Source organism: Battus philenor, unplaced genomic scaffold, assembly GCF_028537555.1.
Source record: "Battus philenor isolate CCGP_79_NKW_IND1 unplaced genomic scaffold, ilBatPhil1.0.hap1 SCAF_14, whole genome shotgun sequence".
In the NCBI taxonomy this organism is placed as follows: domain Eukaryota; kingdom Metazoa; phylum Arthropoda; class Insecta; order Lepidoptera; family Papilionidae; genus Battus; species Battus philenor.
The window spans coordinates 7,239,058-7,383,236 of NW_027181676.1; the positions used below are offsets into that span (position 1 = coordinate 7,239,058).

At 33.1% G+C, this 144,179-nt stretch overlaps 12 protein-coding genes across 13 annotated transcripts; 7 read left to right on the forward strand and 5 right to left on the reverse strand.

Annotated features, from left to right (window-relative positions):
* The first annotated feature begins 2,615 nt into the window (after nt 1–2,615).
* On the forward strand, nt 2,616–15,286 carry LOC137933667 (kelch-like protein 5). Its single transcript, XM_068777669.1, has 10 exons — nt 2,616–2,947; nt 3,102–3,262; nt 3,367–3,569; nt 5,678–5,875; nt 6,562–6,744; nt 7,329–7,481; nt 8,436–8,596; nt 9,402–9,609; nt 11,127–11,316; nt 11,660–15,286. The coding sequence occupies exons 1-10, from the start codon at nt 2,718–2,720 to the stop codon at nt 11,800–11,802; spliced, it is 1,830 nt and encodes a 609-aa protein (XP_068633770.1). The 5' UTR covers nt 2,616–2,717; the 3' UTR covers nt 11,803–15,286.
* A 2,261-nt stretch (nt 15,287–17,547) lies between these two features.
* CCT8 (chaperonin containing TCP1 subunit 8) lies at nt 17,548–21,058 on the forward strand. The gene is made up of 6 exons (XM_068777751.1): nt 17,548–17,708; nt 17,950–18,507; nt 18,578–18,952; nt 19,267–19,493; nt 19,996–20,191; nt 20,625–21,058. Exons 1-6 carry the CDS (start codon nt 17,649–17,651, stop codon nt 20,844–20,846), a joined length of 1,638 nt encoding a protein of 545 aa, XP_068633852.1. The 5' UTR covers nt 17,548–17,648; the 3' UTR covers nt 20,847–21,058.
* A 1,730-nt stretch (nt 21,059–22,788) lies between these two features.
* On the forward strand, nt 22,789–23,819 carry LOC137918362 (c-Myc-binding protein). The gene is made up of 2 exons (XM_068761140.1): nt 22,789–22,897; nt 23,000–23,819. The coding sequence occupies exons 1-2, from the start codon at nt 22,883–22,885 to the stop codon at nt 23,246–23,248; spliced, it is 264 nt and encodes an 87-aa protein (XP_068617241.1). The 5' UTR covers nt 22,789–22,882; the 3' UTR covers nt 23,249–23,819.
* Nucleotides 23,820–25,678: 1,859 nt separating this feature from the next.
* Nucleotides 25,679–28,803, reverse strand: ATPsynO (ATP synthase subunit O, mitochondrial). The gene is made up of 4 exons (XM_068777747.1): nt 28,687–28,803; nt 28,346–28,600; nt 28,066–28,257; nt 25,679–25,908 (listed from the first exon to the last, which is right to left on the reverse strand). Exons 1-4 carry the CDS (start codon nt 28,711–28,713, stop codon nt 25,753–25,755), a joined length of 630 nt encoding a protein of 209 aa, XP_068633848.1. The 5' UTR covers nt 28,714–28,803; the 3' UTR covers nt 25,679–25,752.
* A 364-nt stretch (nt 28,804–29,167) lies between these two features.
* On the forward strand, nt 29,168–45,005 carry LOC137918424 (eukaryotic translation initiation factor 2 subunit 3-like). 2 transcript variants are annotated; one of them, XM_068761226.1, is made up of 9 exons: nt 29,176–29,423; nt 29,630–29,804; nt 34,763–34,999; nt 35,712–35,929; nt 36,742–36,927; nt 37,535–37,717; nt 42,925–43,062; nt 43,640–43,788; nt 44,890–45,005. In XM_068761226.1, the coding sequence occupies exons 1-9, from the start codon at nt 29,361–29,363 to the stop codon at nt 44,945–44,947; spliced, it is 1,407 nt and encodes a 468-aa protein (XP_068617327.1). In that variant the 5' UTR covers nt 29,176–29,360; the 3' UTR covers nt 44,948–45,005. The 2 variants fall into 2 exon arrangements, with proteins under 2 accessions (XP_068617326.1, XP_068617327.1); XM_068761225.1 differs by lacking the exons at nt 34,763–34,999; nt 35,712–35,929; nt 36,742–36,927; ... (2 more) ...; nt 43,640–43,788; nt 44,890–45,005 and adding an exon at nt 30,310–32,084 and having other exon boundaries at nt 29,168–29,423.
* An 82-nt stretch (nt 45,006–45,087) lies between these two features.
* Cul5 (cullin 5) lies at nt 45,088–48,210 on the reverse strand. The gene is made up of 4 exons (XM_068761223.1): nt 48,110–48,210; nt 47,471–48,032; nt 45,530–47,160; nt 45,088–45,273 (listed from the first exon to the last, which is right to left on the reverse strand). Exons 1-4 carry the CDS (start codon nt 48,116–48,118, stop codon nt 45,136–45,138), a joined length of 2,340 nt encoding a protein of 779 aa, XP_068617324.1. The 5' UTR covers nt 48,119–48,210; the 3' UTR covers nt 45,088–45,135.
* Nucleotides 48,211–49,028: 818 nt separating this feature from the next.
* On the forward strand, nt 49,029–52,497 carry PSMG1 (Proteasome assembly chaperone 1). Its single transcript, XM_068761227.1, has 3 exons — nt 49,029–49,174; nt 50,479–50,900; nt 52,300–52,497. The coding sequence occupies exons 1-3, from the start codon at nt 49,086–49,088 to the stop codon at nt 52,470–52,472; spliced, it is 684 nt and encodes a 227-aa protein (XP_068617328.1). The 5' UTR covers nt 49,029–49,085; the 3' UTR covers nt 52,473–52,497.
* A 3,422-nt stretch (nt 52,498–55,919) lies between these two features.
* REPTOR (repressed by TOR) lies at nt 55,920–61,515 on the reverse strand. Its single transcript, XM_068777827.1, has 6 exons — nt 60,219–61,515; nt 59,406–59,592; nt 58,767–58,971; nt 57,620–57,870; nt 56,998–57,114; nt 55,920–56,582 (listed from the first exon to the last, which is right to left on the reverse strand). The coding sequence occupies exons 1-6, from the start codon at nt 60,948–60,950 to the stop codon at nt 56,488–56,490; spliced, it is 1,587 nt and encodes a 528-aa protein (XP_068633928.1). The 5' UTR covers nt 60,951–61,515; the 3' UTR covers nt 55,920–56,487.
* Nucleotides 61,516–62,001: 486 nt separating this feature from the next.
* On the forward strand, nt 62,002–65,296 carry LOC137933792 (peroxisomal N(1)-acetyl-spermine/spermidine oxidase). Its single transcript, XM_068777849.1, has 3 exons — nt 62,002–63,399; nt 63,830–63,950; nt 64,406–65,296. Exons 1-3 carry the CDS (start codon nt 62,042–62,044, stop codon nt 64,589–64,591), a joined length of 1,665 nt encoding a protein of 554 aa, XP_068633950.1. The 5' UTR covers nt 62,002–62,041; the 3' UTR covers nt 64,592–65,296.
* A 6,668-nt stretch (nt 65,297–71,964) lies between these two features.
* On the reverse strand, nt 71,965–74,126 carry LOC137933810 (8-oxo-dGDP phosphatase NUDT18). The gene has a single exon (XM_068777869.1). The coding sequence runs from the start codon at nt 73,905–73,907 to the stop codon at nt 72,906–72,908; it is 1,002 nt and encodes a 333-aa protein (XP_068633970.1). The 5' UTR covers nt 73,908–74,126; the 3' UTR covers nt 71,965–72,905.
* Nucleotides 74,127–74,554: 428 nt separating this feature from the next.
* Nucleotides 74,555–82,852, forward strand: LOC137933856 (protein TAPT1 homolog). Its single transcript, XM_068777929.1, has 10 exons — nt 74,555–74,806; nt 74,898–75,165; nt 75,235–75,548; nt 76,020–76,117; nt 76,929–77,167; nt 77,665–77,853; nt 78,237–78,386; nt 79,113–79,230; nt 80,017–80,160; nt 81,748–82,852. Exons 1-10 carry the CDS (start codon nt 74,686–74,688, stop codon nt 81,901–81,903), a joined length of 1,797 nt encoding a protein of 598 aa, XP_068634030.1. The 5' UTR covers nt 74,555–74,685; the 3' UTR covers nt 81,904–82,852.
* Nucleotides 82,853–89,176: 6,324 nt separating this feature from the next.
* sr (stripe) lies at nt 89,177–126,008 on the reverse strand. Its single transcript, XM_068761345.1, has 4 exons — nt 125,765–126,008; nt 119,590–119,735; nt 95,510–95,831; nt 89,177–92,637 (listed from the first exon to the last, which is right to left on the reverse strand). The coding sequence occupies exons 1-4, from the start codon at nt 126,006–126,008 to the stop codon at nt 91,742–91,744; spliced, it is 1,608 nt and encodes a 535-aa protein (XP_068617446.1). The 3' UTR covers nt 89,177–91,741.
* Between the last annotated feature and the right edge of the window lie 18,171 nt (nt 126,009–144,179).

Below are 144,179 nucleotides of genomic sequence, written 5' to 3' on the forward strand. Positions count from 1 at the left end.
CTGCTTCCTCTGGACCTGTGGGTCCATGAAGCAGCCCGTTTATTTGAAATAAAGCGATGTTTCTCTCGGCACGTGGTGGGGGACCGGGAACTGGAGTTGCCGGCTAGCTTCTTGAAGCTACCACACCCGTCTGAACAAATTGGTGTTGAGTTCTTCTGCCTGGAGGAAGGTGAGGATGCTGCTCAACTTGCCACCGCGGCTGCCAATCAAGTAATTTATACTGACGGCAGCCGCATAGAGGATAAAGTGGGTGCGGCATTCTGTGCAGGGCGCTGTACAGAAGCACAGTAAGAAACTCAAATTTGGCGGCTTCTGTACCCTGTACCAGGCAAAGCTGCTAGCTTTAACGGAAGGAACGGGGTAAGCGGCCAGCGGGTCAGCGCAGAATTACGTGATACTGAGTGACTCGCGATCCGCCCTCCAAACTGTCGCAGACCTGACACCCTCCATCCTCTAGCGTTAAGAGTGAGAGAAAATATTAACAAAGCACGAGAGAAAGGGAAGAATGTAAGTATTTTTGGAAGAACACGCGCGCAGGGATGGAGGGGAATGAGAGGGCGGACCAGCTCTGAAGAACAAAAGTAAACCGGTATATGAGAGATGTCCCATCTCATTCGTCCAGCGACAGCTCAAACTGGAAACGCTTGACGAATGGAATAGGAAGTATGTGGAAGGAACAATGGCCTCGACAGCGCGAAGTTTTCTCCCGAACGCCATAGAGGCTTATCGCGTGCTCCGCCAAATAGACGTGGACAAGGTGCTGGTCCAAATGCTCACGAGGCATGGAGATTCTCCGACTACCTGCATAAGTTTAAGCTTAAGGAGAGTCCCTCATGCTTCTGTGACACGGGAGCGGACCAGACCGTCATGCACGAATTGACCGACTGTCCCGCACATGCAAGGATACCCAGTGCCCTAGAAATAGAAGTAAAAACAAGGATATAAATAGAGAACGACGACAACCTTCGCCCATCATTCCTCTCATTTCACAAGGGTAGTGAGCGACACAATAAAAGAAATTAAACGCAATAGATGAAAAGGATTATATAAAAATAAAACTAGTCACGTAATAATAATAAATAGTCAAGTAATAATAAAAATAATAAATACGTGAGTTTATTACTGTATAAAATAACAAAAAAGGAAAAATCCAAAAATAAATCCTGGGATGTATAAAGATAGAAATAAGTAATATAATAAAGAATAAAATAACGTACCACCTTAACCACCTAAGAGCAGGAAGATGATGAAAGGAAGGCGAAGAAAGAAAGAATGTTAGAGATTGTGATGGGCAAATGAAAAGAATGAAATATTTTGTGAAGGATGAAAGAGAGAAAATTTAAATACTTAAAAAACTTATTTACCTAAATAAAATCCCTGTCAACATGCAATAAGGGTACTAGAGGCCCCCAAAACGGGGACTATTTAAGAAAAAAGAAAAGGTTTTAATATTACCTTTATATTGCGAAGGTTTGGAACATCCTACCGGCGAAGTTGTTTCCAGCTAACTATAACTTGGGAGTTTTCAAGCCAAAGGTGAATGGTTTTCTTCTAGGCAAGCATTAAGCGTTGTAGACTTCATCATTACTTATCATCAGAAGAGACAGAATTCAAATATTTTGCCTACAGTCGATAAAAAGTAAATTAAAACAACGCAAGCCAACCGATGGTAATATCATTTTCACATATATCACTTTTTAATAGACAACCAAGTTGTAGTTGCTTTAGTGCAGGTACGACAAAATAAATAATATATGAAATGATATTACACAATATTTTTTTGTTATTATTTGTTATAATAAAAATGTATTTTTACTTAACTAATTACACGTTGAATTGACGTTGATACTATTTGGGAAACTTCATACTCAATACAATGAAATATTTCAATACCTTTATTATACAATCTCAAAAAAAATGTGTAAATATGCAAATATCAAAAGCTTTAAACCTCATCCACAAATTACTATTTTAAATAATGAAAAATTGTTACTAAGGGACATTCTTAGAAGGAATAGAAAGAAGACTAGGTAATTTAAATTAATAAAAGTTATTTGAAATCGGCACGGTGAAAAATATTTGAAGAAGAATTTTATCTATTCCATTGATTATGGATTCAAAAGAAAACTTGAACTTGAGAGCTATTATAAATCGATTGCAAAAGTTCAAAAATAATATGTGGCGGCCTTTAGAAATTTTTTTTCACCAGAGATTCTCTGTTAAATATTAATAACATTTGCTTTTCATTTGACTGATTCTAATAAAATTATTAATTGTTTATAAATAAAATTATTGAAATCTAATTTTTTATTTAATGCAAAAATAACCCGTCAGTTAATATTGACTAGATTTTAATTCCGTACCTTCAATTCAAAAACATGTAAAACTTTTCAAATTTATGTTTTGAATTATTCTGACCGCTGTTTATAATCCCAGAAATTATATTACTGATGTAGCTTACTATTTTTTTACATAATAATTATTAACACTAGGTAGACTAACTCTTGATTAAAACAGCTACTATTATCGGAACTGCTAATGTTGTTAAACTAATGCCGGCAAAATGTCACATCACATTAAAAATTTGATTAGTGTCGTTGACATTTGATCTGTCTGCAAGTTATTTGACATGTCTTTGTTTTCATTCATTGTTGCTTTGACTTTAGTCAGTTAGTTTGAAATAAAGAAATAATTAAATTTGTGCTGTGTCTTTTAAAATGTCGGCTTGTGATTCTCAAAAAGCAGAATCGTCTAGAGATAATATTTCCACAAACTCTGTTGACGAAGGATTACCACGAGAACTAAGTCAGTTAAGTCTTTCAAGTGCATCAAGTCAAGATGAATTTTATTGTGATAAAGGACATTCCGAAACTACTCTAAAAAATATTTATGCATACTATCAATCACAGAAACTTTGTGATGTAGTTCTTATCGCTGGTGGCTGCAGGTAGACAAATATTTACTTTCCTTTGTCTTGTTTAATATAGAATTCCTTTGTGCATGTACAAGTTACCATAATAGTGGTTTCTCTTTTATTCGTATTTAAATTGTTTATGCTATAACTACTTATAGTGAAATAACTTTATTTTTTATCATAACAGGATTCCAGCACATAAAGTAGTATTATCGTCATGCAGCGAGTATTTTGCGGCAATGTTTACAGGCTCCTTGAGAGAAGCTCAATTAAATGAAATAACTCTAGAGAGAGTTGATTCACAAGCACTTCAAGCACTGGTGCATTATTGCTACACAGGCACTATAGGTTGATACTATTTCTTTTTATTTCAAGAGATAACACACATTAGCACAATTTATTTTGTCTTGATCTGTAGCAGCTTGCTTTGATATATTTCATATTGTTTGCAGAGTTGCGAGAAGAATCTGTAGAGGTGCTATTGTCTACAGCAAGCTTACTACAACTGAATTCAGTCACAAAAGCTTGCTGTGCTTTTCTGAAGAAACAACTTGACCCATGCAACTGTTTAGGAATTGCTTTATTTGCTGAACAACAGTCTTGTCTCACTTTACACAAAAGTGCTTTGGAGTATACCTACCAACATTTCATGCAGGTGAATTAAATTTATAAAGAAATCTTAGTTAATTTTTATATAAATTTTAGGAATAAAATTTGAACTTTCTTTAGCACTAGGTTTATGGGTGTTTCTTATATACCTGTGTCTATGAGCACCTTTCAAATTAGGTAAAAATACATATTTAACTTAAAAAATCAACTTATTCAAACTAAGTCCAAGTTGAAAAATATATGGCTTCATTTAAAAATACAATGTCAATAAGTCAACTTTTTTCTCACAAATAATAGTATTAACTATGAGTTTTGGATCCCATACACTCTTTATACAATTTTCATGCGTTTATTGCGGCTAAATCTAAAATATTATAAAAACACTTGAAAAGGCTATTGGAAATAACCTCCTTTCACACTTTATTTGCATGACTTTTGCTCCAGAACATCAATACCAAACCTTATTTTATTACAAAAAGTAAAAGATTCTGGAACAAATTTTGTATTGCCTTAAATTTGTTTATTTCAACATTTGGTGCATAGAAAGAGAACTTTTACTTTAGGTTTACTTTAAAATACAGTGACATCCAGTATTCTAACTTATATAAATTTGAGGAGAATAAACGCCATCTTGTCCTTTCTGGTTTTGAATATTGCTTTTGTGTGTTGTTAGATTGCACCAACACATAAACCAAATATCTTTTCAAAACACCATTATCAGAGAGACAACATCATTTAAAACTTCAAACATTCTGCAGATTAAGTTACTTTGTCCAGTGCAAAATAACATGACAACTGAGCCACACAATTTGTTTTGTTTCATTTATAATGAGTGGGAGGCATCAGAGACTTATTGTTCACTCTTATATTTACTATAGAAGGAATAATTTTACAAAACGAAGCAAATACATAAGGATTACTTACATAATCAGCTAACCCTCAATTTGATAGGCTTCATTAATGTAGGTATAACTCATATAACTTTCAAAATTTAGTTTATTTAATGAAATAATAATTGAGTGTTTAGACTCTCATAATGAAAATATAAACTTACAACGTAAAGTAGTTAAGATTAATGTTTTTGAATATTAAAATGTTTTATGTATTTCAAATCGATTTCGAAATCCATCAAATTTATGGGTCCTGTAAACCTAGTATTAAACAAAGCTGAATATGGATGAGAGGCAGCGCTTTTTGCTGGCTTATTCTTGAAATTTGTATAAGATATGAGGTTAGGATAATAAATAAAATAGATGCTAACCACAATGCATAACAAAAAGTATGAGAATATTAATTAACAACTGAAATTGATGTAATAGAGATATAAATAGAGACAGTCGCAGGCTCAAAGGCACATGGCAAATATAAATAAGGGCAAATAAAAATATTAAAAAGGCAAATATGGAAAAAAAGTTTTATTTTGCCGTTTAAAATATATATAATGTCTATAACCCTATGGCTATATTATTATTATGGCTTAAGTAAACATTTAAACTATTTGATTATCAAAAAGGTTTGAAATCAGATTGTTAAAAGGTGCAAGTTGTATATAACATAAGTTTAATGTATTTTATGTCTTTTAACATTCTATGAGACAATTAATATTTGTTAATTATATTCAATTAAAAGACACTGGAAGTAGGCTGCTTCTGGCTGGTTCTTTTAAAAATCAATAGAAAAGCCTGTGTCTAGCAAACATCCTCTGGTAAACATGATGGATAACAAGAAGTGGGTCATGTTCAATATGTGGCTTTACATGGAAAGCAGTTTAGTATTGGAATTATTTTGGGATAGGAATTAACAAGTGAAACCAATTAATTTGTCTATAAGGAACTTGTACAAGATGCTTCCATAGCTTTTTCTTCTTCTTCGTTTCAGCTGATGCACGTCCATTGCAAGGAATAGGCTTCCCCCAAAGATCGCCATGATGACCGGTTGTGGGCGGCCCGCATTCAGCGACTTCCCTTGATCTTAACTATGTCGTCAGTCGACCCAGTGCCACCCACTTTGCTACTACCAGCTTGTGGTCGCCACTCGAGAGACTCGAGACCTCCTAACAGCCGTCGAATACATGAGCAATGTGCCCCGAATCTACACTTAATTATTTAATTTTGTTTTTTTTTTACATAATTTGGTTAATTTATTATATTTTAGGTTGTAAAACATCAAGAATTTTTAACATTACAAACAGACCAGTTGTCAAAATTGCTAAAATCAGATGATCTTAATGTGGTCTCTGAGGAAAATGTTTTTGAAAGTCTCATGACTTGGGTGCAACACGACAATGCCAACAGGGAGCAACATTTACCTTCTTTATTGAAACTAATTAAATTGCCTCTACTTTCATCTGAGGTATTCATAATGATTAAGTAATTTTTATTTTACGTTTTTATTGTATATTTATTTGTATAATTTTACACATGGCTTATGCTGAAAATAAAGATTGACCGTGGAAATTAATATTCTTATGATATTCTGATATAATCTTTTTCGTTATTTAAAATTGTTGACATAGTATAATTCTAAAATTTCTCTGACTTTACCTTTTATAAAGAAATTGTTTAGCTAATATAAACTTTATTTATAGATATAATAAACTAGATATTAAAATGCGATTCTGCTATTTTAATCAGCAATGCTATGTGTATATATCTAATAGATTCAGGCATTACTTTGCGGAAGTCCATCCTAAATAAGAAAAGTACTAATATATAGATACTTCCTCAGCACTCGGTGTTTGGCACTAATTGGTGTAACATTACTTCTGAGGATGCCCCATGGAGGGGTGAAACACGTGTTGAGTAATTTAACGGTGGTAGTGGTGTAATTCGTATTGTTTGCCGCATGCGCATTTATCAGCGGACTGGCGGGCGGTGCACTTTATTGCACGACTACTGCTACATAGTGGAACTAGCTATATATTAGTCCTTTTCTTACTATGTATATATGTTATACTTTTTTTGAAGTTAATTTTTGTTAATATTTTGATACAATATTTTATTTCCCCAGAGTTATTTTTAATTTACCTATTTTTTCAGTATTTAATTGACAAAGTGGAACAAGCTTGTGGTAATGTTCAAGAATGCCAACCATTGATAATGGAAGCAGTAAAGTGGCACCTTCTACCTGAAAGGCGTTCTCTCCTTTTTTCGCATAGAACACAACCCAGAACTTCAACTATTGGACGCCTTTTGGCTATAGGTGGAATGGACGGCTACAAAGTAATACATCTTTTTTCTATTATTTATTTATTTCAAATAGGCATGCCAATTGCAATATTTACATAAATTACACATAACAAGTCAGAAAATTAAATATGTTTGCCTATTGTAGACATACACAGCCCTGGCCATAACTGTTCTAGCTTATATTAAAACAAAAACAGTATTAAAGAACTCTCTGAATAATTGTAAAATTATTAACTTTTACATTATATATCAAATTCTTCTATTTAGTATGGCTATATTTTAAAATGAAAGTAACTAGTTTTAACAGATTTTTGTATAAGGTTTGATACCTTATACAAAATATATAGATTGAAACAAAAAAAATATTATAGATAATTATAGATACCTTGTATTAAATATAATTCGAATGGTTAACACCACAGTCCCGCGATTGATCATGTGTTACGGGAAGCCCCCGTCAGGAATTTAGAAAAAGAAAAACATCACAATAATTACCTGTTAAGGGACAATTTTATTTCATAAGTAATAATTATTTACACAAATTATGAACTCAACACCACTTTAAACGTTGTGTATTTTTGTAATTAACTTAATTAATAACTAAATTTAATGAAAAGGGTGCAAGTAACATGGAAATGTATGATCCGCGAACAAATACTTGGACACCATTTATGCGTATGGGAGCAAGAAGGCTGCAGTTTGGAGTGGCTGTAATGCAAAACAAGCTTATAGTAGTTGGAGGAAGAGATGGATTGAAGACTTTAAATACCGTAAGCTTACTATTATTTTGTTATAATGTTTTATAGAAGGGTGTAGCTTCAATTCTGCCCGTGTATGAGTCAACCAGGGTTTTGAAGTTAAAATTTTGGTTAGCATTTTTATTATTTTTTAAATGAACAGCGCTGTTTAACCAATGCCATATACAGCTATATCATGTTTGAAGAAGCTAAGGTCTGAAGACGTTTAGCCCTAACTTCTATAGAGTACTTAATCTTGATTTTTGGATATTCTGTACAATACATTAATTGATAGCAAATTAGTTATATATTTACCCATTTGAAGCTTTTACACGTAAAACTAATCTTCCTGTATATTACTACTGTTGTTTGAATTTCATTTGCGAATATCCTCTGTTACCATTTGCACAATAATTTATCTAGACTTGTCCATTTCACAGTAACTTGTCTAGAAAGTGCATGGAGATAGCCAATGCCACTTTTCTATAAGTATTAGTTAAAGGTAACATTGACAATCCTCATTTGCTGATGAAAATCAACTTTTCTATACCATTTTCTAACAGCTGTCTGCAAAACTGAGTGACTTTAAATTTATAAGCTCAATGTAAATACTTCTGTCCATAATGTTTAGTGTTGAATTAAATACTGTGTAACTTACTTCTTCTTTTACTTTATAAATTACAAGCCATGAATGATTATTTACAGCTTGTAATTTGTGTTATATACTAGTTTCAAAAGCATCACCATGTGAGCCGATAGAAGCATACTGCAAAGCAGAGGCTAATCCAAAAATCGCCACGATGACCGGTTTTGCGCTAGCCGCATCCATTGACTTCCCCCGACCTTGACTGTCGTTGGTCCATCTAATTAGGGGACTACCTAAGCCGCGTCTATAGGTTTATGGTTACCAAATAAAAAAAAATAATGAACCAACAAATACACGATCTTTGCTCACACAGATTAAACTTTCTGATCATGTTGTTACAGGTGGAGTGTTTCGATTTAAACACGTTAAGCTGGAGTACTTTAGCTCCAATGAACACCCACCGACATGGTCTGGGAGTGGCTTTGCTTGGAGATGGACCAAATTCTCCTATCTATGCTGTTGGTGGCCATGATGGATGGATATATTTGAATTCAGTAGAAAGGTGAAGTATTAATATTTTTAATTTTGAATTTGCTTTCTGGTGACTATAATTTTAAGTAATGTTTAAAAAAAAAGGTTGTGTTATCAATCATTGAAATTACTCGGATAAGTGAAGGTACTCTTACAAGTAATTGTTAGAAATGAAGGATAGGCGTAAAGAAGTAGTAAGGCCGACATATATAGAACCTGTCCCAGAGACGCCGTTTAATATTAGTTATTGTTTAGAGAGCCCTATTATATATAAACTAGAGTCAGATTAAAAAATGATATAATCCTACAACTTAAATCTATGTTGATTCCAAGTGCGTCCTGATGTGAGAAAAGACCACATCAAGTTCGAAAAGTTTTTATCGACATTTTCACAATATATACTGTCCACCTGTACCACTACTGCCTATGTTCCATAATCAAGAGGTCTCTAGAACCATTAAGCTTAAACTAGAAATTTTCTAGAAATATTCCCTTCGCCGAGAAAATGTCAGCTAAGTATTTTACTAATTCCAACGGTAATTTTATAAACTGCCGTTTTGCCGTTAGTTAATAGTCTTTTAATTTATGTAATACATTTATAATAAATAAATAGTCAGCTATATAAAAAAATAAATTTATCTCTACATTTCGTTAGTTCTTAATATAATAATAGAGCAATTCGTTCCCAGATTTTATTATAACATAAAAAAGTACTTACACTGTAAGAGGATTTTTAACAATTTTACGTTCAATTTATGTTGATTATTCTAAGGACTAAAATAAAAAGAAATTGATATGTTAGTATTCACATATTGTCAAGTTGTTCTACTTTTTAGATGGGACGCGTGCTCGCGTATATGGACGACCGTAGCACCAATGGCAGGAGCACGTAGCACTTGTGGTGTAGCGGCACTACGCGGACGGTTGTACGCTGCAGGGGGGCGCGATGGCGGCGCCTGCCTACGCTCACTCGAGTGCTACGACCCCGCAACCAACCACTGGACCAACTGTGCACCTATGACGCGCCGTCGTTGCGGCCTCAGCGTGCGTATCTCTCTATTTATTACTTTGGAGACAAACGTATTTTAAATATAACACTATTGCGAAAAAGGACTACGAGCTCCCAAAATCACACAAAATACATAGGAGCCAGAATCAAATAAATTTGAGAGTACTCATTGTCCTATTTTAATATCAATACTCTGCAAAGGACACAAAATAAAACAACACATTTATAAAAAAAAATAATATGTTATATTAAACTTAAAGCAACTTAACACATAATACACATGTATTAACTTACTAAATTAACTTTTAGATCTATTAATTTTAGTATAGCATGACTTAGTTACAGCTTAAGAAGTAGATATAAATACAATTAATTAATGCCAGAACAAATTACGAAAACAAAACTATATTGTTTTAAGGAGTACAGTTGTCTACCCAATGATTTCTAGAATCGTATAAATAATTTTGCATTTTTTTTGATTTTTTCTTACATTGTAAATGGGCAAGACGAAATTGCTGTCTCCATGTCGTGCTTATTCAAGAAGTTGCTTCGCTTAAAGTTGTAGATGATTATATTTACCTGAGACAAACTGGTCTAGCTTGGAAAGTCCAACTTCAACAAAAAGGTCACTCGCTGAATGCAAATCGGATAAGCAGCGTTCGCGAAGCTCAGTGACATCTTCAAAATATCCTAATGTTTGAAGACAAAAGTCTCACCAGTGGGGGTAGCCGGTGATAACTTACGAATCCGAGAGGTAGTCGCTTACGGTAGGCCTTATAAGAAGGCTCAAGGTCACCTAGAGATCAATGTAGAGACATATGTTTAGGGTTTCGCTTCAAGATCGAAATGAGAATCAGAAATGAGGAGATTTGCAAAAGAACCATGGTCTTCAACGAAGCTCAAAGAATTGCTCATCTGAAGAGGCAGTGGGCGGGGCACATCGCACGTGGAACCGATGGCCGTTGGGACCGAAAGAGTCTCAAATGGAGACCTCGAGGCGGTGGATAGGTCCTTCACTAGATAGATCGACGACATAGTTAACGTCGCAGAAAGTCGCTGGATGCTAGCAGCGCAATACCGGTCACAGTGGCGATCTTTGGGGGGTGTCAATGCTTTGCAGTGGACGTCTATCGGCTAAAAAGAAGACCAACAATATTGTAATATTTAAAATCCAAATTTCAAAACAAAAAGTATACATACTTTAGTTTATATATTGAATATCCAACGACCTAACTTAAGTAATACTTAAAATATAGTATTATAATGAATCTCATTGAGCAATTTAGTATATGGTTTATAACAATAAATTCTTTAAATCGATATAGTTGACATCTGTCAGTCATTAGTCAAGTATCATATCTACCCTTAGGGTACAAGGTGAAAAATTGTAGTTTGTGTCCTAACCAGTTTATTATTAGAATCGCGAGATTTTTTTTACATCAAAAAATTGGCTTACATTTAATTTCCTCGACAATGCAATCAATCATCAAAAGTTTTTACAAAGATTTCGCTGTTGTACCGCTTATTTTGAAAATCAATGAATTTTTTATAGGTGTGCGCAGCTGGCGGGTATCTTTACGCGTTGGGAGGACACGAAGCCCCGGCTAACACGGTAGGGGGCCGGCTAGCGTGCGTGGAGCGCTACGATCCTGTAGCCGACACATGGGTCTTGCTGGCCAGGCTCTCATACGCCAGAGACGCCATTGGCTCCTGCTTGCTAGGCGATAGAATTGTCGCCGTTGGTATGTAATCGTTATAATCATTTCAATGTAAATAAACGTATACGTTGTAATTGTTCACATGTTTATTTATTATACACAATTACATTGCAACTGTTTATGGGTTTTTTTTTTAAATTAAAACCAGATACTACTTTATTTGGTTTTGATATCAAATGTTGGACATGTGTTGTATTATACTCAATAGTTTTTATAGAAAAAAGAAAAATAATTGTACACTATTTGCCTCTCAATTTTTCTTTCTCCGCAAGAACGTGTTAAGATAAAATAAATAATCAGCAAATTTGTACTTTGCATTCGGGGATTCTTATTCCTTTATATATATTATATATTATTGTTTAAACAGGCGGTTATGATGGCGTGCAATATCTCAATGTAGTTGAAGTATACGACTCGGAATCAAATAGCTGGCGCAAACTGGCCCCGCTGACGACTGGACGGGCGGGCGCTGCTGTCGTAGCGGTCCCACCACCAAAGAACGTATTCTGATACAAGCAACATCAATTGCTTACTTATATTATTGCTTAAATGAAAAACATGCTAGTTATGTATAACTTTTCAGACTAAAATTTACTTAACAAAGATCTCAAAATTCATTCGAATATTACATTCTTAAATCTCGTTAAGGTACTTTAAATTTTCAAATTATTTTTCTAATTAAGTAATCTTTATACATCCATTATTAAATCATTCATGAATTTAATATAATTATTACATATCGGGTACTTCTCAACAACAATTTACTTCCAAGTTTCTCTAAAACAGAATTTATCATCATTTCTGTTGTTCGGTTCTACCTCACTCACCAAAGTCATCTGTCCACCTTGTGGGCATCCTAGGCTGCACTTGCCGGTCCGTGGCCGCCAATCTGCTTTTTTTTTATTTTTTAATTTTAATTTTATTTAAAAGAAAAGCTACAAGTGTAGACCTCCATGCCTTGAAACTAGTTTAATTCTGCTCTTATGAAGCATTCAATTAATATGTGGAAGGAACCATTAGCCCAGTACACTTACTCCCTTTATCGCCTTTTAAACCACAAAATGACTCAGGCGAAACTAAATATTTAAATTAAAAATTCTTTATTATACTTACAATGGATATCTCTTATTGATGTCAAGTTGAGCAGAATATTAGTCCCGATAATAAATGCAAAACAAAAAAAAGAAACTTGATGGGACTATAATTGAATAGTTTAGAAGCGAAATTATTATTCCCAAGATATGCTATCATGTATGAAATAATTTATAGTGTAGCACACAAACGTTCTTTATCATTTCAATCGTTGAATATAGACTGGTAAACAGATTTCCAACAGGACCGGTAGGAGGCGACCGTTACATCGCGCTTTGGTTGTCAATTAGATTCAACCAACATACATATACATCCATAACCATTTTTGTGTACATTACGTTGGTATACAGTCGGGAATTTATTGTGAAGAATGTCTGTCAAATCTTGTAACCAGAACTATTTCTAAGAATATTACAATGACAGTATTTTCATATTTTTTATATTTTTCATTGACATATTCAATCGTTTTAAAATCACACTTTTCTGTTGTGTTTTTATCAAAAATGGCTTTGTTCACCCATTTTAAATTTTATTACACAAATTTCTATGATTACATACCTTTTTTTCTAAAAGTTATTTATACTAGATTCAATTCTTTACCCAGCAAAGTGTGATACTAGATTGTCATTAAAAATCTTAAATGATGCAATTTGGGCAGCAATGAAAGGCCATTTCTAAAAAATACATTTTTATAGTGCTACTAAAACCGCTGTACCGCGCCTTAATTCCGTTGCCGCGAGCATTGACGGTAGACTGACTGACTGCATGGAACGGCCGATACTGGTGGCGCTACAGCGGTCTCGGTTGCATTGTAATATTTTTTATGACATTCCAATATATACAATTCCATTAACAGGTTGATTAATCAATAGTATTGATATAACCAATTGATTGATTAATTGAATCTACTTAAGAAGTTGATAAAATCTAAAAGATATTGAATTTTCCAATATTTTTTTTCGGAATAAAAAGAAACTTGGATGTAATATAAAATAGTGAACAATTCAAAATAATTTTAAGATTATATCATCACCTCACCGCTCCCAGTATACCTGGTATTATCGATTTGAACTACGTGCATGAGATATACTTGAGTAAATACCCGATATTAATTTGTCTAGAAAATCCCCGCTATACAGGGTTTTAGTGACTAGTTTAGAATTAGAAAATGTAACTTTTTTGCGTTTACTTAATATGTCTATGAGATAAGTAGAAACATTTTTTTAACCAGTTGTTTCTTTAAAAACACCTACTTCAATCAAAGTATGGTGCTATCCATTAATTGTGTACTGTGATCTATTTTCAAAGTCATTAAGAAAATATTTTTATAAAACCTAAGAAAGCCTGCATTTAAAAAGAAAACACTAAATTTAATTATTGTATATGTACGTTAAGAAATGAAATGTACTTTTTATAGAATTGTAAATTACTATTATTTATTTTTCTAAAAATACTCAGGTGCTTTTAATGGGATCGTCAAAAATTACTTCCTAATATAAGATGTCAATCCCTATAATCGTATGTAAGCTCCGAGCTTTTTTGTAGTAACTTGCAAATCCAAAGCAATTCTCCCGAGAAGTTGAAACCGTTAATACATATCCAACTGCCTTTTGACACATCTGTTTTCATTACATATTTGATATTTATTATATATATATATTGGTCCACCAATTTCACTTAATATTTCTATATTACATATATTTATGTATTTATATTTTATGTTCTACACCTGAATTGATCAAGCCAATCCAATAACTTTTATGTAAAACAGATTTATAAAGAAGCCTAGAATGTTAAACGTTATTAACATTCTGTTTTAAAAAGTACCTAATTTTTTAATCATATATTTTTTAATATAAGAAAAAAATACGATCTATTTTACATTTGCGGTTCCTTTAAAAATTTGTTTATGTTAAGCATACATTAAAAATTGCATGTATCCGTAAAATGGGTATATATCCACAAATTCATTTACAATCGTGAGTGTTCGTCAAGTAAAAGAAATTAATATTTAAAATTATTAGTCTTGCTGCTTCAATTAAAGTTGATTCCTTTCTATTGCTGTAGGCTACTTAAACAAAAAAACGTATTTTAGACGTACCATTTAAAGGAAATATTTGGTTCTTAATTCTTCCGAACTTACATGCATGCAGGTTTTTTATCTATAAGATTTATAATCTTTCTATTAAAATTTAGTGTCACTTTTATGTTTCACATTTGTTTAGGTGTAAAATTTACAATTTTAGTGATATGTTCAATATTGATGTATTAGACAGTGTATGTTTAATTGAATACTAATACTGATCTCAAGCCTAGATTTTTAGATATTTAAAAGTCTAAATTACTAAAAATTATATTACTAAAGATGTCAAATTTAATTCCAATCATAATTATTAAGGCGTAAATATCACATGTTCCTAAAAAATCCCTCACTCCTTGACTTATTGTCCGCCATTGCACAATGCGTGTAAAAAATAAAAAAAATATTTACAAAGCGGCATACCAAGAAGGTGAAAATGTGTATTGTATAACATTTTTTTAGATTTTACTATAGTTTGTAATCAAAATGTAGTTCCCTAAAAATATATGAATTAAATCATGCATTCATTGATAATTTTAATTCCAACTAGAAATACGACTTGTTCAGTTTCACTTTAAATCAAGAATAATCACATACATCTTTTTTTTTGTTTTGGTACTTTTGTTATAACCGTGCCAATTACAATACACAAAAGTGTATTAAGCCTTTTATTTTAGCTCAAAAATTAATATAAATTGTTGTTAAACCCAAAAATATTTAAATTTATAAAAAAGTATTTTTAGCAGTATTATTTATCTTTTTAATTTCGAATCAAGTAATTATTAAATATTCGATACCCGTTTTTGTTTTTATATTTTCACATTTACTGATATGATAGTTTTAACTAAAATGGTTTGATCTTATATTCATTTTGGATATTCCATTTAATTTTACTGTATTTCAAATAAGATTGAAATAAAAATTATAAAAGTATGTTGTTCACTTATTTCTTATTTATCCAATATATACTCATACACGTATAAAGGTGTTTGTATATATATGGTAAGAATGTAAGGTAAGTAATAAACGAAATTTTATTTCAACTCTATCAGGTTTCAATTAATGGATTAAAAAGCATGTGTTAAAATATAAAATGTTCGTGAACACAACATATGCCAACTTCAGCTAGCATAACATTAATACTAAACATGAACCTCCAACTGGATTTAAGGTAAATTAGAAAACTTAAAATATCGATTAATACCTAAAATATGATGATATACTCAGTCTGGCCTTGAGTACCGTCAAAATTTAAAGGAACTATGTTTCTCATTCTTATATGAACATTTATTGCCTTTTCTTATTTTCACACCAATCTGCATTTTTTTGTAATATTAACCCTTTGCACTCGAGCGGCGCCGATACAGCGCCCGGCCGATTCGAAGTGGCAACTCGAGCGGCGCTCGAGTGTTTTAAAACTTTAAATCGAACTACGCTGCTACGACGCTATGGTGTTTTGTAACTGGATCTCCTAATTTACAATATGCGATAAGATATTTTTCTCGAAAGTACTTTCGTGGACTAGGCTCTGTTTACATTGTAGCCAAATTTTAGCTCAATTAAGTTAGTTTCAGTGTAGCATTCGCTTGAAACAGTCTTGGCAGTAAATATAGTATCAAAAAAGTATTTGAACCCGAAAAATATGGAGGAAGATCAGATCAGCTCGAGGTCGGACGAAGACGAGATGTTTTTCACTAATGACCTCGTGAAAAAAAATGTTTGTGAAACCAATACATATGCAAAAAAAATTGGGAGGGAAGACGCTATCTGCAAATCCGATTTAGCGAAGCTGGCGTGATGTGACGAACGAAAAGTTCTGGGCATTTGCTATCGTAATCAATATGGGGACGATGCCGTTGGCCAATTTACAAGAATATTGGTCGAGGAATGTCGTCAATTATATTCCTTTCTATTCGAATACATTCACTAGAGATAGATTTAGCCAAATCTTCTGGATGCTTCACCTGGAAACTATTCCAACACGTAACACCAATTCACGAACGCGCCTACAACGCATAAGCTGCTTTTTAGACTGTCACCTCGAAATTTTGGATTATTTTATCCCGGGCGAGCACATATGTGTGAATGAGTCCACTATAAATTTCAAGGGTCGAATTTCGTAACTCGATCGAATTTACAATCTGAAGAAACCCACAAAATGGGGTATCAATATTTATGCTTTAGCTGAATCAAAGACTTTCAAGACAACATTCGCTGCATTTCGCCATATTACGGGTCACTCACCACAGAGCTCTTGGTCAGACCCGAATTTGGCCAAAATCGTCTCGTGTTGCTGGTTCGCGCAAGCGAAAAAGGCCTCGAGTGCAAAGGGTTAAAGGAGACCGAGGTGATTAAAAGAACCGCATAGATAGCTGTATTAGCATCACAAAAACCGAATATGCAGTCAAGTCTAATTTTCAAAACTTCATCTATTTTGTATTAGCCATATGTTTATTGTACCGCGCCATTAATACTTCCAATGAGATCTGCTCAAGTATGAAAGAAACAGACGTTTTGTTCACCAACCGACAAGAAAACTGGCAGACATCTAGTCCTGGTATAATCCGCTGGATTAAGATTTATATTCAGTTTTAAATATTAGGGTATGCTCCTAAACGCCTTAATAATTTCACTAAAAGTCACTGAAACTAGCCATAACTTTGGCAGTGAAGAATTTTCTCATGAAGAGTGTGCGTTTCAACATTTATAGAACTGTATTAAACTCAATGAAGATAGTTTTCAATGAGCTTCATAAAATTTCTAACATTTGTTTTAAATTATTCTTTAAACGAACACATACAAATACAGTTATAAATGTTTTATTTGATAATAATAATAAATAAAATTCTAAATTTGTTTATAGTAATAAACAATAAGTATAAAGAAAAATAAACTGTAAAAAAAACATCGTGTTGCTGCTGTTGTGTATTATAAAAAAAGCAACGTATCTCCATATCTCCACCATTTCAATATTCTGTGTATATAAAGCTAACCTCCGTTATTGGATAATACTTATTTAAAATAAAAGTCATTTGTATAAAATCAAAAGCTAACTTTTTCTTGGCAGTTCGGTTTTTGTAAAGGCAACACTGGTATTACTGTGGTTAGTCAGTTGAATATCGTGATTCTAATTCTGAAAGTTTATAAAATACTATAAAACAAGACTAATTAAAAATTCAGAAAAATGGCTCTTCATATTCCTAAAGCCCCAGGTGTCCCTCAGATGTTAAAAGACGGTGCACGGGTAAGTTAATACTTATAACCAAAAACTTTAATGGCGAGTCATGTGCGCCGAAGCCGACGAACCAGACTGGATTTATTTTCTATTAAAAAAGTTTTTAGATAACTGGATATGTTCAAATTTCTACACTTTTTGTATAGTGCAAACGAAAAATCTATTTTAACTAACATACTAATGGTTTTCAGATAATGTATATTTTTATTTTAGTAATTATTGTTAACTAATATAACTCGCTCTTTTCCAGATGTTAACAGGTTTAGAGGAATCTGTTTTTAATAATATAAAAGCATGTAAGCAATTCGCACAAAGTGTGCGTTCAGCTTATGGGCCAAATGGTATGAACAAGTTAATAATAAACCACATAGAAAAGCAATTTGTAACAAGTGATGCTGGTACCATAATTAGAGAACTTGACGTGGAGCATCCAGCTGCCAAGTTAATGGTGCTAGCTAGCCAGATGCAGGACTCTGAAGTTGGAGATGGCACTAACTTTGTCATTGTACTCTCAGGAGCTCTGCTAGAGGCAGCGGAAGAGTTGTTGCGCTTAGGGGTCACACCAAGTGAAATTGCAGATGGGTATGAAAAAGCTTTAGATAAAAGCATTGAATTATTATCTGGGCTAATTTGCCATGAAATAAAGGACCCCAAAAATCTTGAAGCTGTTATTGCAGGAATTAAACCATCTATTATGTCCAAACAATATGGTAATGAGGATTTTATTGCCAGTCTTGTTGCTAAAGCATGTATCGCAATACTGCCAGAGAAAACTACTTTTAATGTAGATAATGTTCGGATATGTAAGGTGTGTACTAAAACATATGTCATAAAATTTTAAGAATCACAAACAAAAATAAACATAATCTTTATTTCAGATACTTGGTGCAGGACTTCAGCAATCAGAAGTTTTATCTGGAATGGTATTTAAACGTGAGGTTGAAGGTGATATCACATCAGCCACAAAAGCTAAAGTAGTAGTTTACTCCTGTCCTGTAGATGTGACACAAACAGAAACCAAGGGCACAGTGCTCATAAAAACTGCTGATGAACTTCTAGACTTTAGTAGAGGAGAAGAAACACTTCTAGAGAAACAGATAAAAGATATAGCAGATGCTGGGGTCAAAGTGGTAGTGGCTGGTGCAAAGTTTGGTGATATGGCATTGCATTACCTTAACAAATATGGATTGATGGCCGTGCGGCTTAATTCAAAATTTGATCTACGCCGACTTGCAAAGACTGTTAATGCTACTGTAAGTATATGTCTGCCTTGAGAGATGTGTTAATTTATTGCTAGACAGTTTGTTTTAAGGAATGTTTGCAATGATAAATATTAACACAAAAAAGAATGATCACACTATATATAAAAAAAACAATGATTACTATTTCTGCAGTTACATAAAATGTATGTGTAATTTAACTGTTACATAATGTTGCTACTGTGTAACTTAAATAAAGAACTCTGGCAATGAAACATCCCATTTTTTAATTTTCAGAATTCAAAGAAAAGTTCTCTTCATATTTTTTTGAAATTATGTTAACAATGTGTAAATTGATCAAATTTTAGGTTTTACCAAGATTAACCACACCAACATCAGATGAACAAGGATATTGTGACACTGTACGTGTAGATGAACTTGGTGACACAAGAGTAGTAGTTTTCTCTATGGAAGCTTCAGAATCACGTATATCAACTGTTGTAATTCGAGGTTCAACTGACAATTACATGGATGACATTGAAAGAGCAATTGATGATGGAGTCAACACATTTAAAGCAATTGCCAGGGATGGACGGTAAATTTCATATAACATTTGTAAGAGTGTTTATTAAAAGACATTTAGGCCAATGCATAGTAGAGCCACAGACCATTGGGTCCCCAAAGTGGTCCAGGTGTCCACAAGAGACTCAATGGGGTCTACTAAAATTTAACTGCTTTTGGTAGTAAAGAGCTAAAATGTTGGTGTGACTTCACCCATCAATGTAGGCAGATAATATTGTAACTCTTGTTACTTGTTAAAACTTGCATATTCCTTAATGAGGATATGTTGAGATTGTGCCACAATGCTTTTTCTAGTGTGCAAAGAGAAATGTTTGCATAGTTAAATCTAATATTCACATTTTTGTTTAGTTTTGGGAATATGGTAGAAATGTAGCTGCAGTGGCTCTTCTGGAATCAGTTGAATTTTTAGGTGGTCTATGAGAAAAACATCTGGGAACCCTTACATTAAACCAACAAATCTTGAATATAAAACTAATTAATTAAAAAATCAAATATTTTTTTCCTATTTATTACAGCTTTTTACCTGGTGCTGGTGCAACAGAAATAGAATTAGCACAAAAACTTCTTCAATATGCTGACACATTACCAGGTCTGGAACAGTATGCTATCCGAAAATTTGCTGTTGCACTTGAAAGTATTCCACGAGCTTTAGTTGATAACACAGGAGCAAATGCCACTGAAGTTATTAATAACCTTTACAAAGCACACAAGGTAACTTCCTTTTAAATATACAATATTATATTATAGTTTTATAGAATGTATTTATTTTAAATAATTTTTTTAATTTCCAATGCTTCATTATAAATCAATGTCTCCCATTTTATTGCTTTAATGACTACAGACAGTGATTATTTTTTTTTTAAAAATTCTTTACTCTCTAAACTACATCATAACATTTTTAGTAACAATGTTTTGTAAAACCCAATGAGGTATTAGTTTAATTATATGTGTGTTCTGTGAATTGTATAATACATTATAATTTTTTGTACCTTTAATAGAATGGTATTGTACAGTGCAATTCTAAAAGCCAACAGATTAAGAATTGTAATAGTTTATATATTGAATTGTAAAAAAAATGTATTAAACATCTCTAATTTTTTGGTAAAAATATCAATTCCAGTTACTATAAATAATATTGTTTCAGGATGGAAAACAAAATTATGGTTTCGACATTGACTCTGAGAGCAATGATGTGTGTGACGCAAAAGCCAAGGGTGTTCTTGATGCATATCTGCTTAAAAGCTGGGGTATCAAGTATGCAGTAGGTGCAGCTACTACAATTCTGAAAGTAAACCAGATCATAATGGCAAAGAGGGCTGGTGGTCCCAAACCAAAAGCAGCCCCTGGCAGTGATGATGAATCCTAATATTCTTTTAATTATTAATTTGGAGGTTTAAATTACTTTATTAATAAAGCGCGAAGCTTTTGAGTATTGTCCTGAGTTTAATCTATTTGCTTTAATTTGTTTATTTGTTACTTACAATAACAGCATTTCTTCAAGTTAATCACAAATGATAATTTTTCCACAGCTCACTGTTATATTTTTAGATTAATTAATAAATTATAACAAACTGCTAATATGAGTATGATTTGCTAACAATTTTTTTTTCCTTTCTTTAAAATATTTATTCTGTATAAAATATTAATTATTTATTCTGTATAAAGAATAATATTTTTAGTCCGACATGTAAACTAGATGATACCCTTCTTTACAAAAAGAGAGTGATAAAATGATTGCTACACTATGTGATTTTTATTGATTTTTCTACAATTTTAAAAACTATTTCTGTTCGACTCTCGATTTCTGCAGATTGTGATATTGGTATTTCGACATGTTTTTATAACATAATGTAAGGTAGTTGTAGTATTGTTTACTCGTTCAGCGTTAAAGCGATAAATAGACGATAGATAGAAAACTTATTCAATAAATGAATATTTAAAAGATAAAAATCTTTAGCAGTGATGTCGCCTGATTATTTTGATTTCATTTAGGCTATATCCGATAAAGTATATATAAATGAGTTGAACTTTAGATGTGTTATTAAGGAATTTTTTCTTGCGCATCTTTTCGAAGCATAGATTCAAAAAAATAAATAGATTATAAATTGACGATCATTACTTCTGAAAAAGTTCCAATTTCGAATAAACATCTTTATATTTTTTGAAAAAGTGTGGAATACAATGTATAGCTATCACAGCTTTTTATCTACAAGCGAACGGACAGGACAGGTAGAGAGATGGCGCCGTAGTATGAAGGCAGCATTTAAGGCGCGCGGAACTATACAACGCAATGGTAAGAGGACTACCTACTGTACTATGTAGACAACGAAGAGCGCTATGATGAGACAACAACGTTTGCCCTGCAATAATAAACTACAAAGATAGCTATGGAAACCTTACCATTTCTTCGTACCAACGCCGACAAACGTTAACGATGCAGAATACGTTCGCCAACTCACCGACGTTATGGCTAAGTTAATGTCAATGCCTGCAACAAGCACAACGTAACCACTAACATTTGTAGACAAGAACCTTACCCCAAGCACACACGTTTTTGTTCGTAACGAAATAGTTGGAGCACCTACGTCGGACCGTACGGCGTTACGACAAGTTCCTAGCGAAAGAGAGCGCTCTACAATACTTCTCGATTTGCGATTGGCTGACGAATTTTGTTGGTTGAACATTGTTTTCATAGTTTAAATCGGTATAAATATAGGCTAAGCGTGATGAATATACACATTTCTACTTTGGACTTCGTGTTGTTATTACCTCAAAGAACTACCGGCCCAAGTAAATATCCCTCATACTTTTACATTTGTAAATTGTCTTGTGATTACTGCCGTTGATTCGTCCAGTATTTAAATCTAGACCAAAACCTGCCCGTTTCCTTAATCATCGCTCTATATATAGTATATGTACCCAAGGATAGAAACTGAATTTTATTTAAAAATTTTGGAGGCAATATAAGCATTATGGAATTCAACCTAGCCATCACTATGACCTATATTTCCATAAAATGCTTTGGGAAATGAAACAAAACTAATGAACAATAATATTAATGCGATGTGGTTGTCGGTACTTGTAAATGAAAAAATTTACTTAAATTTTTTATTAGGTATTATACAAATTTTTGTTCAAAAATAAGTATTGCATATGTTTTTCTATAAAAAACATGTGCAATATATACAAAGCGCATTAAGTTTTACAATAAAATGTTATTTATGAAAATTTAAAAAACTACAAAATTGCAGGCCTGTTTTCTTTTAAATAAGATGTCTATAAATACTGTCATTTGTCAGTGTGAAAGTCATATTATCGTTGCTAGTTTGAAATTGTTATAAGGAAGCAGACGACAATATTAAATATAACATCTAATTAACATAGAAATAGAGAAAAAGAATAATGTCATCATATAAAGTAAGTCATAAGTAATTATAGTCGTCAGAAACTTATATTTACATTTGCGACAACTTCTGTTTACATTTTAAAATTGTATCGCAAATTTTGTTTCCTTTTTAGCCTATTGATTCCAAAAGAGAAGAATTTAGGAGATACTTAGAAAGGGCAGGAGTAATGGATGCTCTGACTAAAGTTTTAGTTAGTTTGTATGAAGAACCAGACAAGCCAGAAGATGCCCTGGAGTACGTTCGCAAACACTTAGGGACCGATGGTGGAGAGGATGAACTTGAAGCTGCTAAGGCTCGAATTGCTGAGCTAGAAGCAGAAAACGCGCTTTTGAAAGGCGAAACAGCTCCAGCAGAAGGATAAAATTTGTCATCTTGATGACAGTTGTACAGATGATCTCAGTAACATGCGATGACCTCAAAAATTATCTCGTTAAAGATTTTAATAATATTAATTAGTACTTTGCCGTTAGCAGGGCGCATGCGAACATTCTGCAAAATTTTTACTATCATATGTTTTCCCTTTTTCTTTAATCTTAATTATTTTATAAACTATATGGAAAAAACTAAGACTGAAAAAGTTGCAGTCCTTTTTTGTCAAGAGAAAACTTTTGCCTGTATCTTTCTATGAATATTTTGGCAAAGAGTGCATCATATCATGCCCTCGGAATAAAGAAATGGAACTGTTTTTTCAGGAGTATGTTATTGTTTCATTACAATTCATTAATATTTGTTTTTAGTTAAAAATTTCGTCTTTTATTGTATTGACTGTTTTGTCATCCGCTCCACTTTGTGACTTTTGCATTTGATTGGCAACATTTGCACCTGACTAATGGAAAAGTATTTATAAACATAGTGTTATTTGTGGTATGAAAGTTTTATTGTTTATGTAAGATTTAAGTTTGAGTGCATAAGGCACATAAAATTTTTGTTCATTTAAATGTTGTTTTATTGCTATACATTTGTTGGATGTGGAATCTATTATATAGTAAGATACTGCTTAACACATATGTTTCATCAAAGAAGATTGTAATGTGAAACAGCACTAATCAATCAGTTCATTGATCTGCTACCTTATCATGTAGATAAAGATTAAAGGAAGGTAGTTGGAAAACTTATTAGGTATAAAATTAAACAATTATGTTTTTTGTTATGAAAACAAAATCAAATGTTTATTTCTTATAAAAATAAAAATTTAAAGACATGTACTTAAAGAACTAACAAAATTTCATTCAATGTTTGTTGTGTTTTCCTTTTGTGCTCTGTTAGAAGCTGTTGATAAGTAGATAAAGCATTTATAACCCTCAGTCTTGCTTATGGACTCCTGTCAAAATTTGGATGATTTTCAACAAATTGGATTTGATTTGATTGTTTTCTTATTGGTCAGTTAATTCCTTGAGCTCATCATTAGAAAGACTAGCCGCTGTTTCTTGAACTATTTATTTATTTTATTGTTTCATTAATTCCATTATTTCATCCATATTGATGAGTCCAATGTTAAAATAAAATCTGACCAAAGGAGTATTCCTTTCAAAGATCTTTCTGTTATCTCATTCTAGGAAAGTTTTATGTTTTCTACAGCATTCATAATATTGTAATTTTTCCAAAATTCTCATTGATTGCTTTCTTCTCCATATGTTTTTTCAAGTATCTGCTTAAATGTTTACCACAAGTTGCCATAAAATAAGTTATAATGGCTTAAATCCATTGATGGGTTTATTAAAGCAGCCGTGTTAGGCGGCAAAAAAAAATGTTTTTTTGCTGATTCACGACAAATTTTCCATGATTTTTTAATAGACACCCAAATCACAGGTAACTTGGTAGATTACTAGTGGTTTTAATTTTAAATCTCCGCCGCCGAATTCAGCCACCGCAATCGTATCATCACTTGCTGCTTCTTCTGTAATCTTTGTTGTGCAGATTATTTTGATGTTTAAATCTATTACACCGATCCCGACTAGCAACGAAAGTTTCATAATGTTATTAATGGCATATTGAATTCAATTTTGTCATTAATGTATTTCTAGAATGGGTAATTCGAGTTGCAGAGCTTGACGTTATAGCAGTTGCTGATGAATTTTATTTTATTCTTAACAATTGTCCTCAATGTTGAAGTTGTTAAATTTAATGCAGCATTAATTTGAGATTGACATTCCCCAGAATGTATTCTTCTAATTGCTTGCATTTTAGTTTCCAGTGAAATACTTTTTCTGGTTGCTTTCTCTTCTTGTTTTTCATGATAAAGCCTAATGATCATAATATCTGTCACAATAATGTCTGCACAGCACCACATTAAACAAGATTCACAGCCACACTGTTTGGTAACTTAACAATTAAGTAAGGTCTTACTATATATAATAAATTATTATGATTAAGACAATAATATACTGGATCTTGTTCATGATGTATTCCCATTGTCAATAACAATGTACTAACTACTAAAAGAGATTATTAGCTATCATTGACTAAGTCTGAAAATTGTAAATTAAACACATTTGGGTGTTATATTGTACATTATCTAAAAATGTTTTATTGAAAGATTTTTTTCTCTTGAAGTAGAAATAAACATTTAATAATTGTTGACCATAAAGGACAATTTTAGGATGTGCTATTTTAGTGTTGACTCTCAATTCCTGAAATGTATCCAAAATAAATTTAACTTTTGATAAATCTTTCTAAATAGAATTGTATTAGGCACAAAAGCTGTGTAGTCCTATTTAACTATAAAGCTTTCTTAACTTTTTAAGACAGATAAAGTTTACTTTATATTCAAATAAAACAGCAAGAATATTTAACATATAATTTTATTCCAAATAATCGTTTGCTAAATCATTATGTGATAGACTATTGCTTTAAGAAATTGTTTCTTCAAGCGGCAGCACTGATAAGTTCAGTGTATTTTTTAACTTTACTGGCCACACTCATATCCACATATTTGTCACCAATAGATACAATCATTCCACCAATGAGAGAAGGATCAACCTTTGCTGTTAGCTTAAGACTTTCCTTACCTTTCAGGAATTTCTGAAATATAATAATGGTAAAAAATAGTTTCATTGATTATGGCAAGTTAATTTAATCTGCATAGATATTCCAATTAATCACCTGAAAAACTCAATTACAACTTGGAAATCTTAATTATAAAGTAGTAAAGAGCTTAAATACACATATAACACATAATGTTAAGAGCTCAGAAGTTTATAGTAACATCTAGGTGCATCAGATATTTGAAAAATTAGTTTTCAATACAAACATTAACCGACAATAACATATATGATAAGAATTGTTAAGTTTAAAAACAAGAATAAAGACCTATAATAAGAATGTTTATTAATAATGATATGTAACAACATAGTCCCGATTCAACATGTTGAAATCCTTGTGAAAAATTGAGTGTTTACTTATAGCAAGCCATTCATTGCAACTATCAAACAAAATGCACATAAGTGAGATTTGTTCCCCTGTTACCCAACAAAATGACTTAGTATTCAATTCCAAAAAAAACTAAGTCCTAGGCCTTTTACTATGTCCCTAAAACTAGTCAGTGCCCTTAAGGCATTAAGTAGTAATTTTTGTATAAATAATCCTATTTTATCTAATTTACAATGTAAATCTCAACTAATGAAGATAATTGCTTTACTGATTTTCAGTAAAGTTACTGATTTTAGCTTGGCACAAATATTGCAGTCCATACCTTCAGAAAAAGGCATATTTCCATCCAATGGGAACAGTAAAAAATCAAAATACAATGTAAAATGTCACCATTAAGTTATTGTTTTCTACATAAATATTTTACTTCCAATGTTTACATTATTTTATTAGCCCAAAAAATTATAAATTATTAAAAATTAATTAAAAAATTCAAAGAATTATCTCCTGTGTTGAAACACATTAGAATTTAAAATTTTGTCTTTATAAAATGTCTAATCTCTAACAATTATATACTTCGACAAATTATACCCTAATAACCAGCACAATTAGGGCAACACAAAATTGTGTAGATGTTTGTAGTCAGAAATTTGACATTTTAGTGCATATATTAGCATAGTATATAGAATTCTTTTTTCTAGAAATTAGAGAGGTTGCAATACTAACAGATAAATAAACAGAAGGGATTATATTTAGTTTTTCCTTTTGTGCAAAAGCAGGTGTAATTTGTCTCACACTTGCACAAACAGGTATTATTATCAGAATGGCTTTACCATAAGTATCCTGGGACTTTATCAATATAAAAATGCTTTCCAGCTTAACACCAAAATGTATATGAGTATATAATGTTGAAACTATAGTAGATTTTAACCACTACAGAAAAAACAAACATTATTTTAGCACAATCAGTAAATTGCATAGTTTTATATATATACATATACACACACACACACACATACATATATATATATATATATATGTGTGTGTATATCATGTATATATAAATATGATGTTAAAACTAAAACATGTGAACCCTTTTAGTTTACTGTTAAGTAATTTAACATATAACTATAGATCGAGATATTGATATCCATATGGCTAGCAATTTTCTGTAAAACTCAAGGCAAATAAAGGTTTATCATCTTTCTTTGGGTGCCAGTTAATTTACTGCAAATTAAACAAAATGAACTAGTTACAATAAATAGTATACTTATGCTATAAATCTTTTTAAATTTACCTACCTATGCTAATTTTCATGCAACTGATAAATCATACAATATCACAAAAAAAATCACAGTAAGAACAGAAAGAGATGAAGTGGAAATGAATAAAATGCACCTTACATTGTCATTCCCTTGGAATAGCATGATTTGATTTTTCAGATCTTAAAGTAAAACTAATATTTCAAATGTTGACAAGTTCTTACAAATTTTATTTGGTCAAAACTCAACAAACCTCTTATACATTTATTATAATGTATTAAAAGTGCTATCTGATAACACCATTTATTACACTTATTTAAAATTAAAAGCATTGTTGTATAACATTGATATAAAAAGTAATTTATGTGCTCTAAAATCAATGAGACATGTCAAATTCAAGTGTATTTATATTTGTGTAAGAAAATAGTTAATATTTTTTTAATAACAGCTTACCTTACTTTGGGGTAATCATTATTTTTTAAATATATTTTTTTGCTTAATTTTAATAATTACTTATTATACTGTAATTTGAGTTTAGGCTTATTTTTACCTTTAATGCAGCTTCTAAACTTTGTTTTTGAGCTTCATCCAAAGGCTTCGCTGTGATTACCTCGCAAGTAACCTCTCCCCTATGAGCAGCCATTATAACTTTGTATGCATTGATGACTGCCTCTAATTTGTTCAAACGTCCATTTTCTGCCAGCAACCCTAACAAATTGCTTGTTGTTGCTGATAGGTTGATCTAAAAAAACAATATTATACTGAATTAAAGAAAAATATAACTTATCTAAGGACTTATTAGTGTTAATCAAGTCAGAGCTGTATATTACCTTAGTAGCCACATGTTTCAGTGCTTCTACTTTCAAAGTTCTTTTCAGTGTGGGATTAATAATGAATTCTTTAAGTTTGGCATCAGTTTTTATAGATTGCTGAAACTGAGACAATTCTTTCTCCACTGTATCCAATGCCTTATTTTTCGACGCCGCGGAATACAAAGCCGACGCGTATCTGCCTTCCAATCCAAACACTTGAATTGGAGCTTTTACAAGTTGGGCTGAAGTAGATGATGTGCTCAGCGAACGTACCTGAGGGAGACATTACGTAACATTATTTATTTCCACAGAAAAAAAGTTTAAATGGTATGTAACAAAATAATATATATAATCTATACCAGCATATTGGTCCTGCTTAAAGACATGATAGTAAGATTTTAAAATTTTATGCCAAATTATAAATTATCGGGCACACACGGCTGCTACAAGGGACATCGACAAAGACACAGCATAGATAAAAATCAATAAATGACAATGACAGCAATTTAATATTAACCAACCTCTAAAAAATTTAATTTTTAATAAAGGCAAGAAAAATTTATAAAATAACAATATAATACATTAGATGTAATACATAAATTATTATGAATGCAATCAAATTGAATTGAATTCAAAATAATCTATTTAATGAAAACAAAAAAAATTAGACGTATTACTTTAATAACTTATGATTAAATATATATAGGAATAAAATTTCTCTAATAAAAACATGAGTAATTGGTGCAACTTTTAATATTTATTTTTTAATTAATTAGTTTCACTTGTAACTTTGTCTTTTATCCTCAGAATGACATGTGTTACAATTAAGTCTGGGTACATTGCTATTTTAAATCTGAGCAACACTTTCAAGAAGTTGTATGCGGCCACGCCACAGACTGCGATACTGAGAAAACCTTTATGTTGTTCACAAAATTGTGCTTCAAATTTAAATCAACATTTATTTGAATGCTACATCAAAGTTATAATTTTATTTAGTGTTATATTATTTGATAAAGCGTGTGTATAACTTGCTATGGCTGCTAGCGAAGGTCGGAGTGCTCAGCCAAACTTGCATCAGCAAGATTTGTCTAAACTAGTGAGTTAAATGCATTATGTATTTGAACTTAAACCTACAAAATGTACTTTGTTAAAGTTTGTGAGACTTGTAGTTTTTAAGGCTACTTTTTAATATAAAGCCAATTGCTATTTGTGGTGTCACATAACCTAACAACGAAAAATTGTATCTCATATGTATAAATCATCTAGATTAAAAAGTTTATCGATGTGTTCTTTGATTTTAAGGATGTGACTAAGTTATCAGCTTTGTCACCTGAAGTCATATCTAGACAAGCAACTATTAACATCGGTACCATTGGACATGTAGCCCACGGAAAATCAACAGTAGTGAAAGCCATATCAGGCGTGCAAACTGTCAGATTTAAAAATGAGTTGGAGAGGAACATCACTATTAAATTGGGTAAGTTACAAAATATTATATGACATAGTTAACAAACCATAAAATTCAGACAAAAATATTTAAAGTTCCCAACCCTTCCGTTCTGTGAACTTATCATTGATCAACCTATAAAAGCTTTTCGGGCTAATATCGAAAACATCAGAAACAATAGTACCCAAAAATAAGAGGTACTGTCATTGATGTTTGAAACTAATGTAAGAAAAAAATTTGTCTGTGTTGAATTAATGTGAATTGACATAATTGCAAAAACATCCAATGTTAAATCGTTGCATAATGATTATTTAAATGATTCAAATGTTTATCATAATTTTTTTGTTTAATTAAAAAATAGTTAACATACATTCACAGGTTTTATTTATAAAACCTGAAAATTATAACAGATCTTTGCAATGTACCATGTGAACAGAATCATTATCAGTTGTAAGTTTTGAATACCTGTATTGAAACACAGTAATCAGTAAAAAATTCAAATCAATAATTAATTAAATCACATGGTATGTTGCAGAGCGCCTGTCGGACTCTTTTATAAGAATGTATCGTGATATTGCTGATGAGAAGAGTGAAAATATACTTTATGAGAAAATTAGAAGGTTAAAGAAAAGAAATTTTTCACCCGATCCAGAGCTGCACAATGCTGTGCCACTTTTGAAGAAAAAAAAGAAAAATATAGAGAAAGTAGAGGAATATATAATAGAAAAGATAACTGATTTTAAATTTGTATCAGGAAATGAGTACTTTTACATAAAATGGAAAGGATGGCCTGAAAGTGAAAATACATGGGAACCTATAGACCATTTAGACAACTGCCCAGATATGTTCAATAATTTCTTGATTAACAAAGAGCTTCAATATTGTGAAACTATTGAAAAACTTAAAGAAGAGTTGTCATTTGATCATCTATTAAGTGAAGAAAATATTTTGAAAAGAATGGATGAGGCACAGGAAACTCCTATATCAAAATTGCGACAAAAACTGGCTCTGAAACTTCTTTCTATGATTATGTTACAAGAATGTGATGAATGTTATGCTCCAGAGCTGGTTCAAGAAGGTAGAAACTTGCTACAACTATATACATCTGCAAGAAAGAGACGTAAACAAATAATTGCACTTCAGGAATGGGAAGACCACCTAAATCAAGTAGACTATATAAAAAAATTGAGTGTAGAGAATAATGTAGACTTTGCTGGACCACCAGAAAATTTCACTTACATAAATCATTCTATACCTGGTGTTGGTGTTGTTATTCCAGAGAATCCACCTATTGGTTGCGAATGCACATCATGCAATTGTCGTTCAAAGACCTGCTGTGGAATGTTGGGGGGGATTTTTGCATATACCGCTAATAAAAGATTACGTTTAGCTTCAGGAACACCAATTTATGAATGTAATAAAGCTTGTAAATGTTCCATTGATTGTAATAATAGAGTAGTTCAGCGAGGTAGAAATGTAAGATTGACAATTTTTCGAACATCAAATGGTTGTGGTTGGGGTGTACGCACTGAACAAAAAATTAAACAAGGACAATTTTTGTGTCAATATGTGGGCGAAGTTATAACATTTGAAGAAGCCGAAAAAAGAGGTAGAGAATATGATGCCAATGGATTAACATATTTGTTCGACCTAGATTTTAATTCAGTGGAAAATCCTTATGTTGTTGATGCAGCCCATTTAGGCAATGTATCACATTTTATTAATCATTCCTGTGATCCTAATTTAGGTGTTTGGGCTGTTTGGGCTGATTGTCTGGATCCTAATCTACCTATGTTAGCTTTATTTGCAACTCGTGATATAGAATCGGGTGAAGAGATATGTTTTGATTATCTACAAAAATCATCAGATAGTGATGACCTGGATACTAGTACTTCCACAGAAGTAAGTAATATTGATACAATAGTTGGGTCTGTTAATGAAGACTTTTCAAAAGAGAGATTAAAAAGGGATAGTCCAAATACTGCAGAAGCCATTGCAGCAAACCCTCCAGGCTCACCATCAAAAACTAGGTTTGAAATGCAACAACAAAATCAAACATCACTCAAAAATACTGAATGTAAATGTGGTACTTTAAAATGTAGAAAATATCTATTCTGAGTGAATGCAGTTTAAAGAATTAAACTGTAACAACTAACAAACAATTTTGACATTTGAATCTCAAGAATGTCTTAAACATTTTACAATGCAATTTATAGATAATAGGAATATTTATATAACTAATGCAATAAGTAGTGCTAAAATTATTTACATTTTAAAACCATAACTTGAACTATATATTCAAATTTATAAATAACAATATACAGCAATCTTGTATCACATATGTAAAACTAATTCACAAATATTTTTTGTATTGTATAAAACAAGTTTGTTATATGGAGCTGTAATTATTTTTTGAAGACATTGCTATTGAATATTGTTAAATAGTTTAGTAGTCTCTGTGAACAAATATTATTGCATAAATATATTTTAATATAAACATATTGTAGTTGTATTGATGCATGAAATTTAAAATGTAGCAACCAAGATATAATTTTTAACTTCTAGAGCCCAAAAATTTTTGATTTCACGAGCAGTATGAGTGTTGTATTATCAATAAGAAGCATGTTTTATAAAGTTACATCACTTTATAAAACATTCTTATTTGTAACTTATTTACATCCACATGTGTATTTTTTTTTCTTTTGAAACAACAAAAATTTTAAAATTATTGATAATTTGTTACAAAGCTGTGCCACAAACATATTCATTAAAAGTACAATGAATTTCCTTAATTATAAAAGGCACCTGCTGGTACCTTAAATGTACTCAAAAATAAACTTATCAAATTCTTACATGTTGATTATTTACATGCATATGAATTTTCGTTTTATATTTTTTGTTATCTGTTGTTTTGTGTATAAAGTATACTTCTATTGCATAAAAAATAGCACAAATCAAGACAAAACTAATTTTGATGTAATGAGAATCAAGCTCCATTAATTTTCAAATTATTTTAAATTCTTAACACATTTTAAAAAAAATAATTTCTTGTTGAAAAGAGCTGCTATTTTCAATTTATTTTCTAATTTTATAGGGAATTTTGGAGATGTTTAAATTATAATAAGTTAATTGAACAATTAATATGTTCATTTTGTAGTTGCATATTAGTTTTAAGGTACTTAATGTAATAAATGTGTATGCAGCATTTTATTTAGTATGACAATCGGAAATAAAAAATATAAATTTGTTTTAACTACTCTTAAATTGGTAAACAATAAACATTTAATTACAGTGTGGTGGTATGTATTTACAGTAGATAAAATAGTAGTAGTAATAGTTTATATTATTATATATTTTCGACATGCTAAATAAAATGTCGTGTACTGTACTATGAAGTATTGATTCTTTTAATCTAGTTTTACTTTTTTTTTTGTTTAATACACACATGTGCATTATTTAGTTTTGTTTTTGTTTTATTTGAATTTTAATAATCTTTTTCAGATGAATGTGAAAATCACCATATTGCACATGAAGTAGATTTTTTTACATTTCATGATAAATTAACATCTGATTTTTATGTCTTTGGAACTTCTCAAACTAAAACCATGATTTGTTGCAATAAGGTGTTGTTTGTATTATGGAAAAGTTTTTGTTTATTATGCTAATGCATTGTTCACGCAAAATCCAGATTATCGGCCGGAATTAATTAAGAGAAAATGTTTTGGTTTCTCTTCATGTTAATGTGTGACCATGCACATTGATGGAGCTTGGTTGGAAAGTGTTAATCAGCATTAATCTAACTATGCTAAGGTCTAAACCTATTTCGATGTAATTATAATTTTAAAAGAATTGTATAATTAAGTTTGTTGATCAAAGTTAATTAAATGGTGACTCATTAAAATGGCATGGCCAATATAAATTTATAATCTAATGTAAAAAAAACTAAGACAAAATTATCTTAGATTTTTCCCCGTTATTTGAAGGATCTATGCTTAATATTTTTATGCTATTTAGTAACTTAGATAGACATTTTCGTGGACAAGTTGAGAGTAGCGCAATGCCCTAAAGATCAACTTTGACTCTTGATTTTTTTTTTTGGAACAATGAAATAAATGATTATTCGTTATCTATAATATATAGCACCTTCGAAATGTGAAGATGTTATTATAACTTAGTTTAAATAAGTATTTATACTTGGTATTATTAGTCCCGATTTTTTCTATATACTACTGACGGGTTTGGAAAGTTGGTTCAATTCAAATTTAATTTAAATATTCCAGCAGATTATTTAACATTTTAAATAGTAAACTACCACTGGCTCCGAATTCTGATCAAATAAGAGCCGGCCAGACACCAAACAATTGATCTTTTAGAATAAAATTTAACAATTCTTGGAGTTTAAACTATAATATCAACCACGTGAACCACGTAAATCAATGAAGCAAGTACTACGCATTTACATCAACCAATAACTTTTGAATACTGTAATATGCTTTACTTAATAATGTATTTTTATATTTTTGAGAAGAGTCAGGCAAGAAACTCGTCGTAGATTCTCTTTTAACTATATTTGTACAATATTTTTCTTATTTCTTTTTCCTTATTTGTCACGTGAAAATCAGTATGATAAAAGCTTTTCGAATGACGGCCAAAACCTTTGCGACAAGTAACATGATGAAACATTCATATAGTTAACCTAAGCCCTTGCTTCCCAATAAGGAGAAATAAATAACGTGATGTCCCTACGCAAAGCCATCGATTCTTCGTGCTTGTTACTGTAGATTTCTATGCTGAGCGCCTTCAACACCCTGTCACGTCAAACTCGATGAAGTTTGAAATGCCAACGTGGAAAGAGCACCAATCAATTTATAAAAAAAATAATAAATTTTGGTTTACTTTTTATTGTCAGTTCTCATGTAGAATAAAGTATTTTGTATAAAACTTGCGCTGCTCGTATTTCACATTAAACAAAAATAATTTTCTTTAAGGTTATGCCAACGCTAAAATTTACAAATGCGACAACCCAAAATGCCCACGACCGACTAGCTATATATCAGGCGGTTCATCGAAAGATGATAACTTTCCTTGTCTGAGACCCGCTTGTAATGGCCGCTTCCAGCTGGTTCGTCATGTAAGCTTCGTCGATTGCCCCGGTCACGACATCCTTATGGCAACGATGCTTAACGGAGCCGCTGTGATGGACGCAGCGCTACTTCTCATCGCAGGTCAGTATGTAATTCGACACGTACTCATTCTGATGTAGTTGTCACTTGAACATACATATTTCATCGTGCGTTTGTGCGAGGTCCGTCCGACGCCAAAGCAATCGTTTTGTTAAGGGATGACCGAGTTCAAGCAACGGCTGAAGCACGACTGAACAATAAGTTATGCACCAACTGTGGGAACTCTTCATGATATTCGCACAGTAGTATACCTCACATAACCAATCGTTTATTAACCAATATCATTTAGAGTAGAGAATATCTCACTGAAATATACTTAAAACACGGAGATAGCATTTATTTTTCGGAACAAAAAATAGTATAATGTCCTACAGTAAACAGGCTGTCTCATAAAACGCCGCCAAGATGGATACTTAGTTGACTAACGCCGCAGAACGCATGCATAATTTTATGTGAAAAAATTTTTGTAAATTAAGTCGCCATCGTACCGCAGTACGTAAAAACATGTTTATTTTTTTTCTCATGGAACGATTTTACTTATGGTGACGTATTTACTCAGTGGCTAAGTACATACACAAACACTCAATTGATACATTAACAAAACAGTCATTAATATCACATTTAATTTCCAGAATTTTATATTTTTTAATCATATACTTCTTTACGAGCAAGTACTTTCGATATCTTACTTTGGTTGTACAAGACTTGAATATTTGTCTTTATATAAAAAGTACATGTTTGGTATTTGTTGCAGGCAACGAGTCGTGCCCTCAGCCGCAGACGAGTGAACATTTGGCCGCCATTGAAATTATGAAATTGAAACACATACTCATTCTACAAAACAAAATAGATCTCGTGAAAGAAGGACAGGCCAAAGAGCAACATGAGCAGATCGTAAAATTCGTCCAAGGAACTGTTGCGGAGGGATCGCCGATTATCCCCATTTCGGCTCAATTGAAATATAATATAGAGGTACAAATTGCTTTTGTAAAGTGACACTAACATAACGTATGAACTAATAAAATATTTAATTATGAAAAAAATCTTGTTATCTACTATGCCACTAAAAATTCGAGTCATTGCGTTTTAAACACTAACATTATCTCTTCTTCTTTTACAATCTTCCTCGACTATTAATTAAGGGTAGTTCTTAATTGATAGTAGAAGGCATTACATTTCTGCCCTGCCTCGTGTGCTGTTCTCCATTCTAGTAGGAATTTGTCCCAGAAATATTGTTAGTTAATGTTGCCGCCAAATTTGTATTTGGGTCTTGCCGCTCTAACGCTTTTGTGACAGAATGTAAAATGTATTAATATTCAACATATCTGCTAGAATTGTAGGGTAGGTAGCTTAAGGACGTTTTAAATTCATTCTCTGTATGTTTATCGTAGTCGAGGTTCTAAATCTAAATACGCGTATTCTCAATGGCTTATAACATAAGCATAGTATAAAATCTTAAAAGTTTTAGCTTCAGTGACGGTATTAGAAAATTGCATAATGAAACCTAATGACTTAAATGCTTTGGATAAAAAAAGGCAACCGTGGGCTTCGGCCCAGCGGCTAGTAGTGTTCACTCTCGAACCTTTCGAGGTTCGAGAGTGACCACTACGAGCCGCTAGCCGCGGCGAGGATAGCCCTCACACTAAGGATGCGGGCAGCACTTCCCCTTCTCGTTCCCCTTCGAATGCTAGTTTTGAGTCGTGAATAACATGCAAGTACCCACACCAGTCCTCAGTGGGTTACGTTATAATATTACGCCGCATAATGATAATATTTACCTACAGGTGCTTTGCGAGTATATAACAAAGAAAATTCCTGTACCTCTGCGGGATTTCACATCTCCGCCCAGGATGATCGTGATCCGTTCGTTTGATGTGAACAAGCCAGGCTGCGAAGTCGACGACTTGCGAGGCGGAGTCGCTGGGGGCTCCATATTGCAGGGCGTGCTTACTGTCGGAATGGAAATTGAGGTAAAATCGATCAATAATTTGTCCAACTTTAACTACATAGCTAGGTTATACAATTTGTTTCTGATCTTGCAGGTATCTAAATTCTTTATTGTAAATTTAGTATTTAAAAGTGTGTAATAAAGTATATCATTGTATAATTAAATATGTTTGCCTATTGTATACAGCCATGGCCATAATTATGCTTATATTTAAACGTTAAAAATGAATAAAACTAGAAATAAATTAAGGGGCATTCTTCGGCAAATAATACTAAAACAGGACACAAACAATTTATTGCATAATAAATTAATTACAGCCAAGATTTTATTATTTCGTTTCAGTGATATTTTAGGGAAAAATTAACCTTAATAAAATGAATTACAAAATGTTAAATAATAATGCCCTAAATGAGTAATAACCGTTCATCTCTTTTCCCTTGTCAAGTCTTACCGAATCGTATTTCCTTATAATTTTTGCAACTCATGCAAAATGTATATATTCAGTATAGCACATAAATATTCCGTTCGCCGTTAGTGTTAGCTGTAGTCCCTAGGGATCGTACGCCAATATTTAGAGTCCAAAAGGTTGATAGGTTCTTTATTAAATAGATTTTTTTTTTGGTGCGCAGGTGCGGCCGGGCTTGGTGAGCAAGGACGCCGAGGGGCGCCTGACATGCCAGCCCATCTTCTCGCGCATCGTGTCACTGTTCGCTGAGCAGAACGAGTTGCAGTACGCAGTACCCGGCGGCCTCATCGGCGTTGGCACCAAGATCGAACCCACTTTGTGCCGCGCCGACCGACTCGTAGGACAGGTAAACTGATTATCATGTCAGCCGAAAGATGCACACTGCAAGGCTTAGCCCACCCCAAAGATCATCAAGTTCACCGATCTTTTTTTTGTGTTCCTTATTTCATCTGCGATCAGTCCCAGGACTAAAAGCGGATTTGTTGAGTAGTTATAGCTTTGGAAGGGGTCTCCCCGGCGGGAGACACTCCTAGTTTACCATCGTGCGTCTAGTCTCTGGATGTCAAGGCGTTTATGAGGTTTCCTGTACTGGATGCAAGTCAATTCGGAAGCCAAGTCATTTGGGTGTTTGTCTAGCCGAATTTTATAATTAGTAGATGACTGCTGGATCTGCTCCTTTATTGTTTTGATCTCCAGAGCTTCGTGGATTTCAGAGTTCGTGAGGAACCATAGAACTTTTGTTATAGTACGCAGTAAACCATTTTATAGCCTTTTTATAATGGTTATGTTGGAGTTACAAGCGCTTCCCCAGAGCTGGATCCCGTACATCCACACAGGTTTGAATATCATTTTGTACATAAGGAGCTTGTTGTCTACCGATTGTTTGGAGTTACGAGCCAACAGCCAGTACCTAGATCGGAACCGTATGTTTACCAGTAGTCTTCTGTCCAGGTGTATCCCAAGGTACTTCACTGAGTCACTATGGGGTAAGGTGTTGTTACCTAATTGTACGGGTGAACAGTTTCCTTTTCTAAGCGTGAAAGTAATGTGGATCGATTTAGAGGCACTTACCTTAATGCGCCACTTCTGCAGCAGTCATCTACTTTGTTGAGGCTTTCTTGTAGAATGTTTGAAGCAGTCTGGTGATTTTTGCTGCTTGCCAACAGTACAGTATCATTCATCACTTGCGATGTCTGTGGGAGGTCTGCTGTATACAGGGTGTATAGTATTTGGCCAAGAACGAAGCCCTGGGGTACTCCAGCCAGCATCTCATAGATATTTGATGCGACTCCACTTTCCCGTACCTGGAACATGCGATTTGACAAGTAGGAATATATTATATGTCAAGGTATAGTAGGTGTGTGGTAGTAGCTTTTTTGTTTTAGAGAGTAGGCCTTTATGCCATACTTTGTCGAACGCTTGTTGGATGTCGAGAAACTAAGCAGAGCAGTACTCCTTAGCTTCAAGGGAATGTCGTATCTTATCATAGACCCGATGTACCTGCGCTATAGTCAAGTGTTGATTCCAAAACCCAAATTGATGTTCAGGGATTGCTTCATTTTCATTTTTATGGTCCATGCCAGCTCACGCACCGTTATTGGCCTCGGTGGCAATGACAGTTGTAGGTCCTGTTGCAGGTAGTCGTCTACTTCCCTCTCAAATTCCTCGCTTGCATCATCATTTGGTTTAAATATTTTGGCTAGATGTTTTGCGAATGTTTCTGCCTTATTTCTGCCAGTTTTAGCCCAGTCTCCGTTATTTTTTCTTATGGCATACTTAAATTGTTGTGGTCTGTTAAATATTTTGGTGGATTTCCAGAGCGCATATTCCGATGATGCGGTAGCCGTTAGACTATGCAGCTTACTTTGTAGAGTTGTGTTGTTTATGCTATCCAGCATTTCCTTTAATTCTTTTATGGCTTTGTTTAAGGCGGTCTTGTCAGATTTGAGTCTAGATTGATGCCAGACCCTTCTCAACTTTCTTTTTTCCAGTACTTTTTCTTTAATTTCGAGAGAAATGTTAGCAACGGGAGCCCTTTTCTTTTTGGTTGGAGTGTTTGTCTAGCACGCATTTTGTATTAGGCTAGTGATGTGGCTTGTAGCATCTTCTATCTCCTCTGGTGTCCTTAACCTTTAACTGTGGACGCGCGGTCTCACAGACCGCTTGCAGTTTGTAATTTTTGTGTTTACCCCTTTTCCCTTGCTCCCCGCGTTTAATGCTCTCAGTAGCTTTAGTTTTAGCGCCGAAACGTATATTGAGATGATAGGTTGTGTCGGCGGACACAAATTAGGTGAGTTATTTTACTTTATACTTTAACCGCGGTCTGTCGGACCGCACGTCCACGTTTCCTGCGTAAATAATATAAACGGTGATTTCGTTTAATTTGATTGTTTTATGTTATTTTCATTCAAAATGTTAATGAATATTGAACGAGAAGATGGCCTATGCTCATTTTATATCGCATTCTTGACTTGTGCGGTATAAATGCTCATGTACTAACCGATGAGCATCAGAGCAAAAAAATAAAAAGAGGAGTATTCCTAAAAAAATAGCACGATCTATAGTAATGATCTTCCGCATATGCAAAGACGAGCAATAAAACCAAATATACCAAACAAATTGAAAATGTCAATGGAGCGAGTTTTAGGGGCAGATATGCTCCTAAATGAACCCCCCCAGCCAGGAGAGTGATTAATTAAAACGAAAAACATGTCGTTTTTGTCCAATAAAACTAAAGAGAAAGTCCAATTACACTTGTATAAGTTGTAGGCAGGTCATATGTTTACAGTGTTCCATACCCTTGTGCAAGCACTGCCAATAATTTTAAACAATTGGACCAATGTCAAAAATTTTGTATTTTAATTTGAGAAGACTTTTATTCGTTTTTATATTAGGTTAAACCTTAGATTTTTAGTTTTGATTGTTATTTTTTCTAAAAAGTTTAATTCATTCGAGTTTTTCGTCCTACAATTGATCTCTAGTAAATGTAGGCCAAAAAGTGCCTTTAATTGTTGGTATGCTTTATTTTATTTACAAATAAAGAAAGATTGATTAAAAGCCTCGAAATTATTTAATTTTAATATACCTAAAAAACAATAAATACAATAGTGTACAAATAAAATTAACATTTACGTAATATTTGGACTTCAGAACATAGCGGTCCGAGAGACCGCGCGTCCGTGGTAGTGTGACAAAAAAATGACGTCCATAGTTAAAGGTTAAGGATACATGTAGTTGTATAGTATCCTCTATGTATTCTCTGAATCCCTTCCAATCGGTGAATTTATAGGATAAGGTTTCGGATTCTTCGTAGCTTATTAGAGTCGTGCTTACGGTCAGAATCACAGGGGTATGATCAGAGTTACTATCGTGGCAAGACACGGGTTTGAGGTAGTGTCTCGAAAGTCCTCCGGTGATGAAAAAGTCTATCAGGTCAGGCTTTTTCTTCAGGTGTGTAGACCAGAATGTAGGTTCGCCAGACGAGATCGGGATTAAGTTATGTCTATCTAGGCACCCTTTGAGCTGCCTGCCTCTTGTAGTTGTTAATCTGGATCCCCAGTATGTGTGCTTGGCTTTCCAGTCGCCACCAGCAATAAACCTGTTTCCGAGTGAGGAAGAATTCAGAGAATTTTGCACTATCTATTGTGTCTTGGCTTACCAAGCTTATTTTATATATTATTGCTTACAATATACTGAAGATATGTTGAGGGGCCCATTTTTTTAACTGCGATAGAAGTTGCTTGTATTTGGCTGGTTTTGTACTCGGGCAAGATGTGGTGCTTAATGGAAGTTTTAATAGCTATAGCCGTTCCTGCGCGACCAGTGCCATCGGGGTGGCAAGTCATGTAGATGTAGCAACCTTTGGCTTTTCTGTTGGTTTTTGGTGTGCAGTGCGCTTCAGATATGAGTACAACATTCAGTTTATTGTTCGCAATCAATTCTTCCAACTCGGACTTGTTTGGCGTCAAACCATTAATGTTCCAAGTGGCTATTCCCAGTGGAGTCATTATGTGGTCTTATCTAGCAGTGTTATGAGTCTCAAGAGAGTGCTTATCTGTTGTAAGATTAAGTCCAATTTTTCTGATTGTTTTATTATTAATTTTTCTAATTTATTATATGTTCTCGCCTCAGGTTGCGGTTCACTTGCGTTCTTTAATCTTTCAACGTAGCTATTGTTGGTTGTACTTCAATGGGGTTTTCGGGTTTTGTTTAAGTAGTTTTTTTTACTCTGTCGGCCTAGTGGTGTTTTTCTTAGTCGTCCTTTGTGGGATTCTTCTAGCAGGGATCTCTTTGTATATTGAACAACCTTTATAGTTTACAGGATGTGCACCTTCATAGAGGACACACTGGGCTGCACAGTCAACAGTTTTATGACTTTGAGCGCATTTTACACATCGATATGGTCGCATGCAGTAGTTCTTAGAGTGGCCGTACTGTTGGCACCTATGGCATTGTGGTAGCGTTGTCCTATTTTTAATTACGATAGACTGGTGGTATATGTACTTGATGTCTTTAACTACCTTGTTGTTTGGTCCTTGGGCGATATTCACAAAGAACGTAGATGTGGGTTTTTTGTCTGGCATCCCAGTTTTTTCTATTTCTTCCACGATGGCATTAGTGGTGTGGAGTGGTGGAAATTTTTTATGACCACTTTAAGGCTGCGCCTTGATGCTAAAAGTATGACCTACGAGTCTATTTTCTCGTACTAGAGCAATGATTTTTTTGTAGGTTGTAAGATCTTTACAAGAAACCCTCAGTTGATTTCTATTAACTATCTTAAAGGTAAATAAGTTTGAATCAGTTGCCGTTTCCAATAGTACTGTGAGTCTGTTTACGTCTTCGATGCCATACAGAATGATAGGTGGCGGTTTACTAGGTCGTATTTCAGTTGGTTTACTAGAATTCTCGGTCTCGTCCACAGATAGATCTTGGAATCGGTTCTGGGTTTTACTCTTTCTGGGGATGGTGTCTGTGATATTTTTTTCCGTTTATGGTTTCTACATACATGTACTCTTTGCCAGTCATGCGGTTTGGGAGTATCTGTTTCTAGATTTTTACCTAGTGTTTTTCGTTTTAGAGAGTTTATATGGGAGGTACTTCCCAGTGAATTAGATCGTGTTCTCATAAGAAGGCTTGGATGGAACACCTGTTGCACAAAAATGAAAGGGGCAAATCGCAGTCTTTATTTTCCATTATCATAAAAAAGGGGGCGCGAGAGTAGTAGTACACGTTGCCAAGGCGCATACTCCCAATATTTCTGTGGATATTTATTCGCTTACGGTTATTGGTTAGCCATGTTGATGGGTTATTTACCGCCGCCCATTGCTCGGCCTTGGCATCTTGTTTTACAGCTGACTTCCTCCTAAGTGTTTGTAGGTGGAATTCGGATCGCCGTTCTCAGCGAATCCTCCTTTTTTCTTATCCGGGCTTGGGACCGGCAACGGCAGAGTTTAGACTAAAACTTGGATAATTTAAGTGTATCGAGTAACTAAGACTCGGCTCATGGATTTGAATCCATGTTATTATAATTATTACTTTATAATTATTGCACAGGTACTCGGCGCTGTGGGAACTTTACCTGGAATATTTGTGAAGCTCGAAGTATCTTACCACTTATTGAAGCGACTTCTTGGTGTCCGCACTGAAGGAGATAAAAAGGCCGCCAAAGTGCAGAAACTGACAAGGCATGAGGTAAAGTACCTCTTACTAAAATTATTAAATACTGTTTCAAATACAAAAACATAAGATGGTATTTGCTCATTATTATAAAAACCTAATTGTATAAAGTTAAATTTATAAAGATTTTTTAATAGTTTAATAATGTGTTCACATCATTACACATTACCATTTATTAAATTTAAAACATATAAAAACTGATGACAAAAAGGCATATTATTTTTCAATAAACTAATGTAATAATGTTAAATGTTGCTTGATTATTTTGTTTTTATTTATACTATATCTGACAGTAAGTGTATATACATATATCGGTATTGTTAAACTTTTTTTAAAAGATATGTTGTGGAGTTTTGTTCTTGCTCCTTCTCCACAACTAACACCAAGTGAAGCAGAGTAGTGTCAAAAATAAAATACATGATCAATAAGATTCCTATTAAATAAAATCAATTTCTCTTCAATACTTACGTAAGAAAAATGAATAAATAAATTTTTGAGAACATTCCATTTTTTAATAAAAACTAACATCAAGAATAGTTCAACATAACGTAGGTTTTTATTGTATAGATATTTAAAGACAAACTTGTTGCAGATGTTGCTTGTAAACATTGGATCATTAAGTACAGGAGGTAGAGTTATTGCAACTAAGGCTGATTTAGCAAAAATTGCACTGAACAATCCGGTGTGTACCGAAATTGGCGAAAAGGTTGCTCTGAGCAGAAGAGTGGAAAATCATTGGCGGTACGTATTTGACTCTTTAACACCAACATTTCTTCATCATTCAGTCATCATTATCATTGACGTCTGATTTCGACAGCTATACTATATAAGCTATATAAGCTTTCCTCATAAATTTGCAATAGGGCCAGTTGTGAATTAGCTTATATTCAGCTTATTTCTTTACTAAGTCTGTCCAACCTTAATAAGTAATTAATCTCTTTAAGAGTCAATATGAATTGATTTTCACCAAAGTTACAGAGAAATTACAGGCTTCGTTTGATAATTGAATTGCATAGAAAACAGTTTAAAGGTTTTTGTTATTAATAAGAATTCCAGAGATTCTAAAAATCGATTTCAAGTATGTATTTTTAACCGATTTTATATCTCCCGTGTGTTTTCTCATATGAAAGCACTTTTTATCCCCTAAATTTTTAAATTCTTAAGCAAGAATCGTGATATTTGTGTATGTAGATTTTGTTTAATGAAAAATAACGTTAAATTTCAAAGCGCTCGTACTGCATCTGATTGCTGAAGTTAAGCGGAACTTTGTTTCCTTGTTTTTTTTTTTAATTTACGACGATGATAGTGAGGCAACTAGGAGGCAAGACTATGTTTATTGGCAACAAAGCCTGCGCTTGACCGTTCATACAGTAATTTGAGCATTTCTTAATTCTTGTGATTTCGTTTCGGCTTCTCTTGGAATCTGTCTTTTGTGCCACAAAAAGCAATGGTTGCAAGCCTCCTTGAGAAGTGCAACAATTGTGTTTGCTTTTATAAAAGTATTTTCTATGCTAAGTCAAGGACATTATATAAATTACTAAAAATTGTCTAAGACACAAATCCTTATGCTTTCGGAATTCCTTGCCTCAAAATATACTAAAACCTTTTTCTTAATAAGAACCAGTAAAATAATTTTAATTGGAACCTGCTTTTTCACATACCATGGTGTTTTTTTCACGTGCCAATACACAGTACAACATGAAAATCCATCAGAAAAGGAATCTAGTCTGCTACTTTTTTGGTAAATTGCACCGTAAATCGATGACGTTTCGCGAATTGAATTGAATAATTACAATTTATGTATATAAACAAGTTGTTCTTTAATATTTTTTTATGTTACAGATTAATTGGTTGGGGTCAAATTCAAGGAGGCGAAACCATTGACCCTGTAAAGAATTGAATCTGTTAATAGATCCTTTTATATATTTAACGAAGGTCATATATTTAATAAAAAGTAAAAAAATAACGTATTGTGTTTTAATTTTTACCCCCAAATATTTAATTATAAATTCTAAAAATATGTTAAAAAAACTTAGTAAATGTGGGTAAATAATTTATTTGATTTTACACATTTACAGGCAACAAATCTTAGGCCATATATATAAAAGTATTAATATCGTCGTCGTCCCGTCGCATATATTTATGTTCAATGAGCCACTCTAACTGTTCCTTAATCATCTTCTTCGAAGGTAGGAACATGTTCTTCAGAATTTCAATTAGTTCACTCTGTAAAATAATACCAAAACTTATAAGTGATAAATGAAGATAAACATGAAGCTAGAGCTGCAATAGTACTATTTAAAAAATTAATGCAGTCATGCAAATTTTATAGTCTATCAATGTTATTTTACTAAAAATAATATTGGCAGATTGTCATAAAAAATTTTGGTTCTGGTGTAGAACTGCTACAATAACATTTTTTTAAACTAACTTTAATACATACATCACACAAGATTTATATAGTGGAGATAGAATGGGTTACCTGGAGGGCAGTGTTTGTAATTCGTTTTCTCATTTTTAATATTTTGATTATAGCTTCTTGTGTTCTTAAAATTCGTAATTGGACAATAGAATGATTATCTTCCAACTGGGAACGCTCAGTGCTTAACTGCAGACGGCCAATCAAATTTATCTTCCCCCTCCTTTGCGGTTTACCATTTTTTACTAATGCAAATTCTTGATTAACCCAAAAAGCAGTGTTTTCAGCAAAATCTTTAGGGTTCTGCACTAATGGTTCATATGACAATAATTGTCGTTTTAATTTAGGAAAGGCAACTAAGGACCACAATGTTCGTCTCAATTCAGGGTCAGGGAGTTCAGTTGCAAGTCTTAGGTTCTCATATGTTACTCTTTCTAATGGTCTTTGGTTCCAAGCAAATAAAACAGCCATTTGGAAGGTTGTTACATCTAAATCGAACCTACCAACTGTATTTGCAAAAGTGATTGTACCATTGCTCATATGATGATACCATTGTAGCTTTCGACCAGAATGCTTCTTCTTATAAAATTCTTCAACTTCTGGTATATAGTCTTCCAACTCCAAAGGTAAACTAACTGTCACCCTTTCAGATCCCCGTGCCCAAGCTCCAGCATTGAGAATCTTTATGTTGATTGCATCATGACGAGTTGTTTCTCCTCTAAACTGAATATTAAGATCTTCACTGACCTTAATATCTTGGAACATACGAGCTAATTTATTGACATAGTCAGCTGGCATGCCTACCTCTCTTAACCACTCAACCATATCCTCTTCCTTTTCTGAATCTGCACTAGAATCTAATATTAGTCTTCTTGTTAAATGTGCTTTATGGTATCTCATGAACACATCTTTGTTCTCAATATATTTCAAAACCAAAAGTACATCTTTTAAACGAGATTCAATTTGCTCACTAGTTAGCCGTTTACTTAAGGGTGTCTTTCTCAGCAGCATATCACAGTAATTAGCAAGTAATTCAGGACATTTGCTTTCAGGGGCAGTGCCTTTGCTACCACGAATCAGTGCAGATGATGGAAGCTCTAATTTAAAAACAGTTGTGTCATTAACAACACACTTGTATGCTTTGTCTCTTGCAGTTAAAAATCGGGGATCATCTAGAAATGCTTCTTTTACAAGACTACTGAATCTTTTGAAGAGATCAAGTAAGCGTTCAACATATTTTTCAGAATCTGTGGTTATAATATCAGCAGAAGCAACCATGTCTGCCAAGCCAGCTGATACAATGTGTGCCTCTAAATCTCGTAGCATTGGTGTAACACCTTCTGGCACCCTATCCAAAAGTCGAAACATTAGCTGAAGCTTATCAGTCTCCCCAGCTTTGATTAATGGTGCACTTTCGGCTAACAAAGTGGGAAGATGTTCACCAATAATTACTCTTTCACAACACTGTGTAAGAGCAGCAACACTTCCACTTCCAGGCTCCAAGTATCTATGTGCTCTGGCTTCCTCTTCTTTTAAACGTTGATCTGCATACTTCATGTAAGATTGTACTCCATTGGCTAAGAGATGCTCATTGGCTTTATACTTATAGAACTCCTCAGTAGCCTGCATGTAAGCTGCTTCAAAATTTTCTCTATATATTTGAAGCTTATCATTTGAGTTTGAGCATAAGTTAACTGAAATAAAGTATTTAATGTAAATGTTAATTCTCACAAATTAATCACAAATCAAATCATAAAAATATAACAACACTAAAGCATAATCAAATATTGAAAGTTCCTGCTTAAAATAATGTTTATGTAACTCCTTCACAAGTTTCCGGTTAGCAGTTTTTTGCTGTTAAAGCAAGTCAGTTAAGACTTAATTCAAAACAATTAAACACTATGTTGAAGTAAAAAATATTTAGGCATCTTTAAATTAGTTATAGACAGAAAATCTAGGATGAAGGTTATAACATAGACAAAAATGAAAATCAAGTAAAGTTACCGTAAGATTCTCTCACTCCAATTACAAGTTGGGAATCAAATGACTCTCCATTACGTTCAGCTTGCACAAGTTTCATAGCAGAATCCTGCAATCTTTGTTTAATATCTACAAAAATGCTTTGGTTCCATGAGTCCAACATCAATTTACGCACTAAGCTATCTTCTACATTGTTATTATTATTTTTTTTCTGTGAACTTGATGTGTTGGAACTGGTAACTTTGCTTATATTACTTATGGAATTTTCTAGTTGACGAAACGGTGTCGGTAAGTAGTTGCACTGAGTAAAAAATTTGCCCCACTCGGCTATGTAAGATTTAAGAAGAGCTTGATCTTCTCTATGTGAAAGCACACGAGCTTGTGCCTGCTTTATGTACATCATTATATCTTGTTTCAAAGCCTCTCGTAGCTTGTATGGTCCTCTTTCGTCCCAGAGACACGCCGAATGTACTGCTCCAAACAAATCTTGCCATTCCGTCTGTGTTACCGGTTCCTGTTTTAAAAGCTTCAAAACTATTGGTCTCATAGAAGGCCATTTATCCTCGAAAGTAACCTGCCCTTTATCCTGAAAGTAACACAGGATTTAATTGTACAGATGATTAAACAGTGTAATTTTCATATTTAAATATCAATTCCCCAAACCTTTAACATGTCTTATTATCACAATAATTAATATTTTAGTCAAGAAACTCACAATACGCATAACATAATATTAACTGTAATTTTTCTATACTTTTTTTACCTACAAGTTTCTTCCAATTAAAAAGAAAATGGAAGCAGACATTGAGCCAGTAGTTATATCAGTCAAATATATTTTACTCAATATGAAATATTTTGTATTATTATTCAAAGATATTTTCAATTAGAAATAAAAATATTTGGTAAATTAAAAATATTGTACTTATCTGAATAATTAATTCACATGGAAATTTTGTAATAACCGATCATTGTTACTCAATATGAAATTAATTTATTACAATAAAATACAATTTCAATATTTATTTAAATAATTTAAATAAATAATATTTTAATTTTGATTGCTGAATACATAGATATTGCTTTGTTCGCGTTTTTTAGTTTTATTGCTGAGCTACGTATTGTTCTTAATGTAATTTTATTCTATAAATAATAAATATTTACCTATAATTAATAGAATAAAAAAGAACAGAAATTATGCTTATTTTTATTATAATTAACACGAGCTATTTAATCATTAAATGTAACTTTTATGCTGTGTTCTTTTGATGCGTTATACAATATTGATTAGAAAAAAATATTTATTTCTACGTTTATTTAAAAAATTATCACATTTTTGCGATCATTTTAATTTTCCTCATTAGTTATATGGCTTGGTTAATATGATTCTATACGATAATAAAACTTTACTGTCTACAAATGTATAAAATATTATTACACAATGACATTAACTAAAACTTTTAATTTATTAATATATAATTAATAAATTTACTTTACAAATAGATGGCTGTATGAGTTACGTGCATTAACTTGAATGTAATACAAAAGATAAAAAAAACAAATAGCTTAGTCATCTGACATTGATTGTGAAATTGTAAACAAACATTTTATAATTTTTTTATAATTCAAAAGGAAAATAAGAATGACTTTCTTTGGAGAAATTGTTGAACCAGTAAGTCGAACAATTTGGGAAGACTGGGATGATGCAATACCTAACTGTGAATATTCCAAGTAATTTAAATTTATCTGTTATTATTTCACAAATAATTTTAAAATATTGATTAAAATTGATCTGCCGAAGAAAGCTAATGTAGCGCTTTTTCAAGGACTTGAAAGCAAGTGTAAGACAGATGATTTATTAACAAGTAAAGGGCTTAATTTAATTTATGTTAATAAATCAGTACTTTTGAAGGCACCCAAAGTAAATTTGTTTAATACATTTCATCGATTCGTTATTTTCTAAGTCACTGATAGTTTTTGGCATTATATAAAAATATTTCAAATTTCCTTACTCATCTGAAGTTTAAGCAATGGAATCAAAAAATTATACGAATTATGTTACGGAGGTTAGCTACATCATATATTTCATATAATTTTCTATATCAGTTTTAAAAGATAAAGTGCTATATAGGTAATTTAACAAAATTTAATTACCACCAGATACTTAATATTTTCTCCAAGTTATATAGCGAATTCCTCATAGACAGTTGGTGAATAATATTCAAGCAGTGATCATAAAACAGTTGGTTAAGTGAAACTAAGATGCTTTTATTATTTTCGATAAAACGACAAAAAATATTTTTTTTAATATTGATATTTCCCATCCCTGTTAACACTATTAGGTTTCACTATCCAATGAGACAAGATTTCTGCCCTGTCTGTTGAATATCATAGAGTAAAAGCTCTTTATTCTTGGGGTAGGTGTTTCATAAATATGTCGCAAATATAGAAATTGTGAATATGGAATGGTAATTTATATGAGATTAAATAAAAAATGAGATTAATATAGAAAAAAATTATTGCATTTTGATTAATTATCTTAAGGCAACAATGGTTTGAAGAATTTTGTAATTTTCTCTTGCTTGGCAATTTTAAAAACCTTCAATTCAGACTGATAAGTAGCAATAGTATAAACATAGTATAAAAAATAAGACTTGGTTCTGTAGATGATTCATAAACAAATCTCAAAGCTCATTTGCTATTCTTAAACCTTCACTAAGATTTTTCAAATAAAATGTCACACTTCCAGTGCTTGTTGAAATTTCTTTTTTAATGGGCTGTGAATTTAGCATTTCAACATAACTTTTTTTTAGTTCATTTAATGGCATATACAAAAGAAATTGGGTTGTATACCTATTAGTATCCTTTAATTACTATGTATGTACTTATTAGATCCACGAATAAAAATTTTTTTAGCTGCAAATATAGGAATTGGGTCCCATTTTTTTCATCTGCAAATAGTGAAAATGTGAATAAAAGAGAAGCAAATAAGGAGCTTTTACTGTATAGTGATATACAAATGTATCATTTTTTAGGTTACAGTGGGAGTGTCCAACTGAAATAAATAAAGAGATTGATACTTTTTTTATTATTGATGGAAAGCATTTGGTACATTTTATAGATTTACAATCACAACTACTAGAATTAATCAATGAAATCAAAGAAATTGGTTTAAAACTATTTGAAATTAAAACACTTAACAAATACCTGTGTGTGGTTAAAGACTACAATATTGTTTTAAGTAGTGAAATTGTTGAATTACTACAACCATATCTAGAGACATGTAGAAATGTTATTACAATACAAACCAATCCAATGTCGGAGTATCGTAGCACTCAGGTACAAATACAGCCATGTCTTGTAAGAGGTATATATACATCTGCAGAATTAGTATCATCTAGATATGAATTCCCAAGGTTGGAACAGCCTAATATTTTATCTGGAGTTGCTGCAGGAGGTAAGGGATATTAAACATTTATTCTATGTAATCATTTTAACATTTTCTTGCCTTTAATCTTGTATTATACCTATTGATGTTAATTTAGTTAACCAAGAGGCTTTTTAAGCTTCATCAGAACTGAGTTCACAGAACTCAAGGGTCCTAAACGAAACAAGCCCCCTTTTGTCAGTTGAATGAAAATGTTTCCTTGAAGGTAGACTACACGTGTGTAAATGTATAGTGTTATGAGGGTAATTGTGACTACTTTGCAATCGAAGGTAGGATATGGGTCCTACCTTGGATCACCCTCTCTGTATGCGGAGACATGGGCAGAACCAACTGTCCCTATAAATAAATCAGAAAGGAAATGCCTCTTTCTGTGTTTGGATGAAGATAGGAGAGCATATGATGCATTCACTATGAGGGAACTAGGGTGTGTCGACGTTGATTCAAAGTAATTTCTATGACCAAGCCTGAAAGAATTATTGTATTGTTGGCAGCTTTCAAACATACTCAGTGTGAAATGTATAATATTCAACACCTTCATTTCACCTGCAAGATATTATATTTTATTTCCATTAGTACAGATAGAAATCAGTTAGCATTCAGTATCTTCCAATGACTTTAACCGGGTCATCTGTCCACCTTATATAACATTAACATTGTGGATAAAGATGTCTCTAAAACCTATTCTCAAAAAAATTAACTAATATGAAATTAAGTTTTAAGTAATACTTAGAAAGCTTTTTATTTTAAAATAAAAATTATGGGAGGTGCTTTAAAGAGTCACTGATAAATTAACATGGCTTGCAAATTAGGAGGTATAATTTATTGTTTTACCAGTACAATCATGTATAGTTTTACATCTAACTTACATTGGTTGATTTTTCTGTTAGAATTGTTATCCATAGTTACCTTTAATTACTTGAAATATACATTGATTCATTTACAATATCTACTCATAAATGAAATATTTTTACTTTGTCCATGGTTTTTGTGACCGAAAATTATATTGACCATAGCTTTGTGGAATTATTACAAGTTAGTTATGTACAAGGTTCTTCGTGTTAAACAAAATTATGTATCCTCTATATATCTTTTTTAATTTTTACATCAACAACATGAAATTACTACTATTATTACGTGTGATTTCAAACAGTAGAAGGTACTGTTAGTTCCTCAAGAGCTTCCACGTGAATAATTCTTATCGCTCTAACAATATGGCTATAATGACCACTGGTCACAAAATTAAAAAAAAATATATAATAGAAAGAAATGCAATCTATATGAATTTTTTGATAGATAGTCATATGTCAGGGCTGATTATGTTTTTATCAAGTTAAAAGTGAACAGACAAAATTTTAGGTTAGTGTAATGTAATTAATATTGTTAACATATATGTGAATATATTTTTCAGTTATCACTTTAAGAGAGCAGTTGAACTTGAAGGGGATTGCTTTATTATGTTATATTGAATATACAGAATACTATCAAGTGGAAGAGTTACAAAAATTGCTTAACTCACTGGATATTGGACCAATTTTCCAGAGTAGCACCAGTAGTGTATTAAGCTCAAACTTGTATATTTAATATAATTAATAAAATATGATTAATATTTTAATTGTTTTATTTCATTCTCTAAATTTTATTCTTTTATAGATAAGTCTAATTGTACTAATATTCTACCGCGTGCGCCCTGCTGACGGAAAAGTATCTCCGGCTTTAAAAAATTTACATATTTGTGTAATTATACGTAAAAACTAGAAAATTATAACCCTTGCAACTCTACTTCGATCATTATGGATAGACAGTAGGTTGTCGGTTGATGTGGTTACTATTATTTATGACGTAGGCAATCGTAACTTATTATAACATGGCATATTTAAACATACACTATTTACAAAGATATAGAAAAAATAATGCTAAAAATAAAATAATTGACTAATAAATAACCTTATATATTAGTACAATGATCGACTAATTAATACCTACTTGTAGACTCTTAATATAGTAAGTAGTTTCAAAATATTGGATGTTCCATCGAAAATAATAATAAACAATTTGTAAATATTCATACTAAAATATAACCATTAAATACTTTACTTGTAATTATATCTACCAATTACATATTAACATGTAACACACTAAAGCTACTTTAATTTTTTTTTATCTACTTCAACCACCTGAAGGCACATTTTAAGCGCAAGAGAACTATTGTTTTAATTACACGAGGTTCGCTTAAAGAACGCTTAAAGAACGTCAATAGGACACCGCAATCAAAATGTCACCACAAAGTGTCATTTAGACTCCTCGCAACTGACAGACAACCTTTATGATATTAGCCATGTATGTCATTTTAATAAAAGCCCATTCGTCCACTGATTAGATCTCGCTTCAACAATAGACCGTTACTAATTCCTAAATAGCTACCACACTAAACTATTACACTATTTTTCATTACATGCTTTCACTCGACAATCATATATATATTATATAACTTATTGACTCTGCTTCCGTAAGCTAGTGTCAGATAAATCTGTAAAAGCCACAAGACAAACAGCACGGACTTCACCTGAATCCATTATTTACACGGTGTTTCATAAAGAATCTATTCTACTTCTTAAATACTTTGAATTTCAGATGTTTTGTTTTAATTAACCTGCTAGCGTTTCAATGTATAATAAATAGTAGTTTCAATGTATAATGTGTATAATAAATTACATAGGTAAAAAAAATGTAATCATGGTGGTCAACCTCCAAGTTATCTGAGATGATACAGGATTGTCATAACGTTAATTTCAAACATAAGTGGAAAATTAACACTTTGTATTTCATCATATGTAGCAGAAATTTTCATGTTAAGTAAATATTACATATTTCTCTCAGGGCAGCATTCCTCTTTGTATAATAAAAATCAATTGTAATAGAGTTACATGACTTGGTATAAATAATAACAACTAAATCTTAATATATTTAATTAACATCAATACAAACACATTATTAAATTAAAAAAAAATAATTTTACATAAATTCATTAACAAAACATAACATAAGAAACTTAAATTTATACAAAATTAGCACAGCCTATTGAATCGCAGACCAGTTATTTGGTTTATTTAGATTGAACTAATCTTGGATATAAACAATATTCCAAATGAACATTAACTTTTCCAACAATATTTTTTTTCTTTAAAAAGTTTATAATAAAATTTTCTTATAATTATTAATTATTCAAGAGATACAAAAATAATTAAGGTATTAATTACTGTGTATAGCCTAAGAAAATTTTGTTTGTAAGGTCATACTATAGAAATTTTCTTATAACATACACAAACAAGTAATTTTTATTTTTTATGAATATATTGTTATTCATTGTCAATGCTAATCTTTGTTATAATATTCGTGATATGTCTAATAATATGCAATTCATATTTCGTAAATAGCAGTAATTTTATTTATCAGTATTACATTGCTAATGTTCATTTAATTTTATTATTTGTAGGCCTGTGTTACTCTTTAAAATATTGTTACGACTTCGACATTAAATATTCTATTGTGTACTAAGAATTGACAAGAATAATATTATTATAAGCAAAAGTTTACATGTAAAAATTAACCAAATTTGTTTTCAAATTATAAAAATAATCTTATATTATTAATTTTTTTGTAGTACAAACATCAAATAAAGTTTGCATTTAGGGATGTCAAACATGAGGTTTTAAACTTAATTCTGTTATAATTGCAAAGTAAAGCTAATAACATTATAGAAATTTAAAACATTAACAATTTTAACATTGACAATTTTTCGTCAATAAAAAAAGCTTTGAAAGTAAATTTAAACATTAACTGGTATAAAGTTTTTATTTCAGAATTATAAACAATGTACCTTCAGTGTTTATTACCAAACATCAATACATAACAAAAATCCATTTTATATTAATTATTCGCAACTTTCTTATTAAATTATGTAATTAATAATTGTTACCTAAATGTTTATTCGTTTTTTATGCAAGTGTTATAATTGCATGCATTAAGTCTATAAAAAAGTCATTTGACACATTAAAATATTCACCAATAAAAATAACCATGTAAATAACAACAAAACAGTAAAATTAAAATATACAAAATCTATTTTATGAATTTATAATATTTATTGGTAACATAGATTTCAAATAGAGTCGAATAAGTCTTAAAATTTAAGGTGCTAGGCAAAAGCTTCATGTTAAATATTATTATTGAGTAGTAATTGAACTTATTAAGTCCAAAAACTAATTTAAATATCATGTAAATATTTTTGAAAATAAATTTTTTGTCAATTTTATTATATTAGTATGAATTGCCATTTGATTGTTAAAATACGGACCCATACATATTCCTATGAATTAAATCTTCTGTATATTTGTTAATTAATTCTCATTAAGACAATTATATATTTGTCTATATAATAACATTGTTTACATCTTAGTAGCTTAACAGTTCTAATATAATTATGCACATAAAATTAGAATTATCGCAATAATATTATTGTAGAATATCATTATAAATTCAACACACAGATCAATGAATAAAAAAATGTGTCTAGTTAAAAACACATGTACTGTCAATGCATATAAAACTTTAATTTTATTTTGAGAGATTACAAAAATAAATAAATATTATATTTGTCATATAAATATTATATATGAAAAACGTTACTTGCAGAAAAACAGAAAACATTAAAATTCTATTAGTAATGTAAATCTTAATATTTGCTCTGTAAAGAGCAATAAAGTTTCAAAACAATTTTATTCTCTGAGTTTTAAATCATATTAAACAAATGGTACACAACATGGTTAACAATGTCACCATAAAAAACCAAAGTTGTATTTAGTAAGACACATTTTTGAATATTGTAAAAAAATATTGTACATGCACTCTCATTTTTAAATGTATAAATAAATTATCTTACATATTGTAAATACATATTGTTCAATAATATCTGTTAGTGCATGGAATATAGAAATATATGAAAAATTCCTTTAAATATTTGAGCTCTGTTTGAAAGTCTGTTATTTCTAAAATAAAGATCTGTTCAAAATCTCCATAAAGTCTTCTAAAACTTCATTCCTTTTTTAAACTTGTGTTTTACTTTATAAAATATATTGAATATGAATAATGTGTATATATGTGTGCAAATGAATACTAAAACTAATGTGTAACTTTATAACTGTAAAGACTATGTAATAGATTTTATCCTAAGATTATAATAGATTTATGTAATAAATTTTTACTCTTTACTTCATATAATAGAGCAGGAATATATAAAATGCTTTAAGCTTATGAATTCCAAAGTATAAACATGTTTTGGCTGTAAAATGCTCACTAATCTAACCTTGCTTATCGACTACCATCATGCTAACCAGCAATACAATATGAGAATATCTTATTTATATCTCTTAGTTGCCTTGTATAAGTTCTAAAAACTAATCCTATCTGTAATCATACAAAAATAAAACTGTCTTCGACAATTCAGCATTTATATGACAAAAAACTTGTTTTCTAAATAGCTTTGGAGGTACATAAAACAGCCTTTTGTTTTACTTATCTATTTTACCAAATTTTTTCTTTATATGTCATTAATTCCACCATTATTTCGCCCCGCTTTTACATTGTCAAGTATTTTGTTAACATATTCTGAAGTGTTGCCAGCAATTTTTACTTCTGTAAGAGAGTGAAAACAGTAGTGTTATTATTTATAAAAAGTTCGGCATAAGCCGTCGCATTATTAATTTATCATCAATAATCTGATATTCCGATACATGGATTTTTGAGATAATGGATTTGCTTATTATGGAAAGAAAAGAAATAATCCAATGATGCATAAGGACAAATGAGTTGGAAAACTATATCTAATAGTCTGAAAGAAACACCTAATTGTTAATAGGAGACAGACTACAAAACAGTTCTGTTTTTTAATGTATTTACTAACAAAAGGGAATGGTTGGCTTAATTTTTTAATTTTAATATTTAATAATTTAATTAACAAAATATTTTTTATTATTTTATATACTGCTGCATTTGAATATCAGATCTCTGATGATCATAACTATTATTGCAATGAATTATTAGTACTTACCTGTGGCTGTATTTATAACATTTTTAATATGTGCGGACCAATCAACTATGTTTTCGGGATTACTAACTCTGTTACTCAATACTTGCTTCATTTGTGATATACCATTCAGTAGACGTTCTGAAAAAGCAAAATGTCATGTCAACTGTGGTTTTAAACTGTATCCTTATTATTTTTTGCATAATATCAAATTCTTGGCTAAAAATAAACATAATACACTTAGTAAGTATTATTCCTTTTCTGAAAACAAAATGAGGCAAATGAAGCATTTACGGGAGCATAGGTTTCTAATGGTGATAGAATCGTCTCCAAGTGGGCATAAGGAGCTTTACATTGGGATTGTAGCGGTTGACTGATAATATCTTTTGCATGTATTTGATAACATCTTGTGCAACCACAAGAACACTTAAATAGAATTTATCTGATATATAGAGAGAAAAAGACATAAAATAGTTGCATTTTTCTTTGGTCGCAGCTACAAGCCTCTTGAGACAAGACAAGACAGACCTATAAAATTGGTATAATTTACTAATTCATAAAAGAGAGTATAGATTTTCCTTTCTTGCAAGGGGGGTACTCCCATAATAAATTGAGAAGTTGTATTATATATAGTTTTTTTACTTACTGTGTTCTTGTTGTAAACCAAACAATTTCAATTTATTTGCTTCATGCTGTGCTTTCTTTTTCAACCTGCATGCCCTAGAAGCAAGTTTGTTCTTCTCTTTCCTTGTCTTAGGTCTAACATTAAATGGTAGCTCACTGACTGGTATCATGTCATTTATAATTTTCCCCAAATTATCAAGTTCTAATCCAATCAAATGAAGTTTTCTTGGATTTGGTGTTAGATCATTACCATCTCCTTTCCTTGCTTTGCCACTGAAATAATTTTTACAAAACTAATAGTAGGAACACTAGATAAAGATTTTAATACCATCCATAGTAACCATTTCATATTAATTTGCAATATTTGAAATACTTTATTAAAATAAATATCAATGATCCATATTTGAATTTCCAATTCAAACACAAGTTGTATAATTTTGTGTCTATGAGAAATGCAGGTGGCTATTTAGCATTTATTTAACTGACCTAATCTAGAACTGTTTATAGAGAGCCACGATGGCATGGGCCACTAAAATCATTAAAAAATGGTTACTAAACATAGTGACTGGATGCAATGGCCCCTTACGAGTGAATTGCAGCTTGAAGTGTGAATCGACATGCATATAGCAATTAATTTAATCAATCTATGATCAATTGTCCCTAAGTACATATTCGTAATTTTATGTGTGGATCTTTTATTTTAATTAAGAAGTATTAATTAATAACCCTAAGTTAATGTCAGTTTAAGTCAGAAAAAGATTGCACAGAAACAACTATATGTGATGGGTGGTGGTGAACTGCCACCCGTGCACATATTTGCTCCTTCAAATCAGTCCAAATGTAATAATTACGGTAAAATTACTGACTGCGTCCGAGTTCAAATCCTCGTTCGATTTTGAATTCGAACGCTCAAGAATGATTTAAAGTCATTTTACTTTAAATTGGTTTGGTGGTAGTGGCCAGCAATATGAAGCGTTCTTTCGTGAAAGCTGCACAACTTCAAATTCTTTAGTGCCACTATTGAAATTAGATAAGTTTCTGTTTTGTTTTTTTTTTTAAAACGCTTACCCATAGGTTACAATGTTACACTTAATGCATCATTGTTTAATCAAATGTATGATTTTTTCTCTAGGAAAATATGTTGTGAATAAAATTGTTTGTTACTTTACCTGTGTTTGATGCCCCTAACACTACAACTAGGGCTAAATACAGGATCTGTGACCATATTAAGTATGTGTGGATCTTCTGATTTCTTTTTTAAAATTAACCTTTGACCTTTTGGTCCTTTAGCTTGAACATTGTACTGCCAGAAATATCTTTCCTTTTTAGAGCTACTGCGTGCATGTTTAACATCTGAGCACTCATCATTGGATTCTAAAAACAATTTAGTTTAGTTAAATTAATGACATAAACAATAATTTTTTAAAGTGTAATAAAAAAGCCCAGGCTTGTCTACAATCAATAAATATAAACTGTACTTTAATTATTAAATTTATAATTTTCTTTATAATCATTTTGAATAAAGTGTTTTGTTTTATGCTAAAATTTTAGGTGTAGATTGGTGGCACTCAAAATTGTTGAATTTGTAGCTTTTGTCGTATTAATTTGAAAGTATAAAAGTTAAAGTTAGTATTATAAAAAAAACACTAAAAATTAGTTATCTAGTTTGTAATAGGACATTCAAAACTTACTTTATTTGAATTCGATGGAGCTGTTTCAAAGCTGGAAATATCTTACCTCCAGATAAACTGCATGCCTACATACTACTTTTAATATCAAAAATAAAATAAAAATTGAAAGATATTCACCATCTGATGAAAAATCTTCATATCTGTCACTGTCTTCATCAGTTTCTGCATCTCTTTCGTCTTCATCCTGAGAAAAATCTCCATTACCAGGACTCAGCAAGCTGCCGGATAAGGATGATGCAGACCCAGCTTCTGCTAATGAACTGGTAGATAGTAAATGCTTGCGAGGTTCTCGACGTTGCCAGATCTGTAAAAAAACATTTTATTCTACAAAATACAATTCCTTAGGATATTTGGGTTGTCTATATGCTGTTTGTACCATAAGAATTATAAAAAGAAATTTTTTATAATTCTTATGTTAGACTCTAAACTTAGAGTTTACAATTGTTTATTTTCATAAGAAATACTATATAATGGATACTTTTTATGTTTTTGGGACTCTTTTTGTCTATAGAAAATGATTGAGGAGATTCAATGTATGCTGATATTTATGTTATATAGTAATAACACCATTTTGTCTTCTATTTAAATACATAATTATCTCTTTGGTCTGCTTTACTTTAAATATGAGATAAATTTTCATTAATCTACTTACATTATAATAATTCTCAAGTGTAACTTTAGTTGAAAAGGTTACAGTGCCCATTTTATCAAATATTACATTATATTACTATTTTACAATATATAATACAATTAGCATAATTTTTTTTTAATAAAGTTTAATGATAATCTCAAACAGCCATGTTAACCATAGAAACAATGTGTAATATACTAAGGAATGACTAAACATTTTTTTAAATATTAATTTGAATTATTACATTATATATAATGATAAGTTAATTACAAACCAAAATAAATTTTTACAAATTATACCTGTTCCATTGTAAGATGAGTTGGGGCAGAAGATGAAAGTTGAGAGTGTTGGGGTTTTACAGTAGAAGTAAATGGAGGCAGAACTGTTGATGCAGGAACTGATTGACCAAGTGGAATTTCCCCACTGTATCCATCCATTCTGAGCAGATATTCCGACAGTTGATTGTTTGGTTGTACAAAGCTGGAAGAAGCTGATGAATGTTGACTTGATGGTGAAAAAGCAAGCTGTGTCCTGCTGTATGGGCTACAAGGGCTTTCTGCAGGCTGTATACTTGATGTTTGCAAAGTACTCATGCGACGAGAACCACTAATTGCTCCTCCAATTTGGATGCAATAACCACTCTCTTCTGGCAAGAGCAAATCATCAAAATTCAAATCATCTAGTAAAGTATCAGGGTTAGCATTCAGTTCGGCAAGTGTTGGCCCTAATATTAAATCAGCCTTGTCTACTTGAAAAATATCGTCATCTTCCATTTTAAACGTATCCATTTTTGATGTGTTATCAACTTCAAAAGCTAATTTATTATATTGCATTGTTTGTACACTATGAAATGAGGATCCTAGATTATCTTGAAGGCACATATCCAAATCAGTAGAGTAATCTCCAACCTCAGTGCGTCGTTGAGGAATTGGTACGGAAGCCGACATTGGTCCAAGCTCAAACGGTGATTCCTGTTTTATTTCTATACCAGATTCAAGTAGAAAATCATGCGTGTAAATAGAATCCGACATTGCACGTGTTTGTGTAGTTTGACCTTGACGTAGAATCGGCTCGTTGATAGACTAGCGCACGCTTACGTCTTTATCGATTTTAATTCACGGTAGGACCCACGTGTCTTTACTTACTATAAATGTATTTCTTGTTTTCTTCAGTGTTTATCTTATAGATAAATCACTTATAAGAATACTGGCTAAATGTTTCATTCTAATTACATTACGATTATCTCTAAATTGATTTTAGTACACACTTGTTTATCCACAATGACTTTCGTTATCGTAGTGAGGGAAGGTAATATTTCAATATTTCCACATAAAAAAGTTATATAATTAAGCAATAACACGAATTAAACACGAGTATTATAATAAAACACAGATTCATTTGTAGTAAACACTGTTATTGATAATATTTTTGCACAATAACAAAAACACTACCACGAGACACAAGTCGAGAAGTAAACAAAGATTTTATGATAGGTATTATTATTCAGCATATTCAAAGGTCATGTGGATGAGACCAATTGATCTCGAACACGTTGGAGGGAGCAGGACAGTTAGTGAACTGAAAGACAGGTGAAGAGGGGAAAGGGACGCTATAGGGGCTCGCCTTACTCGAGAAACAACTACAAATAAACATTCCAATTTATTGGCACAACCTTGTGAAATATGTCGCCATCGATAAAAACAGAATTAAATTGGTTTTTATTGAGATGGTAACCCAGAAGATACAAAAACGTGTTGCATGTTAATATACCATTGTAAAAAAATAAATTGTTTGTGAACGTTTTCGATGGACCTTAATAGGAATCATTTATATTAATAAAACCGTACGTAGGAGAAGATAATTTTTAAAACAGAGTAACTTATTCTTAAGCTTTCGACTTTATTTTAATATCTTATTACTTTACTTCACACGTGCACAAATGTGCTTCATATTATTAAACTACAACTATTTATTATTTTTGTTAAATAAATACTAATAAATAATTTCAACAGATTATATTGCATTATAGCATTTTTGATGTCAGACGACAATATATTATAGCTAACAGCTGAGCGTCAAAACCTCAGTGACAAATTATTATTGGGATTTATATTTTAATATTATGGGCGATAAAGATTTAAATTCTAGTATAAAATGTAAAACACGTAAGTGTAATGTTATTATAATAGGCAGCGGCATGGCTGGTCTAGCCGCTGCAAATTATTTCATAAAAAATGGTATGGAAGACTTTGTTATACTAGAAGCGAGAAAACGTATCGGCGGAAGAATAGTTTCAATACCAATGGCAAATCACAATGTAGAACTTGGCGCAAATTGGATCCATGGAGTTTTAGGGAATCCGATTTTTGAAATTGCTACAGCAAATGGTCTTGTAAATATTATCAACATACCTAAACCACATAAAGTTATAGCGGCTACAGAAGACGGTAAACAAGTGCCTTTTGGTGTTTTGCAAGAGATACACGAAGCTTACGTTTGTTTTTTAAGGCGATGTGAGGAATATTTTTTGTGTCAGTACTTACCACCTCCTGACATTCATAGTGTAGGAGAACATATTAATCTTGAAGCGACTATTTACTTAGAACGCCTTCCTTCTTCAGAAGAGAAAAAATTAAGGCGTCTAATTTTCGATTGTCTTTTAAAACGTGAGACCTGTATATCAGGATGTAACACTATGGATGAAATCGACCTTTTAGAATTAGGTAGCTATACAGAACTGCAAGGAGGAAATATTATGATACCATCTGGTTATAGTACTATTTTGGAACCCATGAAGAAACAAATATCTCCTGATAAAATATTAACTAATCATGCTGTGAAAAATATTATTTGGGATACAGAACAAAATAATTTGTCAAGGCAAGCAGATGATGTTGGCGAGGAGTCTGAAGACTCTGATCAGACTGTAATTGAAGACATTTCTAGAGCTACATCTGATAAGGCACATACTCGTCAAGTCACAACACCTCATATAGACACACCACAGAAAGTAAAGACAAAGTTATCACATAGTATAGAAGTTATATGTGAAAATGGACAAACTTTTTATGCTAATCATGTCATATGTACAATTCCTTTGGGAGTTTTAAAGGATCATGCAAGTACTCTTTTTGTGCCTAGATTACCTCAGTACAAAATGGAGTCAATAGATAGACTGCTTTTTAGTGCAGTAGACAAAATATTTTTAGAATATGAGAGACCATTCTTGAATCCTGATATAACAGAAATTATGCTTCTTTGGGAAACTTCATCAAGCCCAGAAGATTTATCACTTTCATGGTATAAGAAAATTTATTCTTTCAGTAAAGTAACTGAGACTTTGTTATTGGGTTGGGTATCAGGTAAAGAGGCTGAATACATGGAAACACTGTCAATGGATGAGGTAGCTGTTACATGCACAAAGATTTTGCGTAAGTTTTTAAATGACCCTTTTGTTCCAGAGCCACAAAGATGTGTTTGGTTAGTATTTTTAATTTTTTTTTATTACTAAAAAAATAGTTTTTTTTTTGAGTTTGAAGTTTTGTAAGAAAATTAATGTAGAATAAATGTTTAAAGTAGTCTGAGAAAAAAAATTCTGAAGTTAATTCATATATTATATATAATATTAATTTTAGATATAGACATAATATGTTTATACCTGAAGTGACTTCATTTCTAGTAAATTGCTGGCCTTTTGCCATTATAAATTGTTAAAACAATTAGACATATATATATATACACATACACATTTTCTTTCCATTATTTGTCTTGTTACTTTCAATATTTACAAATCCTTATTGTTATGTTTAAATACAAACACACAATACATGTTGAATGTTCTTAAGGTCCAGTCCCACATAGCATGTTAACAGAATATTGGTCACTTTCATTGAACTATTAACTTTTGCAGCACAAGTTGGAAGAAACAACCATTTACTAGAGGATCATATACAGCCATTGCTGTTGGTGCAAGCCAAAGTGATATAGAAAGCTTAGCACAACCTTTATTTAGGAATGTTCATGACAAAAAGGTAATTTTTCTTAGTTTTAATGAATTAGTATCAACATCAATATTACAATGTCTTATGTATAATGAAGCATAATTTTACTTCAACAAGAACTCTAACGATTAAAACATTAACAATAATTAAAATTATTATAAAATAAATATTAGGAAGATATTTGTTCTTAATATAATTCATTTTTCCAATTTATCTATCCACGAGATTACAAAAAAAATCAATCAAATTATTAATTAAGGGATAAGCTTTTATTGATGCAATTTATGTAACTATCTCCTTTATTTTAGGGTTTAATTAGTGTCTTTAACATGGCAAGATACTATAACCATTGTGCCCTTGGCTTACCCAACTTTTCCAGCCTTTCTTTTACCACACATAATAATGATCATTTAGTAAATTCAGTTCAAAGAATAATTTTTAATTTTAATAGATCTTCGTAACAAAAGTGAAAATTCCTTTTCCAGCCTGCATTGCTTTTTGCGGGAGAGCATACACACAGTAGTTTTTATTCTACTGTTCATGGAGCCTATTTATCTGGTCAATCGGCAGCGCGTAGACTATTAGTTCCAGATGAAGCCCCAGAAAATGCATTAGATTGTCCTGGTACAGCAGACTTGAACACATGGATACAAGGCGTACAATTAGGATAAATAGCATTATTTAATTTGTTTCAATATTGAAATGTATGAATGAAATTGATCCATAGGATCTATTATTTGTTTTACAAGACAAAGTGATGTATTGAAAAGTCTTTGTTTAATTATTGTATCAATTGATTTACAGAAAATATATTTTATTTATATTTGTTACCTATTTTCAGGCTCTTATAAAATACCATAAAGCCAAAGATTTTGTGCTTTTATTCTACAATTAATAATTTGTGATAACAATGACAGATATTTGAAATGAGTTGGCAATGTACTGACACATGAAATTATTTAAGATTTAAGCTATGATTATATAATGACAAATTTATGATAATGATATTATACAAGAACTAAATGTACATGCAGAAACATGGAAAAATTAATTTTAAAGTTGCTTAAAATTTCACCAGCATTCCTATTGTTACTGTTTAATACTTGAGAGATAAAGCTATAGTCAAAATAAATGCTCATTTTCTGTTTTGCAATCATTTCACAACATATTAGAAATACATTCGTATGTGTGTACTGTTTAGTGTATTGTTTGTACAAAATGTATATAGGTAAAAAAGTAGTTCAATTATACACAATAAAAATAATGTCTTTCACACAAGATCATTTTTAGAATTAGCAGTATTATAATAGGCTAAGTATTTCACAGTTCAATTAGATTTTGCCTAGTTTACCAAATAGGATTCTTTTCACATTGACACTGATGACTATTTAGATTAAATAAATAACTGTGTTTCATACTCGCTAATTAATTTTCAGTCTTATATTATTAATACAATATAATTAATTTTGTTTCTTGTTGAAATATTGTAAGACAGGATAGAGCCTTTATGCAAAATATTTTAAATTTAAAATGTCTCCAATTTTTTTGGTTCTAAAATATTGGATTTTAATAAATTGTGTTGTTACATTAATTCATTTTTGTTATAAGTATTGATTTAGTGTATATCATACACAATGTTAGTGATTTGAATGAAAACATAGATGCTTTGTTAGTTTATGTTGATGAATTCATAAGTAAAATAAAAAACTGCTTAACCGTGAGGTTTTTTCAAGAGTGAAAATGAAAATGTATTCGGAGACATTTTCATTTGGTAGCCAGTTTTGCCTATTGGATTTTTCTAGTCAGAGCGAAGTTTTTTATATATCGCTTTAATAAATCATACAATATAAAAACGAATTTTACTTTCTCTCACAATCAATCTCTCAATAAGCGAAAGTAGAAACACAGCATTTGACAATATTCATGTCATATATAATACATTTTTATGTCTCGGGATCAAGTTATTCTAAACATTAAAGTTTTAAAAATATTTACAACACTCCTCATTTAAAAATAGGGACTAAAATAAGTAACCTGTTTTGATCGGAAGTAAAAATTTTATTAAAAAGTACTGAAATAAACGTATATATAAATTTCTTTGAATTTTGTTAACCTCGATCTCATGAAGATATTAATAAACTGGACGAGCGACTAAAACGTGAACCTTAGTATAATAGGTCTTCATTTATGATTATTGATATTCTATGATTGTACATATGTACGTGCGCAATTGAAAATCTGAGCCAATTATTTTCAATGATATAATTTATACAGTATACAATTTCCGAATTATTAGGAATAGAAAAGAATTGACTATACGAGTTCATAAATCATTAAACATCTAAAGAATTATGTTAGTAATGATGTTTAGGTTTCAAAGATTGAGAGCTCTAACGGGAATCACGGCACGTCTCCTACATATTACTTACTTTATTAACGGATTGGAAGGCCGCTGAGCTCTTGGACCGCTTGAACGGACGCTCCATGGAATGATATGTTGCAACGATCCCCGAGAGCGGACCTAAGCATGTGCTGCCACTCAGAACGGTTTTGACATTTCGCTCGGGAGGGCTTAACTTGTACTAATTCCAGCTACGCCCATCCCCGGTAAATAAGGAGCCCACGATGTTGGCTCCTTATTTACCGGTGTATAATCGCGAGTACCGAGAAATGCCACATTTTAAGCGAAGAATGAACAAATGTCTTGTTCACATACGACGAGTAACGCCTAAAGTGTACCCCGTCGAAGAAAGCTACAACGAGCCACTCATACATCACGCGATTGTGGAAACCCTTTATGATATTAATCCGACTGGTGTATAAATAGCTAAGTAATACTGTAAATATATTAATGATGTTTCCGTGATTTACGAGCTTAACTATGACTTCGCCTGGGTACCGCTACCCCGTTTTCAATTGGCACGAAGTCCAAAAATCTCTTCATGAAACGTCCATTTGAACCGACTCTTATCCTGAATCCATCAACTTCGAACATGACACGAACGCCGCCATCGGTGCACAGCATATATACAAGATAACTTCCGATGAGCTCTTACAGGCGATGTAAAATGCCTTCTGAGACGCTAGTATACGGTTAAATGTATCTATGATCGCTTTCCGTCCGAACCGAACCGCAGGTCAACTTCAGCGTCAGGTTAGAGAGCACATCCCACAAGTTTGGAATGAGAGATGGAATAACACCGTCTTAGAAATCAAATTATCTTATCTCGCCTTCTGGAAGGTTCCCAAATCCCTCAAAGGGGAGAAATGCTCAGCTATGCTGCTCCTCACGCACCTGAATAATCTAACTCCGTTCGTGCTGGATAAGGAAAAACCCAAATGCCTTGCTGACAGCCTAGATAAGCAATGCTCTCGAGTACGAGAGATGCCCTGTTTCATTCGTCAAGCGGCAACTGAGACTGGAGTCGCTCGACGAATGGAACAGGAGGTATGTGGAAGGAACGACGGCTTCGGTAACGAGGATGTTTTTCCCGGACGCCGTCTCAGCCTACCGCGTGCTCCGCAGCATCGAGGTGGACGCGGTCTCGGCCCAGCTCTTCACGGGGCACGGGGGGTTCTCTGAGTACCTTCATAGGTTCAAGCTCAAGGAGGACCCCTCGTGCTTCTGTGAACCGGGCGTGGACCAGACCGTGATCCACCTTGTGGCCCGGTGTCCCGCATTCGGGGGACTCCGGTTCGGCTTCGAGTGCCGGTCTGGGGTTCAAATCAGGGAGGAGTCAATAGCCTCCCTGATAGGCGGAGAATACCAGCAAGATTTCATAACCCTCTGCAAAGAAATAGTTAAAAGAACAATAGAAATAAATAAAAGACAAACATAAGTAAGTAACAAAGCGACAATAAAATGGGAAAAAATTAAGAAATAAGACTGTGATAAATAAAAAATAATTATAAAATAAGAAATCCAAATGTAAATAAAAAGATAAAAATGTAATTATTAATAAGAAAAGAGGGAAGAATGAAAGCTGAATAGGGCGAATGAGAAAGAAAGATGAATTGTGGAATGAAAGATAGAAAATAGAATGAAAGAAATGACATTATAAGGAAAGAAAGAAGAGAAAGAAAATAATAAGAAATGTGAAAAATTATATTGATACAAAAGACCCTGTCCCAAACTAGATAGGGGTACGAATAAAATAAAAAAAAAAAAAAAAAAAAAAAAAAAAAAAAAAAAAAAAGCAATGCTCTCCTAGCCTCCTACCCGCGAGTTTAAACCACCTACTAAAGGTGAACTGTGAAGTCGATAGACGCTCTTGGAAGCCCTTACTTGACCCCGTAGATCCGGTCACGACAGATAAAGTTGAGGATGTTATCTGCAGTTTACACCGGCGTAAAGCGCCAGGCTCCGATGGTGTTATTAATCAGGTTGCCAAACTTCTCCCGATCGGCATAATCCAGGTTTTTGTCTTTAACGCGGTCATGACTAACGGATTCTTCCCCAAACAGTGGAAGAGTGCGGATGTTACAAGATTTAAAAAGCGATCAAAAATCTCAACCAATCTCACATCCTATCAGCCCATTAGTCTCCGAAAGACTTTTAGGAAAATGTACGAAAGATTAATCCGCGCCCGAATTAGGAAATTCAGGAAGGTGACGAAATTTCCTACACAGAAAAGTTGTTTTTTTTTTTTTTTTTGCACCAAACGCTTACACCTAACAAGTGACGGTGCACTTGTTAGGTGTAAGCACGGAGTACACTTTCGAATGAATTAAGGGTTCCAACTCAGGAGCAACATTGTCTGGCATTACTCGTTTATAAAGTATACCATGCCGGTATCTCGAATTGTCTTGTGCATAATACGAGTCTTTCTGAGCGATCGAACGATTCAGTGTCGCGTCAAGGAAGTCTGCTTCCGAACACGCTCGGTTCGGGCGCGCGTGCCTCAATAATTGGTTCTCGCACTGGTTCTATACACGCTCCACACCAACGACATTCTACGCGTCAATTGTGTACAACTCACCCCATTCACAGACGATACCTGCACGTCTGTTGTCGTCACCACGCATCACCAAACCTTCAGATAGCAGGCATAAAGGATCAAAATTTATTGGCGATAAGTGCAGAAGTGCTCTTTTCGAAGCGCATTCGCTTCCTTCTTCCAGCTCCGATTACACTCAATAAGACCCGTTCTCACATACACAAGCCCCTACTTAGCGCCCAGTAATAAGCATGTCATTCAGAAATTCAAAGTCGTATAGAACAGGTTCATGTGTAGGTCCACAGGTATGACGGGGTACGTACGAAATGAAGACTTGCATGTCAACTTGGAACTGCTAGCGATCGTCTAGTTCCAAAAACGGGCAACAGTTAATTGTTTTGACTCTGCCACTAAACACACAAGTTCTCTGGTCATAAGCGTCGCACCTGCAATACAATCACACCTTGTAACGTTGCAAGTTAACGTCCCATAAATCTTAGTTAAAATTTTAACCAAAAAAATATAATCACGAGAAACGTCTCATAAATCGCAATACAGCAAAAAATTGTTCAACCCTTAGCGGGTAACGGTACATCTCAAGTGGCGTGGGGTCGTGGGAGCGTGTTATTGGTTTAACGGATCTTTGTTTTTATAACAAAAATTCCAATGCGCCCGCGCACCAGCACACAGCAGTTTACACCAGTGCTCGGGAGAAGGATCCAGGCCTCGGTCGCGTTCACTAGCTAGGTGTCGTCTCACGTACCGACGCACACTCTTTGTGTCGGTTGCGTTCACCAGCTATGTGTCTTCACACGCGCCGGGGCCAATTAGAATTTACGTTATAAATTCACGCCTTGGTCCTATTCATTCTCTGGGCATCATTTAGTTCACGCCACAACCTTTACATCGTCTCGCACCCCAAGGGGTAAGTGTTGAACAAATATTATAAAGACATCATTATTAAGTAGCATTTATCTATAAGTTAGAGCTCAACATTTTGTCTGTGTCCATAGTTCCATCATTATGTATTCATTATTACTTTTCAATCTGTTTATTTGTTTATCTCTCCTATTATTGTTTTACATGCTTTACATTTTGTAACTCCGTTCTGACAGTAAACAATCACATCAACTGCTTTCGGTTTCTGCCCTTACTTCATCGCAAGCCATCTCCGGGTTTACTGTCAGCGGAGCAAATTGTACATATACTTATATATGTATATCATAACTGTGACATTTATTCACAGGTGCAAAGTTTACACTGCAAAGTTTACACTGCAAGGTTTACACTGCAAAGTTTACACTGCGACTTTTATACTGCAAGTTTTATACTGCAAGTTTTACACTGCAAGTTTTACACTGCAAGTTTTATACTGTTGAAATTATATCACCGTGCACCGGAACCGACACATACTGCAATCTACCGGCGCTCCCTGCTCTCGACTTGCTGCCGCCTGACCAGTCCTGGGAGATCGTGCAGCTGCCTACCACCACCATCAGGGGAGTACCGAACTGCGGTGTAAAATTAGACCAGGCCTTCTGCCCACTACCCTTAATTTATTAAATATATATATTTTTCTCCTTATTAAGTACGGCACAACCTGGTACGTTCAGACGCCGCACCGTTCTGATACTGAGACACTTACTTAAGTTTGGAAGGATGTGACGACGATAAGACAGACCACGTACACTACATACCATCAATGTCGCCAATCGATAACTAAATCGGATCGTACATCAAAGGGAACGCAAACCGCGATCATACTAGATAGAAGCGTTGCAGAGGTTTTTCTCTTTCTTCTTTCGCCACTTTTTCTAGCAATACCGCTTTCCAAAATCGTAGTAATGTTATTAGCCAGGCAATAGCAACCGACCAAGTCGAGGTTCGGTCTTCTCTCGCGCCTTTGTGGCGGAATGCTAAGCGTATATTATCGATGAGTGGCAGCTCAAGCCAAGGTCCCCTCGTGAGGGCGCACTGGCCTAGTAACTCCATAGTGCGTTGGCCGAATCGATTTAAGATGTCGACGGCCTACTAATCCGGTGAAATAGTAGTATGTAGCAGCCCGAGCCACGGCTCCTCTAAGAAACCACGTGCTTCGCTACCTTAAAATAGGTCTTAGGCTAGGCGCCTTCCGCGCCATACCGAATTGAACCCGAGGAATCAAAAAATAACCAAGTAACAATAGATCTAACAACTCAATAGAATTTAGAAAGGCATAAAATGTATTTACTCGAATCTATACTGTGTATCAGAAGTAAAAGAAAGAAATTTTTTTTGAAACTAAGTCATGAATCAAATGTGATGGGCGAAGGGATGTCCGAGAAGCTTCGAAACATCTTCTGGTCACAAATACCGCAATGTTAAACGATGAAAGTCTGTTCGGTGTGTTACTGATAATGACGTATGGATCTTAAATGTTGTTAATTACGGAGAGCCATATAAGAAGGCTCAAGATCACCGAGAGAGCAATGAAGAGGGACATGCTTTGCACTTGGCTGCGAGATCGAATACTAAATGAGGACATCCACAGAAGAGTCAAGGTCGGTGGACTTAGATCAAAGAAATGCTAGTTTGAAATGTCAGTGGGCGCAGCAGATACATCGCCCGTGGAATAAACGGTAAGGTTTACTCGTGCTGATTACGAGGCGATTGATGTGGCGTGGATAGGTCCCCCACTACGTGGACCGATGACATAGTCAAGGTCGCAGAAAGTCGCTGGTTGCGGACAGCGCAAGACGTCGATCGTGGCGATCTTTACGGAAGGCCTTTTCCTTCCAAAAGATGTCTATCGGCTGACATGATGATAATGAATAAAGCCACAACGTTAAATTAAGATTCTAATTAAAGTTTCTAGTATTTCTAGTGATATTTACTTTCTACGACATTCCATCATTTCGTTGCATTATAGTTTCTTTTGCCCACTGTTAAAGTTGAAATTCGTGTACAGAATTATAAATTAAAAATTTATCTAGGTAACTGCTAGTTTACAGCCTTTGGAATAACTTGTTTTATTCTGAGTATGTACATAGTCGGAATTTAGAAAGGCAGGAGTTAAATAACTAAGAGCAATTGTAATAAAAAATGTTTTATTGACACATAGCCTAAAACATAAACAAATATAATAATAACATATTATTTAAAAGTGTAAAAAATAATTGTATATGTATATGTAATAAAAACAAAAAAAGGATAAAATTCAATGAAGGTACATTGTAATAAGTTTGTGACATTGTCTTTTAACAGTAACTTCATTAATTTGGAAGTTAGTTAATAATAAAGCTAAGGCACTTTTACATTGCAGTAAATTGCATAAATTAAGAGTATTCAATACATTGCAGTACACATGTAACATAAAAATCTTGAGTACAATTTTTCAACTTAAAAAATATGTTCTTTGAACATGGTTTTAATATGAAATGTTTTTATTGTAACACAATAAATTAAAAAATTCTGACCAACTTATCATAATAATTGATGTACTATATTATAAATTTTAGTTAAATATTATTAACCACTTGTGATGAAAGTAATTATATTGTTATAGTACACAATGAATGGCCAAATTTATAGACTTATATCTATGTTTTATGAGGTGTTAGTAAATACACTTGTACATTTTTCACCATATTAATTCAGTAATATAAAGCTTATATTACTTTGATAGCCTTAATAAAAGAGATTCATCTGAAACAGTTATAATTAAACAAAGTAGCTACATTATACCAAATTCATTTGACAAAAGAACTTACACGGTTTACTTAACAAGTGACAAATAGTAAATATTTATTTACATTTTAGCATACTTTACCACAAATATTAATGTAATATATAAATGAAGTACCTGTAATTTATTAATTTCAGTTGATCACAAAAAGAAGTTTTAGAAAAAAAAATTGTTTTCACTGATTATTAAAGAATTTGAATAAAATTTTGTTGAATAAAATAAGAGATTAGTTAAAAATGTTAATGTTATTTATATAATATTAATAAGAGCCAGATAAAAATTTGCTTTTTATTATACATTGTCTTCATTACTGTCATTCCAAATTCAACGAACAACATGCAATTCAATAGTAGCATTTTTGGTAGTTATCATTGGCAGCAATTTATTTTCAAGCTCCTTAGGTATTTCATGCCAAGCACATTTGCCAATTATGGGTACCTCTTCAAGAGGAGCCCTAAATACAACAAGTAAAGATATGCAACAACCATCAGCTGAAGGGTCAGCCTCTACATTGAGCAAACCCATAGGGCGATGTTGACCTACATCAGCACCAAACATCTCTACCATAAATCTCCTTAGGGTAGAGTGAACACTTTTTGCTGGATTAATTTCACAAGTTGGAAAATGAATTGATGTTTTCTCACTTAACAATACATGCATTTTGTTTGTACTTCTCTTCTTTATTACAACAATTAATCTCATCAAGTTTTTTGAGTGAGGTATCAGAGCTGGCAAAATGTTTTGGTGCCATGTTTGTCCAGGTTTACTCAGTTTTTGCATTTTAGCCTTTTCAATTAAATGCAAAATGTCATTAGACCTTAAAGATATTTCCTGTAAATTAGATATCCACTTCGCTTGCAAGGATTCCTTATCAGCTTTAGCGGGAGTTTTAAGTTCACCACCAATAATTTCAGCAGTTACAACAAATCTGAACCAAGACCCTCCAGCGGTCTCCGTCGTTAACAATGTTTTAGGATCACATTCTAAGCCTGTCTCTTCCAAAACTTCTCTACATACTGCTTGAATAATAGTTTCACCTTTTTCCATGCGTCCGGCAGGGAGGTACCATTTTCCAGCACAACTTTCCTTGGCTTCTTGCATCATTAGTAAATCATTATGTTCATTTAAAATAACACAAGCGACAACATAAGTAACATTCCTTCCCAATACCGGTTTAAAGTTTGATGGAGTAGTAGGGGTAATACCTTGAGATTCCGCAACCGAGTTTTGATCGGCAATAGTAAAGTCACAAAAATCATTTTCCTCCCCTTCTAGTCCAAGCCCATCTAACAAAAAGGCAAGATACGAGTCCACCTGGCGCGACATAGTTACCTAGATATTTGAAGTACTTTTTCCTTAACATAAAATTTTAATGTAACGGAAAAAATATGCTGTTAATTTCGTCGTGAAATTATAATTTTTTAACATACTACACAATTTTTTTTAACATCTTTAATTTAAAGTTTATGTTTACGCAAATAAAAACTTATGTGATTCATTCTAGGTAAAGAAACTGACCAGATTTATACATTTAAAGTACAAGCAACAATGATGTCAACAATAACTGGATATAAGATAGATAACGAAAAAAAAACCTGAGGATACAGATTCCTTAAATCACCTATTACGTCCAGAACAATTATTGTGTTATTTGTTTTAAAAGTAATTAGTTATTTCATTAGGAGCAATATACTCAAAACATCTTTGTTAATGATTTTTAAAACATATGTATAGAGTTGATGTTTTTAATTAGTAACTTTCATCCAGAATATAAATATTTCTCTTTTTAGAATATCTAAAAATTAAACATTGTTAATAAGAGTTAATACTATGGTAAAAGTAAATTTTTTATAGGTTAAAAAAAACTTGTAAGTATGTATGTAATAATTCCATGAAGCCCTTGTCATTACTGCCAAAAACAAAAAAGTTTTCTGACGTTTGTGTATTTATGACATTGACAATACAGATTCGTTTTTAGTTTACAAATTCTAATTAAACTTATGAACACACGAATTAAATCAAGTTAAACGCATATTTTACTCTTAATACAAGTTAAATAGTTCCAGATTTTGTGTCATGGTTTTTTAATTTTGTTAATTTAAACATGGTAGTTAATAATGAGGATCTAAAAGAAACGAAAAGGTTACGTTTTAAGACTAATGTACAACACAGTTCTGGTGATATTTATGGAGATTCAAAGTTCATTAAGGAGACGAAACAAAAAGGTCCTACGAGTTAAAAGAATTATCAATCGGTTATTACGATTTACCATTGCATTTCTTTTCTACATCTATATCTGTTTATTATTGTTTACAGATGTGCCTGAGAAGTCGGCATCTCTGTTTGCATTTTTGCACGTTGAATTAACTAGAGGATATCTTTTGGAACATGATGAGGAAAGATTTTCTGCAAGGAGAGAAAAAGTTTATTCTTTCATAAAAATTCCTCAAGAATTAGAGAAGTTCATGGCTTATGGATTTTTTCAATGTGCCGATTCTTTACTCTTTGTTTACACTTTTTTGCCATTAAGATTCATAATGGCATTTTGGTCATTCTTTAATAGATTGTTCAGAAGATGTTTTGGGTAAGTTTTAAATTTCAGATACATACTTTTTATTTAGGTTTATACATTATGAAATAACTAACTTTACAGGTTTTATTCACATCAACATAAAAGTATACTTAAACCTGCAGAGACGTGTGATGTCCTAAAAGGATTCATATTGTTAGTGTGTAGTATATTGATGTGTTATATTGACACAAACATGATGTACCATTTGGTCAAAAGCCAGAGTGTTATGAAATTGTATATTTTTTACAACATGTTGGAGGTTGGGGACCGTTTATTCTCAGCCTTTGGTCAAGACACAATTGATGCTTTGTTTTGGACAGCTACTGAACCCAGGGACAGAAGACGAGAACACTTGGGTGTTATTCCACATTTGATTTTTGCAATGACCTATGTGTGTATCCTTTAAAATATGTGGGAATTGTTTGGTAGAGTTATATTTCATGTCATGATAAAATGATTGTTATGCACAGTTAGCCATAGTTATTTAATTTTGTGATATTACCTATTTCTTGATCTGTTGGTTTTTTGACTATCCACATAATAAATGTATGTTGCCAACATTATTTCTACAATATATTAAATTTATAAATATATAATTAATTTATAGATTACATTTGAAATAATGGTGTATCATTGTTTTAAATATTAGTACAATTTTAATAGCAAATATGTTTAACAGTTCATATAGGTCATTCAGTATAATTTAAAACAAGGACTATTGAACCAATAATCTGATAAATATATCAAAGTGATTGTATACCACTGTTATATAAATTTAATACTTGTTGATTTTTTTCCTTTTAATTAATATATTAAAATAGTTGAAATACAATGGTACTAGTAATTTCCTTAGCATTTTTGTACAGTTCTTCACAGTTTATTAGTTTTGTTTCAAGCCACAACTTTGAATGTTGCCTTTAATTCTAATAATAAAAGTCTTCTCATCATTATGATGTCAAATAATGTAAGTACGTAAGACTTTTAACAATTTATCTAAAGTATGATCAGTTAAGGTCGAATATATCATTGAATGTTGATGTAGTTTCAAAAACCAAAGGTTTGATTAATTTAAAAAAAATGTGTACATTAATGCCAACTTTCTAAAAAGCAAATATGGTTTCAATTTATGATTTGCTTTTATACACATAAATTCATTTATTATATATTTAAATTAACTATTATATATCTCTCCCTGCAGAGTTTGTACTGCATAAAGTTATTATAGGCCTGTTGCATTTCAATAGCTAAAATAAATTGATGCAACATATTTCAGAATGATCACTTTATACAGGGTGATAGGTGTAACAGCTTTGAAGCTTTTTGCTGAAAAATATGCTATACAATCGCAAGTATTCCTTAAAAATTTAAATAAATTGTTTACATAGTACTTTAATAATCATTACAAGAATAATCAAATGAATAACAAATAAATTGTTAAGTAAAGGAGCTATATGATAGAGAGTATTTACTTTTCTTATTAATTAAACTCACTAATATGGTCTGCACTGAGATTTGTAGTTGCTATTAGATTCAACAATTAGAAAATATTTAGGAAATAGCTTTGGGCAGTTGAAGTGAACCCTTCTGAAAGTATGGAGTCTCGAATTTGGTGGTTTTCTTATTTGGTATGCTTTCATATTTTCTGTGAGTTTCAGCATATATTAAAATCTTATCTAGGTATGTGTCATCAACCTGTATTTAGGGAAACTGTGTGGTGGAATTTTATTATTAAAATTGTTTAAAGTACTATGTATTAATTAATTTTTAAATTTCAGTTTGTTGAACTAAAAGGAAGTGTATTCAAAAAATTTGACAAAAACAACTTATTCCAAGTATCATGCAGTGATGTAAGGGAGCGTCTTCATCTGTCAGTTCTGCTCTTCATAGTTGTGTTGCAAACTATGAAAGAGTACTTGTGGCGGGAGGATCGTTTTTGGATCTTGGCTCCAGATTGTGTTTTAGTTCTAACTTTTGAAGTTATTATTGATTGGGTCAAGCATGCATTCATTTCTAGGTATGTGTTGTTATTTAAAAAAAATCTTTAAACACAAGCATAGCAAGCAACTATTTAGAATTTTTTTTAATACTGCAAACATCTATGTTGTACTGTGCTTGTCATTAAAATTACAGTATTTTATACTGGCATTTAATATTGCACATCCGAAATATTAATCTTTTATGAATACAAACATTTTTAACTATATCCACAAGTCATGGCAGCACTGTACAATAATGAGAACAATCTTCAAAACTATACTCAGCTTGACTTCGCTGTAAGTCCTATGTTGCCCAATCAAATGCTGGCTACTATACCACCTATTTTTCCTTGTTTCATTAAGATGCAATAAAACCATACTTTCAGTTTAAATCAAGTCCATTGATTCATTCATTTTATATATTGATTAACTTCCTAGTATTTACAGAAATGTGTACATATGTAATAATGAGGTGTTATGCACACTATTGATTGTTTTTCAATCTATTTTAAGTGCTATGTACAAAATTTTACAGGTTTAACGAAATTCCGTATGGAGTGTACAGGGAATATACAGTCAGTCTAGCATATGATGTTGCACAAACTAGACAAAAATATGCATTTAGCGATCACTCTGATCTAGTGGCTCGGAGAATGGGATTCATACCTTTACCACTGGGAGTTGTTATTACTAGAGTACTGGTTCATGCTGTTAAAATTGATGGGTGAGTGTTATTGTACTGCTATTTACTCTTATAAGTAGTAAGATTTTTCAAGGCCAGTGACTAAAGTGACTGAAAGCTTTGGCCCCTGAAAAGGGACCTGGGCTTGGTGAGTGCTTTGGCACCTGGAAGGAGACCTACGCTTGTTGAGACTGTCGAAACGTCAGCATGTCGACCGACTGTGCCTGGGAGGAATGAAACTCTGTTCATTCTTTGGCTATTTTTTTATTATTTATTCTCACATACGTGTTTGTAAGAATAAATAGAATATGTATTCTAAGTAATAATTTTGTTACATTAGTTGAAGAAAGTGATAGAAGCTTTTTAATGGCTTTGGAAAGCTATCAGATTACGCAATTTATAATATATTTTTTTGCCTTTTGCAGATTTGCAGCAATGTTTTTGATATTCATAGCGTACATTTGTCTGATAACAGTTAGGGTGCTAATATCGATAGTAATACTCGGTAAGGCCTGTGACCTAATTTCCCAGCATCAAATGGATAAGCATGAAAGCTTTCATACTACACCCAAAAGGTATATATTATAATAATCTAATATCTAAAACTTGCTGAAAGACATTTTATCTAAGAATTAGATTAAAATTTTGTAAGGCGTATCAACTGTGTATGGGCTGACAATTTTTTTAAACAATGCTATTTCATTGTACAGATTATTTAAAGAACAGATTTTACTCACAAGGCGCGATGAAGAGGCGTTCATTATAAAAAATGCATATTTTAAAACTATACAATGAGCATAAAATTAAAATTAGATAGAATATTTTAGACATGTTAAAATAACTTTAAAAATGGATCTTATTAAATGACATTAATAAAATGTAATGCGGGCTATGCAAAGCTCGTCCATAAACAAAAACTTAAAAAAAATGATTCTATCACATTAAGCTTTTAAGTGATAAATCTGGGAATAAATTTCTCTACTACTGTAATATTAATGTTAATAATATTGCGATCTCGTCTTAAATTCGCGCGCGTTTGGAACCGTCCTATGTTAATGGTTAACTTTCTTGAAGAATGCCATTGTAGAAGCTGAATTTAATTCTAGCTTTTCTACCTTTCTCTGCTGCTATGCAGTAATGCAAATATTATATGGTTATTATTCGGTGGGCGCCATATCTCTTATTATAGATGAGTTTTATTATAAAGAATATTAGATGTTATCAAAATTATTGTTTCAACGTTCGTGCCGTCTTAATTTATTGTACACAAGTATTCCTTTGTATGTTGAATGTTTTTTTAGGGAATCAAAAGATGTTGTGAAAGAAATTGTTTATCCTCAAAAGTCTCCCGAAGCGGAAGTCCCTCTAATGAGGCAACCAGTTAAATTAAAGTTTCAAATACCCGACGAAGTGGTTATTGTAAGTATATTTAATATTTTCACTTAAAATATACCTCTATAAAAGGTGTAATGTAATTAAATATTAATTAGTCATTATCAGTTTAGTAAAATCATTATTATCTTTAACAATCGTGGTTATTTGAATTTTTTAAGTTGTATTGAATTGGGTTTTCTTGTAACTGTATTAAATCTATTTAAGAAACCTAATTTATATTGCAACTGACGTAGGACACTGGATTGGCAAGTTTAAGATGCAGCGGGCAGGCCACATATCGCCCAAAAGCGCTGCGCGGTGACGTTTACGACGATCCTCTTAAGGTCGTCGGACGACGCTGGATCTGATTCGCACCAACCGGTCCTATTGTTTTTATATGGAGGACAATTGTAACAGTGAATGTCCTACGGCTGGATTGGTGATGACGGCTTTATGTGTTATTTAGCCTATTTATATCATCATCCTTTTTACGTCATATCCCTCACTACTGAGGAATGTGATCCTTTTTTTCGCGCCCTTGGTTCGGACGTGTTCGGCCTTGCATATGGGACTCCTACTTCCATCTACTTTTTTAATGATTTTCCAATATGTCACCGCTATAGTAAATTATGTATACACGTGTGAGTTTATATAATCTATTCCTGCAAGACATGAACACCTGAGAAATCCGCAGTTATTTCTACTGATTCAGTATGCCTTGTGGTATTCAGCAAAGTTGTCACTGCAGTAAATGTGGACTCAACGCTGTCTTTGTTGTCAATATCTGTTCAAAATAACGTCAGTAGTTTAAATATTTTTTGACTTTTACAGAATGAACCTCTCGTAGACTCGTCAGCGGGAGCCGCAGCAATATTTTCAAATAGCGCCATAGACCTTAACGGTGTTTGTTACTTAAACGATACGATGAACGCACAGGTGAAACAAGAATCAGAAGATTTCCTCGATACAGAACTGGTAAAACTATATATCATTGTATTACTTATTTTTTATATATTTATGCTATATAATAATCGGGTCTATTTTTTTTTCTTCCTCTTATTTCTAAATAGAGGCCGCTTCAGTAAGTTATATATATAATAGATAAATTAGAAATAGAACCATCCTTTGAATCTCGATTTACGCGCGTGTACGTGTCTGTGTCTATCCATGCTCTTCTTCCGTCCATCTTCGTATCATCTATTCATTCCTCTTTTGTTCGTCACAATTTCTTGCATTCCATTTCATTCTTTGTTTTCCTTTCATATCTCGCTTCACTTAACCCAATGAATAACTACACGCAGTAAATTTTGTATATTTCGCACATTTTTATTTCTTTTGCTTTATTGTAGAATTTGTACATTTCATATTGTGTTTATTTACTTCTCACTTTTTATTTTATTTATCACAGTTCTATCATATGTTTTCTAATGTATCATAATTCGTTCCTATATATTTTTTGGTTATTTTGGTTACTCTCAGCCTATTTGTTTCTCTTTATACCTTTCTTTAACCCTCCTGCAGTACTCTAGGAAGCTCCGGCGACTATCTTGGCTGTCCACCAGCAAGGCGATGGTATCTTCCCTGATCCTAACCTGCAACCGAGACTAATATTCTACCCTCAGACACTTCTTTTAGCCGGACCACCGGCAATCAGGTGCTCCACGGTCTGGTCCACCGCAAGGTCACAGGAGCACAAGGGACTCTCCTTGAGTTTAAACCTATGCATGTACTCAGCAACTCCCACGTGCTCCGTGAACATTTGGTGACCTGATAGCGGGAAAAATATGCACGTCACGGAAACCGTCGTGCCTTCCACATACCTCGTCTTCCATTCGCCATGTGTGTTCCAGCTTAAGCTGTCGGTTGACAGCGCTTGGTTTCTTTTTACTCTTTAGGGCCGTGTCCTTCGTCAGTTCAGGCCATACTGCAAGACATAGGCTTAAAAATTCGTCGTTTCAGCCCATAGACGCCCACTGCAAGGGATAAGTCTCCACCAATGATATCTTTGGCGGATATATCATAATCGACATGCTCGAGAGTTGGCGGTCGCTGTGTGGTATTATGGTAAACAAAGGACGCTGCTGTCCATCCTCTGGAAACTTGTCTGTGAGCAGTGGTAATTCTATATAATTACTACACAAAGTGTGAATTATATAAGATTGTATCTCTGGAATCGAACTAAAGATCGAAATCTCAGTCCGTTACCGTTGGGCTACTACTGCCTAATCAAAGTAAAGGAGCGCTTATAATATAATTGTTTGTGAAGTATTCGTTAGAATCAAATGTAAGATAATTTAAGTTAAACATTTATTTCACAACACAAAGTCACATAGAATTGCACTAACCAATCTTTAAAAAAAAGGAAGTTAAAGAATAAAACCTACACTAAAATAGAATATGACGAAATAAACATTTATATTTAATATTTCAAAAGATAAAATTGTTGTGTGTCGCAGTACTTGGAAATAAGAAAGTGCTAAGTAGATTTTTAAATAAAAATGTTTTATTTTTAATTTGAATACTTCGATAATTTTGTAAGTATGCGATTTTGAACGTGCGCAGGGGGACGTGAGTCGCAGTGCGCCGAATATAAAGGCAGTGTCGTCCAGTGGTGAGCCAACTGACCCAGAACGCTCACAATCACCCGATGCAGACGGACTTAAACGTCGCGCCGAGTCAGAACCCAACTTGGCAACACCGGACGACGACGCGGCCTAACAATCTGACATGTATCATTTATTCCGAATATAGAAAATCATGCTCCATATTTATTTCATCCAGAAATATTGATGATAAATATTTTTATTATTAAAATTAAGCTCAAAAGGCTACTGCAATTCGTATACAGGTAATATTATTGAAATGTATTCGTAATAGGCTAAAATTTTCACATTCCAAATATAACTCAAGGTGTAGTGTTGGAAATAAATATCTTTTCTTCAGCCTACAGATTGGTAAATTAATTGGCGTTAGAATTTTTTTTTTCAGTGAAAAGAGAACGTAAATTGTTCAGAAATGACCATAATATAATGATATTATGTCGTCATAGTCCGTCACATCGCCCATCGCTCATATTAAATTCTTTATATGTATATAAATTATATTTGCTTTTTCATTTGTGTAAATATTGTTGAAATAAACCGATTACAGTATGTAAAATTGGTGATATAACTTTTATCAATTTTTCCGTCAGATAAACTTAGGATTTGCGGGCAGACGGTTGGCCGACCGTCTTAAGACAGAAATGACGACAAATTTTTTTATTATTAGTTATAAATAATCTCTTTAATTTTGATATTTTTAATATATATATTTTCCAACCTAACCTATAAATATTTTTGGTAATCTGTCTTCCGTACAAAAATATTTTGGTTCTGTCGATTAAACGTCTGTCTGCCAAATGTCTAAATGTTTACGTACGGACTAGAAGACTTTAAGACTAGGAGACTATGTATAAGATTATCAAATGCAGCCATCATAATTTTACTATTATCTGGAAGTCTCGTTTGCCAAAATTGTTTTTTAATATTTCAAGTGTATTGCGTTATGGGCACTTAGTAGATTGTTCCATATGGATATTTTTACTGAGATGTCGAATACATGACAAAGAAATTTACAATTTTTATTTGGCAGTTTTATTTCAAATTTAGTCTGAATAATATTTTTTTAACAAAAACACAGGATTCATTATTTATAAGTGTATAAGTAGATATTTTAGCAAATATCTTTCTTTAGTCTTTATCTATACTTAGCTATTATAATTTGGCACAAAAAAATTTCATAATTTTTGTCAAATACTTGATAATAATTTTATATGTAAAATGATATATACTGCAAAATTACAGCATGTTGAGGGCTAATTACAAGTTAATAAGAATATATTTAATGAAACATTTAATAACTGGGAAACAACACATGAAAAATTTTGTAGGATTTTGCAGCACAATGATTAAGAAGTATATTTAGTGCATTAAATAATATCTTAATAATGAATAAAAAAAACTCTTTTAATTATTTGGATATTCGATCATTATATCAGTATAAATTTAAAGTATGAGACTGCAAGCTGATTATGTGCAGTATAGGGTGAAGATAATCCAGATTGTATCCGAAATTGCTTACTTAATATTCAATGGCTTAAAAAGTAATTTAATCATGTTAATACTGATTTTCAAAATATATTTAAGTGTCAATTGGGTGCTCTGGTATTAAAGTTTAAAAAAAACATGGCTTTAATCATTTTGGCAAATAAGAAAACATAACAAAATGCTCTTGCATTTGATAATCCAATACAACTTTTCCTAGATACATTTATCTATTTACTCTGTTATGAAGTTACGTTGAGCAAGAAAACGAATGACAGTTGAAATTTGCTGAAAATAGAATGTAAGCTGACATTTGTCTTTGAAATTATTTTTACACAGTGTATTGTTCGTATAAATTATTTTATTCAAATAATATACCAGGGGCGGCCAACTGTAGGTTGCGAGCCCAGGCGGCTCTTTGGACGATTATTTTTCGGCTCCGATTGATTGTTGAATTATTTCAATATTTAAATTTATATTACCTGTATTAGTTCCTGGGAAATCGAAGCAAATTACTGGTGTGAATTATTGTCATTATAATTATTATAATTTAAATCCAAATATCGATCATAATTCATTAACCAGCATCTTGAGTATTATTAAGAGTGTTGTTATATACGCGTGCCATTATATCAAACTTTAATACACATATTTTGAACATTTCTTTGAATAATTTCAATAAATATGATTTTTATAAAAAAAACATCATTTTGCGTTTGAAATGTGAATACGCTTTGCGGCTTGCAAAAAATTACAGATTTCAAAAAATGGTTCACATTATCAAAGAACTTGGCCACCCTTGTTATATATATTAATATTTTTCTTTCATCCTATATTATCTAGTCGATTATGGGAAAGTTTGTGTTGAATCTATGTGTACAATGTTTTATTGATTTTTATGAATTTAACGGTTTAATATTGATGTAAGCATTATTTAATGGTGTATGTTTCAAATTTAATATATTTATCATTAGTGTGAGCATCAGTACTGATGGACATTTTCAATTATTTTATTTTCCCTTTTATTCTGAATTTATACAAAACATTAGCGGCTGTTCTTATAATATCAGTTTGAGGAATCAGTTTAAAATCCTATTATATTTCTAAGACATTAAATTTATATTATTTTAATTAAAATGTGGTAGAATTTTGTTTTAATTGGTGACAACTACTCAATTTATTGGAACAGATTTTCAACATACAAGATTAGTCATATAGCTATATATCTTAATATTTTGAATAAAAACTCGCTTACCTATTATATGTATGACTAAAAACAACAACCTCGAGCAGCCTACAATTTTTTTTCGTATTAACACGATTTCTTTTTCCAGTTTTTATCAGTGTTTTTGGTTCTTCTGTTAATAGACCCTCTTCAGATATGGTACATATTATAAGTTTTTGTTTGCTATGCTCTCTGTTTTACGTTTCTTCACAACAACATAAAGTGGAAAAAGTGTTTATTAATTTTTTTTTAATCTAAATTGAAACCTGCAAAAAATGTATAATTCTATTTATATTAAAGATATCATGTATAGCAATATAATCAATATATTTTTATATTGATTGCTATGAAGAAGATGAAAACACAAATGTTAAAGTATAGTGCGTATGTTAAGTAGTAACATGAACTTGGTCCTAAGCTATTATTTCGTTTTTGACGTGACATTTGGCACAAAAAACTGTATAAAGAATTTTAAAAAGTAAACCGAAATCTATAGATTTTAAGACAAAAAGTTTACATTTGGTTTGGTTCCTAAATTGCTTTAATCAGTTTTAAATGTGTCAAATAGAGTGAATTCGAAATTTTACTAGATTTTATTAAAACTTCTAAATTATTTATTTATTTGTAAATAATACAAGTAAAAAATAAACGATTAACTTGATTAAATGTAAACTGGTAAATAATTAAAACAACATTTTGTTTTCATTCTAATTATTTTGATTATTACAATTAAGGACGTTAGTTATTTAAAATAAATCATCATATTTAACTTATTATAAAAATAATCATTACATAGGCAAACACAAGCACTGTTTTTAACTTACTGGGCAACTTCATCGGTCCATCATAATATGTAACAGTAGTCCAATAAGTAAAAAAAAATGAAATTTGAATGACAGGCTTTGGCAGAATTGAATTATAGAAACTATATACCTTTAATTTTCTAATAGGTTAAACTAAATGCCTTTAAGCTACAGATGCATAAATCAGAAGCAGAGAAAAACTATAAAACTAATAGAAATATCAATTAATGCATTTAAACCATAAGTTGTGGTGATAAAACGATTTTAATAACGTTTTTGGTCAATCTTGTATTAATAAGTTTTTATTTTAGTTTACTTTTATTTATTTTTTAAAGATAAATGCACGTAACTAATCTGTCAACTTTAATTTAAATTAGTTTTTGCACTGATTATTTTATTAGTGTGAATAAGTTGCCCAAACACAGCCAACCTTTACATTGCCACTGTCGCACTACTGACTTTCAATAAAGAAAATGTTAATTATTAAAAAAAATGTAATATGTTCTTTTTTGTATATTATGGTGACACTTTTTAAATGTATCCTAACGTGAACAATAAAGAATATTAAATAAATAAATAATATGGTACAGCTTTTCAGGCGGTAAGTTGTCACCGTGACCCATTCGTCTTCTTTATAAATCATGGAATGCGTAAAATGTAAAGAATATCAAATGCTAACGGTAATTATTGATGAATCTGCACAAATTAGAAGAGGCTTTTATAATTTTTTAATAGTGACGATTTGAATTCACAATGAAACGTCGAACAATCAAACCAATTCTGAGTGAGACATTTTTAAAATATTTTAGTTTTGTATTTTTTATTTTATTTACATATACTGTTGTACAATGCAAAGTATAATAGATTTATTGTTATTAATTCTACAAATTGCTTATTTATATTTCCTATTAAAACATTAAATAAATGGTCGTTATTATTGTTTCAAAGTTCCTTTTATTTTATTCATGTAATTGAATATACATACTTGAATATTTGTTAATATATCAAAGACACGGTAGTCTATACTAGAAACCTGAATAAAATTAGAGAAAAGTATTAAAAAAGCTTAAGGAGTTTGTTTTGTACTTATAGAAATATAGAAAATACGATCTTAGACAATTGAATTTCATTTCCGTAGTATTTTATCCAAAACTTAATATTTTTTGTCATTTACAAAGCGCATAGACCTCTGAAGTAATTGGGGTTTAGACTGTTAAATTATATATTCTTAGGACCCTACCTTGGTTTGCGCTATCACTTAAACACGCCTAACATTCTGATTTGTGATTATCCGTGAAGGCCTAATCACGGTTGTTATTAGAATTATTGGATCGTTTTAAGCTAACATTACCACTTCAAAAAGCATCAATTGTAGGGAAAAATCTGGCAGAGGAAATCCCCGAAAAACTGGTATTACTTATCGAAAGCCGGTCTGATGCAAGGCAGTATTGTGAGTATGCAGTAAGCTGTTTTGCCACGTGCCAAATGTCTAAGCCCAAATGCGTAATAAATGGCGAAGACGCACATCTAAATGTATACTATATATATGTATATACTACCATAATCGCTTTACTGCCCAGACGAAGAAGAGAGAGTTGGCTGCTCCATTTCGACATTTAGCCGTCAACGCTCGCGGCGGCGGCGTTCATGTCGTATTCTTCAGCACTCCACTTCGCCGCGCTTTTCTAAGTCTCATTTCAGTGGTTTCGATAGCACTATATTTGAAATACTACTAGTATATCTAAAAAAATAAATGTTAGATGTAGTCATACGCATAATTGTGAAAAGATTGTATTAAAAGTAATAATTCGAATATGATTTTATAAACTTACAATACTCGTACATTCGCCAAAGGATTTTCTATTAGTGTCTTTTAATTGCACTTTTGTAAGCAAGTGAAATGGACAAATAATTGTAGTGATCGACGACATATGTAAAAAAGCATTTACACATGGCTACTTTTTACAAAGGTGTGCAAGTATTCAAACTAAATTAAGTGTGTTCGCACCATATTGTCAGCAACTGAAGACTGGCCATTTGTACCCATGTAAATGCATGTTTGGTTTGTTATTATCAACCAATGAAATAAACTATGTGCTTTCTGGTATTAATTGTGTATGACGCACTATTTAATGATGCAGTACACTTCATAAGTAATTGTATATAAGTAATATGTAAAGAATAGTTTCACTAGAGGTCACGTTGAATTAGTTGCTACAGTTAAACATTTTAATTTGAGTCATGGTTTGTCTAGTGGAACAGTAAAACAAAATTATTTTGTTAAACAAAAATTTTTTCGTTTCCTTAGTTGATAATAAAACATTGTTAATTTTTAAGTTTCTAAAATATACTTTATAAATTTCCATCGGCGTTTGCGCCATCTATGACATTACACTGAAATTATTTAGCCATATTTTGTGACTTAACACAAGACAAGATGGCGTCTAGCTGGTTAGGTATCTGTGTTTTTACTCTGTAATATATTTACTACAGTAATGTAGTGGAGATATAATTAAATTAAATCTTCTCTAAGTCTGTAAAACATTTGATGGAAAATGTAATAGGAATTCAAATAAATTTATTGTAAAGATATCTGATTTTAGGTATATTTTTCTGGATACATTGAAAATTTCGATCAGATACATATCTTTAAACCTTTTATCACAAAACATGAAATGTTTGAAATTCGTAAAACTTTTATGTTTTTAATAAAGCTAGCTGTTACTGAAGCAAGATATTTATTGCGTGTACTTTTTCGAAAACAGGGGTTTTTCAAGAAGGAAGTTGATTTTCAAATGAAATGAAACTTAGTTTATCAGAAAACCAATTTTTTTAGTATAAGGCTCGGAGGTTAAAAATAAATAATAGTGACCATCACAACCACGTATACACGTTTCGATTTTTTTTAATAAAATTCTCGATTACTTTTTTTTAAATGCGTGTTATATCATAGCATGTAAATATATATTTTTCGTAATAAATAGCTATACCTCAAAAAAGTGTACCTCAATTGTCAAGAATGGAAATAAATGCCAAATGCAAACGATACGTAGATAAGTTGCCTTTAGTCAAGATTTTTCAATTATTAAGACCATTCCGGCAGAAAGAATTCTTAAATTTGTTTAATTTATTTTTAAAACTACTATAAAAAATCGCATCGAGACAATCGTTTGAATTAAATTCTGTTTAATATATATTCCTGGAAGAGTAATGTTGTTAAATTTTTTTATATTACAGTATAGCACCTGGTTCACTTATGCACTATTTGTTTTTAATCTATTATAACTGCTGTTTCAAATATAAAATAACAATTTAAAGAAGTAAAAATAGAATTATAGAAATTTATATGTTGTTCAGGGCATTTAGAGAGGTTTATTTTCAATATCAGTTGTTTTACAATTTTTTTTGTTAAATGATTACATTATATCAAAAATCAGAATTTAAAAATATATATATAATATGTATAAAAATAATGTAATATATTAAAAACATAAATGTCCCAATTTGGCTATTACTTTCTTGTGTTTTGCTCTGCATAAAAATATCTTATAATTTGTTTAATATTTTTTAAGTATATTCCTTTAATTTTTGATTTTAAATGGTAAAATTATTTATAAGTTGTTCTAATATAATGGATATAGACTGGCATATTGACACTTCATAAGGATCTTATCCTTGGATACTGTTAAATAAGAAAAGTAATAAAAAAAGTTAAGATGTATGCTTAAAATATTAGAAACTTTATAACCTTCCTACCCGTCGTTACCGTTAGAGTGCTAAACTCTAAGCATACATTTACATTTCAAAATATGAGGAAAAGAAAAAGGTAAAAAATAAACAAGAAAATTCAAGTTTTCAACAATTTGTATTTTCGCACCTTAGGTGATTTCATATTAAATAAAAAATTCTTTTCTCTTATATACACATTAAATCCAAATTTAGTCAGAGTGTATTTACAAATATATTAAATAGAATTTAGTAAAAATTAGTGAGATTTAACAATGCCTATTCGCTTACAACTAACTATGTTTAAAACATCAACAATATCGTTCACTCCGATGAAATAGATGAAACAGTTTTAATAACCCTAATACAGAAATTCGTGCGCACTCGCTCTCACGTGAACACCATGAAAAGTTTTTGATTAAAGTATAAAAAGAGAAACATCAACAAGAAAAGTATTACGCGTAATTCTCTGCGTAGCGCAGAGATACGTTGCCCAGATCTCAACAACTGGTCCCGGCTACACCAGGCGCCGTCCATAACCTAACAGAAACACCGTATACCAATAAAGTTATCGTGAGGCAACATTACGTAAAGAATTTTAAGAATTTAGTCTTCTCCGTTTCATTTGTCACTCGTTTGTCTAACATGAATACGCTTTATTAACACCTATCTACGCTAGCATTGTCTAACAGAGACTTGGTCTCGTTTAAAATAGTAAAAACATTGTAAACACGTACATTATATACTTATAACGTACCTATTAATTAGTAGATGTCCACAAGCGTATGACATTTAGCGAATATGTGAATTGACGTGTCATTGCGTTAAAATCATTTACCTATAGATGCATTGTCTGATATCTGTATATGCAAGTCTTCTAGGGTTCTATTGATGTATGTTATTATTTCGTGGAAGAAAGCGCATGTGTATTTAGTTTGATTTTGAGATATAAAAAGCTGTTGTTTTTTACAAGAAAACCAATCATGTTTTAAGAGCATAGTTAAACTAAGAAAGACTGCTACTGTTTATCAAGAACATCCATAGCGCATCGATTAGATATATTATTGTCAGAATTTTTTTTTAAATTCATAAAAACCACCGCTGTTCGAAGAACCCTGTTGTTAATGTCACTGTCATTTCTTTTATTTCAATATCTAGTAATCGGATGAAGAGCGTGTACTATCACGAGAAATGTCGCATTAGTAAATCAATTCTCTGCCAAATGAACGTACATATTAACAAGTATTAAGAGTACAACACGAACAGCTAATTGTGCTTCAATTTGTACTAAATATTAGCCGTAGAAAAAACATTCGATGAATTATTAGAAACAATTCGATGTTCACTTTAAAAGCGACAGTCCAACAATCATTTTAAAATTTATAACTATTAATAATTTATTCACAGTAACTGTAAGCTAACTATAAAATTAAATTATACGTAATTATATCTATACAAAACTTATGAGTATTATAAATAAAGAGCCTGTCATTCCAAAGGCTGTATTCGCAAACAATTAATAAAGATTAAGAGATCATAATTTTATTTCTACAAGTTAATTATCTTCTCTAGATTAGTCTATATTACGCACAATTTAAAAGCATATGCCACGGATATAAAACTAATGCGTTAGAATAAGGAGAGCACGGCGTGTAAAATACAACATAACAGATGGCGCAAGAACCGTTCTGAGAAAAAGAATTGAGCAAATTTAGTTAAAACAAATGAATTGAGCAAGAGTAGATGATATTATGACAGCAACTGTCGAAAATTAATAAAAAAGTTTAAAAAAAATATTAAGAAAGTAAAAATAACTTGGAAACCTTTTTAAATTCCTGGGATTGTAGATTCCCACAATTATATCTCCGACTAGATGTATAAAATGAATTACATAGCATTACATTTATTCATAAATTATCACTTATTTAGCAGTCATGTTATATTTATTATTAATCGAACTGCTGTGGCACATGATAAAGTTATATGAATGGCACAATTTCACGTTAGTTAGTAAAGTATAAAAATATTAAATATATAATACAACGCTTAAATAGTTAACTAGGCCAAACAAGGCTTACCACATTTATTCAAGACTCGAATCTCCGGCATACCAGGTAAACATTGTTTCGCCTTTTAAATTTCATTCTACCTGTACGTACTTACTCAGTTCAAATAATTTCCTTAAGATTAACTATTAATGCACATGCACAAAATTGAACAATTTTAACTAGCGGCTTGCTGTCCGAAAGATATGTGTTGACGACACTTCGCGGACGTCCTCATTCTGCCTTCGCCCTAACAAGGACGCGAGGTTTTTTGTAAAGAAAATATTGATGCGTTTTAACGCACTGTTTAGGCCACATCACTTCGTATTTACACTTGTTCCCACTCTAGATCGATCAATTGTTTAACCTAATTAAAATACGCTCAATCGATCACTTTTACAGTATAAATATGTATAAAAGAGATAAATGTTATATATATTTTATATATATATATGTATAGATATCCATGTATCATTTTTAGTTGATTTACACATGTAGAGTTAATAAAGCTTCATTATAGGGAAAGTTTTACATTCAAGCGATGAATCTGTCCGATGAGTGGAACCGGCACGTGAGGACGTCTGTAGTGTTGAAGGCGCCGGGGGGTGGAATGTGCGTGCGGGGGTGATGGGGCGCGGGGCGCGGAGCACGGGGCGCGGGGGTGCGGCGACGCTAGAGCGGCTCATGTTGGGCGGGGTTGCCCCGTTCGCGCTTCAGTCGCTGTTTGAGGTGCACCTTCGCGTGCCGCTTCTTCTCATCGGAGCGCGCGAACTTACGACCACAGACGTCGCACGCAAATGGCTTCTCGCCGGTGTGCGTGCGCACGTGCGTCGTGAGGTGGTCGGAGCGGCTGAAGGAGCGCATGCAGATGCGGCACTGGAACGGTTTCTGCCCCGTATGGATGCGGATGTGTCGCGTGAGCTCGTCCGAGCGCGAGAAACGGCGGTCGCAGCCGTCCACCGGGCAGGCGTAGGGCCGTTCGTGCACTGGCGTCTTGCTGGGCCGGTTGGGGTACTTGCGCGGCTTGACTGCCACGAGGCGGAGTGGCTGCGCGCTCTGCTGGTAGACTTGCGAGAGTATTTCGTGACCCTTGCTCGTGGACGGGTTGTACTCGGCGAGCTGCACGGGCCGGTCGCCAGCAGGGCTGGGGTATGGCTCGCGCTTGGGCAGACCGGACGGGCCCGGCGCGGGCTGGGCCGGTACGTACTCCTGAGTCTCCCAGGCGTGTTGCTGCTGCTGCTGGGGCGGCGGGCGGTATTCACAGTGCTGCGGCGGGCACGGCTGTGGCGGCGCGCAGTACGAGGCCTGGCATTCGGGGGAGAGGAGGTCGACGCGCTCCTCGTACTCGTGCTGGAAATACTTGTCGACGCCGGGGCCCGGACCGGGCGGCAGCAGCCACTGCAGCGGTGGCGAAGGCGCGCGCTTGCTGGCCGGTGGACCGTATAGCGAGGCGCTGGCGCTGGACGCGTTACTGGCGTCCTCAGCGCGCGCGCCCGGCGACAGCGACGCCTCGTGTTTGTGCCGCCGTGGCGAGCAGCCCAGTGACAGCTCATCGCCTGCCAAAGTACCTATAACAAACATTACATCCAATTAATACTCGATTTTTTTGGTTTGTCATAATTGTGTCAGCCGATATACATACTCCAACAGTAAGGCATTGGCCTCCCGCAAAGACCGACACCATGACCGGTCTTGCGCTACCCGCATTCAGCGACTTTCCACGACCTTAATTACGATGTCGGTCTACCGACTGGGGACGCACTCCGCATCTACCGGCTCGTGGTCGCCACTCAAGAACCTTTCGGCACCAATTGTCGGTTTCACTATCAATTTGCCCCGCCCACTTATATTTTATGATGATCATGAGCAGCGATAATATTATATAGTTCACGAAATTCCCGCGCGGAATAATAGTGATTGTGCCGAGACAGTCGTTTTAACCTCCCTTCTTGTGACAGTTGTCAAAAAATTAAAAAAAATTGTAGTCTTAACCTGTTTACTAATTAAAAATGGTTACTGACCTATTTCGATATAAAATGACGGATTTACTTCAAAAATGATTATCGTTGTTATACAAATATTAAGTTATTAGAACACAATCAAATATCAAAATAGCCGGATCCATTCCATCGTAATAGCTTGATATTGTGGTATAATATCGGATATGCAAACAAGTTCGATATTTATTTTTTTCGACCGTACATCTGAAATGAAAGTCATCAAGATTTTGATAGAAATTTGTTTACCGACTTCTAAAAATTATTTATTTTAAATGCAGTCGTATTGTTTGAATTAGTTTCTCTTCATTTGGGAAGAAGTGATTTTATTTAAATATATATATTATGGTTTTACATAATTCATTTTCTGAAAATACCATTTGAAAAGTCTATTATAATGAAAAACTAATTATGCTTTACTTTAAGAAGTTCTATGTGGATTGAAGATTGCTGTTATGGTGTCATGAGTCAAAATTACCATTACATTACTAGATGCAACAAATTCCGTAGTTACTTATCATTGTTTTAATTAAAGTTTTAACTCAGAGTCAGTCAGAACATAAAAGGGACAGATATCTAAATTGGCATTGTAGTCTTTCTAGAGAAAATTAGAAAAATTAATTATAAATGGTACACTGCGCATTTGATTTGTTAATATTAATAGTCTTTGTTGTGACTATAACAAATATTTTTTTTTTAAAATCACGTTAAAAATGATTTAAATTTATTTGACAAGTATCAAATATTTGTTTTCGTGATAACTTTAATGTTAATTAATTGTCCATGATTTTAACTACAAATCAAAATCATTCGCGATTCATATGATAATAGTTTGATCAGTTTTTTTCAGATTAAAATAGATATATTATGGCTATTAAATATAAATAGTACCTAAATATACGTTATACCATTAAAACAACCATTACCTGTACATATAAAACTGTATTTATATTAGTTAATCATGCACTTGTACCTTAAAAACTGGAATAACAATTAGTTGCTGGATAAAAATTCCTCAACTTCTTCATCAATCTTAATTAGAAAGAGGCAAACTACGGCGTTAAACACGTTTATTATGCACTTGTCCGTTGTGTCCCATTAGTCATTGTTCAACTTATGACATGTATAAGCTAATTAGTTACTCGTTTTTTTTATATCACGGCACATTTAAAGTCAAAGATACGTCTCATATTCTTCTTGTGTAATTAAAAAATATTATTTAATAATCAAACATGTCCGGAGCTTGAAGTTTATGTGTTTGTTCGCTTGAATAGGTCGCCGGGCGGAAAGCGGTACGGCGTTGTGATAAGTTGCCGGAAACCGATAGCATCCTATCATTGCACTGAACGCTGGTCTTAACCGATCTGTTTAATGAATGCTGTTACGATTGCCTAATGTTTTTATTTATTTTGTTTACATGTTGATGACAAAAAGAAAGAATAATACAAGGAGAATAATTAGGCCTTGACTAAAAAGGGATCCACAATTTATAAAACTGATCATACTAAGACTACATTTTCTTTTTTAAAGTAAATACACTAACACGAAATACTAACATTTGAAGTGTATAATATGTCTAGTATACTAAAAACATTCAATAATATTATTATGTGTTAATATAAACTTGATTCTAATTAAAATACATTTGAATTCAATATTCGAGCCAAACTATTAAACCCTATTAATAGTAAAATATTTCATTTCTCAAGTTTTTACCGTAAAACTGTATAAAAACAATAATTGGTATGAAATAATTAAACATAAACGAACACTTTGTTATGTAGATGATGATAAAAAATATATTTTCATTAACTCAGTAAAAATTTTGTTGTTGTTACTTAAGTTTAAAATATAAAATGATTAATAAACATGCAATAACATTCAAGGTTACATTGTCTTATTAAGTAAAGATTTGTTGGAAAAGTTCTATTTCTAAAAAGAATTTGGAATATAGTTTTTTAAGACAATTATTTTGTTTAAATTTGGTATAAATATTAAAATAAGTATCTAATGTATTTAAATTACTTTTAATATTATATTTTACTCCATTGTTTTTTTTTTCATTTGTTCAAAATGTAATTTGTAAAGAGCCGTGTTTGATTGAAATGGATATAATTACCAAATCCTCGTTTCGGTTATGCCACTATAAAACTAGATGCTCCAGTCGCAGTCGAAAATAAAAGCACTCAGAGCACTAGATAATCGCGGAACTCAATGAAAAACTTAATATTTTCACAATGAAAAGCTCCATTCATTAATGCGTATCGATCAGTAGCTAGGCGGCGAACTTTCCATTTCACTTTACAGGACACTTCAACTTTGACCTATTGGTGCGCGGAACATTACCGCCCGTTTAACAACACTAGCCGTCGCGAGTTCGAGGGTGAATTGTATGTTTGTTTACAATTTTTTCGAAGAGGAAGGTGTCGGGCGGAGTTCGCACCTGAAATAGGCGGAGGCTCCAAAAGGCTGGGGAAGAAGGCCGGCAGGTCGGATGTGGTGACGGGTGTGTTGAGATCCGCGGGAGCGCCGCTGGTCGTGAGCGCTGGCGCCGGCTTGAGCGCGCAGTCGAAGCCGAGCGCGCCCACGTCGGCCAGCGACAGGAGGTGTGGGCCGACGGGGGGCTCTGCGTCGGCGCCCATCCCGTCAGGCACCACCTGCTCCTCGGCCCATGGCCCGAATGGTATTACAAACAGCGCCAGCGTGAATACGACCTCTCGCGCGGCCGGTTCGAAGGGGACTGGCGCCGCGCGTGCCGCGCCGCACTTTTATCAATGGAGCTGCGGTCCCATATTCGGTAGCGGCGCGCGCAGGGTAACCAATCGCGCGGTGCTGTGCCCCCCGCGATGACGTCACCGCCCGTACCGCCCACCGCCCCCGCCGCCCCCTCACCCCACACATCTCCCCAAAGAGCCGGGCCGCCCATCGAAGCCTCATGCTTCCTACCGGCCGCACCGTTCACAACGACGGCGTGCGTTCTGTAGCGAGTCTAAAGCGTTTTGTAGACTAATATCGTATGTTGTATTTATTAATTTACATTCAAAAAACCGATTTACAAAATAGTATTTCCGTGACATATCTGTAAATACTTTATTGTACATCGGGCTGACTTATCGTAAATTATTTTAACAATTATTTCAATTATATACTCGACGTGAATATATCTTGCGTATATATATTTTTCTCTTTAACGGTAGTTCAAAAAGTTTTTCTTAGCTTCTAATTATTTAAATTATTTAAGTATAAACTACAAAAACCTATTTAAATTTATTTGATGTAATTTATTTACGAAATTACAAAGTAAATATTTTATACTTTTAATGTTATACAAAACAGAAAGTTACGTGATATCTATAATATTTTTGGAGATAAAATTTCGTATGATATAACTTAATATATTTCGAGAAGGTAAAACCTAGTCTTTCAAATTTAATTTACATGGTCCGGGACAACCATGAAATCAGTGGTGTATCTTTTATATATATATATATATATATATATATATATATATATATATATATTCATAAGGTATGCAAATGAATAATATTTATTAATAAATAGAATTAATTAGTTGTTTCACGATTATCATTTCAGATTTATTTATATACGGGATTCTTGTAAGTTCTACAAAAATCTTACAGTTTTTCTAGTTTGTGTTAAATAAAACGAGTAATAAAATTATGATTTGCAATTAAGTCAATTGTCAACAAAAATTGCAATTTTCACTGTACTTACTAATAATAGCTTAAACACTGAAATTTATAAGCTGTCTATTTAGCTCAACTGAACATGATGAATGTACAAAATCGATATAAATACACTGTAATTTTAAAATACTACAATAATTGCTTATTTTAATAGGAAGTAGTTCTCTAAGTATTTTATATCAAAACGATATCACCTACAGTGAAGTAACATGACTAATTATTTCTGTAGACAAGAAAAGGTAAACAGTGCATAATTATTTATTTTCAATTTTGACTTTGTTTTTAACAATGTACGTTTAATTAAAATGAATAAATGAACAAGAAAATAAGCTCTATGGTTTTGAATTACAGGTCCTCTGTAGCATTGCCTTTACCTTGATAAATATCCACATTGCATTTTGAAATTTGTTGTGTTATGCAATAATTAAAATTCAATGTATTTTTAGAAAATTTGAGACAAAAAGAAAAGAAAAGTTCTTTGTATATTACACGTGTAAAAAAAAGGTTACGAATATTATTAATGAGGAATTATATCAATTTAAATATAAGCAAATTTGTTAATTTAGCAGCTCGTTTCCATATGCAAAATAAATAACATAAATAAAAAATAAATAATAGAAAAAATATATACTTAATAGATATTTACATTTAATAACCAACATGTTTTCGTTATTTTTTTATATATATTTTTCGCTGTTATTAAGTAATGGCAGACTTTATATTATATTTATACATATAATATAAAATTGCTTAATGTTAAAAAAATGCTAAGATGGATTTTACATTAAATACATCATTATGAAAAATAATTAATTTTTATTTAAATAAGCAATGAACATTTTATGTAAAAAAGTAGCGGATTCGTGTGATGAATAACATCGCAACATTATTTTATTAAGGTGTACTTGTCGAGGGAATTTGTGTTTTAAAATGGTGCACAGAAATAACAACGAATGAACGTCTTTTTCATATTCAAATCACTTATTCAACGTATACAAAAATAGTTTGGCAGACAGCGAGCTGTTAAAATAGAGTGTGTCATAACAAAGCGAGGCCGCAAGGACATGTGGGCCAGGCACAGCGGACAGGACATCGGCCGGCCGAGACACGCCAACGCCCGATTGGGCCCACATGCAGCCGCTAACCCAATTATCGCGTAACGGAGACGATAAAGAAAAATAACAAACCCACGATTTCACCGGCGGCTAATTATAGCGTGCTATTTGCGTAGCGCGCGCCGCATAGCGCCGCCGCTATGTCAGGGCTATTCCTGGTCGTCAGCTGACGTTCCCGCGCCCTCGTAAACACCACGCAAGCGATTGACGTAAAATGCGAACAATCGAGTTTTCGGCAGGTGAATCACGGCACCGAAACGTCCCTGGATCTGTCTAAACTTGACTTGACTACTTTTGGTTCGGACTTCGGAGGCGGGGTTCTATTTCTACGCGTTACCTCAATACGCGTTGTCTATTTCTAACGTGCGTGTGTTTCATCTCTCTTACATTTTTATTCTCTCTCCAAAATGTTTTCTCAGTGCCCGGTGAAATCTACATTTATTGACCTGCACTTGTTACTTAACGATTTATATACTGCATAAACATTTGAAATTGATGAGGCTATTTGAATTATTTGTTGTAGCGAGCGAATGCTGAATGTATCGTATAACTGCAGTGATGTGGTCGAGTGTCATCGCAGTATATAATGCCGGTTTCATTTTAAAATTCGTATAGCGACCGCTTGAGTGCTTGACCTGGCCGGAGTGTTTACGACGTGTCAGTGCGAGTGGTTCAATAATGCCTACTCAAATAATTTCGTTGCGTATCAATGTACTGCTTTCCCACGGCCCGGTTCGAAGCGCCGCCGATTAGTGGGTGGACGTCTCATCGAGTCTAAGCTTTCGCACAGATCGTCTCGACCAAACCAACTGTTGCTATAATAGTTGACATCTAATGATTTTCATCCGTAATTGAATATCTAAAGTAATTATAATTGTCTAGAAAACGGTAATCAATTTTACGTTCGTTATTACTGTACTAAAACGCAGTATATACGATTTATATAGTATATTTTTTGCTTTTTCAAAAGCTCTCGGCATATGATTTGGTAAGTCACAATTGATAGATATAAATACCACATACATGTATATAGAGTAGTGAGTACTAGTTTATTATAAAAGATTAATAATATCTTAGTTTCTGAAGGATATCTCCACATGTGTTTTATAGTGTAATAAAGTGTCAACAATCATTTCAATTTAGACTGAGTAGTTGTAAGTCATATAGATCCGCCTTCGATAATGTTTTCGAATAAAAACAAATAAACAGTTCAAGCGTTGACGTTAACTTTAATATTTAAATTTACAATAATATTCTTTTTTTACTTATTTCTAATCTTTTTCGGTTGAATGATACGCGGTAAGCTCATGGTTGGTAATCATACTCCATATAAGTAGGTCATATAAGTAGTTCAAATATGTCATTAACATGTCCCAAGAATAATTTTCAACTTGTGCATTTTCGATATTTTCAAATTTAAGAGCCAACATTTAGTGATGAAGTAACAAGTCGCGGATTTAACAAGTTTTTGTTTATCCTGAATAAGTATTAAATGTTAAGTACTTTTGATATCATAGTCGTCGTCGTTTCACTCCATCGACGCCTACTGCAAGGCATAGGCCTCACTTCCACAATATCTTTAATACAGTTGTAGAGCAATTTATTCACAAGTAAATTCATAAAAATATCATTGCAACTTTTTTCTCAATATCATAGATTTTTTACGAGGTTTTATTAAAAATTAATAGTATTTTAATAACATACGTTGCCTACAAAACAGTTACTAATTTTATGAAATTACAAAAAAATTCTGGTGCTAATTTTAGATAGATCGTTATTTATCCTATAATTACTAGTGTTCTTATTTATATAGTCAAGATTATCATATACATAAATAGTATATATCGACTATGCTTACCACATACATTTTCCTTACAAAAGTTTTTTTCTAAGAGAGTCTTAAATGTCTTATGCTTTAATTTATATTAATTTTAGGATGGAAATGCATCTATAATGTTATAATCGCATAATGTAAATTCTAAGCATTCGGTCGACACTGTTTGACATAGTATAAACACTAGTGTTACAGCCTGCCGACGAACACAAAGTGGTTCTGAAATAACCAGCGGCCTTTGATTTGGCGCGATTGTGAGGGCACGTCTAAAAATACCGATGTTGCAAATGCAATTCTAGGTGACGATATCGCCTCTATTAATAAATATTATTTTGATGAATGTATTTTAATAAATTTCATGCCTTGACTCATTAACGGAGAGAGAAACTCGTACACCACAACCCAATTTTCACTGGATATGATTTACGATGCAGTTGCATCTTAGATCTAGAAACGTAATTAATTTATTAGACCTAGTTTACTAGCTGAGTTAGATTGATCAATTCTAGATCATATTTATGTCTGACAGGGGAACTTTGCAGAAATATCTACGCGGTGTGTTGTTATTTCTTTAAAATTATTTTTTATGTTCGGTGTAATATTAAAAAGGCGCGTCAATTCCCGATAATAGATAAAATATGCTAAAACACCATGACGTGACGTAAAATTCCACGGCCCATTGAACTGTAACGTTAGCTGATACTTCGATTGCTGCGCGTCACGCCTCTGTCACGCTTATAATTACACCGACACTCGAAAACTAATCTCGAACAGATTCATCAGCGCTACTCTGACGTAGGACACGCTCGGAAAAGCAAAATGTTTATCTAGTTACATTTATAGACTTTGTGTAATCGAAACTGCAACGTAACGACGTACGTAGGCATTCACAAAGTTGTACGTGTGAAACAGATGGGGTGCCTGAAGTAGAGTACTAATTTAGATAAAAATATGTATTTGTTAGTGTATTGTAATAAACTCTATGACGATGTAAAATAATTTATTTGGAGAGTGTATAAACAAATTATGAAACTTCTTCAATGAAGTTTATCCGAGAACGCTGAAAAGGTAGGCAACTGTCTGCCTACCAAAACAGCAGAAACAAGGTTTTATAATAATTAAAATGTATTTTATATTAAATAGTTTATGAGTAAGCAAAATTTTTATTTCAATGTATATATACAAAATGCGCAGATACGGCTAAAGAAGTCTTGCAAATTTTCATTTCATTCATATTGGGATTCCAATAACGCGGCAAACGATAAAGAAAAAATTATTAAATTATTAAGCTTTATTTTTTAATTTGTATTAATACAAAAACAAAAATTACATTTACAGAGCTAATAATAGTATAAAGAAATTTAATTTTACATTACTTTTAATTCAATGTTTATTCTGTTTGTAGAACGAAAGCGTTTGTTTTGGGGTTTTGACTTTTTTGTTACCAAATAATCTAAAGCGTCATATATTTTATGTACTTATATAAATTAAACAGAAAAAAGGATTATCGGATTAACGATTTACTTTCTTCATCACTGAGTTGTAAAAATATAAGACAAAATTCGAATAGATTTCTAGATCTTCAAAAATTTATTCCCATCAGCGTTGTGGCAACTACAAAAAATCCAATATTCGTTGATGCATCAAGACAAAAGTATACGACCAATGTTGGTTACCTATGATGAATTACGGCACTAAAACGTGGTCTCTCGCTTCAAAATTAAAGGGTAAGCTTGCAGTCGCAAAAAAGTTTTGGAGCGAGTTATACTTGTTGTTTCTCTACGAGATCGAATCAGTAATTAGGAGATCCGTAAATGAAAAAAGAAGCCAATTTATGTCAGCAACTTGAAAAGTGGTAGTGGGCAGACCTCATAGCGTACAGAACAGATAGCTGGTGGGGCATTAAGGTTCTGAAGTGTAGACTATGGACTGGCAAGCGCATTCGTGGGAAGTCCCGCAAGGTGCATAGACGACCTCATTAAGATTCTCGGACATACCGCTTTCTACCGATGTTATTGGAATCAGTTTATTATATTATTACTCTTTTATTCGGAATGCATAATGGTGGACAATGGGAACGTATAACGGACTCGCTAGCAAAACAATAATCAAGCCTAATGCATTACGGGTGGAGGCGAAGTAAGGAGTTGAAAGTGTGACGTCACACGCTGTCCACTTCCCTCCCTACTCAGGAATTATTCGCATGACGCACGGCCGACACTCTTTAACTCCGATATTAAAATAATTTTCGGTAAGCCTTACCGCTTCATTACAAACGATTTTAACTTAGTTCATGCCACTCTTGACTATAGTGATTTAAGTTAACATGGATAACTTTAATATTTATTTTGTCACGAGAAAAAATGTTAACGTAAAGGTCATTAGAATGTTAAGCGGAAGAAAGGGTAAATTGCAATCAATTTCTTGAAACTATTTTTTTATACAAATACTACATTAATCTATCCAAATGACATATATTTATACAAACAAGTCAATAGGCCGGCGGTTACGACCGTAGCTACGTCAAAAAAGACAAGCGCTTTTACATCAGCAAAGCTTATAAAGATAACATTCATGTTTGTGTTTGATTATTAACGTGACGTCAAAGCAAAAATGCGACAAAATTTAGCTTAGCGGAAAAATGGCAAACGGTGTGAGTCAGTCCGCCACCTGTTGATCGATCCGCGTTGCCCTTGTGCGGCCACCACGGCCGGGGTCTCTGTACCGATCGAAGCTAATGACGTATGCCCTCATTCATAAACGTGGAGGCACTCACCCTCCAACCACTCGCTCCCCACACTCTGACGTCGGTTCCTATGAACTGGTGGATAATTCTTGAATGGCACGCACACTATTGCATTTTGCTTGCACGGCTTGCACACACGTGTCGCTGTTCAAATGTCATAGGTTTAGCTTCGTTCGTTGAAGTAAAGTGGTTAATAGTTGAAAATAGATTAATACAGGTTTTTTTCACCTAACTGGTGTTTAAGAAATAATAGGGATTTATTAAATTACTTATTGTTACAAATTATATTCAATAAATTATTCACCTACATATTTACTTTATGTAAGTAGAACAAATATAGGTTAATATGAATATACAATAATATATTTTTTAATATAGTACATATACAGGCAGAGAGAGATAATTTATCAATAATTTCCCAAATTCTGAATTTGTAGTGGTATTTTTTGATTTTGAATATATCCTATAAAATTAATCCCTGTGTTTTATTGCAATTAATTGATAGCCTTTAAAGAGAGAATCCCGGAAACGCTCATAAAAGAATATGAAATCAAGTGATAGTGGTTATAGGTTTTAAAGCTTTGAAGAGGTGAATGTATAGTTTATTTGAATGCCCATAAAAAATAATCGGAAATATGTAACATTAAACTATTTTTTCTATTCGAATGCGACAATCCAAAAACTTTTGGCAGTACAAAGCCTGCAGAGACAGATGATAAATAATAATAAAATTTTATATGTACTAATTTGAATTTGTAAATATTCTTTTATCATTATCTTTATGTTATTTACAATTTTAGAAAAACGGGTGAACTATACATTAAATGACCCTATAAATTCACCCTTTTAAAGACTTTACACCTATTCTCAATCATACACACATACATATATATGGGATATGTAGTTTGGTTTGAACGATTTATGTACTATATATTATGTAATATCACAGTAATAGAAACTAATTTGTCTGCTGTAATTTTCACTCAATTGACAATTACGGTTATAATTTTTATTTTCAAAACTAGGTTATCGATATTTTTCTACCGAGTTCAATCCACGTCATAATTTACTCTACATTTTTCATTTTATGTGAGATTTCTATACCAAATGTTAATACACACAACTGAGTACAAAGGGACAAAACAAGTGTATTATCGGTGCAACCGGTACCGTAAGGGTATCCACAAAAATGTAATTAAATGTGAGATAATACATAATAGATTATTAATATTATCCATCGTAATGTTTTATATGCGCCAGTTTTATGAGCTCGTTTTGCTATTTAAATGTGCATATGATGTAATGTACTTTATATGACTTTGAAAATGTATAACAATCTAAAGTTCGAGAGCTAATTGATACTTTATATAAATTGCTTCTTTTATACAACTAATTTAAATTTAATATATGTTATAATAATGTATTCATATTAGAATAATACGTAGTAATCATTTGTATATTTTAGGAAAAAATGCCATAAGATTTCGATTTGATAAAAACTCAAATTGAGCTACCCTGTAATGGCATCCGTAAATGGACGGACTTAACCTACATATCCCAGCCCATTGGCAAGTTGAAGTTACGGTAGGCAGGACACATGACACGCAGAACAGGTGGAAGCTGGGGCCTTGAGGTTCAGGAATGGAGACCATAGATCGGCAAGCGTAGCATAGAAGATCGTCGATAGCCCGCAGAATGGATGGCCGCTAAGGCCTTAAGATTCTGGAGTGGAGATCACGAAGTGGCAAGGTCGTCCGACCACAAGGTTAACAGACGAACTTGTTAAGGTCTATAAGTCCTCTGGATAAAAAAGGGTTTCCTACTAGTCTTATAGAAAATCTACGGACACGTTTTACGGCTGAAATAAAGATAATGATTTAGTTCTAATGTAAACTTTACAATATTATTATTACGTTAATTTCTCTAATGGAATATCCGATAAAATAACAGGTGTGAGGGTACAGAGCGTGATGCGCAAACGCAGGCGCGTGGGTGCGACTCGATTTGACACGCGCCCGCGACACTTGCCTTTGCAATCAGTGATTGAGCCCGTCGAGTCGATCTTTCAATTTGTTTATTGCATTTATTTAAATAACTGTTTATATTAAATGACAACACTTAATGCAACATAAATTGCATATAATAATTCATTTGATGTAAAATTATTACGTACCAATTTTTAACATCATCATATAAGCCGATGGAGGCTTACTGTAAGGTATAGGCCTCGCTGTAGATTGTCAGGATGAATGGCCGATGTGCTACTCCTTACCATACTTCCAATTTCAATATCTTTATTCGGAATGAAGTCGGTACTGGAAGCCGTGTTACAGATTCGATTCCAGGGATATATGTATTGTATCATATTCACACACCCGCATACTTTTTATCTTAGCTTCACTCTAGATTAGCTGGTGTTGATAAGGCATTAAAGCTATCATTATACATCAAGTATAAATAAGTAAACTGATAAATATCAAGGAAGATAAGTTTTACTTGTATATTCATTAAGTAATTACGGACAAAAAATGTCTATAGTTTACTGTTTATTAAACTAGTCAAGTTTCAAAAATTTCTTTCGAGAAAAAAAAAATTAAAAATGTTTTTGTGAACAGCGACTCTATTCACGGCCGCGTGCGTGCAATGCAGTAATGTAATCAGCAGTGCGCACGCGCCTCTTATTTACGGCGGATTACGCCTGCAATCAAGTTTCGCTTGCAGAAAAATAAGCACTAGAGTAGCTCACAGCACGTGCGTTACATACGCAGATAACGTCCCATTATGTCTTGAACATTGCATTTGTAAGTCTGCCATTCGATATGGTGCCACAATACGGATTTATGTGTGTGTTTTAACGAGCTGATTATGTATCGTTGCTTTATACTGTATGTTGTCGTATGAAATCACTTCGTAGCTTTCAATTACTTTTTAGAAAAACATATTTTACATTTTGTTTTCAGTTGCTGTAATTAGCTAACGGACATCATGTTACCTTAAGGTGTCGACAGCGTACATTGAACAGCTAAAACTTATTTACCGTCGAAGACATTGGAATGACTTTTGTATGCACGATCTTTCAATATCACCATCATCATATTAGCTGATAGACGCAAAAAGAAGTATTAAGCCGTCGCCAAAGATCGCTGCAATAGAAATTTTTTAGTTTAAGTCCCGTGTTTCCATCTTCGATCTCCATAGTTCCCATCTCCTCTCGTGGTTGCAGTAAGAGCTGGCTGAAGGGCGAATTTTTGCACAATGGGCAGGATATTTCGAACACATTGAAATAAATAAAAACTGTACTAGCCGAACCTCACGCCAAGCCTTTCATGAATTGGCCCAAACATTTTATGAGTAAAGATTAAAAGAACAGGCCCAGACTTCGGCAGCTCTTCTATTGCTGGCAGAGGTAGCAGGTATGGTGGCAGCGATGTATAGGGCGATTACAATATCTATCCTAAACAAGCTATCCACACCGTCGACAACTTCTAGGTCATCGGACCACTGTAGATGCTGGCTGCTTTCAATCTATGGGAGACGCTTATGTAGTAGACGTTTTGTATATGAATAATGGTTCGAGCCAATTTTAACCTTAATATAAATTTCATTACATTGTTTGAGATTACCAATTAGAATATATGAGACATCTTTTTATTAAATTCAGTATGCGAAAATGTAAAAGACTGCATATCCATATTCCTTGTAAAATAGTACTAAACCACTTTAATTGTTATACTGCGTATAACGGAGTCATTCTGGTCCTTTTCTCATTTCAGTACAGTAATTCTACTTTGTGGTCCTGTGAATAACGGGCGAATAGTATACAGGTATGTTTAAATTTACATTCTTTCATTTATACTTCATTTATAGCTGTATAATGATAAAAGGCTATAATTATATATTAAAAAGCGAATCAATTGGATATTCATATGCAAATTATACCATGAACAAGTTTTTTACTGTTTCCCAGTTCAATTTTTAGATACCGATGATATTTAGACAGACAGTGTAAACTAAATTGTTTAACCTTTTCAAGTCGAGTTCCCTTTCCGTATGTCCCTGGCATTGAGACGGCATTGATTTCACGTGCGGTCGTATTTCGGCGCGGCACACCACTGTTCTGATCGATGTTCCGTCCTTGAACCTGCTACTTCCGCGCATGCGTGTGCCTGGTTGTCTTCTGGCCATGGCCACGAAAATGTCCCCCCGTCACCTCACACTAACATCTACCTCCACCCTCTCTCTTCCATTCATCGTTCAGCATTCCTCCACCCGTGCCGTGTTCAATGTATGTCGTCAACTCTGCCATTTCGTTATTGATTTTGACCTTTGTCTTTTAACTTGTTGATTATAGTTTTTGAATAAAAATGTGTTACATTAGTCAATAAGTTTCATAAATACGTGTTCAAGTGTAACCCTTGACTTTTACAGGTATTATTATAGTGTCTGTGATAATACACAGTGAATAATTAAAAAAACACGAAAAAAAAATTGGTAAAAAATTCGCGTGAGTGAATTAATAATATTGAAATTTATAATAATGAGTTTTTTTGTTTCAAAGACGTATAATATTTAACAGTATTTTAAACGAATCAACGTTTTAATTGTGATTTTTTTATTCAATTCGTTTATTAAAGTTATTTATAGGTTTCAGCTATTGTCAAGATTGACCCGTATACTAGACAAAAGAATAGTTTTTCTTGTTTAAAGTTTTAAATAGTTTGGCATTTTTGGCATTGACTTTGTCTAAATAACATATAGTTTACGGCTTCAATGTAGATGTTAATGTTGGAGCGTTCATGTTGTAGGTTGACATTGATAGGCTAGCTAAGCACGCTGGGCTACGTATGAATGAACCCGCCGTGGGCGGCACGAGCGTGCCCCATTCATTCATTAGCTCAGAGGCCATTGCTCATGAATAATAACACAAGGAAATCTGTAACACTAATTATAATAAACTCGATCGGGACATGCCCTTGTATTAACATACAACGCGAGGAATTTTATTGTTTACTTTTTTAATTTAGTAACATTTAAGCTTCTTTTTTTGGGTAAAGGTGTCTTAATATACAGGGTGAATGATTATAGGTGTAAAAGCTTTGAACATGTATAGTTTTCGTAGCGTTTACAATCTTTCACATAAAGTGATAATTCTGAAATATATCACATTACTTAATTCTTTCTATTGGAGTGCGACAGACTAATAATTTTCTCAGTATAAAGACTGCAGGAGACAGATAGTAAACGAAAATTGATTTTAAAATGTTGTAAATCGAATTTTGAAAATACTCTTCTCATTACATTAAGTTAATTACTATTCGTGAAACCCTTGACATTTGCTTATGGTTTACAATATATTATTTTCAGCAAATGAGCTATACATGGTGAATGTATTAAAGCTTTTACATCTATAACATATATAATGGATTTCATGGTTCGAGCAATGAAAAACGAAGGTTTATTATCTATTTCGCAGGGTCTCCGATAAATATAATCGAATATAAGAAATAGTAAGACGTATTGACTAAAATCAAATGAAAAAATGTCATTATTTTAAACTGGATCACAATGAAAATATTATTTGAATTAGATAGACATTGTTAAGAATTAAGAATGAAAAAGACTAGAATATTTGTAGGGGTATTATTGTAATTTGTTACTTATTAAATATAAAGAATATTATTGCATACAAAATTTCGGGTGGTGTTTTTTAAAATAAAGTCTCAAAAAAAAAATTTAAAAGGATGTCTCAACTTCTGTTTACTTATTGTAAAAAACGAATCACTGGTATCAGTAACAGATTTTTCATGCTCTTTGAATGCGTACACCTTTATCCTATATTCTATTAGACTTACGAATACTCATTATTTAAGTATGGCTGCATTTCGCTTTGAATTGTTGCTTTTATGTAAATAAAGTACATGTATCAATTCTAAAGTAATATAACAGATATTGAGATAAAATAAATAAATATAAGAACGATGAAAACTTTATGATAATTTTTATTTCTACTGTGACAAAATAAATCAGACATCTGGTACTGATAATGACACATAACAAGAATGCAACATGTATATACGTGTTGTGAAATGGAAAGACAATAAAATTGTAATAATTCAGCTGTTTTACATAAAAAGAAATATTATTTACTACATGAAAAGTTTTTTGCAAGATTTGTTAGATCTTAGACTATACTAATAACTTGTTTTTAATGGATTTATGTAAAAATGTTGATTAAAATATTACCTTAAATATTTTCACTTGAAAATGTTAATGAACTTTATGTTTGTGACAGCATGCATTTGAAAACCGTCCGTGGACGAGGTCTAGCGCTTAGTAAAAGGAACGACTCGGCGTAGGAGTCAAGGTAAGGCCTGCAGGTTTCGCGGCACGGATTAGATCCATTGTCTCCGCCAACACGCTAAGCCATTGCCGTCGCCATCTGCCGCTAACACTGCTTGACTCATCTTTATGTGCGACATCTTTTATTTACAAAGCAAAACCGAGTACGAAATTGAATTATGGATGTTCATTCATTATACGAATTAGGAAATACTGCCCACGGTAATTCGAGTGTATGTTACAAAACCATTTGAAGGTTTTTTATTATCATTTGCAGCGTTCAAATAATTTTTTGGCATCAATAAGCCATCGCATTTATCACGTATCTACATTAAAACTGACTTTAGTACGCGCGTAGTCTAGATTTCTTTACAGTAATTAAGTTCGAGGAGGGAGTCCGTGGCATGGGCCGTTACATTATGTACTACATTTGTGTGTGCCCGCCGAGCTTTGCATAGGTGATTACGAGAAAGAATTAGGCTTGGATTATAACTCGAAATGCGATTACCAATCCAATTTGATAGTTCTTGAACGGGCCTGGTCACGGCTCTCACGGCTTTAAGCGAGTTTAAGCGAGTGATGCAAATGCATAACTCTTTTAATTTCGATAGTATGTCTGATGTAAGACTCTTGCACAGCTTATTTAGCTGTATGGTAATCACAGCACAGTATGTTTATAGGTATATATGTATAAAATATATACACGTATTTATAGTACACATATACACGTATTCATATATACCGGTAACCAGTTAATCAAGCAGAAAATCTTGTTAAAGGCATAATATTATAATCGCATTTACTTTATATTTGTTCCGTTGTTTTCGATTTTTAGTAAAAAAAATACATGTCAAAAATTACTGTCACGTTTTATAAAAAGCTCACTGACGTTTTCATTGATTTATTTAATTATAACCTATGTCCTCAACTTTTGTGTCCAAAATATTTGAATTAGAAGAGATACTCTTATTGATATTTTAATTAAACAAATTATTTTTATTAAGCGCGGCCTATTGATACTTGACAGGATTGGTACCAAGTTATATTTAATACTTATTATCCTTGAAAACAAATAATGCCAAAAACGTAACAATATCAAGAGATACAGTCTATCATTGTTATGTAATAAGTTATGTTTGCTTAACTATCACAGCTAGTTTGGCGATGCCATAAAAGGTTTCCTACTTATTTCGTTGAACAGAATAGCTATTAACTCCATTGTTTATTACTATAATCATATTTATTCATTAGTTGATTATTTATCTCTTGCGCAAGCTAAATATAAAGTAAAGTTTACCGGAGGTTTTCTTTTAGAATAAGACGATGTCTTTTATTAAATGTCATGCTATTTGTCAGCTGCTTTTATAAACCTTTTCTAAAAGAAGACATAAACATGATCGTAATAGAGATTGAATCATTTTAACTGGATTTAGTAATTTAAATAAGGTATAACTCTTAAACATTTATCAATGTTAAAGTGAGTTTTAAAGTCAATCTATGATATTTTAAACGAATTTTTATAGCTCTATATATCTTAAAGTTTAAATTATAAAATTAATGAAAGTTGATAGCTTAAAGATTTATTATTATAGTTTTTACTTTTGTACATATCTGACAACCTAACTACTTTTTAAATATTAAACCCACTATATTTTTGCTACGTTTATTAAAATTCTTAAAATGATTTTAATATTTGTGATCTGGAGATCTGAAGATGTGAATTAATCCGTTTCAGCTCATAGACGCACACTGGTATGCTTATGCCTATCAGTGTGTTTCTACAATGTACTATATTCTAGAAATACACTGATAGATATATCGCCACGCTTGGCAGGTCGGTTGGTTGCTATATGGTATTACTGTACACAGAAGAGGCTGTTGCCTGGAAACTTTTAGTGAACAGTGAGCAAAGAAATTGCATAGGATTCTTAAATCGTTTTTAATGTAGTATTGGCATAATTACATTTAAAAATGGAGGAAATGATGTTTAAGTTTTAAACAAGAAATAATATGACTGACTGATAGCTAAACTTTAATATTTTTATTATGGTGATATGGACAGGGCTAGCTACTATATAACAATAATATTTTTCACATACTATATATTTCACGCTCTCCTTTTTAATATCTTTTACTGAATCCATACAGGATGTCTTAATATCCATTATTTCGTTTCATACATGGTCTCATTTTCATCGCCCTCTCTACTGGATCCTACATTTGCATTACATTTGTTTATTTTACATTTTTTTATTTTCTTATCTCATCTTAACAGTACTCAATTATACAATGATAAATTCGTTTATTTATCATTGTATAAGTGAGCTGCTCAATTATACAATGATAAATAAATAAATAAAGGAATAATGTGTGTCAGAAGTAATGGATAGGTTTGATATGTAGCGATAGCATCAGGACGATGGACGTTAGTCGTGCAAAGCAGCTCACAGGCGTGCACGCGAGCAGACAGGCTTGCAGACGAGTGCGCCGGGACACTAATTAGATAAACGAGCCGTGTGTCGCGAGGTCCCGACCGCAATTACCGCTCAGCAGCCCATAAATAATGAACGATATAGGACACCACTCGCCCGTGACTCACTCTCGAAATTCGGTCACCAAACCTTCAGTTTGATTGTAATTGCACAAAGTATTGGCTGGCTCACTCTTAACATACGTCTGATGTAATTATTTATTTTAATTGATGATTAGCGCTATAGAATTGTTGTAATTATTTTAATGAAGCGCATTTTGGATCACATCGAAGTTTTGGTTAATACATGGATGAAGAAACGACTGCTCGTTTCAGCTTCATATGCTCAGTGATTGGCTGTAGGTGTAAAAGCTATAAAGAGGTGAAGTTACACCCTTTCCTAAAATAAATAGTTTCAGAAATAATAAATAACCTAATGATAATAAAAATATCATAATAACAAATAATAAAAAAAGTTTGATTGAAACTCGGATTACTACCTAATAAAATTAATTAATGTTTGCTATTTGTCTCTGCAGACTAACATGTACTGCCAGAAATTATTGGCTTGACGCATTGCAATAGAAAACAAATTAATGTAATATTTTTCAGAGCAATCACTTTATCTATGGTAATTGGAAATTGGAATAAAAGTTTAAAGCTTACAAATGTGCTATACATTCACTTCTTTTAAACTTGTGCTTATACAATGCTTATACTTATAACCAATAACTTTATACATTTTTAAAAATTTATTGAATGAATTTTTCTTTTGACAAAAACAGTATAAAATTCATAAAAGGGTTTTCTTTTGCAATGTTGGATTTAAAAAAATAAATAAAGGAAAAAGCTTAAAATTATAAGATGTTCTGAGTACAAACCGGTGTAATCCTGGTTGATTTTTTGTTACATTTTTGTCACCTATTAATAAATGTAGGAATATAAGTACAAAAATATTGAGAATTAAAAGAAAATAAACGACCGTACTCATTTTATCTTGATTAATGGTAATGAATAGAAAGGCAGAAGCATTTTCCTTCGATTATTTATTCGTCATTTGAGAGAACACATGTATGCGATTTTAAATTGTATTTCGGTAACGTTATTTATTTTCGTAGCTTTCTCAACCGACGTTTTTTGCAAGAAGTCATCTGTACCAGTGTTTATTTGGGCCACTAAGTCGTAATGTTTTGATATGGGCACAGGCCAGAATAGTTAGTGGACTCGTGATTGAACTAAGGAAGTTCTTTATAACCTTATAATTTCGGAAATTAATAGAAATATATTAAGAAAATTTGAATCTAGTGTTTTATATAATTTTAATCCAAGAAAGTATTAAAATTATTATTTTTTTCTTCATAAGAATTTCCATAACATATGGTATTGCATCATTTATTATGTACGAAAAAATCAAATTGTTTCAGCTCAATTTATTTTTAATAACTTTTAATTATTTAAGTAACTGCAAAAATTATTTAATTTATTTATGGTAATTTATTAACAATGATGTAAGAGATTACAAGTTTCGATCCCTGTCAGGTGGACACTTTTTGTAAATACTCGTAGTATGAACATATAACATATTATTATTATCATTAATAAAAGTAAATACGTATTTTTCTGAAAATGGTTAAGAAATATTTACTGGCCATATGATTATTTATCTTTTAATTGATTTCTTATTCCTTCTCTGTTTCTTTATTCTTTCTGAGGCATGTTTTTGTTTATTATCATATTATATTAATAAAATGTATTAAACCGTAATATATATTATAACTAATTTGTAGTAAGTATTGTGCTTGTGTTTAAGTGTATATTGTTGTACATACGTGTTTTGCACACGTTAACTACTGATTTATACTTCTGTTTCCATACTATGGTTGCCTCGTGTGATAAGACCAATTGTACTGTTTTGTTTATTATTATTATAAAACCATTTATGTTTTCTTGCGTATACAATAAGGAATATTAAATAAATATATTACATCCAGCAACTAGTTAGGGAAAATTTTAGAAAGTTTTCTGGCATGTTCTAGGCAATAACGCTAGTGGCCTTAGCAGCGGATTCAAGGTGATCAGCCGCACTTGTATGAACAAGCCATGTAGAGGACGAATACGAATAAACGTATTAATTTTATTCGCATGATGACGCGAGAGAAGCAGTTGGAAGCAGCTTGCATCCAGCTTCTTTATCAAAAATACTATATAACAATAGTAGCCAAACTGCGGTTCACGAGCCCCATGCGGATCTTAAAACGACTGATTTTGGTTCCGATTGATTGTCGAAGTATTGTTTTTTATTGCACGCGAGAAATGTCAAATTTCGAACAATTGCTCGAATTATCAAGGAGCTTGGACACCCCTTCTATATGAAGTGGACGTCTTTAAGGCCTCAGCGATCACTTGTAGTGTGCGCCCATTACCTCTGCCATTTGCCTCAACTTGCCAATCCACTGGGGTATGGTGGTCACTTTGGTTTGGTTAAGGATCTTCGGATTTCTGATTTAATCTCTCAGAGAAATCATTAACAATAGCTTTCTCTATGGCTCGTCAAGTGACCGCGATCTTATCAATTTGGCACAAAATGAGGGACCACGTTTCAGTGCTGTAAATAATCACTGATAACATGTATTTTGAGAGGTTTTGTAGTTTCTCGCATGCTGGTCATTAGAATTGGATTCTGCGACATTACAACATTATCGTTCAGCGCCGTTAGAACTACGACTATGCAAAAGCTTTTCTGCTTTTTTATTACAAGTGTCTAAAGAAGGTCGTGCGGTTTGTACAAACGTTACAAAATATAGTTATAAGTAAAATTGCTTTTAAAATGAGTTTCCAGAGTTTTGGATTTGTGGTAACATTTTACTGTTACAGTTGAGGGGTATAACTTACCTTTGGAAGGCAATTGATTGATTGGTTTTTATTAAAACTTAATTAAATTTTTTTCATCATACTTATGTATTACTAAAGTTGATTCTAAAATTTAAATTCTAATAGAATGATTGAGTTAAAGTTGCCGCACAAGTGTTTTATGGTCAATGAATGAATAAAAGATTGATGGTCTGTCATCGGAACACGGTGTACCGGGTTTTCTGCTTCACAATACCTCGCTTGACAAGGTTACAGCAAATGGAACGTCACAATGTCTTATAGTTTCGACGAGGCAACTAATTTTGTTCAATATCGCAGCGGTCAGGGTCTTGCACTTGTCAGTCAATTAGAGTATCCGCTTTTTTTTTTCTATTATGCTGCTTATTACATTAGTCTCGGAGATCATTGTGAGTCAAAAGCGAGGGCACGCGACCGAGATGCTGGTAATTAGTACTAATGCATTGATGAACGCTCGCCGATGTCACGTTATTTCATGCTTTGAACTCGACTACCCGGAGTAGACATCTAACGATTTGTGAGTGTGTTTTTGAGGTGTTGTTCATCACTTATATTCGCGCTAAAATTACTCAGAAGGGTTTATAGAAGAATATTAATCTTTAATTTTTAATGGATATTAAAATTAATCTTTATGTAATAAAATTAATCTTAATGAGTAAGCCAGAATTAGAGTACAGCCAGTAATATACTAGTGTATAGTGTATAGTGCATACTAATTTTCTTCTCGTATTGTCGAAGAATATGCCATTTTGATTATAACATTTTTCATCCCCATATTTAAATGTGCCGTCTATCGGAAATCAAACGTGTTACCTATGATTCTAAATTAAGTAATTAACCACTGCGCTACTACTGTTTTATTGCACTATATATTTACAGATACTATTTACATATATATTTACAGCTAACAAGATATTTTAGTATGAGCAATTCTTCTGAACAGGACACTTTTTTATAAGCATCATCTTCAACTTTCGACCATTTATAATTTATACCCCGAAATTTGATGAAAAAAAGAAATAAATTGTGCTCTCCTATAAATAAATTTTTCCAATTAAAATAAATATACTAATATTTCAAGCGCGCCCAAATTTGAATAGGGCCCTCTACAAATTCAACCGAATTTTTCTTTTCGGATTTTAATAATTGCCACAAATGTTCTTAATATAGTGGTTAGAGCAATTCATTCTCAATCTGTATTGTCATTTATAAATTCTTTACAATAGTAAAGTAGGATTTTCTTAACATTTCATTTTCATTGTCACATCGTGAGCAAGTCTATTGCAAAAGTGTACAAAGTAGCTTATAAATAATTACTTATCTTAGGGAATCTAGATTAAGGCTCAGTAAGCTCGTTATTATTTTTAATTTTTACCTTAGTCAATGCTACTTTTCCTTTATTGACTATGTCAGATGTATGTCACAAGCCATCAATAAAAAGCACCCAGTGTGCACGGATTTTCATTTTAGAATAAACAATGATTAGGAAAAGATACATAGGAGTAAGATGTTCAAAGATTCATCATAATATCTAAATTGTTTTCTAGAAGAGCTAATATTATTTTGAAATGGTTTCTGTTACACAAACGTGAGCGCGTGTCGCGTGCAACTGTTACGCTTTAAAAAAATAGGCCGATTGCACAAAACCTAAAACGAGTGAAACATTGGCTTCGATCCAGCTTTACAAAAGATACTATTAAATTTGTCGTCTTCTCGTAAATTTAAAAAATCCTAGACTGAAGATTAACGTAGTTGATGGGCAGATACTGTTTGTGAATTTTGTACAGTGATATTAATTATTTCTAAGGAGGAAACGCAATAAAGGGCGCAAAATTTTAAACGTGAAACTGGTTTATTTTCGTTAACTGAGTGTCTGTTTTAACAACTTTTAAAGTACTAACATTTTTTGCTTATTTTAAAATGTTTTTGCATATATTTATGACCTAAAGGGTCATTAAATATATGCAAATAGATAAACGTATTATTTTATTACACGCATAGAAAAAGGTTATTCTTCTTTATAATTAAATGATGCTTGCTTTTTAAAAAATGAAGTCCACAAATAAGCACACTCAAAAAATTAACAGATAATACAGAGCTACAAAGTTGGTAGTTGCTTTTTACTCTATATCCGTGTAAACAGGGTTTGATTCTGTCACGTACCAAGCGACAGGAGTTCTCGCACTCTGTGGAATTCTGTTTGAGATAATCGTCAAATAAACTCGAATTTCTTGCCGTAACTTAAACTTAACTTTTGCTAACTATGAATAGATACTTTAAATTATTATTAATTTTTATTTTCTTGATTCTTATTGGTTGCCCCGATAATTATAGATTTACACCGAAATCAGATATGGAGCTGTCACTTAAACAAGAGTTTCAATACGTCTACATATCAATTGTATGACTAATTTTAAACTAATACTGTCCGTACCGGTTTGCAATAAGATAAAATCACATGACACTTTATTTTTATTACATTATAGTGTCTGAATAAAGGTGACTAAATATTTAAAATAATAATGGTTTATGTACAATTATTAATAGCCCGTATGACTGAGTCTTGCACGCGTTTGGCATAAAAATAAGATGGACGAAATTAAATTTTGTGTAAGCGCAACTGCCAACTCGACGACATCTCATCATATGTCATATTTAGCTATTTGTTGTTACCGAAAGCTGTGTACGTTACTCGTTTAACGTAAGTAAAGATACAAAATATAACCTTTGAGGCTACACAAATTTAATGTCTTGGTGTACGAGGATGTCGCAAAACATTGTTAATGTTTTTTTTAGTGATCGGCAAACATTTTTTGGTTTTGTTGTATTAAAATTATTTAAAGCATGGAAAGCGAAGGCGGTGATTACGGATAAAGAATCATTGGATCAAATCAATCAATTTTAGATGTAATATAGATAATAAAAGAGTGACAGCATTATGTTTTTAATGCTTATGAGATGGCATGAGATTTCTGTTCAGAACACAACCGTGATCATTTTTACTTAATAAGCGATAGTCCATCTCCGAATTTTTGTAATGTACGTCCAATACACTCGCGATGCTTCTACGATGGATAGCGATGACGTTGTTAAGAAAAGCATTATGGGAGTTTAAAGTTGTGTTTCTAGGAAACATTTGTTCTCGCAGGCCAATTTCACTCTTGCTCTTTTCTTTGAAATATGACGATCTTAAATAATAGTCTATATTGATGAAACATATAATGTAATTGATTTAGGTGGTAACATTGAGCAGGGGTTTTCATAACCCTGCAACTGTGTTGTTTATTTACCTATTCTTAGAGAACAACAAAACATTATTTATTAAAAGTTTTATGAATGATATGAAACTTGTGTGAATGAACAAGTATGATAATGTTGAAGTGTGTTTAGGTGACTGGCGTTCCGTTTGCTTGTCTTATCTAACACGAACCCATGATTAAGAATGCAGACGTAGCAATGGCTGTGTTTGTACGAAGACAATGTTCCGGCGTAAGGCTTATTCCGGCTAACAGAGGCGTTTTATGGTGTAGTCAATCGCTCGTATCGGCAACCTGTGAGTCAGCTGTAATCGATACACTGTAATTGCGGAGCATGTATTCGAATCGAGTGAGACAATGACGCCGGACGACTGAACGTAGATCGTATCGTTCTGTTACATGCGTTTAAGTAATTGCGGGAACTGGCATTGTTAACCGGTCGACGCAAATTGTGCATTAGCGATAATTTATTGACTTTTAAATTAACTCGCATTGAAGTTGGGACTATTTGAATATTTAGCGTACGGTCCGGACGGACGACGATGGTCCTTAATGATAGCAATTGTTCTCCATCATTGGTCGCAGGTGCGCCGAAGAGCGCGGGAAGTTGTCTCGAGGCACAATAGAAATTAGTACAATGACTGCATAACTTGATATACTTATAAAGCATTTATTACTTTGTGTGTGTTAAAATAACAAAAGAAAATCTCTCTTAATTTTCACAAGTAAAGATGCAAGCCATCCTGTGGTTGTCAGAAAAAATCGGGTTTTGCGATAAGACCGCCCTTAACCTTTACCTACCTTAATTTAACTTTTTACATGTACAATAAAAAGTAAATAACTAACTAAGTGGAAGTCTTTCCTTATAGTTAATGTAAAGTTTCCGGACCATGCAACTGCCGATGAAAGCGCAGATACTGCTTCGATTAAAAATAATCTCAGTTGGTTGTACAGATTAGTTTCTCGTATCTGACAACACCTTTCAAGTTAACAATGGATTTAACAGTTTATCAAGAATATGTATTTTTTTTATAAAACAAAATTATATTTTAAAACCAGAAAAAAATCTTGTATTATTGTAAAATTATTAGGGTTTATAACTATGATCTCGATAGAATTAATATTCCGAACCTGGAAGTGATATACGGAGAAAATTGTAGTTTAATAACACTCTATCGAAAGAATGAATGTTTGTTTCATTTAGGTAGGAGAGTAATTTCTTTTTGAAGGTAACCTTTCAGATTTTATAAGAGAAAACCCGTGTGATTTATGGCAGTATTACGAATATGCAAGTCTCGGCCAGTGAGTGATGGCGTATAATCTGACCGCGGAGCGAACAGTTGTCTCGCTATTTTTGAAGTCAACAATGTTTCTCGGTGTCGAAAGGGTGCTATGTCTAACGAGTCTTACTGGCAAAGTCAGTCAATCAACGAGCCACGGAGAGAGCTATGCTCAAGCTAGACATAGGCATAGGCTATAGGTAGGTTGAAGTGTGGTAGTGGGCAGGCCACATAACGCGCAGAATAGATGGCCGCTAGGTCCTTAAGGTTGTGAAATAGAGACTAACAAGCGCACTATGGGATATCTATGGAACACTATGGGAAGTTGTCAGAAAAGGCTGGATGCAGGTCGATTCAGACTGATCTATTTGGAATTGTACGGAAAAGGCCTAATGCTAGATTATTTAGCGTTCTACAGCTGAAATTATGATGATAACGGTGGTGTTGTAGCGTGCACGTTACGCCTTTTTTAGGAATTAGGATAATTTGGAATCGCACATTTAAATAAAGGTTTTAATTACTGCACAAGGTACTTTCTGCATGTAGGCTGTGAATGGTACGCGATGGAGCTTTTGTATGAAATCATAGCGTGGATAACGAATGTATACCTTGTTGGTTGTTGGACAGTTGCTCTAGATTAAAGCTGCTCTTAATTTGTTCGTAAAGTTATGATCTATGTGCTCTCATCAAGAAGGGCCCTCTTTTTATAACTGTCTATATCTGTGCTCCAAGTGCTTATGAATAAAATCATAGAAGTTTTTTTAGAGTCGGAAGAGTCATTAATATTGTGATGCAAATCAGTGGCAGCGGCGTTGTTGCGGGGCTCGTCCGGAAAGGCAACGTTGTCAATTTATGTGCGGCGACGTGAGACGGCGCGGGCCGTTACAAAAGCACGCGCGTGCCCCGGTGGCCGCGGCCATTCAAAGAGGTAGCTATCGCACATCTGGGAACGGCGAGGTGTAATGGCCTGTAGTGTGGGCACCTCAGACGAGCCGACCTCTTCATGTAACGCGCACAGCGTGGGATGCACCTCTTTTGACAGTATCGGCACGCATTACTAGAAGCATAGATATATTAGATAACTTTATCGGTCAATTCGACTGCCATATATGGACGCCTATATTCTAAATTTGATAATTATTTTATACATTCATACTCAATTTTTTAGTTCCTTACGTAAATGTCTACGGTTTACGAAGTAAACAGTCATAACGATTTCATATATTCGAACCTGGCGAACATTCTTGTATTACCCATTTATAGACATAAATTCTTGTAATTAATTTGTACACATAATCTTGTAACACTTCCAATCGCTCTTATTGGAAATCTATGCTTATGTGCAGCACCAACGATTGAAATGAAGATGATGTTGATGAACTATCGTTAATTGCTAAAACAAAATTGTAAATAAATCGAGTAGTGGTGGCCCAGTGGCAGAACACCGAGACTTGCGACCGTGGGTCGCGAGCTCGATTATTGGCATACTGTCTTATATATAATTTAAACTTTGTCCATCGCTTGTATAGGATTGCCACTACTCACAAACAAGTTTCCAAAAAAGCCCTGCAATCAAATACATCACAGTGTTATGTTAGAATTGCTAACACACTGAAAGATATAGTACATCAATTACTTAAAGTACCTATTTACGTAGGTAGTAAATATAAACTGAACCGTAATATAGAGATCAATTTATTTATTGGTTGGTCCTATGAAAGTTTCATGGTCGATGAGTAGATTCCATCCAATCAGAGGCAAGGAGGTTTTAGTTAGATAGGTTTCTTTATGGAATATTATTGAAAAAGTAACGCCTATTTCTTAATACAACACCTAGTTCTTGAAAGAATAAGATATTTACCGTTTATAGGAAATTTAATAAACACCTTAATCTTCTTAGAATTGCTTTTAATATTAATTATTATAATATTAATATCCAATTAGGAGTATTTGATCATAAAATGAATAATTTTAAAGCGTTGGTCTTATCTTTAGTAAACTATATTACAAAGAGATACGAGGATTAAGATTGACTTTAATAAAAAGAACAGCTGTAAGTAATTATATAAACCAATGGTGTACTTACACTAAGAATAAATTAGACGTTTTCGCTTATAGTATTATATTAGGCTGAAAATATTTAAGAAAGATTTGCAACTAAAATGATTTTCTACAATTTTTATTGCCAAATAGAAAACATGAACATTCCTCTAGCTTTTTTATAAACGTTGCTTAAATATTACGAGGTCTAATCTTGGTGAAAAAACGTTGGCGATAAAGGAATCGATGTCATGCTGCTTGCAAACATTTAAGGTTAATGCTGATCAGGAGAGTCAATCTCTCCATTACTTACAAGATGTTTTTTATATTTTCTTTTAGGCAAGGCAGGTCAGGAATGTGTTTATAGAAATATGTTGGAAATATGTTGTTATTATCCATAATGTTTATGGAAAATAACAAAATAACAAATGTCTCTTCCCATAAATATAACATGTTAAATTTAAACACTTGCTCTTAGCTGATGTCTATTAAAAATATGAAGCAGCGGTAGAGCACTGAGAATTGCGACCGTAGACGACAGATTTAATTCCCGGGATATAATTATATCCCGGGTATATTCACAATTTGTGCATTATTTATATAGCATCGCAACTGCTTCCAAACGAGTTTACAAAGGATGGGCAGCAGTGTCCTCCGCGCACCATAACACCATACTGCAATCGGCAATCCACCTGCCAAGCGGAGCGAGTATGTTATATCCTCCCATAAATACTTTTGGTCGAGGCCAATTTCCTTGTAATGGGTATCTATAGACTACACGGCGACGGCGAACACTGAAGAAAGCATATTAAAATATGGAGAAATAAAAAGATTGTATGTGCCTAGAATAAAATTGCATTATAATGACATTATTTTAGAAAAATGGGAAACCATAAACCACAGTAAATCAAAACCAAAAAAAGGCGAGTAAAATTGTAATTATACCAATAATAAATATCAATAACAATTATAATGAAAATGCATAGACTTTAAATGTTTCTTAGGGTGCCTTTTTATAAGTAAACGTTTTTTATTATTAAGACACCTATAAATAAAGTGATAACTCTGAAATATGTTTCATTTATTTGTTCTTTCTATTGGACTGCGACAGGTATAAAAACTCTTGACAATAAAACCTTGAAGGAAGTTCATGGTACAAGTAAATTACAAGATATATTTCGTGGTAAGTTACGAGACATTATAACGACACAGAATAGCAGTGTTTATGGTGAGTCGGGTGAACATGATAGCGTTTGTTGCGCATACTCAGCCGATTAACTGCGTCCGGTCCAGATAACAGTATACGGAACGCTGATCCGAATTATTATGAGTGAGCTAATGTCGCGGAGTACCTTTATCTAAGTGCGTGTCTAATGGAATGTCACGAGGATGACCCTTCAGCAGATTTTTCTATATGAAGCTAAATTGACTGACCATTTTACATACCTAATTGCCACACTGTGATACATATAAGCCGAAGTTATTGTAGTAGTTGACGATAAAGTCGTCGTAAATCGGAATATCGCCGTATTAACGTTTGTTCGAAGAGAGCTGCGCAGTTAGGCACATTGTCCTTTATTTGTTTATCTGTGGAATTATGTACATTAGTTTAAATTAAACTTCGCGGGATAAAAACTCCGGCAAAGAGAACTATATAACGTAAATATTGGATTTTGTTAGATTAAATAAAAAATTGATTGAATCCGATTCATGATTTCTCTACTTATCACGTTGGATGACTGACTATGGAGCATATGCCTCGCGACTGAGCTGTGGGCTGATCACCAATAGTGATGAAAAGAGAAATATTTGAATAGCACGTAAAGAATTATTTTATGCAAATATGAATGCATGCGTTTTTAAGAAAGTTCAATACACGAAGCAAATAGACTATTGATAGATCAAAGATTCTATGGGATGATTAGTTCTAGTTGTAAAAACATTAATGTATAGCTATTTATTTATAGCAAATCGTTAATGTATAGCTCATTTATAGGCAAAAAGTTTTAAATTTTTTATATCTATTTCTATTTACTCTTTATAAAGTTTTCACTCTGAAATATGTTGCATGAGTTAATTATTTTTAATTGAAATGCGACTCTTCTTGTGAAATAAAGAAAAATTGTTTTATAAGTTTTAGAAGTTGTATGGAATACTTCACAAATAAAAACATATATTTAAATATGACTAATGTGAAGTTTTTTTGTGTTGTAAAAACCTGATTAAAAGTAAATTATCCATAGAGATAGGATTTAATGCAAAAAGATAATTTGTATCAGGATATGTTTGTAAAGTGTTGTTTATACTTGTTACTTTGTGTTGGAATATGAAGATATTGTAAGACTCTTGCGTTTATTGGTGTGTATCACTTAAGGGGTAACTTTTTAATTCAATAAATTTACTATTTTAAAACGCTTATAACGCCGGAAAGGTTTGTTCGGCACTATTTGGCGACAAATGGGCAATTCGGTGTACTTAGAAAGCCATCTTGCTTTATTGAAGTAATCATAAAAACCCATTCCTAATAAAATCTGATAAAGAGATATATTCCATTATGAAATTATATTTCATTTTATGGCCTTGGTATTGGTTACCAGATTGGTAAACCTACGTATCATTACATCCAATCTTCGGTAATTGAGTGTTTTATCTTTCATAATAGTATTAAATATACATATTTATAAAATTACGCAGATAAAAAATGACCTCTTTGTGGTCTTCCTTCCTTCTCTTTGTAGTTTCGAATATATTACGAGTTAAGATAGTGTTAAGGTATGTCACACTTTCTGATAACGTTATGCTATTTAATCTTAGATTAGATTGAAAAGATATAAAGTATCCAACATCTAAATTACTATTTATACTGTTTTGATTATGCATAGATAAAGGCTTGTAGCTGACATATAGCGTTCAAATGAAAATGCTCCATATAACTGGCCACTATAGACGTCAATACTTTTTAGTGTTAATCTTTTATTGTTCATTCGAATTTGTATTCGTGAACCGATTTGAATTTAGACGCGAAAAATCAGATAGTCACTATTGTAAATAAATAGTCTCTGTCATTTACACCACATTAATCACAACCGGCACTTACTTTGCTCACAAAGCAGGAAGAAATACTTGCACGGTGGTTTAACTGCCACCCGCAAAATACAGTTGTTCTTCATAAATAATGAATATTTAGAGATCTTTCTAAACAAGAAATGTTTAAACAAATTTTTGAGTGCAAAAGTTATTTAGTATGACGATAATGATTTCTGTAATCGAGTCCTGGTAAAATTCCAAATGTATCTCAATTTTTGATGGCCCCTATCGATCTTATCAGGCTAACAATCAGAAGTTGTTATCAAACAGAAGTTCTCACTCGTCTGCGCTTTTTCGTGTATAATGAACTACTTACGTGATAAGATCGTAGCAGCGGACGGTAGTCTTGTCATTGACAATTTGAATATATTTGGATTAAAAAAGAATAGTCTTCGTAATGAACTTTTGGAGTAATACTTTTATTTAGTAATAAAGGATGATTGATTATAGCTATAAAATCTTTAAAAGGGTGTTTGTATATCTCGTTTGTTAGCTAACGGCTTTCAATCTTTTAAATTTATTTCCAATAATTAGTATTTTCATTATTCATAAAGTAACCACTGTGGTATATGTCGCATTGACAATTTTTTTATAGAATGCGAAAGGCGAATAAAATAATAATTAATTTTAATTTGTAGTAATCTGAATTTTGAAAATGCTTTTTATTACTACATTCTCATTACGTTATTTATTATTTTACAAACTGTTGATTTTTGGATAGCGTGTACCAAACGTTAATTAATAGCAAATAATAGTTTAATTATACTTTTACTCTTTTACAGATTTTACCTCTAGAAAACGGTCCTGTTTATTGAAGAAAAACGAAAATAAAAAATCTTTGGTAAACAATACATAGCTATTTATAATTAGTTTTCTCAGAGCAGTTGTGACCTTAATTAGCATCTCGAAGTAATTTTAGAATTATTATTAGTAGTATTTGGAGAAAAAAAAATAAAAATAGCCTTACATTAGGTCGTGTATAAAACGGGGTAAACATACAAAGTCTCATGTTAAGTAGGAATTAAATTATAGATAATAATAAATAATACATTAGATAAAAAGAAAAATCATAGTCTTTCTATGTATTACTTAATGGCAGAAGAATTTAATAAATTTAATAATTTTAATGATTTGTAAAAAAAGAAATACTGAAACGAGATGCAATGTTACTTGGATCAGACAATACACATCGGTCTCAATGTTGACCGTTTAGTTATTGGCTTAATTCAAAGCGGTTTGCATGCAGCGGGCAATACAAGATTGTTCATGGTAGACAACAGAATCAATGCCTTTGATCTTGCAACCTTAGGCGCGCGTTTGCTAGAACTTGTTCCCGCAATATTATCAATTTATCAGCAACAAGTAGTCTGTTCTAACGCCCAGTTAAGTAATGTTAATAGAAACTGTCGAAAGTCTTTATTTAACAATCCTTTATAATAAAAAAATGAAAGCCATTCGATTAACACCTTTATGCTACTACGTTTTAGAGTGTGGTTCGATTGTCAATGGTTATAAAAGTCAGTTTGCTTTAAATTTTTACCTTGATTTGAAATTCCTATCGACACCATGAAACTAGTTTGCGTTTGATATTTATAATATTGGTAACAACGGATTTTTGCCTGTACTTTATAATACATGAATAATATCAAAATTATTTTATATTTAATGCAAATAGACGGAAGGGAATAGTTAAAGTTAATTTTAAATCTATTGATATTGTTTGTAAAATTTTTGTGCTAAATTTTTGTCTTTTTTATTATACAAATTTTGATATCCGGGTTAAAAGGATTATGTTTTGTTATGCATGTGGACAGTTTTGTTTAAAAATATACCGACTTTGTTAAAGCATACACGATGTACGGTAGCATTTAGATGGCACTGTGATTAGAGGTACGTGATCTGATTTTATTTGTTTTTTATTAATGTTGGCTTACCATGCGTCGCTGGCGTAAAGTAGAGAGCGAAGAGGTCGTCGACAGTGGCGGAGGTTGAGGCGGAGGTGGTGGGGAGATGGGGCTGTGTGTAGGGCGCGTAGGGCGCGGGCTGCGCGAGCGGCGGCTGCGGCCCGCCGTACTGCAGCCCGCTGGGCCCCGCCTCCACCAGAAGCTGCATCTGCGAGATGTCCACGAACTCGTCGCCGTCGCCGCGCCCGAGCTCCTCGTCCTCCGGCCGACGCATCGCGATCACAGAGAGCATCGCACGCTCGCATTCCCGCACCTCGCACCTTGCACTCCACACAGCACGCACCGACTTCTGCGCCGACCGAACCGATCACGGCTTTCTACTTAGATATCACAGAACGTACAACTAACTAAGGCTAAGCTCCATGGTAGTCGCGTGTACCGTGCATACGGGTAAGTGAACACAGGTGTAGCGAATGAGAGCCGCGCGCAGAGCCACATCCTCGACTGCGGCGCGCGGAGCGGCGAGGGCGTGTGGCGTGCCGCCCCCGCGGATCTCGTCGCGCGGATCTCGTCGCGCGCCCTATCAATGGACGTCAGCCACCCGAGGTCGGCGTTCATTCACGGCGGGCGCGTTAATGGCGTGCGAGCCGGGCGCCCTCGTTCGGCCGGCGTCGCCCACGTGCGCGGGAAAATGGCGCGGCGTCGCGACGGCAACGCGAGGCGGGAAAAGCTCTGTTCGCCCGTGTGCGGCCCGCTGGGCGTGGGCGCGGAGGCTCGCCCGACCACTGCTAAGCACTTTCTCTGCGCTGAATCATACTCCGCTTTTACTCTTCGCCAGCTCCCGGAGACCGTTTTGGAGATGCCACAATTAGCTGCGTGCCACGCGCTCCCGTGACGTCGCGGCCCCGGTCGAGATACTTGCACAGTTACGTACGTCCGATAAATTATTCGCTCTAACTAAAAATAAACACCTGGCCATACTATACACGCGTAAAGAGTTACGTGGACGCTATATCGATAGTATTGGCAGATTCAGTATCATTTGAAAATCAATTTTTGTTAAAAAATGTTAAGAAAATTAATTGATAGATGAATAATACGTAGCATGATATAGATGATATAGAGACAGTTCTAGATTCCAAAAATATAAATCCTATGCTATCATAACGAGTTGACGCATATATATTAATTAATAAAAACATATTTGCAAATATTTAACTAAATCATAAATATATTTTATTCATCATTAAAATAAAATCTCGCAAAAGTACATCGTCGTAATTAATAATATTAATCCCTTAATGCGTGGCTTGCCTAAATAAGGAAAGGTCGTCAACCGCTCACCGTTGCCATGACAACAACTTGTTGATCACGGCACCTAGAAAGAAAAGGTCAAAGTGCAAGCCAAGATTTATAAAATAACATTAATCCATTTCACATAATGCTTTCTTAAGTCGTGTTTATGAGTTTATGTTCAGATTTAAATTATGTGAAAATTTTATATGTTTCATTGATAATGGCTACCTAAAAATTGTAATTAACAGTTTATATCTTGATACAATTGTGAAAAACTGCAGAGCAATATAATAAAATATTGCGCAATGTTTACATACATTGTTTTATTATCTTTGCAACATAAATAGTTAATTTATTAGTTAAAATTAGTAAAGTTTATAAACCAGAAACATTTTGTGTATTTATTCGCATCTGTTGTACAATATTACGTATGTATTTGTATGTGGAGGTCAATAAATTCTTAAAATTTTTTAAACCTGTATACAATTTGTTGATATATATATTATTGATATGCTTGAAGAGACGTTTACTATGTTGGATAGTATAATTACAATTTTTACAGAGCAAACATACATTTCAATTTTATTACATTACATTTACATTTTATTTTTACAACAAAACAATTATCCTAATCGAATCTATTTGCAAATTTAAAGAACCATCTCATTCTTCTTCTTTTCAGCGCATTATAAACGCACACTGCAAAGCGCAGGCCTCCTAGAAAGTGGGCAGGCACATCGCTCGTGAAACCGATGATCGTTGGAGCCGAACGATTCTTGAGTGGTGACCACGAGCTGGTAAACGCGGCGTGGCAGCCTTTATATAGTTAAAGAACAATAATAAAGTACAAATGTACATTAAATAATCAATTCTCGGGATTTGTCTTCGAGCTCAAATTACGGAAAAGATCGGTAGACGAACGAAAGTAACCGTCCTAGCTCAGCAGATTGGTAAGTTGCAAGTTTTTACAAGTGGGCAGTGGGCATACCACATGGCGCGCGGAATAGATGACAGTTTCTGGAGTGGATACCGTGGACCAGCCAGCGCAGTATGTGTAAAAGGAGGACAGATGACATGGTTATGTTCGTCGGAAAACTCTGGATCCAGTCCACTGCACTGTTTTTTAAGAAATCTATATGGGAGACCTATCTCCAGCAAGGAACGTTCTATGGCTGAAATGACAATGATAATGTCATATAGTACTGTAACATTTTTTTACATAATTTAACAAATAACCTTTTAATGATCTATGTAGATGTATTATTTAGTTAGCTTAGTAATCACCTGATTTTGGCGTGACCTCATGTTCACGTAAGAAATTAAAACTGGATTTCCAATTGTAACAGTTCCATGTAAGTTTATATGACACTAAACCTAATACCTGATATAACGAATTTTTATTGTAAATGTACGGGCTTATATTGCTAATGTAATGGTATTATTTTTAATATTAGAAACGTACGTTAATGTAAGCCGTACATAGAGGTGGGAGGAAATTTGAAAATGTATTATCGATTGAGGCCTACGCATTTCCGACGCCTACAGATCTGAATTACGGAATATTAAAGGTAAAGGACATTGGCTGCGGCTTGGTTTGACACAATGTTGCGTACTTGACTAGGAGACAATAGAAACGTACGCGCTAACTTCAGTGTAAACAGTTTCATGGTCAAACTTTAAGTTTTAAAATACATCGATTTTATATCAATAAAAATCTGATATTGCATTAGGCTTTTTGACATTGACAGGTCTAAAGTTATTCTATTTTTAATTAATTTTATCAGAACTATATGTTTTTTTCATCCTAAAGAATCTACTTTACAATTTCTATGCTGAATTGTTCTATCATGTTCTGTTGAGAACTTAACTTTGTTTAAATTTTATGTATTACAGAAATACTGTCAAATATAATAAGCATATTGTAATGATTTATAAAAAAAGACATATTTCAGAGTGATGAATTTATATATTGATTTAATATTTTAATAATAAACAACGAATACTTTCAAAAATATGTGTTCTGTGTCGCGTACTACAAGATGACATTTTCGTTGTAATGCTCAGTGGTACACTATATCTTTTGTTTGATTACATCGTAACACGTCTATATTTGGCTATGATTGACGTCAAACGCCTGACAGAAACACCGGTTATTAGGATTATATTTACTCTGTGGTTTGTATGGAAGAAAAGATTTTTTAACAAAGTTCCTCGTAATTTTGCTATGATTTATTGTCATCGCACATTGTGGCTTTAAGAAAATATGAAAAAAGTAAATTCGCACAAAAGCCGTCCTTAAGTTTTGTCAAGATTACGCTTTGATTATACTATATATTTATATACGATATATTTGATTATAGATTACTTTTTAAATTTTACTCTAAGGAAAACATACAGCGTTAGCGTTAATAAATATATAAAAAAAAAAATTAAAAGCGTAGAAGCTTTTACACCAATAAAAACTTCTTTGTTTATTTGTGTGTAAAGTTTAATCTTAAAATTTTTAGGAGAAAATTTTAGTTCGGGATATGGCTGCAAAAAATTTGCTTTGTAGAAAAGTATAACTACAAAATTTAGGGAGTAAACATTTCTCTTATTTTATTTTTATGATACATCAGCAACGTAAGCTGAAACATACATAAAAAAAACCACAGCTAATTCTTGAATTAATGCTTACATTAAATCAGATGTGCACATCTAAGACGAGGCCGAGGACACAATCGTGTACTACCGTTAATATTACACTTTGATTAATAATTGCTATTTAACTAATGATAATTCTTTGACGAATAATCTCGAAATTTGAATCGTTCTCCGAAACGCAAGAAGGGCGATCTTTAACTACATCCCCGAACTATCTTAAATCCACATATATTCCGGACGTGCCTACATCCGTAATCACAACAAAAAGATAGCAATAAAGGCAAAATTTATCATAAATAAATAATAGGATCTGTGTAATAGATATAAGGTTTTTTTTCTGAAAGAAGTTTCTGGTTGTGACTTTTGGTGATGAAAAATATCTAGGTGCGTTATGTTTGCATTTCCAGTAGAACCTATTATGATATGTTAGTTGTGCAAACGGCGCCGGGATTCAAATGATTAGGTAATGTACGAGTTAAAATGACAGATGTCAAAGTCATCAGGGGCATGGGGCGCTATGACGCAATCGACCCTTCATACTTTCGTCAGCATACTGCCCCTTACGCCAAGGCAACGTTTCATAACTTTCTAATTAAATAATAAGGGCTGACAAATGAACATTGTCAACCAGTGTGATACAAAAATAGCCTATTGACATTTTCTTTCATTGACGTATTCGTTAACGTCACTCAATTGTAGCAAATCCGGCGACGATTTTTTCTAATTGGCCCAGATAGGGATTGTGGATTTATTTTTAGCCCGTTGTCGGGAATAGCATATCATGATATATATTAACTTATCTTTTATTTAGCAACTTATTATCTTTTCCCAATTACTTTTCGCGTCATCATGTTTTCACTGTGATCACTAGTGTACGATAAGAGAAGATTGTCAATTGTAAGAGAGCATTATGTTGATATCAGCATTATTACTTCTCAATTTATAATACTTTAAGAATAACAAAAACAACTTCTTATTTAGGGGCGCCATCCATATAATTTATAGACTGTCTGTATCATGTATCCTTTGTCTGACCATAAATACTTCTACAATAAAAAAAAAACATTATTTTACATTTGAATTTGGAATTCATCATTCCTATATAAATATTTGTTGTGTTTTCTTTTTTTCGTTTCAATCGGTGTTTAAAATTTTTGTAATCTTAAAAAGAATTGAAATGAAAAAAAAACCTAATTGATGTAATAGCATTGTGCAAGGTAGCTAAATGCAATTATTTAAACTCTCCATTCGTTTGTTATTAGAACAATGTTTATGTAACAAGTAAAATGAAATCATGTTTACTTTTGATAGTAAACATCTTGTCTTATATTACTATTCGTACGAAAACAGCAATCAAAATAGGGTAGAGAAAATCAGTTGTTTCTGTTCGTAATGAAAATATTTTATCTGGGGTAATTAATGTAGCACCCATAACTAATACAACGTAACTGCTTGTATTTGTTTTATAGCTGATGAAATCATTTACTTCTTGCGTCAATAGTTTTGTCATATATGAATATGAATTAGGCCAGTATGAAAAAAAAATTGGTCAGCTCTGAAGGTTCCGTGATTAGGACGCTCGTACGCGGGGGCGAGTAGGAACATGTACTAATAAGGCAGCGGCGCTGTCTGCCGTCACCGCCCGATTGGCCTATCACTTGTTATTTTGCATTTGGATAAAAAACAATCTCGACTGCCTGTACTTTTAAGGTTATATTGTTAAGACTTGACACCCACATCGAACAACATATTCGTTATACATAGCCAACGTTACCAAAACGGACAAGCGATTTTTGTTAAGTTTTTATGTTAAGTTATACACTGGCAAATTAACTTTATTTAAACTGAAGCTGTCCTGCGCTAGTTATATTTAATCTTAAATTTCTATATGAATTATTACATTTTTATGTGTCATGCAGACTCTTGTGTCATCCGGCTCCACTATATTTATTCTTCAAATACTTGGAAAAGTATCATAAGTAATTTAAACCTAATTTAAGATATGGTTTTGTCATATTGTTTCCATCTAAGGCTGTGTAGTAAAAATGTAGCTGTTTTAATCATGTGGGCTTACCACCATCATGATCTTCATTTTTTCATTAATTGATATATTTCCAATACGACAAGCTAGAAGCGGCTTGCATTCAGCGTTTTTTTACAACCTTAACAAGGCCGGCCGTCAACCTCGTAGGTGTTCGTTCTGTGCTGCGCTAGTTGGTACGTGATATCCACTTTAGGACCTTAAGGCCCCAGCGACCATCTGTTATGGGTACTGTGTAGCCTAACCACTCCCTCTTGAACAAAGTTCACAACTTAGATGTATATGTATAAATAACAATGTTTCAAGGTGGAAAGACGTTCTTTTTAAGGTCGTTAAAAACGTTCGATGCGGGCAACTACAAAAAGGTCCTACGCGAAATTTAGGGAGAAAAGCTAAGTCCAGTAATGGACGTCCTATGACTAAAATGATGATGATAGCGAGGTAAGTATCACATATAAACATTACACTGAGTGGTAACCTGCCGCTCGCACACACACAGCTATATATACTAAAAACTATTTCAATAATTGTTCATAAATGAAAGTTATATTACGTAATTTTCTAACCAATCAAATAGTTCATAGGCCACTTCTCTTTTAAAAAAACATAAATGTCTATAATCTTTGAATAACAGGAAGTAGGTATCAAATATAAAATCTAAACAAAATCGTGAACACGGTTTGTAATTTAACTTTATCATCAAACGATTTCTTTGCAATGTTCAATGACAACTTTCAGTAAAAAGTTTAACCTTATTTTCAGGAAACAATACAAAAAACATATAAAGAAACTTCTTTTGTAATTTTTTATAAGAGCATCTTAATAAACCTGTGGGAGATAATTCCAGTATGTTTACTAAAGATGCACAAAACAATGTTATATTGAAACAATGTTAAAATATACTTGGGCATGTTGTACGGTCCTTGTAGTAAACAATTAATAATTTCAAGAGATACCGCATAAAACGTTATATATAAGTATCATTAAATTAACGTAATGCATGTGGTCAAAATTTCTCATCACGGCATTAGGTACAGAGTAACAGCGCTCATTTAATTACGAGCCAAGATAATTAACTAAGAGAGCGGATATGATAAGTCATGCAGGTACTTGTGAATCCGACTATTTGTTATGGTGACACTTACATGCGCTCGCGATGTGCATACTCTTCATATAGGTTATTTACGAACTTATCTTTTGCTTTAATAACCTTCCTTAAAACTTCTAAATGCTCTGTAAGCATGTATGCTGGTGCTAAATACCAACTTATTTTTAGGTTAGTTAATTTTCCAATTTTGATACGAAAAGAGTTATAATGCAATAGACATTTTAATTTTCTAATATAAAATTATGCTTTGTATATATACGAGAGGTGTCGCGAAAAAATTTTAGAGATTAAACACTAAGAATTAACTCTGAAAGCGTATTTCAGAGGATTATTGTTTTATTTTTAAGAATAAATAAATGCGTAAAGTAGGCTTTGGCTAATTCTTAAAACTTTAATTGTCATTAACGTAGAAGTGTCGTGCAAAACCGAAGTTAGCTCTAGATTTGAAATGTAATATATTTTTTCCAAAAGTGATTTGAGAAAATTGGAATAGTATGAATATATAAAGCGATAGGCAAACAGACGCTCTGTCAAGCCAGTTTCAAATAAAGTACAAGATGTAAGGAAATCGATAAAAGAAAAAGTATTCGTTATTTACTGATATTTAGTGCTCAAATCATTCTAAAATAGAAAATTTGTATGAATTACATAGTTGTGTAATTCGCATTGTTTGCCGCATACGCATTTATCAGCGGGCTGGCGGGCGGTTCATTTTGTTGCACGACTACTACTGCATGTGCGAAAGTGGCTAAATATTGGTCTTTTTCTTACTTAGGATGAACTTCCGAAAGGTAACGCTTGATTCCATTAAATCATTCAAGGTATCATGATTAGCGCGCTCACCGTCGACGTCTTCCGTCATTTCACCCGCCACCTGCGTCAGTAAGGCATCTCCTTCCACACGTACGCCTTTCCCGAGGATAGGCGACTTCGAGTCGTTATCCGCGGCCTTCCGTTCCAAATAGAGATCGCCGGCGTAATCGACGACCTCAAGAGCTTTCTTGAGGTCGTCGATTACATCGGCGATCTCGCTTGGGCATCCCCGTCATCGACGCAAAGCGCATAACATCTCTGCGCACCAAGCTCCCTATGCCACTCATTATGGCAACCTTAGAACTTTCCTCCGAGGGAGAGCTAATCTTTGCCCTTAAAGAGGTCTGCTCTCTTTCAGGGATCTCTTTCGAGGCCCCTCACCGCAGAGGCATCGTTGGTCAGTGCCACAGATGCCAGCTGTACGGTACAGTATGTACGCAGTCCGTAACTGCTTCTCCCGCCCCCGGCGCGTCAAGTGCCTAGGGGATCACGGGACTGCAGATTGTCCCCGTCTCGCGGTCACAGAGACACCACCCGCGAGTGTCCTCTGTAAGACCGAAGGCCACCCCGCCAACCACAGGGGCCGTCCATATTAAAAACGCCGCGTAAGCCGCCACTCAACCTCCCGCCCTCCCAAAGTCGCCACCCGACCAACCTCCTCAGCTCCCGCGGAGAATACTTCGAAGCCCGCTTCGAAACCTCTTTTCCCTCCTCCGCCCCCAGCCACTTCAGCCTGGGCGAAGCCACTCTAACCGAGAGGCAAGCCCACCCTCCCTACCGCCCCATCGGTAGCTCACGAGTAACCAAAAACCACGAAACCCCAAACCGGGTGCCCTGCACTTGCCGAGGAACTTAAAGCTCTCGCGCTATACCTTGACGTGGTCTGCATTCTCGCCGCGAAACTCTGCAAAGCCTCCGGTCCCTCGGAGCGCTTTCTCTGTGTTGCGGAGCACTCGGCCCTTCTCGCCGCCCTTATAGCGGAATTTCAATAATATCCGCTCTCCCGTCTCGGCGCCAGTATACATGCTTCACAACGAGCCCCGGCGGTCTCGATGCACATGTCATGCACTACTCACTTACACATGGCGGGCGCGTCCGCCTAACCCACGTTCAAGTGAGGGCGGTCCGGAGAGGCCCGCGTCTCTCCCGACCGCCGAGTAATCCTCGCTTCGTCCTACATACACTACAGCCCACTCATTACACTATACACCTACAAGGTTATAGTTTTCCGTGTGTGGACGTCTTCGTCGTAACTGGCGTACGATTTCCAGCGTAAAATTGTTAGTTTGTAGGCCTCTGTTTCCACGGGCTCAAATTCGATGAAGCTGTACAAAGCCTAGACCGGCTTGCAGCATTACCTCTAGTACATCAAATACAAATACAAATAAAAAAGTATTTACTGTGCTGTGAATTGGAGTTTTTCTGATAATTGATGTGGCTATAGGTTATTTTATCGAGATTAATTATGATTTAGTGATTGTTCTACTGTGCATTTTGCAATCGAGGAGGTAAAGCTTCTACACTGTCATAAATCTCTTTAATTCACCACAAATGTATGTGTGTGTTTATGCTTTTCTATATAGATTTAATGTGGTTTCTTTATAAAGATTTGTTTTACATAGTACTTTATTATGAGTCTTGTATGGCTACTTTAAGGTGACATATTAAGTTCTGCGTATATACCGAGTCAAGAAACAAATTTGAACATCATTATATGATTCAATAGTTGACATGCCGTTTATTAGATTTTCTGGTTAATCTGTCTTATATTACTATGTCTGAGTTTTACTTTATTATAGAACTCAGAGTATTCACCATTCGCCTTCAATACTTAACAACTATAAAACGAAAATAGTTAATTTAGGATCATAGTGTGACGGATGTCGGAGGAATGGTAACTACGGCATTAAAGACGTTATCATGCAAGAAACAACGTGAGATACTCGAGCATAGGTTCTGCTTGTGTGATATAAGTGTGTATATTTTCAAAGTAAAACTTGTCAAACCTACTCAGATTGTCATCCACATCCGTATCTTCCATCAAGTATTCTCCAGTCAAATTCTAATGCGAATGAGACGTACCAGAAAGTCCTGTGCGTAACCGCCCTGATTCTTTCAAGCAACCAACAAGCATCAGAAGTCTTACTTCAATATCTGAAATAACTGGTTAACCCATCAAGAGGTTATTATTCAATGCGTTCAATAAAAGACTACAATAGTACGATATTACAAAAAGATTAGTAACTTCGTTACATGCAAAAGCAACAAGAACTTTCGCGATGCAATTGCAACGCAAGGTTAGGGTTTGATACCTAGGTGAGATAAATCGCCCAGTTGTCGATAGATTGCGAGCCGTATTAGAGAATGCGAATTGAATACAAATAGGGGACAAGACGCGTGCGGCCCCGGAGCTACGAATTAGATCCAATTGAAATAGAGAATGCACACGTTTTCGTAAAAAGTAGTGTGTATAGATTGACATTTTCCGATATTTTTTCTTATCATCATTTCAGCCGTAGGACGTTCTTACAATTACTAGCAACTTAATAGTTTGACCTACAAAGACGCTACAAAGGCTTTATTATTTAGCAAAGGCCGGATCTAAATGACGTCGATACAGTTTTATAACTGTATATAAAGCTGAACTTTTAAAAAAAATCAAATTGATTACATTTAAAAATTAAGGCACTCTTAATTATTTATTTCGGTGAAGTTTTTGTTTCATCGCTCTTTACCAAGTTTATTGCTCCGTGCGGAGCTCGCTCGGAACAAGTTGCGCACGACGCAAGGGAATGCATGAGTCGCTTACATAATAACTACACAGCCATTCTATAAGTTCATTTGTTTTTGTTTTCGTTATCGTATTAATAAAAAAAAGGTTTTTTTGAGGGACGACCACTGTTATTCTATTAGTAAAGATTTCACTGGTTTGAGGAAGCAAAGCGCCGATTGCGCTGAGCTTATACCACGTTTTGAGTAGCAAAGGTCGCGGGGACTTTCAGGAGCCTTGGCTCGGGCCACTACAATCTACTAAATAACCGGATTGGAAAATATTATGACAGGGTATAAAAACTCGATTGTAGGATGATCTGCAATCGTTGCGCATTTAAAGCGAAGGTTTCAAAATTGTTTCTTGACAAGCTGATGGAATCATCAAGAATGGATTTTATTTTTTATTAAATTTACATAAATGGTATATGTACTCGTAGATATTTAAATACAACTATTATTGTATGTTTATAGATAGTAGAAGCTATTTGTGTATTTATATAAGTTGTTTTTTTATCTTAGATATTATTTTCGGTCTCATTATTTATTTTGTGATATTTACTTATCTCACTTACTTTCATTAATCACTCTATGCACTTACTTGATGATTAAATGGTAGACAATGTTTAAGGTTTTAAGTTCGCCGTTGTACTTACAGTGTATAGGAAGTGTTTAAATTAATAAATAAAAACTATTTTAAATAATGCCAATTATACTTTGCAGCATAGAGAATTGAAAAATTAATTTGAAAAAATCATTAAAATACTATATTTGTAATATGTGATTTAATATTCAAAATGTAGTGTTTATAGTTGCCTAAGATTGGAGAATCTGACATTCTGGCTATAATTTACTATTTGTATTAATTAGGTATCTTTTTTATCATGTGAAAATTCTTGAAAACAGAAGACAAAATGAAATTTTAATTTTGTCTTTCTGGATAATATTTTTCTGTTTTGTTTTTTTTTTAAAGAAAATTTTACATTATTTTTAACAATCCACCAGAATACGCTACAAATTATTCAGTATATAAAACTAAAGTAAATCGGTGAACTGTTCCTAATAACGTTCTTTTACTGTGATTGCTTCTTCAAACGAAGACTCAAGGATTGTAGATTTTAAATATTTTTTATTCAAAGCTTTCTATAGCGACTGTCATTATCGTCATCATCATTTTAGTACATAGGCCTCCCCCTTACATTTCCAGTAGGACCGGTTGGAAGCGGCCTGCACTCAGCGTCTTCTGACGACTTTAACAAAGTCGGTTTGTCCACTGTATAGTTGGACTTCTACGTACTAGGTAATTAATGCGAATCCGATGGGCTGTTACTTTAGTTCGTTTAGGGGTTTAGGGATTTTCTCGCTTTTGATTCCATCTCCTAGGGAAATCGTACTATTACAAATAGATATTTGTAAGAATTGCGATTTTGCCCTTCTCCTAATAATGTTTTTTTTTTTTTAAATAAGTCCACTTTAGATGACTGTCGTTAATTTGACCTTCCTTAATATGTTTCTAAAGATAAACTAGATTTATTTTTTGTATAGCATCGCTGCGGATATTCTGTGGCCAAATGAACACACCTGTAATTGTGTTAATTAAAGTTCAGCTTCCTTGTAGAATCAAGTTATTGGTAATAAATAATAAAGTAAAGCATTCGGATGGTCGCCACCGCCGGCCCGGCATGACGTTGATTTATGATCTCAAATTGTGTATTTTTCATCGTCAATGATCTCTCGCTGTTTCGGAGTCGATAAGTGCCGTTTAACACTTGATATAGTGTCAGTAATTTGTGAACAGGCCTCGCTTTTTCGTTTTCAATTAGGATAAAATTGAAGTTTATAGGGTAATAACTACGTGGTTGTTTAAAGAATTTAATAGGACTGACCGTTGTGAGCTAATATTTAATTGAACGGAAGTCAGATGACTTGGTTTGATAGTGTTGATAGTGTTTTAGAAGTTTTTTGATGGGTGAACTGGAAGCGAGAAATTAAAACACCGTAATAAAATATAACCAACCAGTAGCTTTGAATTTTATTTAAAAAAAAACGATCACTTAAATTAAATAAATTAAAAAGTGTTAAACTTTAGTTAGTTGAGGGTTACAGGTTTTTTTTTTATTCAAGAAGGTTAATACATATTCTATGTTTTGCAAAACTTTTCATGTATCTATGTACTATCTCTATTTAATTAAATAAGCTTTTACCATATTCATAGTCTTAAAAAAGACATAATAGTCCTTTACTTTTATTTAATGTCATTTTTTAATAAATATTTTGGATAATAATATGAACACTCAACGTTTTGGATTCTTTGGTTAAAAAATCGTTGTATGTATATAGCTAAGATATTTTATGGTAATTTAAGTATAAATAGTTTAGTTAATGATATTAAAATTAATAATTAAATGAACAGCGCGCATCAATTGATCCTTGAAGCTATTATAAATTATAATTAGAAGTCAAGACATTTCTCAGACAGTGTAGGTAGAGACTTATTGGTAATAATAAATCACACGGGTTGATTGAGTTTATGACGTCTTGCGATTAGTTGGTGTACCAATTAGAAAAAGTTTTGTACCTTCCATAAGAAGGTTGATAAATCTGTTTTGGAGGCTTTTACTCTAGCAGCCCCTTGTGTTGGAATTCAACGAACCTAACAGACTTAGCAGAATAGGTAGCCTCCCCCTCACTGGGTGCACTGATGATATAGTTAAGGTTGCAGGGCAATGCTGGATGCGGGCAGCGCAAAACTGGTCATCGTGGCGACCTTTGGGGGAGGCCTAACTGTGGATGTCTTTTATTTGAAAAGAAGAAGAAGAAAACAGATAACTGTCGGGGTTTTAAGGTTCTGGAGTGGAGACTACGGATGGCAAGCTTAGTGTAAGAATACTACACACAAGGTTGACAGACAACTTTCTTAAGGTCTTCGGAAGACACTGGTTGCTGGACAATTCATGGGGGAAACATATGTCTAGAAGTGGACGTCCTGCGAATGAAATGATGATGACGAAGATGACTAACTGAACCAATTTTGTTAATAATAATTTTTTTATTTATTAATTAAGGTAGTTTATTACCTAAACTGAATTATAATTTAATTAATTATATTTAGTAATGAAATATGAAATAATAAAGAAATAAATTAATGCTAATACTAATTACCGATTCAAATAACAATTTTTGTTTGATACAACAAAACAAAAACTATAGTATGTGATACGAATCATACAAGTGGATAGTTACTTAATAAGCAAATATATCAATGGACTGCGACCACGAGGCCACAGCCCAATGCGCCGATCCGATCAGATGACCACGCTCGAACACCGGCATAGATGGCATAACATAGTGCGCGACAAATTTGCGGAAAAAGGTCACAATTCTCAATAGTGAGGGATTCGACGTGTTTGATTCTAGTTTTGTCAATTTGAGCATTTCTGGCATTCCCCCCACGACTTATATAAATGATTTCTATAAATGATCGTATGTGGATAATTATATGAATAAATAAATAACGCAAATATGTTTATACACATTGTACTTTACAACGTTACATTATTTCAAGTAAAAACAACAGACACAATTCTTGTTGATTAATAGTACAAATTGTTAATAGCTTCTGTGTCCAGACAAATGTGTTGTACCTGGCTGCCCTTCTAGAAACACAATTATATGACAACCGCAGGCGATGTTGGCGTTTGTTTGATTTTCGTTACAGTCGTCGCCCGTCGCCGCCCGCCGCCACTGCACGATTCTGCTCCGTGATTCCGTTATATATATTTTCTTTTAGTTTATTTTCAATTTTTACAGACAATTTTAACTACGAACTCGATACTAAAAGGTAATTCAGTCTCTGTCCGTCAAACTCCTATTAATAGAATATTTACATTTCTCCTGAACACACCTACGTCGTGTTTAAACGAAAACATTGTCTCAGGCATTTTTTTCGTTCTTACGTTATTCTTATTAGAATTGAAGTGCGAAACATCTTGTTTAAGAAATGAATTCCTTAATAAAACAACGGAAATCCTCCGAATCTGTCAATATCCGATCTGATTATTACTATTGTAATAAAATTTATAAATAAATAAAACTAAAGACACATTCGAATTTAATCAATGATTACCAGCCAAAAGTCGATGTTCCCTTTGCTGGATAAAAGTCTCTAAATGTTCTTAAGTACTTCAGTGTTAATTGTTTGAGGTGCCGTAACTAATAAAAGTACAGCTAATGAAGCGTACTTATACTTCTAAGGTATCTTTTATCTATATAAAATTGCAGTGCTCCCTCAAACCTCCGAACAGGTTAAATTTTTTATCTTTGGACATTGATTTTCTTGAATCACAATAATAGTTTTTTTGTAAACGAATTTTTTATCTTTTATAAGCGAATCATTTGACCTCTGTCTCGTTTGATCTTAAGCGAAGATAAGGTTTGCGATGGTTACATGTTTGCATAGAAGAAACTTATTGACGCTTTTCTTGAAGACTCCTTAGTTATAATTGTCTGGAAACAATGACGCCGGTAGGTTGATTCTCTCCTTGGCTATTTGCACCATAAAAGTATTAGCAAAAAGCTTAACGCGGGTGGAAGGAATTTCAGTAATGTATGGATGTCGTGAATCCGCACGTCTTGTTGTCTAATAGAAGAAAGGAGATGCTGGAATTATTTGGTGTAATTCGACTGCTCATTCTTCAAAATGCCGTCTGTAAAATATCGATAAACTGGCAACTTTTCGCCGACGCTCCTAACTTTGCTCACCAAAGCATCCTTACCGATATACATACCAGCCTGTTGGCTCGTCTCTTTATAGAGTCCAAATTTTCAAGCTGGTACTTCGCTGATACACCCCAAAGATGGCTACAGCAGTATTCTACAAGTGTTGTATTTAGATTCGGAGCTTTCCTGTTACTTTTATTTTAGATTTATTAAACTAAAGAAGTAAATCCACCTAATACATTTATAGTCATTTTTAAAAGTTTTTTTTTATACTTTTACAATCATGTTACCATTTTTATAATAATAATCTTATTATATAGATAATATCCTTTAACTAACAACCCTTTATTAAGAACCTAATACTACCAAGAATTTTTAGAAAAATATTTTTGCATTCCTTCTGTGATAACTTCATTAATATGATCTTCAAATGTTTTCTTTTAAATGTCGCTTTAATTTATGATTTATAAAATTAAATTTCAAGTACTAGTTTTACCGTAATAAAATTTTGTGTATAATTAAAAAAATGATTTACAGATATTTGCGGTCTCCACTGTTCTGGCACGTTGTTATAATGTCATTTGATAGCGCTCTGGGACACCATGAGTTCGGATCAACGCAGCATGCTTAGATTGCTTTGGTGACTAAAATGTAAATGACACTTTAAAGTGTTTCGTGAAGTGTCTGTTCCCTGTAGGCGACGCTAGTAATGCACGATTCCAACTTGACACTCGGCTCGTATACTGTCTCCTCTTATTTGTTTTACGTATCGATTTCCAATGTTTATGCTCCAAAGTCGTGTTCTAATATAATTTACAATATTTAATCGTGAGAATTTAATAAAATGTTTAAACAGCAGGTATTGAAATAATTTTATCGTCTTACAAACGATAATAGTTTACCTAAAATAAGACTATAAAAGTTTAAAGAAAACATTTTCGAGCAATCTCGTTATTTAAATAACTATTTTTAGGTTTATGAGGACATTAAATCAGATTGAACTTCGAACGATGTGTTTTCGTATTATGAAACGTATTACATTATATTAATTAATGATATTTTTTTTAGATCGCACTTTCTCTGATGTCCAAGTAACATTTTCAGATTCTGGAGGTTTAAGGTCGTTAAGACAGCTTTTGAAAGGTAGCGAAGCTTGAGAGCTCCTGAGAGAATCTTTGTTTGGCCTGATACATACTACTATTTCATCGTACAGGGAGGCTGCCGAGCTCTTAGATCGTTTCGATGGACGCTCCATGGAGTGACAAGGTTCAAGTGAAGAATAAGCTCATAAAAGAACCTCGGCTGGGGTTGTCACTTGTAAATAACACCTGTTTGGCATTCGACACCAGGGCGCCCGAAACGACCGAAAATGAATATGGTCGGTTGCTATTGCCTGGCTGATAACACTTTAACAATCACTAGTTTTCAATTTATTTGTCACTACGTTTATGTAAGTTATATCCAAAAAAACAATATTAAAAGCATTAAAAAAGAACACGATGGAGGTGAAGTAGCGTTTCTGAAGTGTTCCGTTTTTGTCGGGATTTATTTTCTTTGCACATATTTACTTAGAATAAATCGTATTTATAAAGTATAAAACACTTGTGATGGTTGAAGTCTAGACTATTGGCAATTTTAATTGTTTAAAATTAGAGACAAGGTAAGGCATATTTGTAATTATGAGAGTTTACTTATTTTACTTTACCATTATAAAAAGCTGAATAATAATAGGTTGATTATTTTTCAAGCAAAAATAAATTAATTATTGGACGTAGTATTAAAAATATCAACTATATTTATTATTAGCAAGATTCCTCAGGCAAAGTACTTTTTAAATTTCCTTTCGTAATCAGGTCATTTCTCAGTCTACAGTCTGTGCCTTTTTTTCAATGCTGTTGAATAAAAAATTCAATATCTTTAGTTTCATTAGCTATATTTAAAAAAATATTTATTGTATACATCGTAAATAAATTTAAGGATTCTTATTATATCGTCACCGTTTTAGCTCATAGACGCCCACTGCAAAGGATACGCCTGCCGGAATCTATGGTGGGATATACCATAATCGGCACGCTTGCATTGCAGTGTGATATTATGGTACGCAGAGTATCCTACTACCCATCTTCTGGAAACTTGTAGGTCAGCAGTGGCAATCTTATACAATTAATGCATAAAGTAAATTACATAACACCATCCTGGGGATTGCAAACCCGCGACCTACGATCACACGTCTCGGTCCTCTAGCGCTGGGTTACCATTGCTGTTATTATATAACAAACATTTTTTTCAGTTGTAAGAGAATGATGGAACATGATATTAATTTAATAACTTTAGTGGAAGTTGTGTTAAAATTATAGGTTATTATGCCAGTTTCTCGCTTTATTTGTAAATATGTGCGACAAATTTATGTCAAGAAAATAGTATATCTTTTTAGCGCCACACCTAGTAAGCGAACCTAAAAAAATACTTATTGTTCTTATTCTTATGAGTACATAAAAGTACAGTATTTATAATGCAACTGACACATATAGTTACGTTGTATAGTTAAAAGTTTTATATCCTTTCATCAGCATGTACGTAATATCGTCTTATTATCTGACAACCATCTAGAATTATCCAGTGACTTATTTGATAAGATAATCGCAGGCAAGTATGCTCTCGCTGGGGTATCGCGCGGGCTCGTCGTTTTAGCGCGCGTAACAAAGGCCGTATAAATGGAGTGAAGTCGACGACAGCGGCGGAGGCGCGATGACGCGTGTAGTTTATGGCCCCGGGGGCTGTTCACGCAGCGTGACTTTGTTTTTACGACACCATAACCTCCGCTATTTATGGAGTATATTTAGCATAGAGCCCGCAGAACCTCCCGAAGGGCGCGATGCTCGCAAGGTTGGGCGGCGATCATTGTTGCTCCACCGGCGCGTGGGCCGTGTCTACTGGTTATCGAATGCAGCGCTAATAAATTTCGCTGTCGTCGCGCTGCGAAAACAAAAGATTGAACTCGCGGCACGAGCTGTTATCGACGAACGGTCCAAATAAATTCGTACGTTCATGCGTTT

Bases quoted from the DNA above. Each gene is read 5' to 3' on its own strand.
- LOC137933667 (XM_068777669.1), top strand. From the start codon at position 2,718: ATGTCGGCTTGTGATTCTCAAAAAGCAGAATCGTCTAGAGATAATATT. The intron at 3,263-3,366 runs GTTGATACTATT...TATTGTTTGCAG, and splicing joins TTGCTACACAGGCACTATAG to AGTTGCGAGAAGAATCTGTA. The intron at 6,745-7,328 runs GTAATACATCTT...TTTAATGAAAAG, and splicing joins GTGGAATGGACGGCTACAAA to GGTGCAAGTAACATGGAAAT.
- ATPsynO (XM_068777747.1), bottom strand. From the start codon at position 28,713: ATGTCTTTAAGCAGGACCAATATGCTG. The intron at 28,601-28,686 runs GTATAGATTATA...TGTCTCCCTCAG, and splicing joins TAAGCAGGACCAATATGCTG to GTACGTTCGCTGAGCACATC. The intron at 25,909-28,065 runs GTAAAAATAAGC...ATTATATTTCAG, and splicing joins GTTTAGAAGCTGCATTAAAG to AAATTCCTGAAAGGTAAGGA.
- Cul5 (XM_068761223.1), bottom strand. The intron at 47,161-47,470 runs GTAACTTTACTT...ACTTTATTTCAG, and splicing joins TGGAGTGAGAGAATCTTACG to TTAACTTATGCTCAAACTCA. The intron at 45,274-45,529 runs GTAACCCATTCT...ATTATTTTACAG, and splicing joins TTACAAACACTGCCCTCCAG to AGTGAACTAATTGAAATTCT.
- LOC137918424 (XM_068761225.1), top strand. From the start codon at position 29,361: ATGGCTGCTAGCGAAGGTCGGAGTGCTCAGCCAAACTTGCATCAGCAA. The intron at 29,424-29,629 runs GTGAGTTAAATG...TTTGATTTTAAG, and splicing joins AGCAAGATTTGTCTAAACTA to GATGTGACTAAGTTATCAGC. The intron at 29,805-30,309 runs GTAAGTTACAAA...GGTATGTTGCAG, and splicing joins GAACATCACTATTAAATTGG to AGCGCCTGTCGGACTCTTTT.
- LOC137933856 (XM_068777929.1), top strand. From the start codon at position 74,686: ATGGTAGTTAATAATGAGGATCTAAAAGAAACGAAAAGGTTACGTTTT. The intron at 75,549-76,019 runs GTATCCTTTAAA...ATTTTTGTACAG, and splicing joins TTTTGCAATGACCTATGTGT to TTCTTCACAGTTTATTAGTT. The intron at 78,387-79,112 runs GTATATATTATA...ATGTTTTTTTAG, and splicing joins TTTCATACTACACCCAAAAG to GGAATCAAAAGATGTTGTGA.
- LOC137933810 (XM_068777869.1), bottom strand. From the start codon at position 73,907: ATGTCGCGCCAGGTGGACTCGTATCTTGCCTTTTTGTTAGATGGGCTT.
- CCT8 (XM_068777751.1), top strand. From the start codon at position 17,649: ATGGCTCTTCATATTCCTAAAGCCCCAGGTGTCCCTCAGATGTTAAAA. The intron at 17,709-17,949 runs GTAAGTTAATAC...GCTCTTTTCCAG, and splicing joins TGTTAAAAGACGGTGCACGG to ATGTTAACAGGTTTAGAGGA. The intron at 18,508-18,577 runs GTGTGTACTAAA...TCTTTATTTCAG, and splicing joins ATAATGTTCGGATATGTAAG to ATACTTGGTGCAGGACTTCA.
- PSMG1 (XM_068761227.1), top strand. From the start codon at position 49,086: ATGACTTTCTTTGGAGAAATTGTTGAACCAGTAAGTCGAACAATTTGG. The intron at 49,175-50,478 runs GTAATTTAAATT...ATCATTTTTTAG, and splicing joins CCTAACTGTGAATATTCCAA to GTTACAGTGGGAGTGTCCAA. The intron at 50,901-52,299 runs GTAAGGGATATT...TATATTTTTCAG, and splicing joins ATCTGGAGTTGCTGCAGGAG to TTATCACTTTAAGAGAGCAG.
- LOC137933792 (XM_068777849.1), top strand. From the start codon at position 62,042: ATGGGCGATAAAGATTTAAATTCTAGTATAAAATGTAAAACACGTAAG. The intron at 63,400-63,829 runs GTTAGTATTTTT...TAACTTTTGCAG, and splicing joins GAGCCACAAAGATGTGTTTG to CACAAGTTGGAAGAAACAAC. The intron at 63,951-64,405 runs GTAATTTTTCTT...TTCCTTTTCCAG, and splicing joins GGAATGTTCATGACAAAAAG to CCTGCATTGCTTTTTGCGGG.
- REPTOR (XM_068777827.1), bottom strand. From the start codon at position 60,950: ATGTCGGATTCTATTTACACGCATGATTTTCTACTTGAATCTGGTATA. The intron at 58,972-59,405 runs GTGAATATCTTT...AATTGTTTTTAG, and splicing joins TGAAGATTTTTCATCAGATG to AATCCAATGATGAGTGCTCA. The intron at 57,871-58,766 runs GTAAAGTAACAA...AAATTATTTCAG, and splicing joins GTTAGGGGCATCAAACACAG to TGGCAAAGCAAGGAAAGGAG.
- sr (XM_068761345.1), bottom strand. From the start codon at position 126,008: ATGCGTCGGCCGGAGGACGAGGAGCTCGGGCGCGGCGACGGCGACGAG. The intron at 119,736-125,764 runs GTAAGCCAACAT...TACTGTCAAAAG, and splicing joins CTTTACGCCAGCGACGCATG to AGGTGCATCCCACGCTGTGC. The intron at 95,832-119,589 runs GTAACGGCCCGC...CATTGATAAAAG, and splicing joins CGGGGCACGCGCGTGCTTTT to TGCGGCGCGGCACGCGCGGC.